The sequence below is a fragment of the Mustelus asterias genome, chromosome 5 (genome assembly GCF_964213995.1).
Source record: "Mustelus asterias chromosome 5, sMusAst1.hap1.1, whole genome shotgun sequence".
In the NCBI taxonomy this organism is placed as follows: domain Eukaryota; kingdom Metazoa; phylum Chordata; class Chondrichthyes; order Carcharhiniformes; family Triakidae; genus Mustelus; species Mustelus asterias.
Window position 1 is genome coordinate 63,809,991 of NC_135805.1, and position 126,259 is coordinate 63,936,249.

Sequence of the window (126,259 nt, forward strand, 5' to 3'; positions counted from 1 at the left end):
CTGATTGCAGTTCCAGTCCTGTCCACTGCAGCTTCTGGAGCTTCTGGGATTAGAGAGCTGCTGGCCAATCAAGTTGGTCAGTGGCCCTCTGAGGTGGGATGTCCTCCTGAGTAAGGGGCTGGAGTCCCATCTCTGACCAATGAACACACCTTGGAATTTGAAATGGCCACAAGGGAACTAGTTTTGGTGGGGATGTGCTTGTCGCCAACCCCTTGGATGGCGGGAAGGGAAACTCTGCCATCTGAAAAATCCTGGTCCATGGCAACATGAACCCACACGAACCTTGCACCTAGATAAAAATGCTGATTAGCATGATACCCCAACTTTCATTTATATTGGAATTAAAAGGATAGTTCAAAGCCCAACTGATTACACCCCAACATTCTCAACACTTTTCTGGGACTTTGGAGACTCAGAGTCTATCCATTGTTAGCACATAGACTGTCATCATTCTTCCCAACTGTAAACTTCCATTTTCTTTCCAGTAAAACAATTTGAGTCCCTTCAATCTCAAGCAATCAAACCACCTAAACTTACTGTCAGGCAGGCTTCCGAACAGATCACGTGACCCCCTTCATTGTTTCTTAAGTTAAACACACAGTCCAGAAATATAGCAATCTTATAAGCCTCACATTGTAATACTGATTTTGGCTAATTCATGAGGTAATGATTGATCTAACATTTCAAACCATATTTCATCTATTGAAAATTTCTGTGGAATTTGTTAATCCAAAAGATTAATTTGCTATCATATATGTTAATTTGCTCTTTAAAAGTCTTTTTTTTTGTTGTAAATTGTGAATTTCTATGTCCACTTTCCCGTTCATCTTTGTCACGTGAACTTTCATAAAATAGTGCAGGGTATCCCGGATGCATCACCTTTTATCCATAATTAATATATGTCAACTGATAAAAAGGAAATATGCTAATAGATAATTATAGATGAAATATCTTATATTATTTTAAAATTATTCATAAAAACCCTACGGTGCAGAGGGAGGCCATTCGGCCCAACAAGTCTGCACCAACAACAAGCACACCCCAAGCCCTATCCCCACAATCCCACACATTTACCCGGTTAAATCCCTCTAACCTGCACATCCCGGGACAATTTAGCATGGCCAATCAACCTAACCCACACGCACATTCTTTGGACTGTGGGAGGAAACCGGAGCACCCAGAGGAAACCCACGCAGACACAATGAGAATGTGCAAACTCCACACAGACAGTGACCCAAGCTGGGAATCGAACCCAGGTCCCTAGAGCTGTGAGGCAGCAGTGCTAACCACTGTGCCACCATGCCGCCCCAACCACTTTGCCACCGTGCCACCATTGCTGAAACAATTGCTGAACAAACCCCAATTCAGTTAGAGTTAGTTCAAGGACTATTTCAACATTAGAACAGAAATGTTCTGTTTGGTGTGGTTGGAAGACAGAGACACTCACGAGCACTACATGGGAAAACCCCAAGGCATTCTACAAGTATGTGAAGAGCAAGAGGATAAGACATGAAAGAATAGGACGTATCAAGTGTGATGGTGGGAAAGTTTGTATGGAACTGGAAGAAATAGCAGAGGTACTTAATGAATACTTTACTTCAGTATTCACTATGGAAAAGGATCTTGGTGGTTGTAGTGCAGACTTGCAGCAGATTTAAAATGCTTGAGCATGTAGATATTAAGAAAGAGGATGTGTTGGAGCTTTTGAAAAGCATCAAGTTAGATAAGTCGCCGGGACCGGATGAGATGTACCCCAGGCTACTGTGGAAGGCAAGGGAGGAGATTGCTGAGCCTCTGGCGATGATCTTTGCATCATCAATGGAAATGGGTGAGGTTCCGGAGGATTGGAGGATTGCGGATGTTGTTCCTTTATTCAAGAAAGGGAGTATAGATAGCCCTGGAAATTATAGACCAGTGAGTCTAACCTCAGTGGTTGGTAAGTTGATGGAGAAGATCCTGAGAAGCAGGATTTAAGAACATTTGGAGAGGTATAATATGATTAAGAATAGTCAGCAAGGCTTTGTCAAAGGCAGATCATGCCTTACGAGCCTGATTGAATTTTTTGAGGATGTGACTAAACACATTGATGAAGGAAGAGCAGTAGATGTAGTATATATGGACTTCAGCAAGGCATTTGATAAGGTGCCCCATGCAAGGCTTATTGAGAAAGTGAGGGGGCATGGGATCCAAGGGGACATTGCTTTGTGGATCCAGAACTGGCTTGCCCACAGAAGGCAAAGAGTGGTTATAGATGGGTCATATTCTGCATGGAGGTCGGTCACCAGTGGAGTGCCCCAGGGATCTATTCTGGGACCCTTACTCTTTGTGATTTTTATAAATGACCTGGATGAGAAAGTGGAGGTATGGGTTGGTAAGTTTGCTGATGAGACAAAGGTTGGAGGTGTTGTGGATAGTGTGGAGGGATGTCAAAAGTTGCAGCGAGACATTAATAGGATGCAAGACTGGGCGGAGAAGTGGCAGATGGAGTTCAACCCAGATAAGTTTGAGGTGGTTCATTTTGGCAGGTCAAATAGGATGCCGGAATATAATATTAATGGTAGGACTCTTGGCAGTGTGGAAGATCAGAAGAATCTTGGGGTCCGAGTTCATAGGATGCTCAAAGCAGCTGTGCAGGTTGAGGCTGTGGTTAAGAAGACGTATGGTGTACTGGCCTTCATCAATCGAGGAATTGAGTTTCGGAGTCATGAGATAATGTTGCAGCTATGTAAGACCCTGGTCAGACCACACTTGGAGTACTGAGCTCAGCTCTGGTCGCCTCATTACAGGAAGGATGTGGAAGCCATAGAAAGGGTGCAGAGGAGATTTGCAAGGATGTTGCCTGGGTTGGGGAGCATGCCTTATGAGGATAGGTTGAGTGAGCTCGGCCTTTTCTCCTTGGAGAGACGAAGGATGAGGGGTGACCTGCTAGAGGTGTATAAGATGTTGAGAAGTATTGATCGAGTGGATAGTCAGAGGCTTTTTCCCAGGGCTGAAATGGTTGCCACAAGATGACACAGGTTTAAGGTGCTGGGGAGTAGGTACAGAGGAGATGTCAGGGGTAAGTTTTTCACTCAGAGGGTGGTGGGTGTGTGGAATGGGCTACCAGCAACGGTGGTGGAGGCGGATTTGATAGGGTCTTTTAAGAGACTTTTAGATAAGTACATGGAACTTAGTAAGATAGAGGGTTAAAGGTAAGCCTAGTAATCGCTAAGGTAGGGACATGTTCGGCACATGTTCGGCTGAAGGGCCTGTATTGTGCTGTAGTTTTTCTATGTTTCTATATTGGAAATTTGGACATGTCATATTTTAGGAACCATTTTTGAGAGTAATGTTTATTTACTCTTAATGGTAAATTGGGTTTTTAACAGGTCACAAATAATAGTCTATTATTTCTGCTAAATCATTGAAAAGTAAAGCTTTTAAAGGGCTTCAGCTGAATAGGAACAGATAAGAACTGAAAGCAAGAAAGGGTTTTGTCCATTATCAATTAACACAGAAACTCAGAGAACCACAATACATCTAAGTGCAAAGCAAATGGACATACATACAAACGGACGCAATAGGAGCAGGAGCTGGTCATTTGGATTTATGTTGGATCACTATATATCAAAAGCATTGCTTTCCTGAAGTTGAACTAACGTGTGTAGTAACTGGATTTACACCAGGAATAATTCTGTTGTTGCATTACTGAACTAATAATCTAAAGGTTGGATTAATAAATGTGAGTTTGAATCCCACTGTGGAAGATTGAGAATTTGATTCAGGCTTAAAAATATTTGGATCTGTTGGATTTACAGAATTTGATGATCTCCCCTTAATGTAAGACAAGTTCAGGGTGAGTTGGCATAGACATTATTACATATAAATAAATTATATATACATGTGTACTGGAAAAGTGACAGAGGACAAACAATAATTTCTTATGTACCATAATTATGATATTAAAAAAGGGAGGTAAAGCAAGTACATGAAATAATGGAATATATTATGGTGAACATATGTAGTGGTCAAGATAATGGAACTTTTGCTCAACAATGTAGCAGAAGAACAACTAGAAGCCAAAAATATAATGAAAAATAGTTAGCACAGACAATGCAGGTGCTGTAGTAAGTGCAATATATTGAATTTTCAAAAACCTTCTGACAACTTGTGATGCACCATCAATCAAGCAAAGACTAGTTTGTATGCAAGAACAAATAGGCTTTTATTAACAAGAACTTGGAGCCATCCCTGTCGGAGATCTGGTCCGTACTAAAGGCTAGGGAGAGGAGCCATCGCCTTTATACCTGGACCAGGGGGAGGAGTCTTGGGCGGAGCCGGCAGGGATGTGCCACATATACAGATAATAACAGATACTAACAGTGGTTAACCAGAACAGATAACAGATAACAGTGGTTTACCACATTCACCCCCTGTTTAAAAAAAGAGTCCGTCGGGGGTGAGGCAGAATGAACAATATTTACAGGTTCAGTCTATCCGGGGGCTTGCTCTGCCGCTGTGACTGCTATAGTGCCAGTTCCGATGTAGTTTCAGGTCGCGGTGTTGTTTCAAGCGCCAGGACGTTGTTGTCATCAGTAGTCTCTTCCGATCGTCGAGTGCGTGGTGGCAACTCCTGGGGCTCAGGCGAGCTGTATACAGGGGCGAGAGGAGTGAATAGTGGTTCTGATGTGGTAGGGACAAAGTTGGGGATTGGAGGTGAGGGGTTGGGGGCCATAGTGGTCCTTGAGTCACCTGTGGGTGCTAGGTCTCGGATAGATACCGTGTCCTCCCGCCCATCGGAGTGTGCCACATAGGCGTACTGGGGATTGGCGTGGAGGAGTTGAACCCTTTCGACCAGGGGGTCAGACTTACGGGTCCTGACATGCTTCCGAAGCAGGACAGGGCCCGGGTATGCCAGCCACAACGGTAGTGAAGTCCCCGAGGAAGACTTCCTGGGGAACACGAGCGTGCGTTCGTGGGGGGGTGGCATTGGTTGCCATGCACAGGAGGGACCTAATGGAGTGTAGTGCCTCTGGTAGGACCTCTTGCCAGCGGGTGACTGGAAGGCCTTTAGACCGTAGCGCTAGTAAAATGGCCTTCCAGACTGTTGCGTTCTCTCTCACCACCTGTCCGTTACCCCGGGGTTGTAGCTAGTAGTCCTACTCGAGGCTATACCTTTGGAGAGCAGGTACCGTCGCAGTTCATCACTCATGAAGGAGGATCCCCAGTCGCTATGGATATAGCTAGGGAAACCGAACAGAGTGAAGAGGCTGCGCAGGGCCCTGATGACCGTGGCCGAGGACATATCTGGGCAGGGAATAGCGAAGGGGAAACGTGAATACTTATCAATGACATTGAGAAAATATATGTTGCAATCAGATGAGGGGAGGGGGCCTTTGAAGTCAATGCTTAGGCTTTCAAAGGGGCGGGTGGCTTTTATGAGGTGTGCCCTGTCTGGTCGGTAGAAGTGCGGCTTGCATTCCGCGCAGACCTGGCAATTCCGAGTTATAGACCTGACATCCTCAATGGAGTAGGGCAGGTTACGGGCTCTAATGAAGTGAAAAAACCTGGTGACCCCCGGGTGGCAGAGGTCGTTGTGGAGAGCCTGTAACCGGTCCACCTGCGCACTGGCACATGTTCCACGGGACAGGGCGTCAGGTGGCTCATTGAGCTTCCCGGACCGATACAAGATATCGTAATTGTAGGTGGAGAGTTCGATTCCCCACCGCAATATCCTATCGTTCTTGATCTTGCCCCGCTGCGTATTGTTGAACATGAAGGCAACGGATCGTTGGTCCGTGAGTAGGGTGAACAGTTTACCAACTAAATAGTGGTGCCAGTGCTGTACAGCTTCCGCTATGGTTTGGGCCTCCTTTTCGACAGAAGAGTGTCGAATTTCGGGGCCTTGGAGGATTTGTGAAAAGAAGGCCACCGGTCTGCCCGCCTGGTTAAGGGTGGCGGCTAGGGCGAAGTCAGACGCATCGCTCTCCACTTGGAACGGGATGGATTCGTCTATAGCGTGCATCGTGGCCTTCGCGATGTCAGCTTTGAAGCGGTCGAAGGCCAGACGGGCCTCTGCCGTCAGGGGAAAAAGGGTGAATTTTATCAGCGGATGGGCTTTATCCGCATAGTTGGGGACCCACTGTGCATAGTACGAGAAGAAACCCAGGCATCTTCTCAGTGCTTTGAGGCTAGTGGGGAGGGGACGTTCCAGGAGGGGACGCATACGGTCGGGATCAGGGCCGATGACCCCATTCTCCACTACGTACCCGAGGATGGCGAGGCGGTGTGTACGGACTTCTCCTTATTGTAGGTCAGGTTAAGGAGGCTAGCCGTGTGCAGGAATCTGTGGAGGTTGGCTTCGTGGTCCTGCTGATCATGGCCGCAGATGGTGACATTATCCAGGTACGGGAAGGTAGCCGGCAGCCCGTTCTGGTCTACCATTTGGTCCATTTCCCGCTGGAAAACCAAGTTGGTGACGCCAAAAGGGACCCTAAGGAAGTGGTAAAGGCGACCATCCGCCTCGAAAGCCGTATATTGGCGGTCCTCCGGGCGGATAGGGAGCTGGTGGTATGCTGACTTCAAGTCAATGGTGGAGAACACCCGATATTGTGCAATCTGATTGACCATGTCAGATATGCGGGGAAGGGGGTACGCGTCCAGCTGCGTGTATCGATTAATGGTCTGACTGTAGTCAATGACCATTCTGTGTTTCTCCCCAGTCTTAACGACTACCACTTGTGCTCTCCAGGGGCTGGTACTGGCCTCGATGATCCCTTCCTTGAGGAGCCGCTGGACTTCGGACCTGAAAAAGGCCCTGTCTCTAGCACTATACCGCCTGATCTTGGTGGCGATGGGCTTGCAGTCAGGAGTGAGATTCGCAAACAAGGAGGGAGGGGCAATTTTAAGGGTCGAGAGACTGCAGGTGGTGCACGGTGGGCAATTTAGACGCCGCTGATTGCAGACGGAGAGCGGGGGAAAAGGCCCATTATACAGTATAGTGACACTCTTCAGATGGGTCATGAAATCTAGCCCCAAGAGTAGAGCAGCGCAGAGATGTGGCAGCACGAGGAGCCTGAAGTTCTTGTACACTGTGCCCCGCACCTTCAGGGTCACCACGCAGTACCCGAGGACATTTACAGAGCGGGATTGTGATGCCATGGAGATCGTTTGCTTGACGGGCCGCACGGAAAGGGCATATCAACTCACAGTATCAGGGTGAATGAAGCTCTCCGTACTCCCACTTTCAAACAAACAATGCTCCCTGTGCCCGTTTACTTCTATGTCCATCATGGACTTAGTGAGTCGGTGAGGCTTGGACTGGTCCAGGGTAACCGACGCCACCGTTGGATCTTGCAGATAGTCATAGGGGGCTGATGAGGTAGGAGGTGGCGGCCCCTGCTGGTCGTTCGCAGCTGAAGTGGTCCAAGATGGCGGCCCCCACGGGTCGCTGGCGGCCGATGATGTCATCCAAGATGGCGGCCCCCGCAGGTCGCACGTGGCCGGAGTCATCCAAGATGGCGGCCCCCACGGGTCACACGCGGCCGGGGTCGTCCAAGATGGTGGCCCCCGCGGGTCACACATGGCGCTCGTGGATTTGGAGATGGACTTATGGCAGACTTTGGCATAGTGTCCCTTCTTCCCACACGCGGAGCAGAACGACTCCCTCGCCGGGCAGCATTGTCGGGGGTGCTTACCCAGGCTGCAGAAGTAGCACTCCGGGCCTCCAGAGGCTGCTGCAGCGGTCAGATCACCGGTGAGACGTGGCGTGGCATAGGTCTGTGGCCCTCCCGAGTACAAGGGGTAGCGACGGCTGCGGTGTCCACGATGCGTCCACGTGGTCAGGTGAGTGGGCCTCGAGATATTGGGAGGTCACCTCTAAGGATTCGGCCAGTTCCACAGTTTTCTTTAAGTCCAGCGCATCCTGTTCCAGTAGCCGTTGTCGGATATAGGTCGACCCGATGCCCGTGACAAAGGCATCCCTGATTAAGTCCTCTGTGTATTGGATGGCAGTCACAGTCTTGCAGTTGTAGTTCTGGGCAAGCAGTCGCAACGCGCGCAGGAATTGGTCAACCGATTCTCCTGGCTGCCGTCTGCGCGTAGTTAGGAGATGTCTCGCGTAGACTTCATTAGGCCGTTTGTTATACTGGCCCTTTAAAAGTTCGATGGCGTCCTTGTAATTTTCTGCATCCCGAATCGTAGAATATACTACGTCGCTTACCCGGCCGTGGAGCACCCGTAGTCTGTCGGCATCCGGACGGATGACAGCGGAGAGCCGATGTAGTCTTCAAAACATTTCAGCCAATGAACAAACGTGTTTGACGCTCCTACAGTTTGAGGATCCAGATTCAATCTGTCGGGTTTTAACATCTGCTCCATTTTAAAATCTTGTTAATAAAATTGATGCACCATCAATCAAGCAAAGACTCGTTTGTATGCAAGAACAAATAGGCTTTTATTAACAAGAACTTGGAGCCATCCCTGTCGGAGATCTGGTCTGTACTAAAGGCTCGGGGGAGGAGCCATCGCCTTTATACCCGGACCAGGGGGAGGAGTCTTGGGCGGAGCCGACAGGGATATATACAGATAATAACAGATACTAACTAACAGTGGCTAACCACAACAGATAACAGCTAACAATGATTTACCACAACCTGTATAGTATACTCTTGACTTTTTTATTTGTTAATGGGAAGTAGGTGTCACTGGCTAGGCCAGCATTTATTGCCCATCCCTAATTGCCCTTGAGAAGGTGGTGGTGAGCTGCCACATTTACAGTCCATGAGTTGTAGGAACATCCATGCTGGTCGGGAGGGAGTTCCAAGATTTTGACCCATCAATAGTGCAGTAATTCCAATATAGCAATTTGTGTTAGATTAAAGAATAAAATTTAAAAGTTAAGGCTAATTTTCTTCAAATTCTCCTAATCTCCCACACTTACCTCAACTGCTAAGCACTCAGAGCAAAATGGCACTCCGTTTCCAGCATTTTCTGGTTTTATTTTATGTTACGTATAATGTAATTTCATTGCCTTTTTCTGCACAGTTCTGTACAGGGCATTAAATCACTGCCGCAATGTTTGCGATTGAGTCATAAGTATAATTTTGTACAATGTACCCAGAAGGGATATTTTTTTTAAAAACGTATTTATCATTGGACATCCTTCGGTTGGCTATAAATTAGATTAGCGCGGATGCAGAGCAGTGACTGATAATGTTTTTAATAATGGTGCATGTTTTCGATGAGTGTAAGTGGTTGCAATGACATTGTGCAGGTCAGTTCAGGACACTGATCGCACTGGAGTTAGGGGCGTGATTGGCAGCTTCTGTTTAAATAGATGACTCCAATTGATCAGAGAGCGGACAGCGATTCGGTTGAAGAACTGTGAAGATGATTCGCGCTGTGTCAGGTCAAAGAAAAATAAATTCGACTCTGTGTCGATTGTACGGAACCAAACCAACGGACAGGCGACCTCTGCTCACCAAAAGTACAGGGGATGTGGAAAGGACTTTTGCCAATGATTTCATTTCAGTGCGGGCAGCGCGTACAGGTAAATATCACTTCATTTCAAACTTCACACGATCTACAGCCGGATCTGTTTCACTCAAGGGGAAACATTTCCAATAAGCTCCCGGTGATTGTAAGGGTGGTTACTTAGTGTCAAAAGATGCTCCTTCCAAACTCTGTCCAAGGATTTTAACTTTCCAGTATTTTGCTTGTTCCTCGTCTGTTTCCTACATATTTGTGACCTTTCCGTTATGTCACCATTGTGTTGTTAACTATTACCTGACGAGCTATATTGCTTCCATTTCCCCTGAGTTGATACTTCGCCGAATTTCTGTGTAGCGAAACTTAGACTTGGCACTCAGTATTTGAGGTTCTCCCCACTCTGGGGACTTTTAATAAATCCACGCCCTGGGCATGGGGCAGAGTCAGGCTGGCAGGAAGTGTGTAAATGTCACGGTTAATTCTATCAGAATGAATGGCCAGGGCATTGTGTGGGTGCGGGTGAGCGGGGGTGGGGGGGGGGCGGGGGTGGTGCGGAGGATGCAGTCACTGACCTTCTTGATAAACCCTCCTGTCACACGAAGTACTATGTTGGCAGTGCCAACTTGTAACCTTAGTGAAAGTTAGAAAAATGCTTTATGTGCTGCACCTGGGTACTAAGGCTCTGATTGCAATATAAATCTATGCTCCACCTCGCTGGACTGAACCACAGTTGGTTAATTATCAGACTGCTTATCCCACATCCAGTACTGGATGAACAGAACTTTCCTCCAATCAAATATTGGGAAGATGAAAGTCGTTGGCCGGAACTTTCCAGCCATTCATGCCGGTGAGATCTTTTGGTCCCGCTGACGGTGCACCCTCTCTGCGGGTTTCACAGCAGCGAGGCGTGCATTCAATGGGAAACCCCTCTGACAATGGTGGGATCAGAAAATCCTGCTGCTGGCCAATGGCGAGCCACCTTACATGGTTGGGTGGTAAATCCCACCCATAGTTTTCATTTCCATTCTAAACTCTATTCCCCTCACTACTGTCTCCTTCCTCCATCCCAGGCACCAGTCTGAGACAAAACCAGACTGTTTGCAATCTTGGTGTCAAATTTGACCCCGAAAGGAGCTTCCGTCCTAGACAATATAAAATACAACTGCCAATGTTGTGGCAAACAGCAGCACTGGAATCCCCCTCCAAGGCACTCACCATCCTGACTTGGAAATATATTCCTAACTGTTGTTGGGTCAAAAACCTGGCCCTCCCTCCCTAACCGCACTATGGGTAGACCTACACTACAGGGACTGCAGCGATTCAAGAAGGCAGCTCGCCACCACCTTCTCATGGGCAATTAGGGATGGGCAATAAGTGCTAGCCTAGCCAGCGACACCCACAGCCCTTAAGCAAATAATAAAATGAGAACATTGTGGATGCATTAGCAGACAGAATTGGAGGGACTGCTTCAGTGGCAGTCAGAGAGGAGGGTGGTGATGAGGGAATGGATTTTGTGATGTTGGTAATGGCGTCAGTGTTCCCAATGTTTAATTAGAGTCAATTTCTTCTCATCCAGTGCTTGATGTCAGGCAACCTACAGCACCATACATAGGAAATGGAGGGCTTAAGGGAGCTGGGAAGATGTACAACTGGTTATATATTAGTTTAAAGAACCATGCTCATAATAAATAGTGCTTCCTAACTCTCATTTATTCCTTCCCCAGTAGTAGTGGATTCATTTTCATAATTGGTAGAGAAATCTGAATTTAATATTTTCATCCCCAAGAGTAATGACATCAATCTGATTTTCTTTCATATTTGGGTAAAATTAATTTGAATTTATATCCCTTTTGCAAGCTGTTAAAGCCTTGGAATCATATTCAAAGAGTGGCCAATACTTTGTACACAGTTATTACTTTTGGTGGGTAAAACTATGCAGTTTTAAGTAAGGACATTGACATTTTGAGGGTAATTTTTGAACTCACCCATTGGTAGGGAGTTGCAGCCATCAGGAGCGACTATATATTTGGGCACAGCTGGCCAAGCTGCCACTTAGACCCTTCCCATTAGATTACTGAAATATCTGCATTACGACATAGGATTGGATATGTATTGTGACAGGAACTGAATACTCCCTCCTAAACTGGTGGCCAAACTTTTGGTTCTTTGTAGGTCACCAAGGTGCATGCCATTGAATCTTAGGCACCACAAGATCAATTCCATGGTCCTTTGATTCCACTTATAGGGGAATATTAGAAGTGTTCCTGGAGTTTGTATCCTGGGGCAACTATCTTTTTTTGGCTTATGAACAAAATATCTGAATGCAATGAATGCAAATCAGTTTGACAGTGCCACACAAGTAAGGAGTAGCTATTATATATAATCTAGAAAATAACTATATTTCCTACGTTGGTTCAATACATCTTGAGTTGTGTTCCGTAATTTTCTTGAAGTTCGTGACACCCAGAAAGTTCCAGGATACAGGCCCACAAAGTTTGACAAAAGGATTCTTCTCTGGTCTGGTCGCTTCAAGAATGAGGAGGACATCCCTGCCATTGTGTCGTAAGTTTTTCGATTTTTGTAGCTTATTAGATATTATTGATTGAATTATTTCAATTCTTTCGTGCAAGTTAGCAATGAAGTACAAAGAAATAAATCATAAAAATTTGCTCTATCATTAGAAATAATAGCAATGACTCATTGGTGCACTTCATTAAAACAAATGTGGAGGAACTGCATACATTGAAACTGAAACTCACAATGGTATTTCAATCTCTATTGTGATATGTCAATGTTAGGACTTTCACTAGGCAATTTATTGAAATGAGTGCTCAGCACCAATCATGGAGAAATCATGGAGAAATTAGTCCCTGTTGCATACATTTTCCATTCCTTTTATACAGTTACTTTTTATGAATTTACAATCAATTAAGTAAGAAATTGTCTCACTCAGTGATAATTTCCTGGTCTGAATCTGAAAGTTATGTTGGGAATCGTGGTCTAACTTGCGTCACTTCCTCTGAAAACACTGGAGACATTTACACTTTGGCAATGTGCTGCAACAAAATCACTGTTTATTCCTCTCTAAGGAGGTCATGATCCCATCGGCATTGAAAATTAAAGGGTTCCCACCCACAGTATGTTATGCCACTGACTTTTGGGTATTGGAAAGGTTTGTGGTGCATCCATGAGATGGATCACTCTATCCAATTCTAGTTCAATCCTCAAAAGCTTCGAAAGGTTAGTCATGGCACAAATCAATTCCAGTCTCCCAGATTGCCTGGATCCTCTACAGTTCACCAACCACCGCAACATGTTCACAGCAGACACCATCTCCCTGGTTCTGCACTGAACCTCGGAACACCTAGATAACAAAGACATTTATGTCAGACTCCTATTTATCAACTATAGTCAGCCTTCAACACCATCATTCGTACGAAACTCATCTCCAAACTCTGTGGCCTGGGGCTAGGCCCCTCGCTCTGCGACTGGATCCTGAACTTCCTAACCCACAGACCGCAATCAGTAACAATAGGCAACAACACCTCCTCCACGATTATCCTCAACACTGGTGCCCCACAAGATTGTGTCCTCAGCCCCTTATTATACTCCTTATACATCCATGACTGTGTGGCCAAATTCCCCTCCAACACGATTTTCAAGTTTGCTGATGACACCACCGTAGTGGGTCAGATCTCAAACAATGACAAGATGGAGTACAGGAAAGAGATAGAGAATCTAATGAACTGGTGCAATGACAATAATCTCTCGCTCAATGTCAACAAAACAAAGGAAATAGTCATTAATTTCAGGAAGCGTAGTGGCGGACATGCTCCTCTCTACACCAATGGGGACAAAGTAGAGGTCGTCGAGAACTTCAAGTTTTTAGGTGTCCAGATCACCAACAACCTGTCCTGGTCCCCCCATGCTGACACTATAGTTAAGAAAGTCCTCCAATGCCTCTCAGAAGACTAAGGAAATTTGGCATGTTCGCTACAACTCTCACCAACTTTTACAGATGCATCATAGAAAGCATTCTTTCTGGTTGTATCACAATTTGGTATGGCTCCTGCTCTGTCGAAGACCGCAAGAAACTACAAAGGGTCGTGAATGAAGCCCAATCCATCATGTAAACCAACCTCCCATCCATTGACTCCATTTACATTTCCTGCTGCCTCGGAAAAGCAGCCAGCATAATTAAGGACCCCACACACCCCGGACATACTCTCTTCCACCTTCTTCCATCAGGAAAAAGATACAAAAGTCTGAGGTCATGTACCAACCGACTCAAGAACAGCTTTTTCCCTGCTGCCATCAGACTTTTGAATGGACCTACCTCGCATTAAGTTGATCTTTCTCTACACCATAGGTATGACTGTAACACTACATTCTGCATTCTCTCCTTTCCTTCTTTATGTACAGTATGTTTTGTCTGTATAGTGCGCAAGAAACAATACTTTTCACTGTATACTAATACGTGACCATAATAAATCAAATCAAATTGACTTCCTTTGAAATGTCTAAGCCCATGTCTTTTTGTACCTTAAAATTGATCCAAAAGCATTTTAATGTCTCATGAGCCATATGAGTATGCAGCCTTCTATTGTAATTCATCTTTATTTGTAAGTTCAATCATTTGTATTTCAATTACTTTTATGATTTGGTTATTGTCCTGAATTAGAGCAAATGGAAAGTTTCTTCACAGTCAAACCTCAGTGATGGCAAGGTTGAAGTACATTGCTTTCCTCCTGTACCACCCTCCAGCCCACACATACACAAACTGTCCCAAACCACGGTCCACAGAAAATTTCCTGCGGTGTCAATCCAATTTTTCAATCTGGCCTCAGAGATTCAATTTGTTAGATTGGCATAGAAATAGCTTTATTAGTTCTAATGGTTTAAAAGTTTGCTCCACGTTTTGATAGTGCATGACTTGTGCCCTTGGTTTGTAGGTTACAAGTTTTATTTATGCACCGGATGTTGCTCTAGTATCATGCTGAGTTTTCTTTCCTTTGTGGATACTTTCCAGTGTACATGAGCTGTGACTGCCAACATTAATTTTCCCAAGAACTCTTAATTTACAAATATCTCTTTCCACACTCTGATCTTAATTCTGACCCTGAGCTATGAGGGGAGACAGCAGGACAGTGGGATGAATTTTGGATTGCTTTGGCAAAGAACCAACACAGCCACAATGAACTGCATCCCATTTTTCTGTGGTTGCAGACCTCCATGATTCTAGGCCTCAAATTATTCATGTTGCATCTAATCATCCCTCTCAGAAAAGCTATAAATCACTGTACAAACTTTGAATTACCATTTGCATATAGCAAGTTACCACAAAAGGCTATGAGATGATTAATGAATCAGTCACTTACCCAAATCTTAAGGTGTCCTGATCGTCGGAGATAGGATGTACATTGGGAGATATTTAGCAGGAACATGTGGGTGCCCTAACACTGTACACAGGCAGCATTTTACCACCTCGCTTGAGTGAGACCGGAAATTCTGAGGTAAACGGACATTTTTGTTGTCTGTTCCTCACCTGCTCTGATTCTGTGGCGGGCGAGGTGATAGAATTCTGGTGACAGACCTTTCTGGGAATTGGCTGCGAAGTTTAAATTTCCAGTAGGCTGATACCCTGCTGCCTGGGGCTCTCCACAAATGTCTCAGACACTGAGCTCAGAGTTAAGACTTGGACTTGATACACAGGACTTACCTGGATATTTACCCAGAAAATATTAGACTGTTCTAACAGCTAGGTAACTCCACAATCTACCAACCCAATCACCCAATCAGCTCCCTGACCTGACCTGACCTGGATATCCCTCCCAGCCATCTAACTATCTCCGACGATTGTACCCCCTATCATCCGACTATCATCCTTACTACCTGACTACCCATTCACCCAATTCCCTACCTCAATCACTCACTCACCCAGTTACCCACCTCACCCACTAACCCATTCACTCATTCATCCACTCACCTCCACCCCTCATTTATTAAAAGACTTGAATCTTTGCAAACTTTTCTTAATACAGAAGCTAGTGGCGTAAAAAGGGATGTGTCCTCTTCTTCCTTCAGAGTCCAAATCCTGTTATAAATGTTCAAAATGCTGCTATTTATTTAAGTGTAGTTCTTAAGATACTGAATAGAGAGGTCATGGCTGTCAGCGACTGTCTCATTGTTGTCTGTGTCGATGTCCGCCATTTTTGTTTCTCGCTTGAAAGTGTCTGTGTAATGGAGGCATAGACACCCAGGAAGTCATAACTTGGTGCCCAACCCGTTCTACAGAATGTCCTTGAGTATAAGGCAATCATCCAGCCTCAGCAAGCCTTGCTTCTTGAAGGGAGGTTATGTCACTCTCCAACCCCTTATCAAGTTCCATGTTGATCACAGATGCAGACATTATTGACCAACTGAAAGCCATCTGTCACTTTCCTGCACATGGTCATGACATTCCAGCCTGCTAACTGAGGAGTTGATATATTATTTATCTTTGTTTTGCTTATCTGCCTGATGCGATGGATTTTGTTCACTTCTTGAGCAGACGCTCTAAGCTTCAAGCACCCATTGAAGCAGGTGGAGCATGGCGGATGAGCAACTTACTAGTTGGGGTGGGGCGGGGGTGTGGTGGGCAGACCAGAGATGTGCGGTAGGTGACCAGTGGAATGTGATGGTCTCTCCCACTGTTGGAAGCAGTTCATTGCACCCTTTTTCTACACTGATCGAGTTGGGCTTATCACTCGTAACTGTTATTTCCCATGTTGTATTAACACTCTGCAGCAAAATTGCAGTGTCCACTCTGTCTTAATGGAGATCAAATTCAAACTTGTAGAATGGGTGTGTAATAGGTAAATTAATTTCAGTGTAGATAAGTGTGAGGTGGTGCACTTTGGTACAGCAAGTAAGGAGGCCACATTCTAGTTGAATAATAAGAGTCTGAATGAGATGGAGGAGCAAAGGGATCTAGAGTGTTGATACAAAAATGACGAAAAACAGTGATGTAGGTAAATAAAGTCATTAACAGAATCAAACCATGCATTGGGGTTAATTTCTAAAATGTTTAAAATTGAGAAGCAGGGCAGTCATGTCAAACCTGTATAAAACCTTGGCTAGCTTACACTTGGGAGTACTGTGCACATTTCTGGTCTCCATATTATGCAAAGGGCTTAGAGACAGTGAAGAATGTACAAAATAGATTCACAAGGGTGATACCAAAATTGACAGATTAGGGTAGAGCATTTCATTCTAGAGAAGGAAAGGCTAAATGGACATCTGATGTAGATTTTTAAGATACTGAAAGCATTTTATAGGGAAGATATGGGCAAAGTGTTTTCACTGTGGAGGAGGCCAAAAGCTAAAGACTATAAGTATAATGTAGTTGCTAATAAATCCAGAAGAATTAAGAAGAATTCACTCTTTTCCCAGAGTGTTAAGAATGTAGAATGTGGTGCAACGGGTAGTTAAGAGGAATAGCATAGAAGCATTTAAGGGGTAGCCGAACATAGGAAACAAAAGTTGGAGTAGGCCATTTGGCCCTTTGAACCTGCATTGCCATTTACCGAGATCGTGGGTGATCTTCGATGGGGGCACAGACTCCTGATAAGAGATTGATCATTTAGGACCTTGATGAGGAGAAATTTCTTCATTTAAAGGGTTGTGAAAGTTTGGGTGAATTCTTAATCCCAGAGGGTGATGGATGCTCCATTGTAATATATTTAAGGTTGAGATAGTTTTTTGGCTTTTCAGGCAGGGAAGTGGGGCTAAGGCTGAAGATCAGCCATGTTTATATTGAATTGCAATGTAGGCTCGATGGTTGAATGGTTTTGCCCTGTTCTGATTTCTTATGTTCTCAGCTCCACTCCCTGCACAGACTTCATAATTGTTAATTCCCTTAGTGCCCAAAATTTATTGACCTGTCTTGAATATGCTCAACAACTAACCATTCATAGCTTGCTAGGGTGGAGAATTCCAAACATTCACAACACTTTGAGTGAAGAAAGTTCATTTCAATCATGGGGGTGGACATGATAAGAGGAATGCGGGTGGTAATGGCTAGGAGGGAAATTACCTTGATTATGATCAAGGCCATCGGAGCAAGAGGTGAATGTCATGTCATGAAACTGTGTATGAATGTGCATTATACATAGTCAATTTGCAGAATTGTTTTCCTGCAGGAGAGGTTTCCTTGGTGGGAGCACTATCAGAAATATGAGTGCAAGTGTCCCATGATTTCCCACCCTTAAAAATTACCAACAAGAAATTGTGAGGTAAGGAGGGGAAAAACACAAGCTTGAATTCTTGGGCTGGTGGGTTTCTGTACCAGGTGAGTCATTTCATAAAATGATCCTTTATGTTTTTAAAATAATAGTCAAAATTCATGTCCATCCCCAGAGCAGCATTACAGGAATGTAGAGCATTGTCATTCTTAGAAAATTGTGTTTCAAACACCTCAGCATCAAGAGGAACAAGCTTGCTTCAAGCAAGAGGTGACCTAGAATTGCAGGATCAAGGGCTTGGCGCTGAATGTCAGCAACAAACATTTACTGGAAGGAGTAGTCAAAGGTGGACAAGAAAACAACCAACATAGAGGAGAGCAGGAGAGGTCAGATGAGAAGAAAAATAAAATCACTGAGAATGAGGCATCACTGATGTCTGAGAGCGGAAAGGAGGCTGGGTATCTTCATTCCAAACTTATTGTATAAATCAAAGGTTTTGAAGAAGTAGTGAAAAATGATGAGACGAGCAGCAGAAGGAGAGATTAAGTTGTTATTTAGTGATAAGGGTTGTGTCATTATGGTAACATTTGGACGGTACAGCTGATGCAAAGTATATCCAGACCATTAGGCTTTGGTCAAGGGCAGGGTATTACCACTAGTGAGCCAAGTTTCAATCAAAGGAAAGATGTCTAAGTTTGTTTTGACAAGGGCCTTGTGAAATGGAGTGAGTAGAGATGGTTGATGATTCACTGGGGAACATGGAGGACCAGACAAGTAGAGTGGGGAGGTGCAATAGTTCTAATCCCGTTTCCCATGTCCTTTTCTATAATTGTCTATCAAACTTAAATTATTCTTGTACCATTCTTAAATGTTTACATATTACTACTTCACTAATTGATCATATTGCATCTTTAAAGACCTTTGTTAAATCGACTACATTTAATCTTATATCTATCCCCACATTTTACCTTCAATCACTGGGAGCAATGTGTTTTGAGGTATTCTGCCCCTTCTTTCTTACTTTTAAACACCTCTATCAAATTAATCCTTAATCTCCCTTGCCTTAATGAAGGCCAGTATTTTATCAGATCCATCAACCGCAACTGCTCTGCGTGGATCATTTGTCGAGAACGGGGCAGCAGGATGGCACAGTGGTGAGCACTGCTGCCTCACAGCGCTAGGGACCCGGGTTCAATTCCAGCCTCAGGTGACTGTGTGGAGTTTTCACATTCTCCTCATGCCCGTGTGGGTTTCCTCCGGGTGCTCTGGTTTCCTTCCACAGTCCAAAGCTGTGCAGGTTAGGTGGATTGCCAAGCTAAATTGCCCCGTAGTGTCAGTCAGGGTGATTAGCAGGGTGGATGCGTGGGGTTACAAGGTTAGAGCCTGGGTGGGATTGTTGTCGGTGCGGGCCCGATGGGCCGAATGGCCTCCTTCTACACTATCGGGATTCTATGATTTGATTTTTAAAAATCTTAACACCAGATTATTCCCTGGTTCACTGCTTTGGAACTTTTCTTTCTCAGGCTGACAACCTCTGTGGTCTGTGGTATTAAGTGGTCATAGGGCCAATGAGGAAAACTGCAAACTCAATGCCAAATTTTTTTTCCCTGCAGATTTATGTCCATGGGAACTGGATTATTACTTCCCAAGCTTCCTTAATTTAAGACGTTAAACAGATGTCATGAAAATTGTACCTTTCAGTTAAGGATGAATTCACACCTCTGATAGCAGAGATTGAGTAGGTGGAGCAATCCAACTGCCCACCCCATGTTAACAGTGAGAGACATCAGTCATTTTGAAGGCCAGGCCTCATTTGTGTTCTACTGGTGAGCTGCCCATGTATTTCCAGTGTTGATAGCCGGTATACTCAGATTTATTTAAAGCAAGTTTGTCCCTCTTAAATCATGGGGACGCTGCACCCGTACTCATAATAGGTGTTCCCAAGAGGGAAAGCTCTATTGTAGGACAACAGCCAGGGCTCCCCATTCCTGCAATGCTGCTCTGGGGATGGACATGAATTTCTGACTATTATTTTAAAAACATAAAGGATAATTTTATGAAATGATACACCTGGAACTGCCCAAGAATTCAAGCTTGTGTTTTCTCTCCTAACTTCACAATTTCCTGTTTGTAATGTATAATGAATGGGGAATCAAGGAAAAGGTGCACTCATATTCCTGATAGGTGCTCCCAGGAGGGAAACCTATATCGCAGGAAAACAATTCTGTAAAATGATCATGTATAATCCACATTCATGTTATTTTCATGACATGAATTTTTTCCTGTTCATAAGCTTAATTATTAATTAAAGAGGAATGATAAGGAATTATTAAATGGATAAGTATCAATAGTTTAGGGTCAATAAATTGATTCATATCCACCTATTGATTTTACTTTGCTATGATATGAGTTATCTCCTGACATTAGCATGTGTACATTGCGAAAAATAAAAACCGCTTTCAAAAACAAGCTGCCTCGTATGAACTAAAAGCTTCATCCTTAAGTATACTGTGAAGGGGCATGATTTACCAGGACTGTCATTTATCTCTTATCTAAAGTATAATTGCACTGTAGATCACACGGACTCATCATGTTTCCTTGCCGAATTTAAAAGGGGGTGGGTACTTTAAGGCCAAAATAGACTTATTTACAAGTAGGATGATTACTCAGAAGCAATGCATATAGAAAACTTATGATACAAATATGTTTTCAACATTTGAGTCAATCCCCAAGTTGCTAAGATTGTTTACTTTAAATTGCATTTTTTATATTCTCTGGTAATCTTCAAGATTTTTGAATGAAACAGTCTTTTGCAGACTTCTTGTAAGGTAACGAAAGTCAAGGCAATGCAGGTAATCTTTGCAGGTAGATTGTAAGTTTATATGGGGTTTCTGTTCTTGGAGGGCTACCTTAATATCCTACTAGTAAGTAATTATTTAGTCATTTTACTGTCAACAACTATGAATTATTATTGATGATTTTAATGAAAAAATGTTCAATACATTTGTTAAAATTTCTAAGTTAAGAGAGCATCAGCCAGTTGAATTGGTTATCAGAGTATTCAGATAGTGATCAAAGTAATATTGCATGAGTGTTTTAAGTGTTTGCACTATGAAATCACCAACAATATTTGTTAGGTTCATAGGATAGGATTTTACATCCCCCTGGCGGGCATGTGTCTGAGCTGGAAATCCGTTAAATAGCGCGCAATCCAACGTCATCGCACACTCCCGGGATATTTTGCTAGGTGGGTGCAGAAGTGGATCAGGTGCGTGCCCGGTGATAATTAGACGAGTGAGTAAGGGGTTTCAAACCACAATCAAAGAGTCATCCGGACTTGAAATGTTGGCTTTATTCTCTCCCCACAGATGCTGTCAGACCTGCTGAGATTTTCCATCATTTTCTGCTGTTGTTAACCGGAATTTAACGCTGCCCGTGCAATTTTAAGCTCGTCACACAGGCAACACGGGCAGGTTGTTCAACCAGAATTGATGTTTTTTTAATTCAATTATGAGATTAAAAAGCCCCTGCTGGCTACAATGGCTGAGGAGTTAGGTGTTTGTATGGGTGAGGTGGTGTTCTGTCGTGTGGAAAGAGTGTTCTGTGTGTCGGCTTCATCAGAGTGTGGAACTCCAACAAGTGTTCTGTTGGCTGGCTTGGTGCCGAGGTGAGTTCTGTTAACCGATCCGCCGATGGGTATTGTGTCCTCAGCAGGGAACACTTCCACTGGGGAGGAAGAGGAGAGGGAACAAATATTTAGGAGCCAAGGTGCTCGTAGCCCCTCCCCCCATCTCGGACAGAGATTCATACAGGGCCACCAGGGAGGCCAAGTAGACCTCCCCTAGAGTAGATGCCGCTACTTAACTGCTAGGGTGTACAGACAGAGGTCCAATTACATGGACATGACAGAGGTCCAGCCCCACAGGAGGCTCCGGTTCCCAAAGGAAGCAGTGACTAGCACCTGACAGATAGATGATGAGATAACTTCAAATAGTGTGGGAAGACACTCAATGCCTGTGGCTCTGAAGGTCACAGTGGCACTAAATGTTTCATTCCAGTATCATGCTGCCCCACTGTGCCACTGTTCTGTCTGGTTCCGTCCACAATTGGTTATGAGGAAATAAGCTGTATCACAATACCCTCAATAGATAAATAGTGGCACAGTGGGGTGGCATGGTGGCACAGTGGTTAGCACTGCTGCCCCAGCGCCAGGAACCTGGGTTTGATTTCCAGCTTGGGTCATTGTCTGTGCGGAGTCTGCATGTTCTCCTCGTGTCTGTGTGGGTTTCCTCCTGGTGCTCCAGTTTCCTTCCAAAAGACGTGCTGGTTAGGTGCATTGGCCATGCTAAATTCTCCCTCGGTATGCCTGAACAGGTGCCGGAGTGTGGCGACTACGGGATTTTCACAGTAACTTCATTGCAGTGTTAATGTAATCCTACCTGTGACACTAATAAATAAACTTGAAAATACCCTCAGTAGATAAATAACTTGATTATGCTTGCAGTCTAGATTCACACATGCAGAATGATCAAGTGGTAGGAAATGGTACCAGAGGGTTGGAATCACTTGTGGAGCAGTATTCCACTGAGTCAGCAGTTTGAAGAGAAGAGCAGAACAATTAGATAAATAAAAACAAACTGGAAAGGTCCTGAGAAAACCAAGAATAATTCAAAGAGATTTTAAGTTAAACTGGTTAATGTTGATTTGAAGTACATTGGATCAGTAAAAGAACAGTGTTTTTAATACTTCTTCACGTGGGTTTTGTTTGCAAGGCCAGCATTTATTGCCCAACCTGAATCGGTCTTGAGAAGGTACTGGTGAGCTCTCTTCTTGAACCACTGCAGTCCATGTGTTGGAGGAACACACACACTGCTGTTCGGAGGGGAGTTCCAGGATTTTGACCCAGCGGTAGTGAAGGAACGACGACTTGGTTTCAATTAAGTCAGGATATTGTGTGACTTAGAGGGGAACTTGCAGGTGGTGCTGCTCCCATGTGTTTGCTTCCCTTGTCCTTCAAGGTGGTAGAGGTCATGAGTTTGGAAGGTGCTGTCGAAGGAGTCCTGGTAAGTTGCAGTGCACACTGCTGCCACTGTGCCTCAGTGGTTAGTGTGTTCGAAGTTTATTATTTATAATATGCAGTATTTCATAATCTAAATGAATCAATTTTTGTCCAACATGTTCAAATGATTAATACAAGGATGTTTCTTTACCCACAACCTATTTGACCTAACTGTATCTAAGCAAATGTTACTTGTACTCTGTACTTGCTGTTCTCCAGCTGCCACAAGTTAAAACTACTGTCCCTTATAAATGAGTGTCTGTACATAGATAGAATTTTGTTTATTATGCTAAGCCTGCTTTTTAAAAAAATGTCCCTTCAGTTCATCAGTTACTCTCTAAAACAATAATTGCATGTTAAAGCTATTAACTATAAAATACAATTGCAAAGTGCATTGCTTTGATGTAATTTTTCTGAAGTGCATTTTAGAAACATAGAAAAACTACAGCACAAACAGTCCCTTTGGCCCCACAAGTTGTGCCGAACATATCCCTACCTTCTAGGCCGACCTATAACCCTCCATCCTATTAAGTCCCATGTACTCATCTTATTGAGTTTGCCTCCACCACCACTGACGGCAGCCGATTCCACTCACCCACCACCCTCTGTGTGAAAAACTTCCCCCTAACGTTTCCCTTGTATCTACCCCCCAGCACCTTAAACCTGTGTCCTCTTGTAGCAGCCATTTCCACCCTGGGAAAAAGCCTCTGAGAGTCCACCCGATCTATGCCTCTCAACATCTTATATACCTCTATTAGGTCTTCTCTCATCCTACTTCTCTCCAAGGAGAAAAGATCGAGCTCCCTCAGCCTATCCTCATACAGCATGCCATTCAATCCAGGCAACATCCTTGTAAATCTCCTCTGCACACTTTCAATCATTTCCACATCCTTCCTGTAATGAGGCGACCAGAACTGAGCACGGTACTCCAAGTGGGGTCTGACGAGGGTCTTATATAGCTGCATCATTATCCCCGGACTCCTAAACTCTCCCTCGATTGATAAAGGCCAGCACACCATATGCCTTCTTAATCACCTCCTCCACCTGCGGGGCCGATTTTAGAGTCCTATGGACCCGGACCCCAAGGTCCTTCTGATCCTCTACAGTATTAAGAGTCTTTCCCTTAATATTGTACTCCTTCATCCCATTTGACCTGCTAAAATGGACCACTACGCATTTATCTGGGTTGAAGTCCATCTGCCACTTCTCCACCCAGTCTTGCATCCTATCTATGTCCCTCTGTACCTTCTGACATCCCTCCAGACTATCCACGACCCCACCAACCTTCGTGTCGTCAGCAAACTTACCAACCCATCCCTCCACTTCCTCATCCAGGTCATTTATGAAAATGACAAGTAGCAAGGGTCCCAGAACAGATCCCTGGGGCACACCGCTGGTGACCGACCTCCATTTAGAAAAACACCCATCTATACACACTCTCTGCCTCCTTTGGGCAAGCCAGTTCTGGATCCACAGGGCAGCAGCACCTTGGATCCCATGCCCTCTCTCTTTTTCTAGAAGCCTTGCATGGGGACCTTATTGAACGCCTTGCTAAAATCCATATAAACCACATTTACCGCTTTCCCTTCATCAATGTGTTCAGTCACATTTTCAAAGAACTCCACCAGGCTCGTAAGGCATGATCTGCCTTTGACAAAGCCGTGCTGAGTATTCTTGAGCATACTAAACCTCTCTAAATGCTCATAAATCTTGTCCCTCAGGATCTTCTCCATCAGCTTACCAACCACTGAGGTTAGACTCACCGGTCGGTAATTTCCTGGGCTATCCCTATTCCCCTTCTTGAAAATAGGAACTACATCCGCAATCCTCCAATCCTCCGGCACCTCTCCCGTCTCCATCAACGACGCAAAGATCATCACCAGAGGCTCTGCAATCTCTTCCTTCGCCTCCCACAGTAACCTGGGGTTCATCCCATCCGGACCCGGCGACTTATCTATCTTGATGCCATTCAAAGATTCCAGCACAACCTCTTTCTTAAAGTCCACATACTCAATCTTTTCAGTCCACCGCAAGCCCGCAGTACATCCACCCAGGTCCTTCTCTGTGAAAACCGAGGCAAAATACTCATTAAGCACCTCTGCCATTTCTACTGGTTCCGTACAGACTTTCTCGCCTTTACCTTTTATAGGCCCTATTCCTCCACGTCTCATCCTTTTACTTTTCACATATTGAGAGAACGCCTTAGGGTTCTCCTTAATCCTACCTGCCAAGGCCTTCCCGTGACCCCTTCTGGCTCTCCTAATTTCCTTCTTTAGTCCCTTCCTACAAGCCGGTGATAATTTGTGGTGATAATTGTTGGATCCTGCACTAAAAAGGCGGTTAGTAGAAATTTGTTTTAAACCATTAAGGTGTCCTTTTAGTCATTTAAATTGAGTTAAAAGAGGTAAATCGAATTTGTCGTTCAATAATTAGAAATTACTGTTTGATGTTTTTGCAATAGTAAATAATAAAAACCAAACCAAATTTTATACAAATGCAATTATAAAATTGTGGCACTTATACTGAGATAACTGACCATTATTTAAATGTCCTGATCTTCGGAGAATTAATGGGGGAGCATGATTTCCAATGTTTTGTTGAACATGGGGATCCCACTTCAACACATGTGCTGAGCCCAGTGCCCCATACTTCATTGTTGTTTCAATTAGGTTACTCGAGTAAAGTTGAAGGAAAGTAAGGAAACTGATGGAAACCCTGGTCATGACGTTGGTTTCACATCTGTGTTTAGAATGTAGATTTCCTTTGAGAGCTTTTGGACAAATTCACATGCTGATTCTTTAACTTGTTTATGTGTGGTAACTGAGCGAGGCCAAAGCCTCGGACACAATCACAAATATTCAAACTTCTAGAGTCCAAGTCATTGAAAAAGAGCCTGCCAAGCCGATGTTTAAAGTTTATTTCTTAGTGTCACAAGTAGGCTTACATTAACACTGCATTGAAGTTACTGTGAAAATCCCCTAGTTGCCACTATCCAGCGCCTGTTCGAGTACACAGAGGAAAAATTTAGCATGGCCAATGCACCTAACCAGCATGTCTTTCGAATTGTGGGAGGAAAGCGGAGCATCCAGAGGAAACTTATGCAGACACGGGGAGAACGTGCAGACTCCGCACAAACGGCGACTCAAGCTGGGAATTGAACCCGGGTCCCGAGAGCTGTGAGGCAGCAGTGCTAACCACTGTGCCACCCCATGTCCACAGGCAGTAAGAAATCTGGGATATCAGGACTACCGAGGTACTGAACAAAGGGAAGTTTCTTTCAGAAGAAAAATGCAAACAGAAATGATAAAGTACAGACAGTACAGATAAAGAATAGTCCTGACAAGCAGAATTAAAGCAAATTTTTATGGAAAATTTAGCAGTGCTTTTTCCAGTTATGGAAAGTAAGTTTCACAGAATAATAATATCAGATTCTGTGAGAAGAATTGTTGTAATATTTTTTCAAATATTAAAATGTGCAAACTGCAAATTTTAAAGACGAAATGACTAGGATTGGAATTGTCCTGAACTTGCTCGTAATCTGAAAGGTTTGTGATAATCTATTGCCTGATATACATTATTAATGGGTCTGGTTAATTTGGAGTTTGTTGAGGGGTTGATGGAGTTTAGAAGGCAGGTTAGAACACTTGTTTTTTGAAAGGTTAAGCCTGAAAATGATGAAAATATAAGTAAGGATGGACTGAATGTGGGACTTGAAGCTCAGATCAGAGTCGAGCATGACTGTCATGTTTAGCCTGAATGAGCAGCCAGGGAATCATAGAAACCCTACAGTACAGAAAGAGGCCATTCGGCCCATCGAGTCTGCACCGACCACAATCCCACCCAGGCCCTACCCCCATATCCCTACATATTTACCCACTAATCCCTCTAACCTACACATCTCAGGACACTAAGGGCAATTTTTAGCATGGCCAATCAACCTAACCCGCACATCTTTGGACTGTGGGAGGAAACCGGAGCACCCGGAGGAAACCCACACATACACGAGGAGAATGTGCAAACTCCACACAGACAGTGACCCAAACCGGGAATTGAACCCAGGTCCCTGGAGCTGTGAAGCAGCAGTGCTAACCACTGTACTACCGTGTCGCCCATATCGGGGCTACGAAATATTCTTTCGAGTGTGAATTGAAAACAATGGCTCCAATCTTGTCAATTAAGCAGAGGAGATTCTCGCTCATAATTTGATACTCAATTTCAGCAGGCATGGACTCTTGAGTGATAACTGAGTGTCACCTGCATAACTACAGATGCAAGTTGATCCATTTTAAGCAGTGCGTAGGTGTGACAATGGTTAATCCCATGGTTAATAATTACCTAAACAAATGCAATGGCCTGGGTTTTTTTCTGTGGTGAAGGAATGGCGATTACATTCATTCCACTGACAATGGACAAGAATTTTCATAGGTTTGATAGTGGAGATTTCCATTAATCTATGGTCTGTTTCAGCACAGTGCTCTCTACAAGGATATGTGAGTGGAGCAAGAAATTGTTTGAAGAGTCATGCTATCAGATTGAATAATTCCTCACCGAGACAACAAGGGAGTGGAAAGCAGGAAATATGAATTAGTCTGAAATCATGCATAGCAAGCAAAACAAAGATTGGGCAGTACAGTAACGATTAATGGAGAGTACAGTACGCCAATGCTATAGTTAAGAAAGCCCATCAATGCCTCTACTTTCTCAGTAGGCTAAGGAAATTAGGCATGTCAGCTACAACTTGCACCAACTTTTACAGATGCACCATAGAAAGCATCCTTTCTGGTTGTATCACAGCTTGGTATTGCTCCTGCTCTGCCCAAGACCGCAAGAAACTGCAAAGGGTCATGAACGAAGCCCAGACCATCATGCAAACCAGCCTTGCACCCATTGACTCTGTCTACACTTCCCGCTGCTTCGGAAAAGCAGCCAGCATAATTAAGGACCCCACGCAGCCCGGGCATACTCTCGTCCACCTTCTTCCGTCAGGAAAATTATACAAAAGTCTGAGGTCATGGACCAACCAACTCAAGAACAGCTTCTCCCCTGCTGTCATCAGACTTTTGAATGGACTTATATTAAGTTGAGCTTTCTCTACACCCGAGCTATGACTGTAACACTACATTCTGCATCCTTCTCTATGTATGCTTTGTCTGTATAGCGCACAAGAAACAATACTTTTCACTGTGTACTAATACATGTGACAATAATAAATCAAAACAAATCAATAAATAAGGCAGATAGCAAAACAAAAAATAATTCTTAAACATTAACTTTATTTCTCATTTCCCAGCTACCTCTTGGCAGCATCATTCAAAAGCACAATGTCCATTTTCACATATACACCAACAACATCCAGAACTCACCACCTCCTCTCTCAACTCCTCCCACTGCTCATCTGATATCCAGTACTGATGGAGCAGAACTTTCCTCCAATTAAATACCAGGAAGTCTGAAGCTATTGTTCATGGCCCCACTCTAAACTCCATTTCCATCCCTCTGTTTGACAACTATTTGAGACTATGCCTAACAGTTTGCAGCCTTAGCATTATGTTTCACCCTGAGATAAGCTTCCTCCCATAACATTCATGCTATCACTAAGACTGCATTTTCTACCTCAGTAAAATGGCCCCACTGACCCTGCCTCAGCTCTTCTGCTGCTGAAACCTTTGCTCTTTTCTTTGTTCCTTCTAGATTCAAATATTCCCATGCACTCCTGGCTGGTCTACTCTTGAGGTCAACCAAAACTCTGCTGTCCATGTCTTAACTCGCACCAAGTACCATTTACCTGTCACATCTGTGCTTGTTGACATTTGTATATTTGGCTTCCAGCCATGCAACATTTTCATTTTTAAATTCTCCTCCTTGTTTTTAGATTCTCTCTTGGCTTGGTACCTCCCAATTACTGGCAAATTCCTCCAGCCCCACCACCTCCAAGATATCTGTGTTCATCTAATTGTGGTCTCTTGAATATCCCTCCTGATTTTAAATGCTCTACCACTGGTGGCTATGCCTGAAGTTGTCTAGGGCCTAATCTCTGGATTTCCCTTCTTACACCATTCTGCCTCCATACCTTGCTTTTCTCTTTTAAGGCACTCCTTAAAGCCTTCCTCTGACCAAACATTTGGTCAGAACTGTGAACTTTGGTCAGACCAGAACTGTGCTCAGTTCTGGTCGCCTCATTACAGGAAGGATGTGGAAAAGATTGAAAGGGTGCAGAGGAGATTTACAAGGATGTTGCCTGGATTGAGTGGCATGCCTTATGAGGATAGGCTGAGGGAGCACGGTCTTTTCTCCTTGGAGAGACGTAGGATGAGAGGAGACCTAATAGAGGTATATAAGATGTTGAGAGGCATAGATCGGGTGGACTCTCAGAGGCTTTTTCCCAGGGTGGAAATGGCTGCTACAAGAGGACACCGGTTTAAGGTGCTGCGGGGTAGGTACAGGGGAAATGTTAGGGGGAAGTTTTTCACACAGAGGGTGGTGGGTGAGTGGAATCGGCTGCCGTCAGTGGTGGTGGAGGCAAACTCAATAGGGTCTTTTAAGAGACTCCTGGATGAGTACATGGGACTTAATAAGATGGAGGGTTATAGGTAGGCCTAAAAGGTAGGGATATGTTCGGCACAACTTGTGGGGCCGAAGGGCCTGTTTTGCTGACATAATATATCCTTATGGGGCTTGGTGTCATGTTTTGTTTTATAACATTGTTTTGATGTGCCTTCGGACATGGCAAATCATTAAAGGCCCTTTATAATAAGCTCTTGCTGCTGTTAGCCTGAGAGAGTGAGACTCTAGAACTGGTTTTTTAAAAAAAGGATTTTTCTGAGCCAGAGAGTTTGTTCAGCAGTAATCGTCAGTTACTCTACTGTTTAAAACTTGCTTACTCTTGACTGCGTAGCCCTAATGTATTTTCCAGCCATTTTTATTAAGGAACTAGTGGGCATGTACAACAAGTTCACACCATTGCAGTCATTCCAATGTTACAACTAAAGGTGAAGACTGTAACAGCACTCTCTGTGGAGTGCCCTGGCATCCCAAGCTGCAACTTCTGGATTTCCAGGTTCCATTATGGATATACCTATTCCAGAATTTGCAGTCAGATATCCTCCATTATAACACTGATAACATCACCACTAAACTGCAACTTAGTGCATTTTATAATATTGAGTAATCACATGAAAATATATTTGTCACTGAATTTTAATATGCAACAACATATTTTGATTTGTATTATGTACAAGGATGTGTGAAAATCTATTTACAGTTCACTCTAGAATTTTTTTGCTTGCTTCCACTTCTTCCTCATCTATATGTTGTCCCATAACAACATCATCCTCAGACCTGTGGTCAACGACCACATGAATGTTGATAATGATCACCCTTGCCCTCTCTATCATGTCACTTAAACCCTTGTAGGACAAAGGTAGCAGGTGCATGGGATCACCAATACTTTCAAGTTCTCCTCCAAAATACACGCCATATTGAATATACATTGCCATTCCTTCATTGTCACTAAGTCAGAGAGAATCCTGGAACTCCCAACTTAGTACCGCAAGGCTATTGCAGCAATTCAAAAAGGCAACTCGCCAACATTTTCTCAAGGGTAACTAGGGATGGGCAGTAAATGTTGGCCTTGCCAGGCCTCTCCTGAAAGTAAATAATAAAAGAAAAATGGCAGCAGCTTTCACTTGGTGCCTTTTTTCTCCATACAGTTCAAGTCAGAGTAACAAAATATTTTGTATCCCTATCAAAAGTGCTTGGTTTCAAAATGCTGTAAAATGCCAACATTTCATGCAGACTGTATCCTACCAATCCTTCTTGAAATAAATTTTGCTTCTTTGGAGCTCAGTTTGCGAATCAAACATTTCTATATCCACTGCTCTAAAATTGAAATGTCTGTTTACTGTTCTTTTCCTGTAATACAACTGATGGAATATTCGGCTTCAGTTTAAATCCAGATCATTCCATGTCCTAATTCTTTTAAAATGTCAAACAGATGACAGGAGGCATGGTTAATACGTTTTGCAGATGACACCAAGATTGGTGGCACAGTGGACAGTGAAGAAAGTTATCTCCGATTGCAACGGGATCTTGATCAATTGGGCTGGTGGGCTGACAAATGGCAGTTGGAGTTTAATTTAGATAAATGCGAGGTGATGCATTTTGGTAGATTGAACCAGGGCAGGGCTTACTCAGTTAATGGTAGGGCATTGGGGAGAGTTACAGAACAAAGAGATCGAGGGGTACATGTTCATAGCTCCTTGAAAGTGGAGTCACAGGTGGACAGAGTGGTGAAGAAGGCATTCAGCATTCTTGGTTTTATTGGTCAGAACATTGAATACAGGAGTTGGGACGTCTTGTTGAAGTTGTACAAGACATTGGTAAGGCCACACTTGGAATACTGTGTACAGTTCTGGTCACCTTATTATAGAATGGATATTATTAAACTAGAAAGAGTGCAGAAGAGATTTACTAGGATGCTACTGGGACTTGATGGTTTGAGTTATAAGGAGAGGCTGGATAGATTGGGAGTTTTTTCTCTGGAGCGTAGAAGGCTGAGAGGTGATTTTATAGAGGCCTATAAAATAATGAGGGGCACAGATCACAGTCTAAAACTAGAGGGCATAGGTTTAAGGTGAGAGGGGAGAGATACAAAAGTGTCCAGAGGAGCAATTTTTTCAGAGGGTGGTGAGTGTCTGGAACAAGCTGCCAGAGGTGGTAGTAGAGGCGGGTACAATTTTGTCTTTTAAAAAGCATTTAGACAGTTGGGCAAGATGGGTATAGAGGGATATGGGCCAAATGGGGGCAATTGGGATTAGCTTAAGCGTTTAAAAAAAAAAGGGCGGCATGGACAAGTTGGGTCGAAGGGCCTGTTTCCATGCTGTAAACCTGTATGACTCTAGATAATTGAGTTTCAATTTTTAGACGGAAACCAAATTTGTTTGGTTTGCTGATAAAAATCCTGAAATCCAATGAGATAAAAAAAAATTGATTCAGGAACTTTGGTCTTGGACTTTATTTAGGATTGTTATCCAGTTGCAAGTTGTTTCTTTTTGTTTGATATCTTTCAGTACTTTATTTCTAATCAAAAAAGCCAATTCATATTAAGTCCAATCATGGTCCCCACATGAGGGACAAACAAGATCCAAGCTGACAAGAGAAGGCTTTGTCATTTTGGGTTTGATCAAACAAGATCCAAGCTGACAGGATGAGGCATTGCACCCCCTCCCGGGCTTGGATCTCAGGCTTCATCTTAGCCAAAAGGCCGAGATGGCTTTGAAAGGTTGCATCAGGTAAAGCCTTGGTTTAACCTCATTGGCTACCCTGATCCTTTAGTCTACCCTAGCCAAGGCAAACCATGATCGCAGGTTCCAGCACACTCTCAGTGCATTGGGCTAGCCTCATCCCCTGCCTGATCATGGTTTCACCCCTGCCAGGTTGCTTCGTGAGTCATCATTTCTTCAGGGGCTGTATCACATTCTAATCCTTATGGAAAGTTAAATGTTTTATCCGTTTCAGTTCACAACACAACAGAGTAATAACTTTGTGATTATATCTAACTGTGATGATCCATTGTCAACTGATGACCTGAAGAGATGCAAATAATCCAGGCGCCTACAATTGGAACAGCTGGTCTTGCTGCAGAAAGTACAAAGAGATAATTTTTATTGTCAAAGACATAAAGAAACAATTTTCCTGAACACTGGCATTTGTCAGCAGTGACTTTTACTGAAAGTGACCTGATTGGAAATTAAAACTTGCATAATATCATTATGCATTATATAACTTTAATGTTTTGTTGGACACACATTAGTGAGCAGATATGCCTGATGGTTTATTTAATCATGCATGTTTGTCATTATTTGTGTTACAGCACTTTAATAGTTTATTTGCTTTCTGTTGTGAAATAATTGTATTCTGTTCAGCTTGATCACAATGATATATAATTCCAGGCCCTCCATGTGCTTCCACTTTCTGCTAGATTATCCTTCACTTGCTATTGTATCATTGTGTGCAGAAAAAGCTTCTATGTTTTATGCTTGAAGTGACTTTCCCCTTCAGCCTCTAATATGAATGTGCTCTCAGCATATTGCCATACAATGAATGGTAAATCGTACTGCCTTGAACTACAGTCTATTACCAAATATTTGATATTAATTTTAAGACTACCATTGAATTTCAATGTTCAATGGCTCAGAAAACCCACTGGAACTTCACATTGTGTTTTAGAATATCGCGTGAATCAATGGATTGAATTGTAGACGAGAAAGTAAATAGGCAGATAGTTCACTGACCAAAACAAGGATGGCAAATGTAGATTTATCTTTAGACTGAGTTCCAGTGATGAATTATCTTATTTTTAACAAGGGAGATTGCTGGTCTTGTTTTGAAATCAATGATTGGACCTCAAGTTAGAATATCCGAGCTTATTCCACAATTGGCTGTTCCTGATATTGGTAGGGAGTCCTGGCTCAGAAATCATAGACAATTCATTGCCTACTTGTTCACTTATTAATCTCACAAACAAAATCAAGTATTCGGTCCTTGTAATTTATTGGCTAGCACTCCCTGTGAAAATTGGGAAAACCCAAATATAGAACCACTTTAGATGCCTTACTTTAGTCAGGATGTAAGACTATGAAGAGAGTGCAGAAAAGATCTGCTAAGATTATAGTGGGGTGAAAGGCATTGGGTCTGAGGGATCCAGGGGCTCCTTTCATTCAAATAAATTTGGTTCAGAGGAGATCTGATCAAAATATTCAGAATTACAAAAGGGTTTCAATTAAATAGTTGGAAGCTCCGTCAAGACAGCTTCTCGTCACTGTTCCACTGCTGGAGGAATTTTTCAGTGGTGGGAAGGAAGTAGACTGTGAGGTGAACTGATGACCCATACCACAGGTTTGCTTAATTAAGACCCCAATTAAGGGCCGTTTCTAAACTCTGCTGCCTGGATCTCAACTCACAGCAGGTCTCATTCCTCTTCCATCTGTGTTTACTGATTTACAGACTTGCATCAGCTCTGGGTTAAGCAATGTCTTGATTTTAAAATTCTTATCATGGTTTTCCTCCATGGGCCTGCCCCCTCCCTATTTCTGTAACCTCCTTCAACCCACCCCCACCCGAGATATTTGCAAACCTCAAATTCTAGAATCAGCTGCATTTCCAATTATAACTGTTTCACTGTTGGTAGCTATGCTTCAGTTACCAGCTATGCTTCAGTTGCCTAGGCCCCAGGCTTTGGAATTCCCTCCCTACACACCTCCACCTTACTTTCCTCCTTTAAGACATTCCTTAAAACCCACCTCTTTGACCAAGCTTTTGGTTGTCTGACTTAGTGGGTGGGATTTTATGGGCTCGCTCATCCCAAAACCGTAAAATCCCGACCAAGGAAAACGGACCTTCCCATACTCCGCCCCTAGTCTGCTCTGATTCCCGTGGTGGACAAGCCGGTAAAATTCTGGCCAATATTTCCATGTGCCTTGGTGTCATGTTTCATTTTCAAATCCTCACGGGGCTTTCATTACATTAAAGGCACAATATAAATATAAATTGTTTCTGAAAAACAGTTCAACCAATCACATATAAAAAGATCCAACCAATAGAAACAAATTAAATGACTAATTTATTCTTGCTGATGCTGCTTGAGGAATTTTGTCTAAAATAGGACACCCTTTTTAAAAATTTGTTTTTGGGATGTGGATGTCACTGGCTAGACCAGCATTTATTATCCATCCCTGGATACCCGAAAGATAGTAATGAGCTGCCTTCTTGAACAGCTGTAGTCCCTGAGATGTAGGTACACCCACAATGCTGTGAGGGATTGAGTTCCAGGATTTTGATGCAGCAACAGTAAAGGAATGGCAATATATTCCCAAGTCAAGATGGTCAGTGACTTGGAGGGAAACCTCCAGGTAATGGTCTTCCCATATATTTGCTGCTCTTGTCCTTCTAGATGGTAATGATTGTGGAAGGTGCTGCTTAAGGTGAGTTCCAGCAGTGCATCTTAGAGTCATAGAGGTTTACAGCATGGAAACAGGCCCTTTGGCCCAACTTGTCCATGCCGCTCTTATTTTTTTTAAACCCCTAAGCTAATTCCAATTGCTCGCATTTGGCCCATATCCCTCTATACCCATCGTACCCATGTAACTAAATGCTTTTTAAAAGATAAAATTGTACCTGCCTCTACTACTACTACCTCTGGCAGCTTGTTCCAGACACTCACCACCCTCTGTATGAAAAAATTGCCCCTCTGGACCCTTTTGTATCTCTCCCTTCTCACCTTAAATCTATACCCTCTAGTTTTAGACTCCCCTACCTTTGGGAAAAGGTATTGACTATCTACCTTGTCTATGCCCCTCATTATTTTATAGACCTCTATAAGGGCACCCCCCTCAGCCTCCTACGCTCCAGAGAAAAAAGTCCCAGTCTATTCAGCCTCTCCTTATAACTCAATCCATCAAGTCCCAGTAGCATCCTAGTAAATCTTTTCTGCACTTCTTTCTAGTTTAATTTTCTTGTAGATGGTACACATCACTGCCACTGCTCATCGGTGGTGAAGGGAGTGAATGTTTGTCGAAGGGGTAGCAATCAAGTAGGCTGCTTTGTTCTGGATGGTGTCAAGCTTCTTGAGTGTTGTTGCAATTCACCCATCTAGGCAAGTGGAGAGGATTCCATCACAATCCTGATTTGTGCTTTGTAGATTGTTGAAAGGCTTTGGGGAGTCAGGAAGTGAGTTACTCACCACTAGTTTCCTAGTCTTTGACCAGCTCTGGTGGACACAGTAATGATATGGCAAGTCCAGTTTAGTTTCTGGTCAATGGAAATCCTCAGGATGTTGATAGTGGGGATTCAGCGATGGTAATGTCATTGAATGTCAAGAGGCAATGGTTAGATCCTTTCTTGTTGGAGATGGTCATTGCCTTGCACTTGTGTGGCGCAAATGTTACTTAGCACTTGTCAGCCCAAGCCTGAATATTGTCCAGGTCTTGCTGCATTAAGACATGGACTGCTTCAATATCTGAGGAGTCACGAATGATACTGAACATTAGTCATCAGCAAACATCCCCACTTCTGACATTATGATGGAAGGAAGGTCATTGAAACAGCTGAAGATAGTTGGGCCCAGGACACTACTTGGAGGAACTCCTGAATGACGTCCTGGAATTGAGATGACTGACCTCCAATCACCACAACCATCTTCCTTTATGCCAGGTATGACTACAACCAGCAGAGAATTCTCCCCACCGATTCCAAGTTTTCCTAGGGATTCTTGATGTCTTATTTGATCAAATGCTGCCTTGATGTCAAGGGCAGTCACTCTCATCTCACCTCTGGCATTCAGCTCTTTTGTCTGTGATGGCATCAAGGCTGTAATGAGGTCAAGAGCTAAGTGACCCTGATGGAACCCAAACTGAGCATTCATAAATCTCCTCTTCAAATAGTACAATGGAACTTTTTGCATCCACAGGTACAGTCACCTTGATTTAACATTTCATTCAAACTATAGCAAATCCAATGATGAAATGCATTGCTGAGAGAACATTAAAGTGTTAATCAAGAAGATATGCTCAACTCGAACTGGGGCTAGAAGTTATGATCTTCTGACCTAGGATGAGAGTCCCAGCAACTGAATCAAGTTGATCAGTGTTAAGCCATGCGTTTCTGGTGCACTGATACAATGTGACAGTATGTCAGTATGGTTATAGTCTAAAGGACCTGCCAATGAAGTGGCTGTCTGGTCAGCCACTACAAACAACTGCACATCTACAAAATGGGGAAAAGAAAATGACCAATTTTCCATCTGCTGTTTTCTACCCATAAAACTTTGCTTCTCATTTGCCTATGCTTGGGCGTGCGACACTGCAAGGGATTATGGAGTGTCTCCCTCCATTTCAACTGCCTCCAAATGTTTGTAACCATCCGCTGCCTGCTCCACCATGACATGCAATCCATAATCCTGACCAATGGATCCTACATTGAGTCAGTTCACATTCGGACTGGGATCAAGCAAGGCTGAGTCATTGCAACAATGCTCAACTTGATCTTCCTTGCTGCAATGCTCCGTCTCACCATCACCAACCTCTCTGCTGGAGTGGAGCTAAACTACAGAACAAACGGGAATCTGCTCATCCTCTACCACCTGCAGGCCAGGCCCAAGGTCAGCCATCCTCTGTCATTGAATTACAGCAGGCAGATGATACTTGTGTCTGCACACATGTGGAGGCCGAGCTTCACGTTGTCAACATCTTCACTGAGTTGCATTGAGAGCATGGCCCTTAAGCAACCTGCCTCAGCCATACAGCACTCTCACACCAACCATCACCCCCACCAAAACAAAAATCTGTGGCGAAGCCTTGGGCAACATGGATCACTTCCCCGACTTTGGGAGCCTACTGTTAACAACGGCAGACATCAAGGTTCATCATCACATTCAGTGTGCCAGTGCAGCCTTTAATCACCTGAGGAAGTGAATGTTTGAAGACCAGGGCCTCAGATCCGGCACCAAGCTCATGGTCTAAAGAGCAGTAGTAATACTCATCTTATGTGGCTCAGAGAAATGAACTATGTACTGCAAGAACCTCAAAACCCTGGAGAAGTACCACCAGCACTGCCTCTGCAAGATCACGCACACCAATGTCAGTGTTCTCACTCAGGCCAATATCCCCACCAATGTCCACACTTGATCAGCTCTGTTTGGCAAAGGACTCCTAAAATAAATGCTCAGCTAGGAACTTTGACATAGCAAGTAAGTCCCAGGAGGTCAGGGGAAGACTTCAAGGACACCCTTGTAAGAAAGTGCAGCAATGTCACCAACAACTAAGAATCCTTGGCCCAAGACCACCTGAAATGGAGGAAAAGTATGCAGGTAGGAGTTGAACAGCTCGAATTTCATCAGAGAGCAAGCTGAAGTGTTGTCAGCGAAAGGAACATTGGCAATTGGGGACCCCCACCCATCCACCCATCCACCCACTCCTCCAACCACCATCCACCCCAGCTGTAACAGATACTATAGATCACGCATTGGACTCCTCAGTCAGCTGAAAACTCATGTTTAGTGTGAAAGGAAGTCATCCTTAACTCTCAAGGGACTGCCCAAGATAAAGTTAGGGAATTTAAAGAGGATGAGAAAGCAAAAATATGGGCTTATTTGAACGTCACAAAATTCTTGTTGGTAAACATTTATATCGTACTTAAGTTTGGTCTCCAGTTGCTTGTCAGAAGTTTCCTCTTGTAAATAATTAAGTTTAGTTTTATGAAGTGCAAAATTCTATTTCCCAGCAATAAACAGTGGTTAGAATCATAGCCTCCTTCTGCAGTGTAGGGATTTTATTTGGCCCATTGAGCCTGCACTGACAACAATTCTACCCAGGCCCTATCCTCGTAACCCCATGTATTTACCTTGTATCCTACTCTAGCTTAATGTCCAATTGAACAGAAAATTACAATTTTGTGGCGAAGGAAAATCTATTTCTATCAACACTTCCTGAATATCATGAACTTAATTAAGCAAAATATATGACACTAAGGGACAATTTAGCATGGCAATCAACCTAACCTGCACATCTTTGGAAAAATAAAAAAATGTACAATACTTGGCTTTATGATAAGTTATGGGTTGCAAGTACACTTGGTTCCGAGAATCTTAATCTCAACTATAGCAACAAAAAGACCAGTTTATGCTTGAACTCATTAAGCTTTGAGCAGGCATCAGTAGGTAACAATCAAGAATGGGAACACCGTCCCACTTTCCCCTTCCTAACCAGGCACAGTTGGGCCTGTTATACCATTTCTATTGCTCTGACTGAGATCAACTAACTCGGATCAGACTACAGATCAAATCTAGTATCTGTATGGCTCATCCATTTACAGCCTTGCACATTAAGGAAGCCAATATTTGTAATAACTATAACAGATGTATATCATGTAATTGTTGACAGTCTACTTTGCCAAACACTAAAAACTAATGCTCCAGAAAAACAGAAGTATGCTATAGTTATAAACTCTTAGTACGAAAGCAATTGATTTCCTGCAGTGCAAGCAAGGTTGCATTTTATTGCCCTTCTCTAATGCCCATGGGTCTTCTCCTAGATGGCCTTGCTGCTGCAATGATGCTCTTGCAATGGTGATGGGTTCAAATTCCAGGATTCTGATTCAGTGATAAAGAAGTGGCAATGAGTGGCCAAGTAAAGACCAAAAATGATTGGGAGGAACATTTGGAAATGGTGATGTTAGCACAATGCTGCTCTTGTTCTTTTTAGTAGATGACGACTTGGAGGGAAGGGCTGTTTGAGTAAATTTTGGCAAGATGCTGTTGTACATTTTGCAGCATCAAAATGAAACTTAATGTCTTTAATTTTGATTTTTTACTTTTGCTGTTGCCAGGTTTGAAATGCTGAATGCAGCAAGGAACAGGGCACGAGTCAAAACTTGCTACATCATGATTGGTTTGACTATTGTGGCCTGTTTTGCTATGATTGCATCTGGAAAACAGGTATGAAAAAATAAGCATTTCACAGCAAACTGAGGTAATGATGTGTATCTGGATATTTGTAAACTTTGCTATTCATTGAAGCTCAGAATTGTTACAACACAGGAGGTTCTTCCGCACATCAAGTCTGTGTCAGCTGTCCATACCATTTCCCCTCTTCCCTGTACCTCAGCACATTCTTCCTTTTCAGATAAGTCCAACAGAATTCTGGCGAGATTGTTTCTTCAAATTCTCCAATTTGAAGATAGAGCGGTGTGTGACATTTATTACACTAAATTAGTAACCAAGGTCATGAGCTTAAATCTCACCATTGCAAATATCAAATTTCATAAATATGGTATTTCTAGTACTGGCACCAGAAAGACTGAAAACTGCTGGATTGTTGTAAAAAGCCAATGGATTCCCAAACATCCACCACTTTACTGCATGGCTGAATCTTCATGAACACCGATTTAGCAAAGTAAACCATTCAGTTGCAAAAACAAGTGTTAAAACATTGAGATGGTAATTAATGTGGTTGGGTCAGTCAAAATTCGATAAAACATTTGCAAAAGTATTTTCTATTTAGAAGTGATGCTTAGTGGTTATTTTCCACTTCATGGGTGAAGAGCTGGTGAATTAGTTTGGTTACCAGATATGCACCTGCCTTTCACAAAAACAGGGCAAAATGCATAAAGACAGTTCAGCACAATATCAGCAATTTACCACCGTATTAAGTTATGGATTCTATGATCCTATGGTTCAGGAGGCGGCCATTGGCCCATTGAATCGGTAACGACTCTTTGACAGAGCATTTTACACAGGCATGCCCCCCACCCTATACCCTAACCCCATGCATTTACTCTACTAATCCCCTTAACCTACACATCTTGGGACACTAAGGAGCAATTTAGCATGGCTAGTCCGCCAAACCTGCACATCTTTGGACTGTGGAACACCCAGAGGAAACCCACACAGACACGAGGAGAACATGCAAACTCCAGTCACCCTTGGCTAGAATTGAGCCTGGGTCCCTGGTGCTGCGAGGCAGCAGTGCTAACCACTGTCACCATTCAACTTTAGCAATAGATTACTTGTACAAGGGTAGGTACCATAGTAGCCACAATGGGTGGGAAACCTGAACTCAACAGGGCCATTTGAAATTAGTGTCGAGTTCAAATAGATCCCATTTTCACCATTCCAAGGACCTTAACCTGCATTATGGGAGTCATGAATTTATGGAGTTAAACATTCTTGAAGGTCAGGCAAGGTTGATTAAATGTCAAGATCTGAAATTATTTAAATCCCTAACCCTTTAAATATGAAACAGAACACTACAACTGTCAGTAAAGAACGTTACTGGCGTGGATTGATTTACTGGTGTAGTTTGAGTTTTGTTAAACATTCCCAAGTGCTATTATAGCGGAACCCATTATGAATGCTTGGTTGAGTATTAAAAGCTAGCAAATACCTCACCTCAGCCAGGATTGGTGAGGGTCTGAATTCACATTTTGACCAGTTTAAGAGGCTATTAAAGGATTAATTCTTAAGGTGGTTATTGAATAAGTTGGTTTTTATAATACTTAACCACTTGAGGGAATTAAAAACCTTTAAATGGGTTTTCCTGTATCAAGTGCATATGAGAGAGAGCTCTCTTACATTTTAGAAATTAAATTTTTTTCATCTCCGCATGACTCAAGAGTTGGCCCACATTGGATACTGGATGAGTGACTATGGAGAAGGTATGTAGGACGCAATAGGGTATGAGTAGCTATGGAAGTAACATGGAGGAGTACGAGATTGCTTGGGAATGAATGGGGTACATGAGGTTACATGGGTGTGAGAGCTAGAGGGCCTAATAGTTCTTTTATGAAATTAGGCCCAGGCTCGGAGAACTGAGACAGAGCTTCAAACTAGCCCACCTCAGCACTTCCTTAACTCATGGCTGTCTCCAAACTACCTCGGAAAGCAGCAGGCCCAGCTCAATCATGCCCCCTCAGAGATGGTGGTGAAGTGGTAATGTCACTGGACAGGCAATCCTGAGACCAAGGCTAATGTTCTAGGGTCAATCCCACCATGGCAGCCAGTGGAATTAAATTCAATGACCTGGAATTGCAAAGCTGATTTCAGTAATGGTGACCATGAAATCATCATCATTTGTTTTTAAAATCCTACTGGTTTACTAATGCCTTTTAGGGAAGGAAATCTGCCATCCTTACCTGGTCTGGCCCATGTGTGACTCCAGACTCTCAGCAATGTGGTTGGCTCTTAACTATCCTCAAATGCTGTGGAGTGGTAAGCCACTCAGTTCATGGGCAATTAGAGATGGCAACAAATGTCTACATCTCATTAAAAGGAGGAAAAATACTTAAGACCATTTCTACAGGGATGGCCCGACCAAACTGGGTAATTTCCCATATCAAGCTTCCCACCTACATGATGAAAATCCAACGTCCACACTTGCACACAATCACAGAACAGGGGATTTTCGGTTACTTCATTGCGTTACTAATGTAAGCCTACTTGTGACACCAAAATAAAATTTAACTTTAAACAGGGCTGACAGGGGATCAGAACAACTATCTACTGAGTAGATAGTTTTAGCAGTTGGAGACAAATAATTTTGAGTTCTTCCTGAGAGGAATCAGTAAACAGGGAATGAGAACCATTTCTTCAATAATCCTGGAAAAATTGAATGTGTTTATAAATGGAACTAACATTTAAAAATTAGACTGAAATATATTGGAAAAGATGCAATCATTTATGCCTTCAAACAAAAATATTGATCTATTTTAGCAGAGGATTTAATCCATATAAATAAATGAGACACTGCATCGATTAAAATAGCAGAACAAGAAATTTCCTAGAAATAAGAACATAATAGGAGTAGGCCATCTAGCCCCTCGAGCCTGCCCCGCCATTCAATAAGATCATGGCTGATCTGAAGTGGATCAGTTCCACTTACCCGCCTGATCCCTATAACCCCTAACCGATCTGGAATCCATCTATCCGTGATTTAAACATATTCAACGAGGTAGCCTCCACCACTTCAGTGGGCAGAGAATTCCAGAGATTCACCACCCTCAGAGAAGAAGTTCCTCCTCAACTCTGTCCTAAACTGACCCCCCCCCCCTTTATTTTGAGGCTGTGCCCTCTAGTTCTAGCTTCCTTTCTAACTGGAAAGAATCTCTCCACCTCTACCCTATCCAGCCCCTTATCTTATAGGTCTCTATAAGATCCCCCCCCTCAGCCTTCTAAATTCCAACGAATACAAACCCAATCTGCTCAGTCTCTCCTCAATCAACACCCCTCATCTCTGGTATCAACCTGGTGAACCTTCTCTGCACTCCCTCCAAGGCCAATATATCCTTCCGCAAATAAGGGGACCAATACTGCACAGTATTCCAGCTGCGGCCTCACCAATGCCCTGTACAGATGCAGCAAGACATCTCTGCTTTTATATTCTATTCCCCTTGCGATATAGGCCAACATCCCATTTGCCGTCTTGATCACCTGTTGCACCTGCAGACTGGGTTTTTGCGTCTCATGCACAAGGACCCCCAGGTCCCTCTGCACAGCAGCATGTTGTAATTTCTTTCCATTTAGATAATAATCCAATTTGCTATTATTTCTTCCAAAGTGAATAACCTTGCATTTGTCAACGTTATACTCCATCTGCAGATCCTCGCCCACTCACTCAGCCTGTCCAAATCTCTCTGCAGACCTTCTATGCCCTCCACTAAGCATGCATCCATTATTTTTTTGTGTCATCTTAAAGCAGTGACAGAAATATATCAACTTCAAGCAATGTATAAACATGACAATCTAAGAAGTAGTAGCTATGCTACCCATCTAACATGATTATGCCTGATCCTCAACTTCTGAAATTCCTGGAATCCCCCCAGAAATCAAAGATCCATCTCAGCCTTAAATACACTCTGATTAGCATCCACAGCCTTCCAAGGCAGAGAATTCCAAAGATTAACAAGACTGTGATGTCCAAGCCTCAGACTATGGCTCTTAGTCCTAGACTCTCTTGTCAAGGGAAAACAGCCTTGCAGCATCCACTCTGTCAAGCCCTCTTTGAATCTTATGTTTCAATGAGATCATCTCTCATTCAAGAGTAAAAAATCATTCTACTTGCTCCTCAGAAGAGAACCCTCATGAGCAATCAATCTAGTGAGCCTTCACTGCATCCTCTCTCCAAGTTAAGCATATCCTTCCTTCGAGGCCAAAACTGAACAATACTTCAGATAAGATTTCACCAAAGTCCTGTATAATTGAGGCAAGACCTCCTTAACACTTGTATTAAACTCCCTTGCAATAAAGACCAAAGTACCATTGGCTTTCCCAATTGTCTGCCGGACTCGCATGTTAACTTTGAGATTCTTGCACAAGGCACCCAAATTCTTCTGAACTCAATAGTTTCTCACGACTTAAAATATTTTATCTTTCCATTCCTTCTCCCAAAGTAAACCTCATATTTTTCCACATTTGGCTACTAAATTGCTGCAGTTAACTTTGGATTTAAAGATTCTTGTATGGACAATCCTTGAAGTAAGTAAAAAGTATTTGAATAGCATTATAGGACTTTCAGTTCATTTTGCATTCTTTGCATTCCCCAGGCTGCTAAAAGGCATGAATCGCTTGCCAGCTGGAATAGAGCTAAGAAGGCGAAATGGAAAGAAGAAGCTCTGCGTGAGCAGGCAGCTGCAATGGCTATTACTGATCCTAAATTAAATCACGATAACCTCATTAAAAAGAAGCCATACAATTAAATCATTCAGCTCTCTGTTTTCTCAAAATCAGACTGATCCAGACAAGATTAAGTTCTCCATCTCAGTAAGAGAATACGCTACTAGTTCTAGATGTCATAAAAAGCTGTAAAGATTGCGCACAAAGAAGCTAAGCAAACGAATGGAACAATATACAGATGTGATGTTTTTACCTTACTAATCCACTTTTGGATTATTTTACATTGAGATTGTTTGACAATAGTAATATTCAAAGTTCATCTTCAAAAAGACCAAAGGGTGAAGACAATATATTTCCATTTATTAGGAACAAACCAGTGATATTGTTTCTGGCTTTACATCAGTTTTAATAAAGGGATATGCATCCAAGTCAACCTAACTTGTCCCTTATCTTCACAGATATTGACTGACCTGCTGTACATTTCCAACAGTTTTTATTTTGGTATCAGCACTATAGCTATATCTAACAGTATTTGTTAATTAATACAAGTAGCTTACTTATTTATAATTACAATAAGCTGATAAACAGACTTCTAGAGAAAATGTTCAGCAGCATGAAGAACTTAAATCAGCAACTTGTGGATAAGGCACACCCTACGCTATGTAACTTTTGAAAACAATGGTAATTTTTACTCACGTCAGGCGTAGGAACTTAAAAAAAAAAATCGCTGATTCCACTAAAGACAAGTTCAAACAGCATTTTGATAAAAGCACAAACCATTTTTTTAAAAAGAATGCCATGTGAAATTTAATGCGTGATGTTAAATGGGGGAAATTACAGTAAAAAAATTAATCTCAACAGCATTAGCAATTGGCATTGTCCAGGGGCCTAATCGATTTCCATAACTGGATAATGCAACAAAGCTAATGAAGTATATGGAACTAGATTATAAATATTTAAAAAAGGTTTTATCTTTTCATCAGATCACACTAAGCATACTGTCTTGAATTCTGATTGCCACGCTTTATAAAAGGTTTTCCTGCATTGGGGAGGCTGTAGAGAAAACCACTAGCAACTGTAACAGGGATGAAACATAAGTAAAGCTTTTTAAAAATGTACTTTGCATGCTTTAATCATTTTGATCATATGTTAAATCCAATGAAATTATCAGGCATGACAGCACAAATTTCAAACACTTTCTCAGATATCCACCACAAGTGACCAAAGATGCAATGGATGATGGTACGTTTCAAGTCATTTGTCAAATCAGACACAATTAAAACATGCAAAGTACATTATTTTTCAGTTTAATATTTTATCTTGTCCTTAGATTTTGTCAGCATTAAATTTCATTTGCCATTTATCTGTTTAATTGCTCAACACTTGCAAATATTTTCAGTTTTCATTAATTTAGTGCCTGCAAACTTGACTAGTTTAAAAAATATTGGAAATTGAGTGCAAACAGAGCAGCTCCTTACAGCAAAGAAAGAAAATGTATGCTTGGTAAAGAGATAGTAGAAAGATCAGTTGCACTTAAAAGTTAATAAGTCACCAGAATTGGATGAGATAAATCTGAGAATACTGAGGGAATGATTGTAAATTGTTGCAGAGGCACTGGCCATAATTTACAATTGCTTCTCGGCCTTTTGGCTAAGTTCAAGAGTAGGATCAGGTGTAATGCATGTTCTTGTCAGCTTGGAACTAGTATGTCTCTTGTGGAGACCATAAATTAGATCCAATTTGAATTCATTTTTGGAGCAAGGTGGACTAAGGGACTTGACCTGCCCACTGGCTTTGTAACTCTCGAAGGGAATAAAATTTAAAAATCTTGCAATCCTCCTTAAGATACAAGAGTGGTGCCAGAGAATTGCAAAATTGCAAACACTCTTCTTCAGAAAAGAGTGGAAGGATAAACCTGACCATTAGACCAATTTAACCTTGGTGGTAGGAAAGCTTTTAGAAAAACAATAAAATGGAACATCAATTAATCTACATGCTGAAGAAAGCTAGCACAATTTCGCTGAAGGAAAATTGATTTGAGTTTTTAGATCAGGAAAGGAAGAGAGTTGATGAGGGTAATGGGATTTATGTAGTCGATGTGAACTTCCAAAATGTCACAACAGGTTTGTCAGCAAAGTTTCAAACATTGAAGTAAAAGGGACAGTGGCAGCATGGATAGGATGTTGACCGAGTGACAGGAAACAGAAGGGTTAACTTCTTTTTTGAACTGGAAAAAGATATGCAAACCCAGAGGGGTTCCCCAGCAGTCAGTACTAGGGTCACCACTTTTTTAGATCTACATTAACCCAAGGGTACAATTTCAAAAATTGCAGATGACAAACCTTGGAAGTATTGTGAACCATGAGGATACGGATGACATAGAAAGGTTGACAAAATGGTCAGACATGTAACAAATGAAATGCAGATGTGTGAAGTGATATAATTTGGTAGGATGAATGAGGAGCATTAATTATAAACTAAAGGATACAATTCTAAAAGCGAGAGCAGAGGGACCTGGAGGTGCATGTGCACAAAATATTCAAGGTAGTGGGCAGGTTGAGTAGTTAGAAAGACATACAGGATTTTAGACTTTAGAAATAGAAGCATAGAGTACAAAAGCAGGGAACCTATGGTGAACTTCAACTGGAGTTATGTCCAATTCGAAGCACAACACTATAGCAAGAATGTGCTAAACATTCGTGAAGGTGTAGAATATCTACAAGGATGGCTTCAGGGAAGAACTTCAGTAATGTGCAGATCGAAGAGACTAAGGCTGTTTTCCTTAGAGCTCAAAATCATGAAGAGTCTGGATATAGATAAGGAAAAGTGTTCCCTTTTGTAGAAGAGTCAGGAACCAGGAGGGCACAATTTAAGGTTAATGGCAGAAGAACCAAAGACATGAGGATTTTTAAAAACATTATGCGAGGGGTTAGGATCTGGAACGCAGTGTCCAGGAGGCAGATTCAAACTAGCTGAGTTGCTCTTAGAGAGCCAGCATGGACATGGCAGGTTGATCAGCGTCGGTATTGTAACCAATTTACATTAATAGGGAAACTGGTCCAACAATACTTTATTTCACCGTAACAAGCTAGGTTTGAAGCAGTCCAAAGATTTAGGCTGCACAGTCATTTTTCAGCTTCAGAAAATTTCTTGTGGGCACTTAACAAACCCATCCACAATTAAGGATCAGAAAAGCCACAATATCAGAAGCTGAAAATCAAAAACTGAACACAACGCTTTAGATGTTGATATTAAAGCACATTGCTTGGGTCATGTAAAGGGAGAAGAAATATAACTATAACATAGGTAGCAATACTGAATGCAATAACTGCATAAGTGAAGATGTGTTCAATTGCAAAGAAATCATTACCAAAAATTTGGTAAGTCTCACCAGACTGCAGATTCAAATCCCACTTCAGGACTTGAGCACATAAACCACATTGATGTGTCCACAAAGAGAATGCTGCACGGCTGATGTTTTTCAAGATGTGACAAGACATTAATCTCTGGGGCCATTACTGGATATTAAGATCCCAAAACACTATGCAAAAAGCAAGGGCGTGTGTTCTGGTTAACATTCTCACCAACTTCAGAAAGATAACTCTATTTCATTTGCTATTTATGGGATTTCCCTGTTTGCAAAGTGGCTGTCATATTTGAACAAAAAAAGCTTGCTTACCAGCTTACACAAAATGAACTAATTGCAAAGTGCTTGACAGCCCGAGAACATGACAAGACGTTATAAAGTAGTAAGTTCTTCAAAGACTACAAAATTAACAATTCAGAGTGGGAAAAGTGCTTGAGGAAAGTGGAAAGCATTAATACAGTATGTGACAGAAAATACAACTTTGCTCTTTGACTATAAGTGTCATCTATTACAGACACAAATTCAGAAGAGGAACTTCAAACTCCATTCTATTTCTTTTAAATGTACATTGGATAAATATTAATGCTTTAATCACAAGGCAGAACACACTTTTTCTATTGGATAAAGATATTGTTTTTTTCCATTTGAATTAATTAAATTTGGGTCATTAGTGTTTCAGCACATGCTTTCAACCATAAAGAAATTGAAATATTTAGAAGACTAAACAAAATTAGTGAGACATTGCACATAAAAGCAAGCACATTGAATAATTAAAACCCAAAACATGGAGTTAAACAAATAGGAAATCAAAATCATGTGAATGGATTTTATTTTTTTCTTCGCTTTCCAGACATCACCAAATCTAACAATCCATTGCAACTCAATCCATTAGCATGTGAATGCTTGCAAGATATTCGCTAGGAAACTATTTCCTGGCCCAAAAGTGGAAGAAAAAAAATTAACATCCTCAGCACATATACAAACAATGCACGATCAAGATTTGAGCTCTTTTGCATGATATTTACCATTTCCTATCTTGGTTTGGTGTATCCACTTAATTTTGTTCCAACATAATTTCAAAGATTCAAATTAAGGGAGAACAAGAATGAGTTGGGTGGAGGGAGTGCTGAAGAGCGGGGAGAACAATTTTAGGGCTGTTGATTCCAGGGCTGTTGCCAGCAACAGTAGAAAAAAGTAATCCTAAATGAAAGAAAATATATCCAAAAGCATGAATACTCATGTCAAACTGTACAGCTCTGGTCATAGTAAAAAAATATATACAAACAAACATTAGCTTTAATGATGTAGATATGTTAATTTAGAGCACAGATTTTTCAAACTTAGAAACTTTTCACCATGACGTAACTATTGCTGGTATAGATGTACTGTAATTAGTGTTTGTCTAATATATGAATCTGTATTAAACACTTCTGCCTTCAAATACATTAGTTCAGTAATATTTGTTTCAGGCTTACTTATATTTTGTGGAATACAAACATACACACTGCAAAGTACAGCTGGTAGCCAAAACTAAATTGAGCTCGGTAAGTGAGGCAAAGAGTTTGACATATAGCTAATGCAGCAAAAACAAACTACAACACAAAATGCTCCAACACTTATCTTTTCTGATCATTGCCATATCAACATTTGTATTCTAATTTCTCAATTCTACAGTAGGGATACAAACATGGCAGCTGAGCAAAACCACTGTATAAATTTGCAATTAGAAGATTGGGGCAAGGGAAAAGAACGTTTCAGTTAAGAAAGAAAATGCAAAATAGATATCCCTTCATAGAATTTTTACATACATATTAAAGTTTAATCCCAGTTAAAGTGTTTCATGAAATTGAAGTAGTTTCATGCTAAATATTTACTCTCCTTTTAATGGAAAAATACTTTCCAGCATTTCATTTTAAAATAATACTGTTGGAGATTTTAAATTAAGATTTGGTCATGTATGTCAAATACTGTGCAAATTTGAGTAATCTTTTAGTAGTAATGACATGGGAGCAATCAAGTAATATACATTATGCATGTAGTCTTGGTGATAGAACTGTACATCAAAACAGCCATGCATAAATAGTACGTGCAAAGATTACTTATATTTTAACTTTGTATTACTGCCTATAAATTTCTAGAGTTTAGCGCTATCCAAGACTCAAACAGCTACAACTGCAATTTCAAAATAAAATTTTCTCTCCCCACCCCGCCAAAATCTACAAATAGTACACAGTGCAGAAGACACTTTGCATTGAAAGGCTGCATTGAAAAACATCTTCTACAACTCAAATAATGCAAGAAATTCACAGGAAGAGGTGCTTTTGTTGTATGAACATATTACAAATGCATATGTTCTAGTAATGTTGCAAGAAGTAGCTTTCCAAATACTGATTTTTCTATATATAGCATACAATGCGTACACACTTCCCAGCGTTCAGCAGTTCTATTTCTGCATAACAACAAATTTGGCATGTCCTATTTTACGCGGACCTTACAGGTTAACAGTCTGTTTCCTTTACGATACTCAATTACTGTTAACATCTGTGGATGACCAATAACACATTTGTCACACATGCCTCCCTTAAAGTAGCAAGCGGAATCCTCCACAAACATGTTAAGCACTCATTTGCTAACATTACTAGCTATTTTTTCCCATAGACTAGCATAGTACAAAATTTGCTTTGAATTTTGATAAGCAATAAAATTCAATATGCATGTCAATAGTGAAAAATTCAAAACCAAAAATCAATATGCTGAATACAGAAAATAAACTTAAATTATTTTAGAAAAGTTTGTGTGTTTATAGATTTAACCAAATGTATTTTATTTCAAATTATTTAATTTGGCAGTGCACCCCACCTTTAACTCAGCAAACTTTAAAAAAAGGGCTCCTGCTGGCATGGTGGATAAAAACATTGGATTTTAGTAGGGAATAAACATCAAACCAATAAGTATTTTTAAAATTTTCAAAAATCATAATCACAGTGCAGCATTCTTCATACTAATGTTTGTCCATTGCAAAACAGAAAATAAAAGAGAATCTTAGTATGTTGCAACATAAATGAGGAAAGATATCCAAAACTGTGGCTGTGATTTTAAACTGTAGATTATAAATAAGGGTTAAGAGGATTCTCGGGTCTTGAAGATTAATTCGTGACAGGATCATTGTATCATTTGGAAATTCTAATTCTACCAATGGATTTAGTGAAGTAAACATAAGGAATTTTTCTGCAGTAGTTCTTACACATATCGGGTACGTAGGGAAATTACCTCAAGTGAATAAGACAAAGGAAATTTCAGTACTAGTGCTCAAGAGAAAATATGGTGAATGCAAAATCCCATTTTAGTCATTACAATCAGCACTCATTTAGTTATTCAAAATTTGTAAGTCAATATCTACTAAATTTACTTCTGCCAATTTCCCCTAAACTAAAAAATTATATCTGCACTTACATTAATTGAATTAATCCTGGGGAGGGAGACAGAGCGCGAGAGAGAAAAAGGAGCAAATTTTACGTATTACTGCCAATCACATATTCCTGATTAGTTGACCATACAAGAGTTTCAATGATTGCCAGTTATTTCACTCTCTACAAACATTTGTGTGTGTATTCTACACATCACTAATGCAATTATCAATATGATGTGTAGTTGATAATGCTACAATTTCAAGTTTTCTGTTCAGAGTGCACTTATGAAATTATCTTCCAGTAAGTTATAAACAATGTAAATTTACAAATTTCCATATTGAAATATAGCCTAGCAAATGCTGATAATCATTGTTTTCATTTACATATAATTGACCTGGATTATAACAAATAGTTTAACAAGTCAGGAACTTTTAAACAATTGTGTCTTAATTTAAAAGAGAGGTAGATCTATCATTGGGGCAGGGGGTATACCTGTAAATTTTGTTTACAGATACTAGTGTTGAAAGTTGCAGTGCTAAGTAATTTGCTCAAACCATATATTTTACAAATCCAAAAATTAAGAGTGAGACAACTTCAGGACCTTTAGAAAGGATTTTGGTCAAATAGTTTTAGACTTCAATTCCATTATTCAACACAAAGTATACCACACCTTGTAACATTTTTTGAGGCTCTAGAAACAAAGAATAAATAAGTATTCGGTTTAAATTAGGGCTGTAAACAGTTAAATGAAACAGTACGTTTGGATGGCTGCAATTTCAGCTTAAATATAGGTGAGTCTATTCTTACAACACCTCTTTCTTTGGAGCAATTCTGATACAGTTTAGATCTTTATGACCCCAGATAGTTAAATGAATATTAAATATGAAACATGAAAGTCAACAGCCCCAGTTTAAATTTAATCTTAAACTGCAAATAGAAAGTGCATAAGCTGCCTCAAATTTTTGCCCTTTCAAAAATGTTCCTAATTTTAAACTGGACTACAGCAGCTTCATGAGTTTGGCTCTGAGGATTTATGAAGTTCTTTTTGAATGTGGTGCAACAGCGGTATTAGAGACAATTTCACCAATCATGCATTTAGAGTTGGAATCCTTCCATTGGGGCCTCTTGTTGCTGGAAGATGAACTGTTGCTGATTTTCATCCACTTGTGGTGCAATGCTCGAGTCCTCCTCCTCTATGCCAAAATAATGCTCGATCAGATCAAAGGCCTTTTGATAGATTTCCTGGTTTTCATGACTTTGGAGAAATTCAATTTTGTCTAGACCTGAAATTAAGAGTTTACAATTCAATGTTATGTACAAGTAGTACTGTCTGTGTAGGTTACTTTGTGAAGTAACAATAATGTGAATAAAGTGTTGTGCACTATCCATTTGTGGGGGGAGGTCACATGATTACTTGCCAGAGGAAAATTTGTCATCAACTATTTCAAAAGAAACAAATCAGCGTTCCTTTTTGGGGAATAGTAGAGCCAAGTGCAGAGCCAATTTGAGCCAGTACATGAAAATGCAGTAAAAGATTTTAACATGAACTTTCGTTTCACCTTAGCAGACTCCAGGGTTTGATTTTCTCGTCAGAGCCAGGAACCCCATCCCCAGGTAATTTCTGAATCTTGACCCTCATGCTGCAATCACGTTGCTCACATGATGTCTTGAAATATAATGCCCTAACTGGGCCAGAGGCGAGATCAGCGCCCAATTCTGGCCACTGAGCGCAACCAGAAGGCAGCAATTGCCTGCAAAGCCTGAGCAGCAAAGGCAGACGGTAGCCACGACAAAGCTTGCCACTGCCTTGAGGAAGAGTAGTCAACACCTTAGACAGCCAGCAACCTCTCCAAGCATAAAAGCTTGTAATGTAATGTAAAAGACAATTTGGTCAAGGATCCCCCAGCAACTGAAGCTTTTATTATCAAAAAACTTTTAACATCTACCCACTTTGAACTCTCAGCTATGCACTAACATGTATCAGACCATTCAGATTCAGAAATTACAAGGAGCTTGACGCTAGGGCCTGAGGCCTGAAAATTAGTGGCCGAAGACAAAAAGTCTGAAATATCTTTTGAGACAAGAAATTATTTAATTATGATCTGTAGTGAAATATAAATGCTTCTAGGCCAGTGCCATCCAACATATGGCCCTAGCACCAGAGACTGACCTGCGAAAGGCTTATGTCCAGCCTACCAACTTTTTTCACTGCTTGTGCCTGAACTGACCTCTCAGCTTAAGGACCACTTCTGAATGATGCTCTCCACAACTGAATACAGCCTATCTCTATCAAAAGTGCCAGAAGGCACAGACATGGGGAGACCCCACTCCACAGAGTACACCAAGTTTACACAGTATGGCTCCAGGAAGAGTGGGAATGCAGCCTCAGTAACACTGAATGTGGCTCAGAGACCCTAAATCAGAGTGCCAAATGTGCAACAAAGGCCCCAGGGGTAGGGGATTGCCCTTAAAGTGATATTGCAGCATCTTGCCTCCATTCGCAGCATTTTAATTTGTTTTATTGCAGGTGTTGCTCACAAAACTGAGTCTAGAAACATGGATGGACAACTTAAAAGCCCCATTTGCTCATCAACCCTCTTCCCAAGGTTGGCCAGGAATGCATTAAAATTGCTATGTTTAGAAATAACAAAGGTATGGACAAAGTTTTCAGCAGTAATGAACTGACAGTGGCACTGTTGGGAAATATTAAGAGTGGAAATACACAGTCTTAGTGATGGTAAATATGGGATTACAAGTGTATCCCAGGGTCAAATGTGACAGAAGGTTGAGAACGGTCCAGCTCAACACCAGACAGTTGTCAGGGAGAGGGATGGAGTCAGTAGAGGGCTTGGATGTAGAGTTTGAGCAGGTACCAAAGACAATGGATTTGTAATAGAGGAAATTTCTGCTTACCCAGTACTGGGTATTGGACAAACAGTTTCAAAAATTAGAGACATTGGAGAGTTTAAGAAAAGGTAGTGGTTTCCAGAGACACAGAAACTGACATGTTTTTGAATGATATTGCCGAGGGGTGCTATGTAAATGAGAAATAATAGGGGGTCAAGGATAGATCCTTTCGGGATACCAGAAGAAATGGTGCAGAACAGAGAGAGAAGCCACTGCAGGTGATTTTCTGACTAAAGCAAAACAGGTAAAATTGGAACCATGCAAATGCTGTTCCACTCAAATGAATGGCTTAAAACAATTATAATCACCAGGGAAACGGTACTGAGAAAATAATTAGAACCAAAAGCTGACAAGTTCCCAGGTCCTGATGGACATCATCCTAGGGTCTTGCTGAGATAATAGATACATTGGCTTTAATTTTCCAAAAGTCCCTAGATTCTGGAACATTCCTATACAATTGGAAAATAACGAAAGTAACTCTATATTGAAGGAAGCTGACAGAAAGCAGGGAACTGCAAGCCAGTTAGCTTAACATCTGTCATAGGGACATTTCTGGAATCTATTAAGGAGGTTATAACAGGGCATAAAAAAAGACACAAATTGAGAGTTATACCCTCTCTTCTAGAGATATTATTTGCTCTGTATTATCATAAGTTTTCTCACCATAAGCTTCTTCAATTAGTGCACAGTATGGATTGATACCATTTCCATTCTGTTTGGCCTCTTGCTCTCCTAATCGTAGAATGTTTTCTAGTCCATTCAAAGCAACTTGCACTATTTTGGAGTCCATGACTGTAAGTAAGTCACAGAGAGGCTTGATGCAGCCTAATTCCACTAAATACCTTCAGAGAAAAACAAAAGGTGTTGGTTAACAATGGCTGTTTTTAGTGAACTGATTATACAACATAACCTGAACATCCTCAATCATTTACAGAAAGACATTGATGATTTGAGCACAAACAGATTTTCTTTGGCAGGTATTCTAAGATTTTGATTACTGCAATAAAGAATTTTTACTTTGCTATACAACTGTCCTCTATTGATACTGATTATACAAAATCCTTGTAGAATAGATCTGACTCATGATGCACAAGTTTTAAAAAAACATAAGCATATCAATAAGAACCAGTGATCCATAATTGATTTCCAAGCTTTGCAAAATAAGCGTTATAAACAGAAAAAATAAAAAGTCAAGTTACATTACTCTGAATCAAATGTTTAAGATTCTGTCTTCAATAGTTATATGGTTAACCTAAAAGATTAGCGGATGGGGTGGAATAGAACATGCACATAGAGTATCTCATTCACTGGTTAGAATACCTGATCTGTTCTGGTGTACCTCCGGAAGTTGCATTTGTGATAGCCCAAGCAGCCTCCTTCCTAGTACGGAATTCAGCCTTTTGGAGAACATCTATCAGCACTGGGAAAATATTTGCATCTATTACAGCCTATTAAGTATAAAAAAAAGAATATGAATATCAAAGTAATCTAAGCATATTAGGAACAAAAATTGTATAAAAAGGAAATGGCTGTTCAAAACTAAATTTGAACCAAGTGTCTCATCTTCCTGTTACTATTGTATTCCATTTTCACAGCTAGGAATTTCTAGAAGGGTGAATACACTGACCATTTCCAGTAGAAGTGGAATATAAACGCCCCACACCACCAGTCTGACAGGGGTATGCTAATGTTTCTCTAAACCAGAACTAGCATATCATATACCATTCTCTAACTGGCGGGTCTGGGCAATCAGTTTTTGGGTTTTTTAAAAAGATGGTCATCAGGAGGTGTCACAGATTGTTTTCCTTATTTTTTCTTTCCTTTTGGCATACTTCCAATTTAATTGCTCCACCATTGTTAGCTCTGTCTTCAGCTGTCAGGGTCCTAAGCTCCAGAGTTCCCTCCTAATACAACTTCACCTCTTTCCTCTTGTAAGACGTTAAAATAAAACCCACCTCTGACCGGGCTTTTGGCCATCTGACTAAATATATAACGTGGCTCGGTGTCAAATTTGTCTGATAATAGTCCTTGGGGTGTCTCACTACGTTAAAAGTCATATATAAATGCAGGTTGTTGGATGATGCAACATTTTGCATCAATTGTGAGCTTATGATCAATCTCAAAAGAAAAAAATCTGACTCAATTACAGAAAACACAAATTTAGCAGTTTCCGGACAACCTCCCTAATGGAATTCATCATGAAAATCTGTGAAACTGCTTGATTATGAAGTCTAGAAACAATGCATAATCTTGATTGTCTTTGTCCAATGACTTGCAGCCCACTGGAATAAGAATAGGCTCTTGAACCCCTTGAGCTTGTTCTGCCATTCAATCAGATCATTGTTGATAATCTGTTCGACGTCTCATTACCTTTACCTAACATAAATCTATTGATTGATCTTTAAAATTTCAGCTAATCCAGTATGGCCTCAATTATTTATTTACTTGTGTCACAAGTAGGCTTACATTAACACTGCAATGAAGTTACTGTGAAAATCCCCGAGTCGCCACATTCCGGCACCTTTTGGGTACATTGAGGGAGAATTTAGCATGGCCAATGCATGTCTTTCGGACTGTGGGAGGAAACCAGAGCACATGGAGGAAACCCACACAGACATGGGGAGAACATGCAAACTCAGCAGAGACAGTGACCCAAGCAGGAATCGAACCTAGGTCCCTGGCGCTGTGAGGCAGCAGTGCGAACTACTGTGCCACCGACTTTTGGAGAATGAGTTCATGGTTTCCATTACAACTTGCTTTGGATCTCATGCGCTCTAACCATTTGGACCAGCCTTCCATGTGGGACCTTGTCAAAAGCCTTACTGAAGTCTACGTAAACCACATCAACTGTACTACCCTCAATATATTTAGTTACTTTTTCAAAAAACTCAACTGAATTAGTTAGACAGAATCTCCCATCAACAAATCCATGCTATCCCTGCCTTTCCAGGAGTTGATTAATGCTGTACCTCAGATTTTTTCCCAATAATTTCCCCACCGACAGACTAACTGGCCTGTAATTACCCGAGTTATCCCTGCTGCCCTTGAATAAAGGTACCACATTAGCTATCCTTAAGTCATCTGGCACTTCACCTGCAGCCAGCAAAGATTTAAATATCTTCAGCAGGGCCTCTGCAATCTCCTCCCTTGCTTCCCATAGCAACCTGTGATACATCTCATCAGGCCCTGGGAATTTATGCACCTTTATGCCCACTAAAACATCGAATACCTCCTCCTCAATAATCTTAACGTGCTATAGAAATTAACCATCCCAACAGGAATCTCTAGCTGCAATATCTTTCTTCTTAGGGAATAAGAATAAAAAATATTTAAGACCTCGCCCATGTCCTCTGGCTCTATGCACAGATTGCCCATTTGGTCTCTGATGGGCTGCACTCTTTCCCTGGTCATCCTCTTGCTCTTAAATATACTTATAAAATACCTTGAGGTTTTCCTTAATCATATCTGCCAATGATTTGTGGCTCCTCTTTGCCCTCCTAATTTATTATTTAAGCAACCTCCTCATTCTCTATACTCCTGAAGGGCCTTGCTCATTTTTAATGTTCTATGCCTTTTAAAAGAAAAATCAAACCCTCCATATCCCTTGACATTCAGGGTTCCCTGGATTTGCCACCCTTGCCCCTCAGTCTTAGAGGAACACATTGGTCCTGAACTCTCACTATTTCACTTTTTTAATAAAGGCTCCCACTTTTAGCCTTTTAGATTTTGTGAACCTATGGCCAACTTTTAGTGATTTATGCACTCGACACCTACTTTTGTTTTGCTGCTCTACAGCTCCTAGACTACAAATAATAAAATTTTCCAAAGTCCTGGCTTCCACGTGTGCGCGCTCACACTTCTATAGAAGGAATTTATAGTTTTTCCCTTATGTGCTGTTTCAACTTTCCTCTCCAATCCACTTCCGTGTTTCCAGAGTGTCATCCACAAACTTTGATATGCAATTACCATTATAAATGCACACAGTATCGATGGTGAGAATTTGAGGACCCAGTACAGATCCCTCAGGAACACTGTGTCATATTCCATCGTAAGAAGTTTAACAACACCAGGTTAAAGTCCAACAGGTTTATTTGGTAGCAAAAGCCACACAAGCTTTCGAGGCTCTGAGCCCCTTCTTCAGGTGAGTGGGAATTCACCTGAAGGGGCTCAGAGCCTCGAAAGCTTGTGTGGCTTTTGCTACCAAATAAACCTGTTGGACTTTAACCTGGTGTTGTTAAACTTCTTACTGTGTTTACCCCAGTCCAACGCCGGCATCTCCACATCATGACTACCATATTCCATCTATCAGAGAGCCAGCAATTTGCCCCTTTCCCCATCTACCACTTCCTCATCACCCCTCCATGGCCCACAGAACAACCATATGAAAATGAAGGACAGGGAAAGACAAGTTGCTCTATTACATCTGCCTCATATCACATCGGCCTTCAGCCAGACACTTCTCCACCTACCAACAATCTTCTGAGAGGCAGAAAAATCCATGTCCCATTTACGGGGAAAGAATCTAGAAAATTCCAGACCTCAAAATATCATAGCAAGTTACCACACACAAATAGGGCACAATATACATCATTATAATACCATCTTACTTTCATTTCATGCATCTAAAGATGGCAAGTAACCGGCAAATTTTGCATTATTTTTGGAAGTACAGTAAAGTGGAAATACATCACCTGGATTTGTGCTCTATTTCCAGCAGTGATGTTGGAAACCGTCCAACAAGCTTCCTTCCGTATAGATTCTTTTGGGCTGCTCAACAAATGAAGGAGGCAGGGAAGTGCAGAGCAATTCAAAATCACCTAAATGAAGTATTAAAATTAATAAGACATGTCTTCTTAGTAATTTTGAGACAAAATAGTTGGCACAATTAAATGTCCAAACTCAAATGAAGAGTTGTCCAAAAGCGTGCAAACAAAAACATTTTAAACTTAAGGTACAACAACTCAAACTACTATGAGACCCCCATGGAGACCAATAACCTAAAAGAACCAATTTACCAAATGTACCCAAAAGGAAGATATTACAAGATTTCACATTTTATAATTATTACTTGTGACAGCCAAACCAAAATCAACATAAATTAAACATCAATTGACAGCCACAAAAGTATACGTTAAATAGCCAATACAAAAAAGATCTCAGATTTACTGGGGACCCCCTTAGTGCCAAGTTCAACCACAAAGAGGTTCAACACTGTCTCTAAGATAGAGTTCCACTTCCTATTTTGAGGCAAGAATGAACCACCCAATTCTTTTCTCTAGCCACTGCCAACCTATCCGGGACCTACGGGCAAAGTCCTCACCAAAAATGGCCAGCTCCAGTTAATTAGTCCTTTCAAAATAACCGAAGCAGCCAAGTTCTCTCTACTTTGCTTATCCCAATTCCCAGCTTCAGCCTTTAAGATGCCTTCTTTTCAGCTGTCCCACACAATTCCCTTCAGCCTGTCAGCTCTGCGAGTGAAATCTGATCTCTGAGGGTACTAGGCTTTCCTCTGCCCACCCTCCCCAATCAGCCTCCATTTCCTTAGCAACCTAATGCCACAGCTAGAAATTATTTTTATTAACAGACAAAAAGTTAAGAGCAACAAGAATAAAAGCCATAAATTGTCATGGAGAATGCAAATTTCAGTATTCGATTCACTTGTAATAATTCATGCAGAGATTGCACAGCTATGCTGAAGAGGAGATGAAAATAACAGTTTCACAAATACATTGATATGTATTCTGAAGTTGAAAGATGTTCTATTACCTGTGTCTGGATGTCATCGCCAGTAACAATGTTTCCTACAGCTCTCAGTGCAGGTGAGACAACCTTGTAATCATTATGCCTGTTAAAGAAATGCAGGACAAATTAGCACTACTCTCGCTACATATTAGAGGAAAATATCTGCAAATTATTGGAAAAAAAACTTAATCGGTAAGAGTAGACATACAGAATACAGAAGTTAAAAGCCTCTAAATAAAATCATTTTATTTAAGGTAATAAATACTATACTGCTGCCAAATTGGATACTCTTAAAGACAAAACAACTTAAGATTCTTGCACAGATTAGTTCTTACTACAGGAGCCTGTCAACACATTAATATGTGACCAAGAAAAATTCAATTCTTTAATTATATGGGACTGAGATTTTTCTGAACACAGTTCTCTGAAAATCATAAATAAATGGTCTTCTGATTTAAATAAAATACTTTAGAGTTAGAAAAGAACTGGTATGATATTAAAAGCCAAGAAAGAAAACACTTACATCAAAAGCTCCACTAATCGCCTACAAACTCCAGAATCAATAACTATTTGTATTTTCTCATTGGGTCCATCAGAAAGATAAGAAAGGGCCCAGCAAGCATCAGCCAACACATCAGGATCACTGCTGAATAAAAGTCTTGACAATACGTTCAAGCAAGGTGATACCTAAAACAGGACAATACAAATAGTCATAAAGTGTACTTTGATTTAAGTCACTGCATAATAGAGCAGTTTTACTCAGGTTCAAGATTGTTTGAAGAGTATGGAACAGTTCTGAAGACATACTGGAATTACTTTGACCAATTTGGATGTTGTGAGTTCCACCTCTAGAATAGAGATGGGTTCTTGAAGACACATAGTTAAACACTGAGAAATAGATAAGTTGATTGGGATACAGTTCGTGGCAATAATTAAAGTTTTAAAAAAGGTTTCACTTCGTAATTTAGCAGCAACTTTAACACTGAAAATGGTATTAGATTTGTGAAATGTTGCAGTGTAAAAAAAGTCTTAAGCTATACCTTTTCAAAATCTGGAGGTGGATTCTTTCCTCTGCATAGGTTGGACAAAGCCCACACAGCATTTCTTGTTGTTGTAAGACGGTTTGACTTAGTTAGTAACCTGAGTTTTTAAAAAGTCAACATTAAAAAAAACTTAGCGAGGATGCAATTACAGAACCACAGCATTTATCAACATACTAAAACTGATTTATTCAAATGACTGATAATACTGGTCTGGTAACACCTCCAATGCGTTACACTTTGCTTTAAAAATAAGATAAGTTTAGGAGCAATTATCCAACAATCTTCTTTTGTTCAGCTTCTGCATACAAAGCTATACAGACACTAATATGCAAAGAAATTCTAGCTTGGGGCATAACAGCACAAAAGTGTCTTTGGAACTGATGTATCTAAGCAAAGAGTTATATACTTATATATAAAGGATGGAAACAATTTCTGCAGCACAAGGACTTCTCTGTATGTTGCATTAGAAGTGCGTACAGAACAGGTAGAATGAGCCTTAATTTTCTTTGCCAGCTCCTACCGTAACCACTGTGCAACAATACAAAATGCTCCATTATCTACTTTGTTAATCTATGGGATAACATATTCACAAAGGTTCGGGGTGGGGAGAGAGAAAGAGGACCAGAGATCCAAGATCAAGGAGGAGGATCGGGGACTGGAGAATTAAGTGGGGTGAGGGTCTTGGTAAGAGTGCCGGCCTGGAGGAGAAGGGGGGGCGGGGGTATATCAAATCTGGGTCTGTAAAATAGCTACCCAGAAGTTAGAAGAGGTTTTAATCCTTCCAAAGTTTTACTGGGTCTAATACAGTTGGAACCATCTAAATTAAACTATTTAATTCACATTTTCGGATGGTTCCCAGTGCAGGGCAATTTGCCCAGGGCAAGCACTGTGCAAACTTTACCTGTGAAACTCCAGTTCTCCAGCACATCTTTGGGTTACCCCCACCCCAATCTGACGCTAGGAAGCTTGGAGGTTACAGCCCAATGAACTCATCGTTCAAGCTACCTCTATCAATCTGATTCATCCAATCTGCACATGGATGAAAATTACCTACGATATTTCAGTTCCTTTCTTACAAGCCCCCATTACTTATTCATCCCATAATACAACAATGTTAATATTAGGTCTATAAACTATTCCCACAATTGACTTACCTTTGCTATTTTTTTTACCTCTATCTGAACTACATCTCAATCCTTAGAACAAAGGTCATCCTCTCACTGTTGTACTATTTTACTCATTAACAGAGCAATCCTTAAAATTTTTAGGTCCTAGCGTTTGTCACCTTGCAGCCATTTCTCTGTCATGCTCAGGTTATTGTTATTTGTGTACACATTTTTGTTGGTTTACTGTTAGGAACTTACTGTAAGAGAGGTGGAAGAATTCCACCATTTAATACAAAGTCTCTGCATTCAGCATTGTCCCCTGCGATGTTGCCCAGTGCCCAGACTGCCTGGAAGACAATACAATAATCAAAACTATTGAAAGGTATGCCCATTTAAAAATGTTATATTTTGACATTTAAGAGGGATTAACATGCACAAAAGCTATTTGTGTTTTTAATGGAATTGTTCCTCGGGTTTTCCTGGATATGCAAAACCAGTCACAGGCTCGTCTCTTCAAATTATAAGCGTATGTTATGGACACAATCATGTGTTCTTATTTTGTCCCTTCATAATATGACAAAAGGTCTTTCTGCCCTTTTGCTTTACCCAGTGTACTCCTTTTGCATTCAAGAAACAGTAAACATCAATATTCGCGACATCAGAAACGTTGCTTTCCAATATCAAAATCATTCCAATGTTCAATGCTTGAAAGCCCAAAAGTACTTCCATAATGTTGCATTTGTCTACCTACACAAGATGTGGTTAATCTAAACATTCAACACGTGAAAAAACGGATATGCCATTTTCATTAATTTGTTTTTCTTGGAGTGGGTTTGGTCAATATTACTTGGACTATTAAAACATAATGAATTGGAGGTTTTATATATATATTTATACACACACGAATTAAATAACAATACACAGCAGAAAAAGAATACCTGTTCTTGTACATCCTCATATTCAGAGTTAAGTAGCTCAATGAAGATAGGAACGGCATCAGCTTCTATAACTACTTTAGTATGGAGAAATGTCCCAGAGGCAATGTTTGTTAAAGCCCACGCAGCTTCAAACTGCAGATTTAAAAATACAAAAGTTAATAATGCAATGAATTACTGTAGCTTCTTTGCAATTACTTAACACAAAAATGGCACCAGTTTTAGTTTGCTACTCGTGCACATCTATTTTGCATGTTCAGGGTAAGACAATCATTTCATTCTAATTATTCAATACTAGAAACCTTGCATTGTAAATCAGAGGACATCTATGATTCTATAAAATGAAATATCTATAGCATAGAAACAAATACATTTCTCAAGACTGCTTTAATGAGGTTGAAGCTGTAAAAACAAACTTTTTTTCCTGGGCTTGCTGCACATACAATAAATTTCAAAATGAATCAGAAGGGAAAAAAAAACAAAAGTCAGTGCAATACAATGTTTGAGATAAACATTTGTTAGGCTCAAAATGAAAAGGCACATTAGAGAAAAGCTTGCAGCAAAAACATCTGAAATTAACTTCAAAATTCTGAGTGGTCACGGAAAACTGTCTGGTTGATGAAAGATACCCATAGTACAGAAATTCTAACCACTTTCCTCACCACAAAGTAAATACTTTACAATAAAACAATATCTACCAGTGGTGAACCTTTTTTTCATTCAAAGGAAATAGCTAAAATAGATTGTTTTTGTTAAACAAGCTTAATAGTTCCAAAACATTTTTAAGTGACCGCCTTGCTCATTCATGTACTGTGGTACATTTTGCAAAAGTACAATAGAACATAGAACATTACAGCACAGTACAGGCCCTTCGGCCCTCGATGTTGCGCCGACCAGTGAAACCAATCTAAAGCCCCTCTAATCTACACTATTCCAATATCATCCATATGTTTATCCAATAACCATTTGAATGCTCTTAATGTTGACGAGTCCACTACTGCTGCAGGCAGGGCATTCCACACCCTTACTACTCTGAGTAAAGAACCTATATCTCTCACCCCTCAGTTTAAAGCTATGCCCCCTCGTGTTAGCCATCACCATCCGAGGAAAAAGGCTCTCACTATCCACCCTATCTAATCCTCTGATCATCTTGTATGCCTCTATTAAGTCACCTCTTAACCTTCTTCACTAACGAAAACAACCTCAAGTCCCTCAGCCTTTCCTCATACGATCTTCCCACCATACTAGGCAACATCCTGGTAAATCTCCTCTGCACCCTTTCCAATGCTTCCACATCTTTCCTATAATGCAGCGACCAGAACTGTACACAATACTCCAAGTGCGGCCGCACCAGAGTTTTGTACAGTTGCAGCATGATCTCCTGGCTCCGAAACTCAATCCCTCTACCAATAAAAGCTAACACACCGTACGCCTTCTTAACAACCCTATCAACCTGGGTGCCAACTTTCAGGGATCTATGCACATGGACACCTAGATCCCTCTGTGCATCCACACTACCAAGTATCTTACCATTAGCCCAGTACTCTGTATTCCTGTTACTCCTTCCAAAGTGAATCACCTCACACTTTTCCGCATTAAACTCCATTTGCCACCTCTCAGCCCAGCTCTGCAGCTTATCTATGTCCCTCTGTAACCTGCCACTTCCCTCCGCACTGTCTACAACTCCACCGACTTTAGTGTCATCTGCAAATTTACTAATCCATCCTTCTACGCCCTCATCCAGGTCATTAATAAAAATGACAAACAGCAGTGGCCCTAAAACAGATCCTTGCGGTACACCACTAGTAACTGAACTCCAGGATGAATATTCCCCCATCAACCACCACCCTCTGTTTTCTTACAGCTAGCCAATTCCTGATCCAAACCACTAAATCACCCTCAATCCCGTGTGTCCGTATTTTCTGCAAAAGCTTACCATGGGGAACCTTATCAAACGCTTTGCTGAAATCCATATACACCACATCAACCGCTTTAACCTCATCCACCTCTTTGGTCACCTTCTCAAAGAACTCAATAAGGTTTCTGAGGCATGACCTACCCTTCACAAAACCGTGCTGACTATCCCTAATCAAATTATTCCTTTCTAGGTGATTATAAATCCTCTCTCTTATAATCCTTTCCAATACTTTGCCCACAATAGAAGTATGGCTCACCAGTCTATAATTACCAGGGTTGTCCCTACTCCCCTTCTTGAACAAGGGGACAACATTTGCTATCCTCCAGTTTTCTGGCACTGTTCCTGTAGACAATGACGACACAAAGATCAAAGCCAAAGGCTCTGCAATCTCCTCTCTAGCCTCCCAGAGAATCTTAGGATAAATCCCATCCGGCCCAGGGGACTTATCTATTTTTACCCTTTCCCGAATTGCTAACACCTCCTCCTTATGAACCTCAATCCTGTCCAGTCCAACAGCCTGCATCTCAGTACTCCCCTCGACAACACTGTCCCTCTCCTGTGTGAATACCGATGAAAAATATTCATTTAGTGCCTCTCCTATCTCTTCAGCCTCCACGCACAACTTCCCACTACTGTCCTTGACTAGCCCTAATCATACCCTAGTCATTCTTTTACTCCTGACATACCTATAGAAAGCTTTAGGGTTTTCCTTGATCCTACCTGCCAAAGACTTCTCATGTCCCCTCCTGGCTCTTCTTAACTCTCTTTCTTTAGGTCCTTCCTGGCTAACTTGTAACTCTCAAGTGCCCTAACTGAGCCTTCACGTCTCATCTTAACACAAGTCTCCTTCTTCCTCTTCACAAGAGATTCAACCTCCTTAGTAAACCACGGTTCCCTCACATGTCTGCTTCCTCCCTGCCTGACAGGTACATATTTATCAAGGACGCGTAGTCGCTGTTTCTTGAACAAGTTGCACATTACAATTGTGCCCATCCCCCGCAGTTTCCTTCCCCAACCTATGCCAGCTAAATCTCGCCTAATCGCATCATAATTTCCTTTCCCCCAGCTATAACTCTTGCCCTTTGGTATATACCTATCCCTTTCCATTGCTAAGGTAAACGTAATCGAATCATGGGCACTGTCACCAAAGTGCTCACCTACCTCCAAATCTAACACCTGGCCTGGTTCATTACCCAGTACTAAATCCAATGTGCCCTTGCCTCTTGTTAGTCTATCTACATACTGTGTCAGGAAGCCTTCCTGCACACATTGGACAAAAACTGACCCCGCTAAAGTACTCGAACTATAGCTTTTCCAGTCAATATTTGTAAAGTTAAAACCCCCAGAACAACTACCCTGTTACTTTCACTCCTATCCAGAATCATCTTTGCAATCTTTTCCTCTACATCTCTGGAACTTTTCGGAGGTCTATAAAAAACTCCCAACACGATTAAAATAGAAAAAAATGCAAATGCAGGAACACTGAAATAAACAGCAAGTCCATCACCATCTCAAGATAAAAAAGATGTTACAAGCACAGACAGATCAAGGGCAAGGTTTCAATTTAAATTTTTAAAGAAAGTATTCCTGGAATACCATAGATGTCATACATCTAGGTCCATTTGTTTGATAATGTGCCACACACAGACTTGTCATCAATGGGGAAGCTTAGTGCTGACGTTTCTTAAAAGTGGAGAGAGAGAGAGAGAGAGGGAAACATGAATTTTGGAAGCTGAAAGTGCAGATCGAAGGTGCCATTAAATAAAAGCTGGTAATCTGATGTTTACAGTAACAGTTTTAACAACACCAAGTCCAACAGGTTTATTTGGTAGCAAATACCACATCAATCTGATGTTTAGACAGAGACAATGAATATAAAAGCAAGAAATGTTAAATTGACATTGGCTAGACTAGATAACATTTGTTCAGTTTTAGGTACTGGATTATTCCCTGAACCATGCGCTATAGTGGGGAAAGTTTAGATCATTAGAAACTCAATATATAGTTAGGATGACTGGTATCAGGGGAAAGGTTTGGTTTATTGGACATGAGCATCTATTCTGAAGATGATTGGAACTGTGGAGCAAGAATGGGCTATATCCAAACATGTACAGCCTTGCTCTTCTAATTTTAAAAAGGATATAACTGCACGAGAAACAGTACAGAGAAGGTTCGCTTGACTCATTTCTGGGACGAAGGGCTTATTTTATAAGGAAAGTTGCACAGATTGGGTTCCTACACATTGGTGATCTTATTGAAACAGAATCCTAAGGGGGTAGATACATCCTCTTGTGGGGAATAGTAGAACTACGAGGCACAGTTTAAGAATAAGAGGTCTTTCTTTTAACAGAAATGAGGATTTTTTTTCTCTCAGAAAGGTCATTCATCTGTACAATTCTCTTAGATAAAAGCAAAATACTGCGGATGCAGGAATCGGACACAAAAACAGAAAATGCTGGAAAATCTCAACAGATTTGACAGCATCTGTGGAGAGAGAATAGAGCCAACGCTGAGTCTAGATAACTCTGTCAGGGCAGCTCCGACGAAGGATCTAGACTCGAAACATTGGATCTATTTTCACCCCACAGATGCTGTCAGAACCTGCTGAGATTTTCCAGCATTTTCTGTTTTTGTACACTTCTCTTTCCTGGGAAGCAATGGAAGCTGGGTCACTGAATTTATTCAAGGCTGCATTAAATAGAGTTTCAATAGATAAGGGGGTCAAGAGTTATAGGAGGCAGAAAGGAAGGTGGAGTCGAGACCACAACCAGATCAACTACGATCTTATTAAATGGTTCGGCAGCCTCTATGGGCTACCCATGCAGGAGAGGAGCTAATACACCAGTAAACCAGAATATAGAAAGAAATGGAAACTGAAAAAAACAAAGTAAAAAGAGCTAGAAATACCAGATACATCCCAGATCACAAGGAAAATAGGGCAAGAAATAACAGAGGCACTAGAAATTATATTTCAGGGTTCTATTGAGAGATGTGCAGATGTCAAGACAGTGGGTAATACCTCCATCTTCATAATGGGAGACAAAATGAACATGGATAATTACAAATTGGTTAATTTAACCTTTATGTCCTGGAAAATATTGAAAGCTTTTAACCAAAAGATTAAATTAAATAAATTATTAAATATGTAGATGAAGAGAATAAATTAGAAGCAGTCAACACAGAAGGGAAAATTGTGCTTGAAAAGGCAACAAAACAGTAGATGAGGAAATGCAGATGTAGTGGATGTGAACTTTCAGAAAGCTTTTGTAAAGAAATCCCCAGAAATAATTTATTAGTATTGAATCAATGAGAAGGCAACAAAAAGACAGTTGCCCCGCTTCTTGCCTTCTACATAGTCACCTATAAAGTTATGCAAGGATCTATCATTTGTCCCCTCCTCATTTGCCCGATTTCCTATTACGTCATTGATGGGTACAGGGTAATTTTTCACATTCATATTGCTGATGGCCAGCTCTACTTTGCAAAATAATTGTAAATGCTTTCAACTCAATATTTTGGATGATGAACAAGTCGATTAGGAACTTGGTATGCTGTGGCGAGCTTGATTCTATGTCTTTCTCTTCAACATTGTCTATCCTAGCCCTTTATTCATCCATAGTAATGCCAGACTTAACTTTTCTGATGTTTTACTACTAACCTCCCTCCTCCAGAAACTCCAACCTGTCTAAACTTGATATACTGTCCTGTCATACACTGCATCTTTAAATAACTGATGGCCCCACACTACCCAACCTCTGAAATTTCATCCACCCGTGTCTGCCTGATCCATCACTCCATTTTTCCCACCTGCCTTGTGTCTATGATTGCAAAGTCTTCAGCTGCCTGTGTCCTTCATTTCCTCTCTCCCTAAACCTTTCCACCCATCCTTTCTTTTCAAAACGTTCTGAAAATTCCTCTGTGACTAAGTTTTTCGTACCCTTCCCACAGACAATTTCTGCTTTCTTGGCTTGACATCTTTTTTACCTACCAGTGAAACACCAGGCAATATTTTAAAAGGTGCCACATTAATGCAAGTTGCTTTCTTCATACAATTGCCTTGATACCCAAGCTGCAATGTCAATCACAATAGTGAATGCCATCCCTACTTATAAGTAGTGCAGAACAATTCTCAATTCAACCGGTTGCAAAAGTAACAGACCTGAAACTTTAGCTCTATTTTGCCCTCCACAGATGCTGCATGGCATGGTATTTCTGAGGGAACACCATCACCTACAAATTCCCCTCCAAGTCTCACACCATAATAACTTTGAAGTATGTTGCTGTTACTTTACGGTCGCTGGGTCAAAATCCAGGAACTCCCTAATAGCATCGTGGGTGCTCATACAGCAGCAGTTTAAGATAGCTGACCACCATCTTTGCCAGGGCAATTAGGGATGAGTAATAAATACTGCCCAAGCCCGCAAGGGAGACATCCCATGAGCACAATAAATTCCAACATTTTCTGTTTTTATTTCAGACCATCATCCACAGTATTTTGCTTGTTAGCGGTTTGCATGTTTAGTTTGACAGCAAAATAATTTTGTGGGTGATAGTTAAGTGCCATTCAAATGTATCTGGAGCTATGCAATAAGATCAGTGAACTGGCATGATTTCAAAACAATAGGTTTCTTTAACAATTTCAATTGCAGTATAGGGATTACAGGAGTCTGACCCACTGATGAAAACTCACGAGAGTCATAGTCTTAAACAATTTCTAGCAAAGCATGCAAAATATGCATGTTTGTTGTAAAGTACAAATGTATTCTCCTATAGTAAATATATAATTGTTGCATTAAAGGATTCTACATAGTGCAATAGCCCGAGATTCACGAGTAAAACTCAAACAATTTTTAAAAAATACTCACTTGGAGTGTAAAATTTTCATTCCTCTTCAAAAACTCCACAAATCTTGGCACAATACCAGGTGTATTTATGACCTCATCTATGGGAGGATTAGGTTCTGAAAGGGAAAAATTTTAAAAAGTCAAAAAAGAATGCAGAGTGCCATCTTTCGGGGCTGCATGATGGCACAGTGGTTAGCACTGCTGCCTCACAGCTCTAGGGACCTGGTTCAATTCCCGGCTTTGTCTGTGCAGAATTTGCACAATGAACTTTCTCCCCGTGTCTGCGTGGGTTTCCTCCGGATGTTCCAGTTTCCTCCCACAGTCCAAAGATGTGCAGGTTAAGTTGATTGGCCATGCTAAATTGCCCCTTAGTGTCCTGGATGTGCAGGTTAGAAGGATTAGATGGGTAAATGTGTGGAATTGTGGGGATAGGGTTTGGGGTTGGATTGTCATGAGTGCAGACTCGATGGGCCAAATGGCCTCCTCCTGCACTGTAGGGTTTCTATGGTTTCTATGTTTCCACAACTTTTGTCATCCTGTTTTAGGACATACAGCTCATGGAAAAAAAACAATTCAAATATTTTAGTGAAGTATGCAGCTTAACTTGCAGGAAATTGAACAAATTCTTAATGCTTGAAGTATCCATTCTGTTTCAAAACACAGGGACAGAATCTCAGATTAATTTGGTCATATGAGTCATCAGCACTTGAATAGTGACAAAAACTCAGCCACTCTGATGTTACTCAGATCACATAAATAATGATTTACACTAAGCTATGACTTTCCTTCCATCATAAAGTCAGAAATGGTGATTTTCATTGATGATTGCACAATGTTCAGCACCATATGCAACTCCTCAGAGACTGAAACAGTCCATGTCCAAATGCACCAAGACCTGGACAATATCCAGGCTTGGGCTGACAATTGACAAGTAGCATTTGTGCCACACAAATGCCAGGCAATGGCCATCTTCAACAAGAGAGGATCCAACCATCACCCCTTGACATTCAATGGCATTACCATCACTGAATTCCCCACTAATGTCATTCCGGATGTTACTTTTGACCAGAAACTGAACTGGACTGGACTAGCCATGTGGCTGCATGAGGTCAGAGGCTAGGAATCCTATAGGCAGGAATTCTCAACCCGACTCGCCAAAGCCTGTCCACCATCTACAAATTGATATATACAAAAACCTCAGAAGATTTAGATGTACAATATTAATAGTCTTACTAGGAAAATAAATTAACAGGATACTAAAGGAATGGTGGTAACTTGGAGATGTAAATTGGCTAAGGGGATAAGAGGCAGAACTTATTGGTGAACGGATATTTTTCTGACCAAAGAGAAGTGCTCTAAGAATCTCCTGGCGGTCAATATCCAGCCCTTGCTTTTTTATATATATATTGTTAAAATGATCTGGAATGAGTTTTTCTTAATTAAATTCATACACGGATTAATTCATGCCCATCACTAAATGTCCCACTGAAGGTGGCAGTGATCCACTTTCTGCAATTGCTGTAATCCACGTGACGAAGGTACGCTCAGTACTGTTTGGGAGAGACTGTTCCAGGACATTGATGCAGCAATTTAAAAAAAATGACAACATATTTCAAATCAGGATAGTGGCTAACTTGAATGGGAGCTTGCAGGTTGCATTCCCATGCACCTGCTGCCCTTATCCTTCTAAAGGTGATGAGTTTGGTAGGTGACATTGTAGATGTCTTGGCAAATTACTGCAGTGTATCTTGCATAATGGGTTATGTGCTGTGGCCACATTGCATTAGTGATGGCAATGCCACTGCAAGTCATGGGGAGATGGTTGGATTCTGTCTTTTTGGAAATCATTGCCTGGCACTTTTGCATCTTGCTGCAGAAGTGCCAGGCAATGATGATTTCCAAAAATCCAGAACCCAACGATGTCCTTGTCACTTATCAGCCCAAACCTGACAAAGGTTTGAGCTCTGATGAAGAATCATCCAAATTCAAAACATTAGTTCTGTTCTCTCTCCGCAGATGCTGTCAGAACTGCTGAGATTTGCCAGTGTTGTCTGTTTCTTCTCTTCCTGATGATCAAACTAAACTTTACAAGTGTGACAGAGACTATACATCTGCTGCTAGTGATCCTCAGTATGGAATGTTAGAGCAGCATCACCACCATTGGGCAACTTTCTGATGAAGATTTGGTGCAGCTTCACCTTGGATCTCAAGTGAGCAAGGTTGAGCAGCTTTCCATCAGTTCTGCTATGGAAGTTGACACCCACTGCAGCTGACCCAAATGCATGTGACAACAGCAAAGAGAATAATGTGTGTCAGTACCAGCTTTAAATCCTGTTTGACCCCACAGTGATTTTCAAAAAGTTCTGATGTTGCTCCTTCCTTGCTGACTATTCCCATCATGTTGTCATGGAAAGGGGAAATCACATTCAGCTGCATCAGCAGGGCTTTCTTCAGCAGCTTATATAGACCACCTCTGCTTAAATGATCAAGTCCTTTGGTGAGATCAATGAAGGCTATAGCAGTCTCCCTTCTTGATGGAATTTCTCTTACAGCTGCCAGACAGAGAAGATTGTGTCAGTTGTGTATCTCCCACTTCAGAAATCATGCTGAATTGAGATAGATGTGCTCAGCCAGCATCTGCAGTCTGACAAATGCAAGATGGGCAAATACTTTCCTCATGGTGATTAGCAGGAAATGTTGCAACTGCTGCACTTACCTTTGTTCTTGTACAAGGACACAAGCTTCCATTCACACATATCCTGGTGTACTGACCCCTTCCTCCAGCTAAGACAGAACATAACATAACTAGGAGCAGGAGTAGACCATTTGGCCCCTCCAGCCTGCTCTGCCATTCAATAAGATCATGGCTGATCTTTCATGGACTCAGCTCCACGTACCCGCCCAGTCACCATAACCCTTAATTGGTGCAGATGCTCCAGGACTGCTGGTTTCCCATGTTTGAGGAGTTCAAGCAGTCCAGCATCAGCACCTGCAGCTTTGTCCGTGCAAGCAAGGCAAGAACTTTGCCAAGTTCCTCCACTGTGGGTTTCACATCCAACTGTCTTGACAGGCAGGCTATTGTGTCGAAAGCTTCTTCAGTGATGATTTTCTCAACTCAAGTAGTGTTAACTTCTTCCTTTGTTTTCAACAGAGCCATCTGCTTTGCTGATGGACTTATTTGCCTTTTTGATTTCTTCATATAAGCCCTTGGCATCCCCTCTGTCAAAGGATATCTGGGTTTTACGACAAAGTTGTAACCAGTAGTCAATCGCACACCGCCTGGCAGTCTGTTGGATTTCATTTACTTCAAGCAGCTCTTAGTGTATTCAGAGTCTTCTCATTCAGGTCTCTTGTAATTAATCAGAACCGACTGCTTAGCTTTTATGACAAGGTTGTATCAAAATAGTGTTCGCCTTGAACCGGACAGCACTTTGCCGCTCTTGCTTCCTGTATGTTGAAAGTACAGTATTGTAGATGGTGTCTCAAAGCATGTTACACATCACTTTTGCACTATGTGGGAATACTGTTGTGCCTGTTCACTTGAATGGGGGAATTGATGGTTCTTATCTGGGTAGGCAGCATGGATGCTGTTGATTGAAGGATGGCTTTGAATGAAAAAGCTTCAAGTGATGCATTCTTACCCTAATGCACACCATGGAGTGATCTATATCTCAGTCAGTGCTGTGTGCATTGAGAATGTTGTTCAGATTCAGATCTGGTTATGATCAGATGGAGCTGTTGACAATGCTCAGATCTTGGAATATCACTATAGCACTTTATGCCATAGTTTGTTCTGAAAGATGTTAATTACACATGCTTGTAGTAGCAACAAAGTTGCTATGCATGAGGATCAGGTTGGTTGCAAGAGTTGCTGAAATTACATACTTACAGATTTTTGGTTTCACACCAGATTTTGCCAGGTTTTCCTCTCTTAGCCTTCAACGCTACCAAAGTATCGACAAGACAGTGGACAGTTGGGAGATTAGTTCATGAGTGCTAAGGCATGTTCACATGCCATTTTCTCCAAAACTTTAGCCTGTGACCACAAGGGACCCAGTTTTGTCTTGATTTGATTCACAGCAGAGGGGTTATCAATGGAGAGGTTCTGTACTGACAGGGATAGACTTAGTATTTCACATTGCTGCCAGCTAGTGGTATAGGCTGAAAATAAGCACACAAAAGCGGAAAGCTTGCCAACAATATTCACTCACACTGGATGCATCACATTGAACTATTGGACCCACTTTAGTGGCTACAATACTAACATACCATAGAATTTCACAGAAACATAGAACGGTTTCAGCCAGAAAGGGGACATTTGGCCCTTGGTGTCTGTGCCAGCTATCAGAAAGGGCAACTCAGCTAGCCTTAATCCCCATAGCTATTAATCTTCTTTTACTTGTCCAATTTCAGTTTAAAAGCTATGATTGAATCTGCCTCCACAACATTTCAGGCAGTGTATCTTGGAACTCAACCACTCATTACATAAAATGTTTTTTCCTTCTGTTGCCATTGTATTTTTTTAGAACCACTCACCTTAAATCAGTGACCCTGGGTTCTCAAACCTTCCACCAAAGGGAACAGTTTCTCTCCATCTATTTTGCCTAGACGCCTCATGACTTTGAACTTTTCTAACAAATCTCCTCACTGAGAAAAATCCCTTCTCCAATAAATCCTTGAATTATTCTCGTAAATTTCTAAGTCTTTACGTCCTTCCAGAAGTGGAAATGATAGTCTAGTTGAGATGTTTTATAAAAGCCCATCATAACTTGCAAGCTTTTGCAATCCATGTTTCTAACTACAAACTACGTGCCGGATCATCGACACGGATGCCATCATCTCATGTGAGAACACCATCTACCAGGTACACGGTACCTACTCTTGCAACTCGGCCAACGTTGTCTACCTGATACGCTGCAGGAAAGGATGCCCCAAGGCATGGTACATTGGGGAAACCATGCAGGCGCTACGACAATGGATGAATGAACACCGCCCGACAATCACCAGGCAAGACCGTTCTCTTCCTGTGGGGGAGCACTTCAGCGGTCACAGGCATTCAGCCTCTGATCTTCGGGTAAGCGTTCTCCAAGGCGGCCTTCACGACACATGACAGCGCAGAGCAGAAACTGATAGCCAAGTTCCGCACACATGAGGACGGCCTAAACCGGGATGTTGGATTTATGTCACATTATCAGTAACCCCCACAGCTTGCCTCCTGGACTTGCTGGCTGATCTGTCTGGAGACAATACACATCTCTTTAACCTGTGCTTAATGCTCCCTCCACTCACATTGTCTGTATCTTTAAGATCTGGTTGGCTGTAGGGATTCGCATTCTAATCTGTCTTCTGTAACTTGATTTTGTGTCTCTGTGCCCTGTTTGAGAGCAGATTTCCACTCCAACTGACGAAGGAGCAGCGCTCCGAAAGCTTATGGTATTTGCTACCAAATAAACCTGTTGGACTTTAACCTGGTATTGTTAAAACTCTTACTGTCTAACTACAAAGCCCAGGCTCCTGGATGCCTTATTAACCATTTTCACAGCCTGCCCTGCCATCTTCAACAATACATGTGCATACGTCCCTCGGTTGTACCCAGCAGCTGCATTATAATTTGATTTGTTACATGTATTGGTATACAAAGCATACCCTTCATCGACAAGGAAAGTAGAGAGTGCAGAATGTAGTCTTACAGTCATAGCTAGGGTGTAGAGAAAGATCAACTTAATATGAGGTAGGCCTATTCAAAAGTCTGATGGCAGCAGGGAAGAAGCTGTTCTCGAGTCAGTTGGGATGTGTCTTCCGACTTTTGTATCCTTTTCCCGACGGAAGAAGGTAGAAGAGAGTATGTCCAGGGTGTGTGGGGTCCTTGATTATGCTGGCTATTTTTCGGATGCAGCATGAAGTTTAGACAGTGTCAACGAGTGGAAGGCTGGTTTGAGTGATGGACTGGGCTTCGTTCATGACCCTTTGTAGTTTCTTGCAGTCTAGGATAGAGCAGGAACTATACAAAGCTGTGATGCAACCAGAATGAACACTTTCTATGGTGCATCTGTAGCGTTAGAGAGATTCATAGTGGACATACCAAATTTCATAGAACATAGAAAGCCACAGCACAAACAGGCCCTTCGGCCCACAAGTTGCGCTGATCATATCCCTACCTCTAGGCCTATCTATAGCCCTCAATCCCATTAAATCCCATGTACTCATCCAGAAGTCTCTTAAAAGACCCCAACGAGTTTGCCTCCACCACCACCGACGTCAGCCGATTCCACTCACCCACCACCCTCTGAGTGAAAAACTTACCCCTGACATCTCCTCTGTACCTACCCCCCAGCACCTTAAACCTGTGTCCTCTCGTAGCAACCATTTCAGCCCTTGGAAATAGCCTCTGAGAGTCTACCCTATCCAGACCTCTCAACATCTTGTAAACCTCTATCAGGTCACCTCTCATCCTTCGTCTCTCCAGGGAGAAGAGACCAAGCTCCCTCAACCTATCCTCATAAGGCATGCCCCCCAATCCAGGCAACATCCTTGTAAATCTCCTCTGCACCCTTTCAATGGCTTCAACATCTTTCCTGTAATGAGGTGACCAGAACTGCGCGCAGTACTCCAAGTGGGGTCTAACCAGGGTCCTATAAAGCTGCAGCATTATCTCCCGACTCCTAAACTCAATCCCTCGATTAATGAAGGCTAGTACGCCGTACGCCTTCTTGACCGCATCCTCCACCTGCGAGGCCGATTTAAGAGTCCTATGGACCCGGACCCCAAGGTCCTTCTGATCCTCTACACTGCTAAGAATGGTACCCTTCATATTATACTGCTGCTTCATCCCATTGGATCTGCCAAAATGGATCACCACACACTTATCCGGGTTGAAGTCCATCTGCCACTTCTCCGCCCAGTCTTGCATTCTATCTATGTCTCGCTGCAACTTCTGACATCCCTCCAAACTATCCACAACACCACCTACCTTGGTGTCGTCAGCAAACTTACCAACCCATCCCTCCACTTCCTCATCCAGGTCATTTATGAAAATGACAAACAGCAAGGGTCCCAGAACAGATCCCTGGGGCACTCCACTGGTCACTGACCTCCATGCAGAGAAAGACCCCTCCACAGCCACTCTCTGCCTTCTGCAGGCAAGCCAGTTCTGGATCCACAAGGCAACAGCCCCTTGGATCCCATGCCCTCTCACTTTCTCATTCTCAAATTTCTCACTTTCTCAAATTTCCTTGGGCTTCTGAGAAAGTAGAGGCATTGGTGGGCTTTCTTAACTATAGTGTTGGCATGGAGGGGACCAGGACAGGTTGCTGGTGGTCTGAAGCTCAAACATTTCTACTTCGCCCCCATTGCATCCCAGTACCAAAGAAAAACCAAGCAGCGTGCCTCAATGACTATCGTCCAGTAGCTCTAACATCCATCATTATGAAGTGCTTCGAAAGGTTAGTCATGGCACAAATCAATTCCAGCCTCCCAGAGTGCCTGGATCCTCTACAGTTTGCCTACCGTCGCAACAGGTCCACAGCAGACGCCATCTCCCTGGCCCTGCACTCAACCTAGATAACAAAGACACCCATGTCAGACTCCTATTTGACTACAGCTCAGCCTTCAACATCATCATTCCTACGAAACTCATCTCTAAACTCTGTGGCCTGGGCCTCGGCACCTCCCTCTGCGACTGGATCCTGAACTTCCTAACTCACAGACCATAATCAGTAAAGATAGGCAACAACACCTCCTCCACTAAGAATAGGCCTCCTCCTCCTCCACCATCATCCTCAATACCAGTGCCCCACAAGGCTGTGTTCTCAGCCCCCTAATATACTCTTTATACACATATGACTGTGGTCAAATTCTCCTCCAACTCAATTTTCAATTTGCTGACGACACCACCGCAGTGGGTCGGATCTCAAACAATGACGAGACAGAGTACAGGAATGAGGGAGAGAATCTGGTGAACTGGTGCGGCAACAATAATCTCTCCCTCAATGTCAACAAAACCAAAGGCATTGTCATCAACTTCAGAAAGCATAAAAGAGAACATTCCCCTGTCAATAAGAAATCAAATTATGTAGACAGGGGCATGTCCTCCACTGCACTTCCTGACGTCAATGACTATCTCATTCGGTTTGTTGACTGAGGAAGAGATTGTCGTCGCACCAGTTCACCAGATTCTCTCTTTCCTGTACTCCGTCTCGTCATTGCCTGAGATCTGACCCATTACGGTAGTGTCATTAGTAAACTTGAAAATCAAGCTGGAGTGGAATTTGGCCACACAGTCATAGGTGTATAAGGAGTACAGTAAAGGGCTGAAGACACAGCCCTGTGGAGCCATGATGCTGATGATGATCGTGGAGGTGTTGTTGCCTATCCTTACTGATTGCGGTCTGTGGGTTAGGAAGTGCAGGATTTAGAGGGAGGAGTCGAACCCCAGGCCATGGAGTTTGGAGATGAGTTTTGTAGGAATAATGGCGTTGAAAGCTGAACTGTAGTCGATAAATAGGAGTCTAATAGGTGTCTTTGCTATCCAGGTCTTCCAGGGTTGAGTGTAGGGCCAGGGAGATGGCATCTACTGTGGACCTGTTGCGGCGGTAGGCGAACTGTAATGGATCCAGGCAATCTGGAAGGGCAGAATTGATTTGAATCATAGAAAGAAATCATAGAAACCCTACAGTGCAGAAGGAGGCCATTCGGCCCATCGAGTCTGCACCGACCACAATCCCACCCAGGCCCTACCCCCATATCCCTACATATTTACCCGCTAATCCCTCTAACCTACACATCTCAGGACACTGAGGAGCAATTTTAGCATGGCCAATCAACCTAACCAGCACATCTTTGGACTGTGGGAGGAAACCGGAGTACCCAGAGAAAACCCATGCAGACACGAGGAGAATGTGCAAACTCCACACAGACAGTGATGCAAGTCGGGAATCGAACCCGGGTCCCTGGAGCTGTGAAGCAGCAGTGCTAACCACTGTGCTACCGTGCCGCCCCTATTTTTGTGCCATGACTTACCTTTTGAAGCACTTCATAATGATGGATGTCAGAGCCACTGGACGATTGTCATTAAGGCACGCTGCTTGGTTTCTCTTTGGTACCAGGATGATGATGGTCTTCTTGAAGCAGATAGGGACCCCAGATTGTTGTAAAGAGGGGTTGAACATATCTGTGAATACCCCCACCAGCTGATCTGCACAGGATCTGAGTGCTCGTCTGGGTACCCCATCCGGGCCAGTCGCTTTCCGTGAACTGACCTTCGAGAAGCCTGCTCTGACATCTGCTATGGTGACCTCGGATACAGGTTTGTCCGAGGCTTCTGGGGTGAAGGGTGTGCTCTCGCTGACCTCTTGCTCAAAACGGGCATAGAACTCAGAGAGGGATGCGTTGGTGCCGCTGATTTTACATGCCTTCATCTTGTAGCCTGTTATGTCCTGCAGACCTTGCCATAGTCGGCAGGTATCCGTGTGGCTAGCCTGGAACGGTACTGTCTTTTCACATCTTTGATGGATTTCCTTAGATCATATCTGGCTTTCTTGTATAGGTCAGGGTCACCTGACATGAACGCCTCAGACCTAGACTTCAGCAAACAGTGGACACCCCTGTTCATCCATGGTTTCTGGTTGGGAAACACACACATTCACTTACTAATGAATGCAGCTACTGAAGTGGCACACTTGTTCAGGCTGGTTGCAGAGATTCTAAATACTGGCCAGTCTACCGACTCTAAGCAGTCCCATAGGAGATCATCCGATTCCTCAGACCAACGCTGCACAACTTTCTTTGAAGGATTCTCCTGTTTCAGTTTTTGCTTGTAAGCCGGGAGCAGGAGCACAGCCTTGTGGTCTGATTTGCCAGAGTGTGGGCAGGCGATAGAGCGATAGGCATGTTTGGTATTTGTGTAGCAGTGATCCAGGACATTTGGGCCTCTGGTGGAATGGGAGACGTGTTGGTAGAACACTCTTGAGTTTGGCCTGATTGAATGAAAGTGATGTTAAATCATACCATTGCTTTAAACACAGCATTCGAGGGATTCTCACCTTTTGAAAGCAATTTCCGAAACTTCTGTGTGGCCGCAAGCTGCTGATCAGGATCTTCTGAAAATATCATCTGTACCATTTCCATTGTGATAACACCTTCCTACAATTAAGAACAATGATACTTAGTAGTTCAAAACTATGCTAAATAAACAGACACAAAAACATTCTTATTCTCTATACTTACTCCTGGTACGGATACTATGGTAGAACTTATATCAGGGTCCTGAATAGGGCTTTCAAACATGGCTTCATCACCTCCAGGAACTGCCACATTTCTGCGTTTGAACAACTGGAATACAGACAGAAAAAGCCATTAGATGAAAAGTGTGACCAGTTTATTTATCAAAACGTATTTTTAGACTATTACATACACACCTGCTCTTCCCTTTTTTGTTTCCGCAGCTGGATTCCCTCTTCTTCTCGTCGTCTTCGCATTTCCTGAGTGTTTAACGCTTTGTTCTTGTAGCTTCTCATTCTGTAATTATCTTTTACTGGGCTTGCCATGTCTGCAATTAAATATCCCAATATAATCTGAGAAAAGTTGCTGTTGCAAAAGCAGGCAAACTACAACTCAATTTCCACCTTAAATGCAACGATGATTATACTTCAAAATTTTAACATAACAAAAACATCCACATATAAATATATCCAGCAGATGCTGGAAATCTGCAAATGCTGAGTAGACTCAGCAAGTCTGACAGCATTTGTGTAGAGAGACACAGATTTAAGGTTTGGAGTGCAATACGACTCTTCTTCAGACCAAGGAAGAATCAGACAGACTCAAAACAATAACTTTCGCTCTCCACAGATGCTGCCAGTTTATCCAGCATTTCCTGCTTTCATTTATATTTATATGTTAAATAAAAACACCCATTAAGATACAAATATGACAATTTTGAGTCATCAACCTTTTTGATAAGTGCTGAAAATCACCATGCAAATTAAATGTATTTACCGAATTCTCATTTATTTTAATACTTTTAAGTTTTGGAGAGATTAATCTATCTCTTGGCACCTGGAGGAAGTTTTGCAATTTGTAGAACTTCTACGTAATATGTTCATCAACAAGCAAGACCAAAGGTTCTATCACTCATACCAAGGATTCAAGAATCACTTTTTATCCAAAGACAGAAATAAATTGAATTCTCAAAGTATTGGATCAGGCAAGACTGCAATTTATCTAAAATGTATTAAAAATTTTGTTTTGCAAATTGTTTAAACAACTAAAAACAGGAATCCTGTTCCTCAACCAATGAGCATATTTTCTAATTCAAAGAAACAGGTTATTTAGAGAATGGATGGAGTATTTGAAACAATCATTGCTGAAGTAATTGACGAACACATGAAACAGAGTTTATAGCAAAAGTCAGTAGTTCAGCGAGGGCACATTAAACCTTCATTCCTGGAGCAGACAAGGAGTGAAAATCATAAAAATAGGCACCAATTTGCCTGTGAATTTCAGGAACACAACAGGAACCAGCTGGCATGGGGAGAAGAGACGATGGTGTAAAAGGATAACAGACGTCTACGGATTGGGTTAAAGAAGCTGACATGTATGAAGAAACAGAGAGTTTGTGTTCTCTATCATTTGGGCCCCATTCCCTGAGCCCTACTCCTTAAAAGGCTATTAAGTGCTGTTCCTCCAATACTACTGAACTTCAGACCCACCATTGCTTCATAACATCTTTCCTGAACATCCAGAAGACAGTTGCCATTTCCCGGGCTTCTTGCCCATCTCTTAATTCAAAGTTCACTGAAAATCACCCAGCGCGCAAAATCTCCTGGGTATCACTCCTTAACAGCAGAACGATCCAAAGTTCCAAATCCTGGATTCTAATCTGAAAACTACTATAATTGAAATGTAATGGTTCTGATACTTCTACAGCTATCCTACTACAACCGGTAATCCTCAAATTATGCCAGTGGGGTTTTGCACACTCCATGTACCCATGGCAACAGATGAAAGAAGTCTGTACTGCAATTCAACATTACAGTTCTGACAAGCAAAAGCAGAATCAGTACCAATTCAATGAATACCCACATTACAGCACACACTTTCATTACAATAGATTTTGTTACTCTGAATCAAAGAAAACACATGTTCTTGAATTCCATCGTTTGTTTTACTCATTAAATGAGATGCAGGCATCACTGGTTAGGCTAGCATTTATTGCCCACACCAAACTCCTGTATATTTGCGATAGCACCATTTTTAGCTCTTTATCATCTCCTGACCACAGCTTAATAAACTCCTACATCTCCCCCTCCCAGCATTGTGTGTGTACCTACAACGTGGTTGGACTACAGCAGCTAACCACCAGCTTCTCAGGGCAACAAATGCTGGCCTAGCCAGAGAAACCCACATCCCATGAAAGAACAGAACTCAACTGTCCAGTGGATAGGCAAAATATTTCCAATTCAAACACCATCCTTAGCGCACTCCTGGACAGATAAGAGATGCAACCGTGTCCCTGACTCCCACATTCCTCCCATATCTTTCCAGTCCATCTTTGATCTCCCCACCCCAAACTCCTCAATCCCCATCGCTTGATATGTGCCCATGTTCTTGCGATTATCGACATAGTTAAAATAATCAGAAACAATAATCGCTACAGTCAATAGCAGAATAATTTGAGGACGTTGTTTCGGGGGGGGGGGGGGAAGAGAGAGGTTGGTAATAAGGGTCATTTAATTTCCTTCAGCCCCAAACCACCCGCAGCACTGAGGGATCGGGGGGAGGGGGGGAACCTACTGGACTTGGTTAGACCCCGAGTGCGACTGGCCTGGTTTGCCGGAGCGGCCGATTCAGGCGGCGCCATGGCCCGGAGTGGCCGATACAGGCAGGGGCCCGGATTCCCGGAGCGGCCGATAACAGGCAACGCCATAACCCGGAGCACCAGGCCGTTACTGGCCGGTGGGAAAGGGGGACGGGATCTCACCTGCAGCTCACTCGCTTTGCCCTCGCGCACTGACCGTTAGACCTGGGCCCACAATATGGCGGCAGCACAGGCGCAGCAATCCCAGCAGCCACCGCGCCACCGGAACGGTCTGCGCCTGCGCACCGCTAACTCCTCAGCAGGCTGACAGCTCCACCTCAAAGCAAAGCCTTCCCCACTTATATTGCATTTGGGATATCGTACTTTCAGTTAATTAAAATCGTCTGCTGAATTGTCCCCATTTACCTGACAGTGAAGTGATATCCACATGAATGTACTCCTGCCGGAAGTGCTGGATTTGGGGGAGGTGGGGGGGAGTCTTTTCGCTGTGACACAGCGGTGAATAAGATCTATCCCCGCCCTTGATGGCCCGCTGTGCGCCTGCGCGCTGGCCCGCCGTTGTGAGGCGGTGTCCGCCGGGAGCGGACAGATGTTGCTGTAACACCGGAACTGCCGCTGAATAGTCGGAAAGGAAAGTTTCGAGTTGAGTGCTGATTTTCCATGAGTCTTAACCTCGCGGGGCTGGGGGTGGGGAGACTAGGTTGTGAATATTTGTAGGTCAGAATCACTGCCTTTGAGGACGCGAAGCCTCTCAGCATCTCATCTTCCGGCTAGGCACTTTACAACCTTCCGGTCTCAACATTGAATTCAACAACTTCAGATGATTTGCTCTACCCCACCTTAACCCCTTTGTTTTCATTCTATTTTATTTAAGTTTTTACTGTTCTCTACCTTCTATTTCTTTGTCTTCATTTTTCTTCCCCCCCTACTTTATCCTCCTTCCCTTTTCTCAATCTTACCTCTGTCCCATCCATTTTCCTCCCCCCTCCCCTTGCCCAACGTCTTCATTTTAGCTTCTCTGCCGTTTGGCCATTCGCACTCTCTATTCTCTCTGTGGACAGCTATTAGCAGTCTTTTCCCCTGGTTTCTGTGGCTATGACTTATCGTTTATTCTCTCACCCTTCAGTATAAATATCTCCCACTTTCTGTGCCTTTTAGCTTTGACAAAGGGTCGTCTGGACTCAATGTCAGCTCTTTTCTCTCCTTACAGATGCTGCTAGACCTACTGAGTTTTTCCAGTATTTTCTCTTTTGGTTTCAGATTCCAGCATCTGCAGTAATTTGCTTTTAAGCCTCTATTCCTGGTGGGTGATAACACCAAAGCTGACAGGGTTGGACGGTGAGTTAGTTCTTCTCTTCCGGCCAGGTGGCAGGTCGCATTGAGAATGGTTAATAATGCATATAGGATCTTTGGTTTCATGTTGAACCTTTATAAAGTTCTGGCTAGGTTCCAACTAGAGGATTGTGTCCAATCTCTGGTCATACTTTTTAGGGAGAATGTGCGGCCCCTTGAGAGGTTGCAGTGGAGATTTATCAGAATGGTTCCAAGGATGGGGTATTTCAGCTACAGTGTTCAGTTGGAGAAGTTGGGATTGATCTATTTGGAGTGAAGGAGACTGAGTAGGATAGAAAGACAGTGACAAAGGCACATCTGACCCAGTTGTCCCTGAAAAGTTCTCCTCCCTAACATTTGGGATGTGCCAAAATTTGGAGTGCTGCCCACAAACTATTTTAGTATTTTACTGGATTAGTAATCCAGGGGTCCAGACTGATGCTCAAATTCCACCACAGCAACTGGGAGTTTAAATTCAGTTAATAAAACTGGAATATTATGCAAGTCCTATTAATAATAATCATGTGAAACTACTGGATTGTTTGTAAAATAAAAACCATTGTTTTGAATCTCGAGTCACACAATGTGATTGACTTTTAACTGCCCTCTAAAATAACCTAACAAGCCACTCAATTCAAGGACAATTAGGAATGAGCAACAAGAGTTGGCCTTGCCAACCCTTCCTTTTGGGGAGCTGCCCCTTTTACTTTGTCCTGATTTAATCTGAGTTTGTTTATTTGGTTTGACCTAAAAAGAGGGCAATGCTTGCATCCGAAGAATAAAAGAATCAATCCCAGGGTGTCACTGTAAGAGTTCCTCAGGGTAGTATCTTTAGCCCTATCATCTTAATCAGCTTCAAGAATGATCTTCCCTTCAGCAGATAATCAAAAGAGGGGTTCACTGATGAATACACAGTTTCATTTACAACTCTTCAGATACTGAAGCAGCAAAGGGGGTGGACAATATTGCAGCACTGCAGTTATTTAGAACATAGAAAAACTACAGCACAAACAGGCCCTTCGGTCCACAAGTTGTGCCGAACACATCCCTACCTTCTAGACCTACCTATAACCCTCCATCCTATTAAGCTCCATGAACTCATCCAGGAGTCTCTTAAAAGACCCTATTGAGTTCGCCTCCACCACCACTGACGGCAGCCGATTCCACTCGCCCACCACCCTCTGTGTGAAAAACTTACCCCTAACATCTCACCTGTACCTACCCCCCAGCACCTTAAACCTATGTCCTCTCGTAGCAGACATTTCCACCCTGGGAAAAAGCCTCTGAGAGTCCACCCGATCTATGCCTCTCAACATCTTATACACCTCTATTAGGTCTCCTCTCATCCTTCGTCTCTCCAAGGAGAAAATACCTTATTTAAAAATATGTTCTGCATATGGATTTTTGAAAGACCTACAATCAGTAACATAAAAGTAGGGAGTGTAGCTGTTTAAGAATTATAGCTACAGTATATAGACCAAATTGATAATATTTTTAATTAAAATGTGTGGTGAACCTGAATGCAATAGTGTCCAAGCCAATATTTATATCTCAAGCAATATTTTAAAAATCTGGTCATTATCACATGGGTTTCCTCCAGATGGTCCGGTTGATGATAGCAGGACTGTTCCATTGATAAAACAACTGATCTCAATACTTTACTTCAGGCCAGTGGGTTGGCTCAGTTGAAACAAAAACAGTTCCAGACCAAAAAGAATTTAAAGTGGACCGTCCAAAGATGTGCAGGTTAGATGGATTGGCCATGCAAAATTGCCACTTAGTGTCCAAAGATGTGTAGGTTAGGGGGATTAGTGGGGTGAATAGGTGAGGTTACAGGGATAGGGGCTGGGTGTGATGCTCTGTCGGAGGATCAGTGCAAATCGATTGCAATGCTGTTTGAAAGAGCTTGCTGCAAATTGGCTGCTGCATTTCCTACATCACAACAGTGACTATATTTCAAAAAGTGCTTCACAAAAAAATGGCTGTGAAGACAGAGATAGGTAGGTTCTTGATCAATAAGGGGATCAAGGGTTACGGGGAGAAGGCGGGAGAATGGGGATGAGAATCATATCAGCCATGATTGATTGGTGGAGCAGACTCAATGGGCCGAATGGTCTAATTCTGCTCCTATATTTTATGATCTTATGGGACATCTGATGGTTGTGAAAAGTGTGATTATAAATGCAAATCTTTTTCATGATATGTTATCCAATATTTAATAGCTCTTGATCTGCAAAAATCAGTTGTGCGTTCTAATTGAGGTTTGGTTGCAGTCGATGTGATAGTCTCTTCGCTTAAACAGTTGAGCGTGTCTTGGTCTTTCATGCCACATAGAGAAACCATGTACCTGAACTACTGTAAATCACAAAACTGATGATCTAAACTTCTACTGGAGTAAAACTGAAGAGATTATACTCATAGAATTCCTACAGTGCAGAAGGAGGCCAATAGGTTCATCGAATCTCACTGATCCTCCGACAGAGCATCACACCCAGGCTCTATCCCTGTAACCTCACCTATTTACCCCACTAATCCCCCTAACCTACACATCTTTGGACACTAAGGGGCAATTTTGCATGGCTAATCCATCTAACCTGTACCTCTTTGGACAGTCCGCTTTAAATTCTTTTTGTTCTGGAACTCTTTTTGTTTCAACTGAGCCAAACCACTGGTCTGAAGTGAAGCATTGAGAACAGTTTCTTTATGAATGGAATGGATTGTCCTCCTATCATCAGCTGGACCACCTGGAGGAAATCCACGCAGACATGGGGAGCACGTGCAAACTCCATACAGACAGTCGCCCAAAGTTGGAATTGAGCCTGGGTCCCTGGCGCTGTGAGGCAGCAGTGCTAACCCCACTCTACCACCATGCTGCCCGCATTATTGAATAATCAATACTGTAACCTAATTGAATGGAAAAGTCAATCAAACACATTCAATTTTTAAGGATAATTGTAACATTAATTTCTCTTAATACAATGTCATAAAATAAAACTGATTGTTTAACCAATACATTAGTATCATATGAGACTAAATGTGAGGTTATTCACTTTGGAAGCAAAAACAAGAAGGCAGATTACTACCTGAATGGCTGTAAATTGGGAGAGGGGAGTGTGCAGCAGGACCTGGGTGCCCTTGTGCACTAGTCGCTGAAGGTAAGCATGCAGGTGCAGCAGGAGATAAAGAAGGCAAATGATATGTTGTCCTTCATTGCGAGAGGTGGTGAAGAAGGTTTTGAGGAAGTGACAAAAACGGTTGATGAAGGAAGGGCCATGAATGTCGTCTATATGGATTTCAGTAAGGCATTTGACAAAGTCCCACATGGCAGGTCATGGGATATAAGGAGAAGTGGCTAGATGGGTGGAGAACTGGCTTGGCCATAGGAGACAGAGGGTAGTGGTCGAAGGGTCTTTTTCCGGCTGGAGGTCTGTGACCAGTGGTGTTCCGCAGGGCTCTGTACTGGGACCTCTGCTATTTGTGATATATATAAATGATTTGGAAGAAGGTGTAACTGGTGTAATCAGCAAGTTTGCGGATGACACGAAGATGGCTGGAATTGCGGATAGCGAAGAACATTGTCGGGCAATACAGCAGGATATAGATAGGCTGGAAAATTGGGCGGAGAGGTGGCAGATGGAGTTTAATCTGGATAAATGCGAAGTGATGCATTTTGGAAGAAATAATGTAGGGAGGAGTTATACAATAAATGGCAGAGTCATCAGGAGTATAGAAACACAGAGGGACCTAGGTGTGCAAGTCCACAAATCCTTGAAGGTGGCAACACAGGTGGAGAAGGTGGTGAAGAAGGCATATGGTATGCTTGCCTTTATAGGACGGGGTATAGAGTATAAAAGCTGGAGTCTGATGATGCAGCTGTATAGAACGCTGGTTAGGCCACATTTGGAGTACTGCGTCCAGTTCTGGTCGCCGCACTACCAGAAGGACGTGGAGGCATTGGAGAGAGTGCAGAGAAGGTTTACCAGGATGTTGCCTGGTATGGAGGGTCTTAGCTATGAGGAGAGATTGGGTAGACTGGGGTTGTTCTCCTTGGAAAGACGGAGAATGAGGGGAGATCTAATAGAGGTATACAAGATTATGAAGGGTATAGATAGGGTGAACAGTGGGAAGCTTTTTCCCAGGTCGGAGGTGACGATCACGAGGGGTCACGGGCTCAAGGTGAGAGGGGCGAAGTATAACTCAGACATCAGAGGGACGTTTTTTACACAGAGGGTGATGGAGGCCTGGAATGCGCTGCCAAGTAGGGTGGTGGAGGCAGGCACGCTGACATCGTTTAAGACTTACCTGGATAGTCACATGAGCAGCCTGGGAATGGAGGGACACAAACGATTGGTCTAGTTGGACCAAGGAGCGGCACAGGCTTGGAGGGCCGAAGGGCCTGTTTCCTGTGCTGTACTGTTCTTTGTTCTTTGTTTCGAGTACAGGAGCAGGGATGTGTTGTTGCAATTATACAGGGCCTTGGTGAGGCCACACCTAGAGTATTGTGTGCAGTTTTAGTCTCCTTTTCTGAGAAAGGATGTTCTTGCTCTTGAGGGAGTGCAGCGACGGTTTACCAGGCTGGTTCCGGGGATGGGGGGACTGATGTATGAGGAGAGATTGACTAGATTAGGATTGTTTTCGCTGGAGTTCAGATCAGTGACAGGGGATCTCAGCGACTTCTAACATTCTAACAGGACTAGACAGGGTAGATGCAGGGAAGATGTTCCCGATGGTGGGGGAGTTCAGAACCAGGGGTCACAGTCTGAGGATTTGGGGTAAACCATTTAGGACGGTGAGGAGGAGGCATTTCTTCACCCAAAGAGCTTGTGGAATTCATTACCACAGGAAGTAGTTGATGCCAAAACATTGAATGTATTCAAGAGGCGGCTGGATATAGCACTTGGGGTGAGTGGGATCAAAGGTTATGGAGAGCAAACAAGATTAGGCTATTGAGTTGGACGATCAACCATGATCGTGATGAATGGCGGAGCAGGCTCATAAGGCCAAATGGCCTCCTCCTGCTTCTATGTCTATGTTTCTATGAGGCTAACCATCCAAATCTACCAATACTGAACATTCACTGGATATGCTCCCACAAACCATTTTACTTTCAACACAACTGCCAGATGGGGGATCTAGGTACATTTACAATGAAGTATACTTGCTAACATTGCAGGGTCTGGTATGTTCATTTAATTATGCATATCCTATTTATTGCATCATAAATATTACTGATTTTAAAAAAATATTTGCACACTTTCCATTGTACAGATATGCAAACTCATGATGTTTTTCTTTTTCTTAAACAGTTGAAAGTATCAAGTCAGTAATCCAACATGTTCACCTGTGATATTTGTGGGCAAAGTGGCCTGTCAGAACCCGACATGAGGACACACATTCTTATTATGCATGAAGAAAATGAGTACAATTGTCCAATCTGTAATCTATCAGGAATCAGTTATGATGAATTAATGTTCCATATAGAGACTTCCCACAGTGAGGTGAAACCTGTGGATGACAGCAGGACAGTCTGTTCCATTGATAAAGAAAAGGATCTCAATGCATCACTTCAGACCAGTGGATTAGCTCAGTTGAAGCATAAAACAGTTCCAGAACAACAAGAATTTAAAGTGGACAGGATGGATGAGCCAAAACCAGAGATGTCTTGCGGTGCTTCATCTTCTAGCTGTGAGAGACCATTTAGCCATAACCTAAGCGGAAAGGATGAATCCAAAAGATTAATGCAATCAGAAGCTGTCAATGGACATATTTCAAGAACTGTTTGGAGGCAACCTGAGCAAACAATATGCAATAACAACCATAAAGGATCAGAAGACAATGGACTTTGTAACAGTTCTGAAGAATCTGTGAAGTTTGATGCCCCAGAATGTCCTTTTTGTGGCCTAACAGGAAATTCCGGAGAGGATCTAAATGAACATGTTAGAAACAAACATTCTGAGTTGCTGGAAACTCCTCAAAAAGGTGTGAAATATATGTGTGATGCAATGCTTCTAGTCTTCAGCAGTGTAAGTGTATCAGAATCAAGAGCCAAGTGTTGGGGGCAAAGAAATGCCACTATATAAAATCGATATCCAGGGTAGACCACTTATGATGACTTTACCCTCATGTATTTGTCCCAACTCATCATTTTCTCTTAACCCTGTCCCCACTAAGCTACTGACCATCCAACTTCCCTTCCTGACTCCAATTTTTAATTGTGTTCTCTCCTCGGGTTCTGCCCTCGTACGACCACGGCAAATGTTATTTGCTGAGCAAGCCAGATCCCTGAGGGAAACCTGACTTACCTTATCATTTTCTTTTGTTTTGAAAACAAGGAGAAAGAGCTACTGCTTCCAAAAGCATACAACTCCAATAACACCATTAGGAGTTTTTAAAAAACAGATTTTATTATATTTTGGGATATATGGTGGTATTCTGTAAAGAAGGCTGAGTGTGTGTCTGTGATTAATTAAACTGGGGAAAGGTTAAGTAAAGACAGCTTGTCTATGGGAACTGGGAGGTAAAGGTGTTGGGTATGCGTTTAAGCATGTAGGTACAAATGTAGGCATTTGTAATGAGAGGTTGTGGAGATGTTGAATTTACGAGGTAATAGTTGGATTTAAAATTTCCATTTCGAGATAACTGGTGACTTGGCTTTTGAATTTCAAGGGGAAGTTTCAAAGTGACAAGGAACTTCTACAAATTATCAAGGTTTCATAAGTAATCAAGGGAAGGTATATTAAATTTTATTGACCTGAAAGTGGAGGCAATAGGAAAACATGAAATAAAATCACATATGGAAAAGTTGAGTTCAAAGAGGTGTTTGAGAACAACGGAGGGAAAAAGGATATTGAAGGAAAGATGTTTAGGTGTGTGTGTGTGTGTGTGGTGGGGGCGGGGGGGGGGAGATTTATGCTGGGAGAAGATGTGAGAGTTGTAAATTTGAAAAATTTATTCAATCTGCCATCCTTACATGGCCTACATGTGACTCCACACCCACAGCAATGTGGTTGACTCTCAACTGCTCTCCAGGGGCAGCTAGGGATGGGCAATTAATGCTAGCCAGCCAGCGACGGTCGTGTCCCATGAATGAATTTAAAAAATGCATAAAGCTGAACCAGTCTGTTCTCAAAACCCTTTACATTTGGACCTTGAGATGATCTTTTGACCAATATCTCTACGTTCAGTAAGATGGCCTATTTCCACTTCTATAACATTGCTCAACTTCACCCTACCTCAGCTCTTTACTGCTGAAACCATGATCCAGGCCTTTGTTATCACCAGACCTGACTATTTCATCTCTCACTTTTCCTGCCTCCCTCATTCTACCCTCTGTAAAGTTGAGGTCATCCAAATGTCTGCTGGCTGTGCCCTAACTCTCACCAAATCCTGATCGCCTATCCCCTGTTTTTGGTAACCTGCACTGGCTCCTGGTGAAGCCTTGAGTTTAAAATTCTCATCCTTGGTTTGCAAATCTCTCCGTAACCTGCCCAGTCCCTATCACTTTAATCCCTCGAAATCCTCAACCCTTTTGCATATCTACGCTCCTCTAATTCCAGCCTCTTGTGCATCCTTGACTTTAATTACTCCTCCATTGGTGACCTTGCTTTTAGCTGCCTAGACCCTAAGCTCTGGATTTCCCCCTTTAAACGTGTCTGTCTCTCTACCTCACTTTCTTCTTTTAAGACGCTCCTTAAACCTACCTCTTTGACCAAGTTTTCAGTCATCTGCCATAAAATCACCTTGGGAAGCTTGGCGTCACATTTTGTTTTATAATGTTCCTGGAGAAATACCTTGGTATGTTTTATTATGTTAAAGTCATTATAATCATTCATACAACTTCCTGTTGAAAAATGCAAATATTCATGACCTGCTGTGTCTAAAAATGCAAATATTCATGACCTGCTGTGTCTAAAAATGCAAATATTCATGACTTGCTGCATCTAAATTTTAAAAGAATGTTTCTAAAATGGATCATTTCCCAACTATGATCATTATTTTCACTGCGTTTCCAGACCAGCTGCTGGAATATGTTTAATTGCACTCCCAGTATCTTCTGTAGCACATTGCTTTCAGTGGAGCAGTATTATCTATCCAGTTGGTACTAATATTGTTATCACTAATTTTAATATTACTAATATTTTAGAATCTGCAGCACGATGAGCTGCTTGTAATGCAGTCTGTCCTGTAGGTGGCATCAGTCGCCTGGCTTCCTGTTAAATCGGGAAACCTGATAGAGAATATCTGCAAGTGTGGGACAATAAACCATTCCTGTGAAGCAGGAGACTTTCTAAACTATTCCTTTATACTGAGAAGAAGCTTAATCGCAAAAGTTTCACCTCAATAGATAGAGGCTTTATTTTTTTTGGTGCAACATTTTTGTGCAAGGATTTATTTAATGGTAGCTCAGTCAAACTGGATCCCTAGATCCGCTTGAGTGGCTCGACCATTATCTTGTTTAATAAAGACTTGCCCTCATGCCACAGATCATAAGAACATAATATCTACACCTTTAATCTATGTCAACTCTGCTTTCTTGCCCCATTCTTTCAGTGGCCAAAAATCTATCAGTTTCAGTCTTGAATGTTACTCACAGCCATCTGGGGTACAGAATTCAAATGCTCTCAGCCCTCTTTAGTGTAGAAATTCCACTGCATCTCAGTCCCATTATTCTGAGACTAAGTCCCCTTCGTTCTTGGTTTCCAGCCAGGGGAACAGCCTCTGAGCATCTACTCTATCAAGCCATCTCATAATCTTGTATGTTTCAATGAAATCACCTCTGATTCTTCGAAACTCCAGAGATCATAGGACCATTTTACTCAAATCTTTCCTCACAGGAATGACGGTTAGTGAGTCAATCAGCAGTATTGTAAGAGGCTCAGCCACAAAAGTCACTTGAGCCTTCAATCTGCCAGTCAGATCACAGGATGTGAGCATTGCTGACTAGGCCAGCATTTATCACACATCCTTAATTGCACTTGAGAAGCTGGTAGTGCTGAACCACCTGCTAGAACCGCTGCAGTTCATGTGATGTAGATACACCCAAAGTGCTGTTAGGAAGTGAGTTCAAACATCTATCTAACTCAACCTGAATATACTCAATGACCCAGCCTCCGCTGTCTTTGTGGAAGAGAATTACCAAGAGTAACAACCCTCTGAGAGAAGCATTTTCTCCTCTTTAATGGGAGATGCCTAATTTTTAAACTATCCCTAGTTCTAGATTCCCCCATGAGGGGAAACATTCTCTTAGCATTTACCTTGTCAAGTCCCCTTAAGAGTCTTTTATGTCAATTGATCGCTTGTCATTCTAAACTCCAATGAGTATAGGCCCAACCTTTCCTCTTAAACCCTTCATCCCCGGAAACAGCCTAGTGAACCTACTTTGAACTACTGCCAATGCAAGTAAATTGCTCCTCGAGTAAGGAGACCAAAACTGTACTCAAGGTGCAGTCTCACCAATGCTCTAAGAATTTCAAGTCTTCACTACTTTTATACTCCATCCCCCTTGCATAAGGCCAACGTTAATTGCTTTTGTTCCCAATTATTTGCTGTACCTGCAGGCTAACATTTTGTGCTTCATGTACAAGGACATTCAATCCCACTGTACAGCAGCATTCTTTAGTCTTTCTCTCCATTTTAAATAATATTCTGCTTTTCTATTGCTAAAGTGGGCAACTCACATTTTCCCATCTGCCAAATCTTTGCCCACTCACGTAACCTGTCTATTTCCCTTTCCAGACTCTTTGTATCCTCACAATTAGCTTTCCTACATACTTTTATATTGTCAGTGAATTTGGTTACAATATAGTCAGTCCCCTCATGCAAGTCATTAATATAAGTGATAAATAGCTGAGGCCTCGTCATTGGTCCCTGTGACACTCACAGCGCCAGGGACCCGGGTTCGATTCTCGGCTTGGGTCACTCTGTGTAGTTTGCACATTCTCGCCGTGTCTGCGTATACTAGAAATAAAGCAAAAATACAGTTTCTTAACACTATTACAGCAACATGCAGCTTCTTTTATTTGCATAATAAATACCTGCAAAGACTAGATGGGTATATCAAGTTGAAAATGACCCATTTGTCCCAACACACTTTCCTTTAGAAGGCAATCCTCCGTCCATGCGAACGTTGTTGTGTTGTGTACTAACCTTTAATGTAAAACTTGTCAAATCTGTTTTAGAGATCCAAATATGCTACATCTATTGACCGCCTCTAATTTCCACCCAGCTTGTTACATCCTCAAATAACTAATGAATTTGTCAAACACAATTACCTTTTCATAAAGCCATGTTGATTCTGCCTGAGTGTATTATGATTTTCTAATGACAGTTGTGCGATGGTGAATTTGCTTATCCTTTCTGTAGTCCTGTTCTTGTTCACTCAAGCTGCAAAAACCTTGTACCCATTGGACAACTGTAAGGGCTGAGACTTTTCCAGTGTTATCTTCTGGATCCCCATATCTGCCTCATATGTAGTTGTACTCCTTCTGGCCTAACCACAGACCAAATCTGATGTACTTAACTGAAGGAGTATGACTACCCCCTGGAAGAAAACGTAGAGGTAACTTCTTTCCTGATGCATCACAGTGTCCGAAGCTCAGACTTCAGCTCATCACCAAAGTTCTTCATGCTGTGGGTAACTTTGATGTCCACCGAATTCCACGTACCACAGCTGCAACCCATCACCTTCCCTGCCATCACTATTTTATTTTAATTAAGTTTTAAGTCTGAAATATCATTCAATGCTTATTTGTATTTACAGTAAGTAGTTTAGCCAATTAAGCTAGAAATTTAATAGTATTTGTATCTCCTAGTCCTAATTTAGTCTCTCTCCATTTAACTCCCATTTTATTGCCCTAGATAGATTGAAAAATATTGTAAAACTCACCAAATATATGTCTCTAGACGTTGACTATCATGTTTTGCTGCCGTTTACTCCTTCTCTTGGACCCGCTCTTTTTCAAAATACCCACTTCGCTTACTCACCAAATTCCCAAGTTAAGCATTGTGTGACTCAGTCAAAGTGAACGCTGTGCCACATTGTGTATATTTCTTCCTTCATATACAAAAAACAGCAGGACAGGGTAACTCGTGACAGAATATCACAAAATAATTAATTCATATTTAAAAAAATGTTTTTTGCAAAATAAATAAGCTAGTATTTTGTATTCTTTGACTGGAGTTTAATTTTCACCTTGTGTTTATTAGGTTGTGGAAAGCAGAGACTGTATCCATGTCCCATGTGCAAACTGATATTTGCAAATTGTCAGATACTGCAAGAACATGTTGAGTTGCATTTAGCTGAGAGCAGAGCTGAAGGTAATAATACATTGTGTTACTCTTTGCAATGAGGTTATAATGTGAAAAGCTGTTTTCTTTCTTGTTTAATCAGGCATATTAATTTAGTTGTCCAACATAGAACAAAGAACATGTCAGCCCTTGACACTGAATTGCACTTTGAGCATTTGCAAAGCTTCCGCACAATTTATTTCTGTAATAAGTTATTGATTACCTCTGATAGGATGCTTCTGTTTCCTGCTTGATTCTGAACTGAGCCCCATCTTTGCAGGTGTTTGTTATGCAAATAAAAAAAGCTGGATGTTGCAGCAATAGTGCTAAGAAAATGTATTTTTGCTTTATTTCAAATTTCTAGTTTTTAGTGTTTTCGTTTTGCTTGGTGTTGAGGCAAGTTTAAGGGCAGGATAGAGCATTTTGTTGTGTATGGAATCTTGCAAGTTTCATCCGTTACCCTGTCCAAATTGTGAAGGTAGTTGCATTGTGTTCATTAAAAGTTGCACTTTGGCCTATTTCCTATTCTTCTCTTAGTTTTTCCTTAGGATGCCTCTTCCTTCCCTCTGACATACTGTCCTCTAAGCCTTGGTCGCTTCATTTAGCCTCTGGGTCAAGGAAGTTCTTACCCTTGGTGATTTTTCATCTACACATAAATGCCTTAACCCCACATCTCCTGTTCTTTATAATCTTATTCCACAAATTCTCACACCCACTATCATAATCAGCCCTTTGGTCCTGGGGCAGAAATCTCACCGACAGTGTAAACTTCAGTCCCAAATCTCTTACCACTTCTGGTCTCTGAGTACAGCTTCCATAACTCAGAAGAAAATACAAATTTGAACTTATCTCATACAGTTCATAGAATCCCTACAGTGCAGAAGGAGGCCATTCAGCCCATCAAGTCTATATCTACCACAATCCCACCAGGTTCTATCCCCATAACCCTATACATTTACCCTAGCTAGTCCCCCTGACAGTAAGGGGCAATTTAGCATAGCCAATCCACCTAACCCGCACATCTTTGGACTATGGGAGGAAACCGGAGCACCCGGAGGAAACAAACACAGACACGGGGAGAACGTGCAAACTCCACACAGACAGTGACCCAAGCTGAGAATCGAACCCGGGTCCCTGGCGCTGTGAAGCAGCAGTGCTAACCACTGTGCCACTGTGCCAACCCAGTCACTACTGATATGCTTAATTGTAAGTAAGATAAATCATTATCATTTTGAGACGGACTGCATCTCATTCTGCTAACCAAAGAAAACCTCTAGATTACTTTCTTCATAATGAATCATTCCCTCTAATCTCTCCCGTTTTATTCCATCCTCTCTAAACTCATCTGTTCCAATTATGCCTACTTCACGTTCCCTTTATTTGCTTTCAATCAAAATGTTGGCACTGAGCTACCTTCACAGAGCACTGTGCTTGCTGATGTTGTTCATAGCTCCCTATTCTCAGGCACCACCCTTTCACTCAGAACTGCCATCACCACACTCCCTTCAACAAGCTCATCTTCGACCCATTTATCTTACCCATCTTTTAATATCCCGTTTCCCATATACAATCTTTGTCATGCTTTGAGGGTCTGTGCTGAAAGCTCCTTTTCAAATTTTCAGTCCAGCTTCTGCCCAGTTGAAGCATCAAGATCAGCCTGGTGAAAATCATAAATTTCTTTTGTGATTTTGACCATAGTGCATTATTCCTCCTTGTCCTTCTTGATCTCTGTAGCACTTGATATAGGAGACCATTGACTCCACTAGGTTGGCTAGTTCCTTGGAACTCCTTGTGAGTTCCAATTCTAACTGTTTGAATACAGTCAGTGCACATGAAGGAATAGCTTCTCCTCCTGTACCAGCACTGGTACTGTTGTATATTAGAGAATTCGAAGCACAAAGTTTTAAAAATAATGGAGCTTTATTTACTGGATGGTGTTCACTGCATGCTGCTACAGACCTGTGACGACACTTCTGGTGTATACATGAATGTATTAAGATACAGTGCTTAGTGCAGCTGCCAAGAATTAATATTAATACAGAATGTTTCCTCCACCTTTAAATTGAGTATCCCCAACAAATTCAAGCAAGTGCAACATGAACAGTAATCAATAAGTCAGATGGTCTGAAGGTCATCTGTCTCGAAATCATTGACGGTGAACCTCTGGAGTCTTCTTCTTTGCCCTTGTTGTAACCTCTGGCATTTCCATCTTCCCACGAATGTCATCAATGGTTGATTTGACTGACGCAGCATTGTAATTAGATGTAATTAGATGTTGCTTCTATATTGGGTTGGTGAAGTGTTGCTTTCCTCAACAGTGTCTATTGGTGTCAGGATATCAGGAAGGTTCAGGTCAGGACTTTGTACTGTTGAACCTGAATTTTCAGCAGATTCCAATTGTGGCGGACCAGTTCTTCCCTCTAACAGCTAGTCCACATGCTAGTTGCAGAATTATACGCATGAAGGAAATAGCTAGGTTATTTCTGGTGGCTTGGATTGAACGCAGAAATTGAAGAGAAAGCTGGTAGGTGTTCTTCATGTGCAAAGGTAAGAAATCTGCCACCTTTAGCACTGCTGCATTCATGGGAATGGTTAGAAGAGGCTTGGCAACAATGCATGCAGACTTTGTGGGATCTTTTGAAGGATACGTGTCCTTAGTAACGGTTGACGCTGATTCAAAGTGGCCAGAAGTCGCTATAAGCAAATCTACTTCTCCGGAAAAGACTATTAAAAGCTAGAAAAAGTCTTTAGTAGGTTTGAATTCTTGAACAATTGGTAAGCAATAATGGACCTCAATTTGTCTCCCAAGAATTTGAAAGTTTTTTTGAAAGAGAATACTATTAAAATTAAGTCTGCACCGTGCCATCCTGCCAGCAAAACGTTTTGTCCAAATCATTAAACAAACAATGAGAGTAACTAGGGAACAAGATTCGCTGCCATCAGCAGTGTCAAATTTCTTCTGTACAGGAACAAAACAGTATAGCACAGGGAACAGGCCCTTCAGCCCACCAAGCCTGCGCCAACTCATAATGCCTTTCTCAACTAAAGAACTTTTGTCTTCACAGAGTCTATATCCCTCTATTCCCTGCCTATTCATGTATCTGTCAAGATGCCCCTTAAACTTGCTATTGTACCTGCATCTATCACCTCCTCTGGCAGTGCATTCTAGGCACTTACCACCCTCTGTGGAGAAAAAAAACCCTCGTGTCCCCTTCAAACTTTTCCCCTTTTACCTTAAACCTATGCAGGGGAAGGGGGTGATCAGGATATTGAATTTGATGATTAGCCATGATCACAATGAATGCAGAGCAGGCTTGAAGGGCTGAATGGCCTACTCCTGCTTCTAGTTTCTATGTTTCTATGTCCCCTAGTAATTGACATTTCTACCCTGGGCAAAAGACTCCAACTATACATTCTATCCATGCCTGTCATAAACTATATTAGGCCACCCCTCAGCCTCTGACGTTCAAATGGAAACAAACCAAGTTTGTCCAATCTCTTCTCATAGCTAATACCCTCTAAATGAGGCAGCATCTTGGTAAACATTTTCTGCATCCTTTCCAAAGCCTCCACATCCTTCTGGTAGTGTGGCGACCAGAACTGTACACCATATTCCAAATGTGGGCTAACTAAAGTTCTATATAGCTGCAACATAGAATAGAATTGAATCCCTACAGTACAGAAAGAGGCCATTCGGCCCATCGAGTCTGCACCAACTACAATCTCACCCAGGCCCTACCCCCATATTCCTACATATTTACCCGCTAATCCTTCTAACCTACGCATCTCAGGACACTAAGGGCAATTTTAGCATGGCCAATCAACCTAAGCCGCACATCTTTGGACTGTGGGAGGAAACCGGAGCACCTGGAGGAAACCCACGCAGACACGAGGAGAGTGTGCAAACTCCACACAGACAGTAACCCAAGCCGGGAATCGAACCCAGGTCCCTGGAGCTGTGAAGCAGCAGTGCTAACCACTGTGCTACCGTGCCACCCTATTGCCAATTTTGCCAATTTTTATACTCTGTGCCCTGACCGATGATGACAAGCATGCCTTATGCTTTCTTGACCAACTTATCTAATGTGTTGCCACTTTCAGGGAACTGTGGACCTGTACACCTGGATCCTTCTGTATATTAATGCTTCTAAGAGTTCTGCCATTTACTGTACTAACAGTACTATACTTCCCTCCTGCATAGACTTTGCAAAATGCATCACCTCTCATTTGTCCGGATTAAATTTCATCTGCCATTTTTCCGCCTAAGTCTCCAGCCTATGTATATCCTGCCATATCCTCTGGCAATCTTCCTCACTATCTGCAGCTTCACCAATCTTTGTGCCATCCAAAAGCTTACAAATCAAACCACCTACATTCTTTTATGGGATGTGAGCATGTCTGCAAAGCTAGTACATGAACCCCTTAAAAGATTTATGCTGCTTAAATATGTTGGATATATTTTAATATTTGTGACTGCTTCTATTGAATTGTCTCTAGAATGTGTCCTGGCTGATCACCAATTTGCCCAAAGATTACAGGAAGAGGAGGAAAAGCAAAGAAAAGCTTCTGAAACCAAAAGAGAACATGAGGAATTTCAAAAACTTAAGGTATTTGCAGAAAACCTTTATGTCCTTGTTTGTCACGGTTCAATTAGTTGCCAACATCTGAAAATATAAGGCAATATCTGATCAGTGTTGTTGCCCTTCTTTGTCAGTGTGGCTCTAGAAAAGGTACAATGTTACTAATTTCAGATCTGCCTTAGATATTCTTGCAACAGGTGATGTGGATCCATTTTGTGAACAGTCTGAGCATCTTACATTCATGGCTGCCCTTGCTGTTTATTAGCTAATGTGGTAGCACAATGTGAGGGTGTAACAATAGAATCTCCTTAAGATCTGATATGTTATTTTTTATATGTGTCCCTATATGCACTTCAGTTTAATAAGCTGAAGCTTGATACAGATCATTCGATGTTTTATTTTACTTCTAGAAAGTAAATGTAAAGATTAATGATTAGAACCAAATGTCATTTATTAATTAACTTGCCACAAAGTTCATTAGCCAAAAACCACCACATTATCCCTGTGAGCAGGTTCACATCTTTTCTGGACAGTTTTCTGATTATAACCCATTCTAAGTTCAAGATGAGTGAGTTTCCTTGCTAAGTCAGGCTCTCTTGCCAGACGTAACTGAATTGATTACTTCATGTCTGTCCTTTTCCTTCCTCTGTTACCAGAGAATGCAAGGGTTGTCATGATGATAAACGGTAAGGTAAGACAGAAATAGAGTCTGGGGGAGTGAATGTGTGGGTAGAAAGAGTGATTTGTATTCATACAGTGCCTTTCGTGACTTTCAGCGCTCCAAAGTACTTTGTAGCCAAAAGTACTTTTAAAGTATAGTCACCGCTACAGCCAATTTGTACTGAGCAATATCCCACAAACAGCAATGAAAAATGATTAGATAACTTGTTTTGGTTGAAGGACAAATAATGAAGACTCCCCTGCTGTTCTTTGAATAATGTTGTGCGATCTTTGTGCCACCTTATCAAGCAGATGGGATATCGTTTTCCGGTCCCATCTGAAAGATGGTACCATTGACGGTGCAGCAATCCCACAATACTACAATGAAGTCATAACCTAGATTATGTACTCGAGTCTCTGGAATGGGACTTAAAACCATGACTATCTGAGTGAAGCAGGGGGCTACACAGAATGAATGCTACATGTGGAAGAGAGGTGGGTTAGAGTCATAGAGGTTTACAGCATGGAAACAGGCCCTTTGGCCCAACTTGTCCATGCCGCCTGTTCGAAGTAAGGACCAGCAGAAACGGAGAAAATAAATCATGCAAACAGACCAACAGATAGGTAGAGATCTGGGGAGGCAGGGAGAGATTTGAAGATTGGTACAGCATTTGAGTAGAGTTGAAGTCCAGAGAAGTGGTTTTACAATTGCAACTGGTATCAGGATGTAACAATCTGTGCCAAGCTTCATCTCATTAAGTAGGTGGACTGGAAATAGTTATAGATTGTTGAAGTGCATGTGAAGGCACATGTTGAAGACATATTTCAGATTATAATGGGATCCTATTGTTACATCACCAGGTTATACTTTTATACTGGACAGTATGGGCAGTCCTAACTGCAGATACTTAGGGCAGTGTGTTTTCCAGGGGTGGAGGCAGCTCACTGTTGGCTGCCAGTGGGATTTTATGGTCCCGCCAATGTCAACGGTGTTTTGTGTGGTTCGCCCATATTGCCACCAGGGAACCCATCGCTGGGGGTCGCCTTCAACAGGACTAGAAGATCCTGCCAGCAGTAAGATCCAGAAAATCCTGCCCTTAGACTGTTCACAAAATGGATCAGTGTCACTGTCTGCGAGAGAATATCTAATACGTACCTACTGAACTAAACAGATTGGAGAGTTGGGGAGGGAAGGGATGGCACAGTGGTTAGCACTGCTGCCCCACAGCGCCAGGGACCCGGGTTCAATTCCGGCCTCGGGTCACTGTCTGTGTGAAGTTTGCATGTTCTTCCCATGTCTGTGTGGGTTTCCTCCGGGTGCTCCGGTTTCCTCCCACAGTCCAAAGATGTGCAAGTTGATTGGCCATGCTAAATTGACCCTCGTGTTAGGGGGATTAGCAGGGTAAATAAGTGGGATTATGGGAATGGGGCCTGGGTGGGATTGTGGTTGGTGCAGACTTGATGGGCCAATGGCGGCCTCCTGCACTGGAATCTATGATTCTATGAAATAGAGGATAAGGGGCAAAGATGGAAGAAACAGAAAATAAAACGTAAGGCGATGGAGAGGAGGAGGCAGTGTAGAGGGAGGTGTGAAAGAGTAGAACAAGGGAGTAAAAAGAGAAGCAAGGGAAATGGACAGGGCAAAAGAGGTAGCTAGGAAGGGAGATATGAGAAAGAGGCAGAAGGGAAGGATAGAGTTGAGGAAGATGGAGGCGAATGGAGAAAAGAAAAAAATTAAATCTCCTCTGAACTGCGGGGTTTACTGGGAGGGTCAAAAGTTGTATATAAGTCAGTTAGTTGGGGGGATAGTCCTCTTTGTGGCTTTGGAGAAAGGCAGAGGTGTGACTGGTGACAGGATTTTTGGGGTACGATTTAATTTAAAGTACTTTTTCGCGGGTGTTATTTATTTATTTAGTTTTAAATTTTGGCGCGAAACGGCAGTGGCCGCGGGGTTTACTGGGAAGGATCTTTTGAGTTTTTTTTAGTGCACGGGAGGTTTAAAAGGCAGGCCCCACTATCTAACGGGCAGCGGAGTGAGAGGCAGCTGAGTGAGAACTGAGGGGCTTTGGCTCATCGGGCTTAGGCAGAAAGGGCGAGCAGGGGTGAGTTTCTTCTTTTTTTTAATTTATAATTTACTTTTCTCTGTGTACCTTGGAAGAAAGGGTGAAATATGAGTGTTAAGCCAGTGTGTTGCTCGCAGTGCAGTATGTGGGAGGTCCTGGAGGCACCTGGCCTCCCGGACATCCACATCTGTGAGGGGTGTGTCGAGCTGCGGTTCCTGAGGGCCCGTGTTAGGGAGCTGGAACTGCAGCTCGAGGATCTTAGGCAGGTGAGGGAGAATGAGGAGGTGATAGACAAGAGCTATCATCAGGTGGTCACACCAGGGCCACGGGAGGAGGCCAAGTGGGTGACAGCCAGGAAGGGTAAAACACGGGTGTTTGAGAGCACCCCAGTGGAAGTGCCCCTACATAACAAGTACTCCTGTCTGAGTACTGTTGGGGGGGACAGCCCATCTGGGGGAAGCAGCAGTGGCCGTGTCTCCGGGGTGGAGTCCGGCCCTGTAACTCAGAGGGCTAAGGAAAGGAGGAGGAAGGTGGTATTAATCGGGGACTCGACAGTCAGGGGGACGGACAGGCGATTTTGCGGAGGCAGGCGGGAGTCTCGCATGGTGGTCTGCCTCCCTGGGGCTGGGATCCAGGATGTCGCTGGGCGAGTCCCAGAAATCCTGAGGTGGGAGGGAGAGGAGCCGAAGGTAGCGGTACATATTGGTACCGCTGATGTGGGTAAGAAGGGGGAAGGGAACATGAAAAAAGAGTATAGGGAATTAGGGAGACAGCTGAGAAGGAGGAAAGCAAAGGTAGTAATCTCGGGATTGCTGCCTGTGCCACGGGAAGGTGAGGAAAGGAATGGAGTGAGGTGGAGGATGAATGTGTGGCTGAGGGAATGGTGCAGGGGGCAGGGATTCAGGTTCCTGGACCATTGGGACCTCTTTAGGGGCAGGTGTGACCTGTATACTAAAAACAGGTGGCACTTGAATCCCAGGGGGACAATATCCTGGCAGAAAGGTTGGCTAAGGCTACTGGGGAGAATTTAAACTAGATAGGTTGGGGGGAGGGGATCAAAACGACGTGACTGAGAGTGAGGAAGGTAGCTCGCAAACAGAGAAGGGTTATAGGCAGTGCAAGAGGGCAGGTGGACTGGGAACAGAGAAGGGGAGAGGTCAGACCATAGGATTGAGAGGTGTCTACTCTAATGCCAGGAGTATAGTGAATAAACAACTAGCTAAAGGAGGAGAGGGCTTGGGAGATGTTAGTAGCGCTTCACCAAACCGGGTCCAGATAAAGGCTGGCATAAAGACACTTTGCCTGAATGCACGAAGCATTCGAAACAAAGTAAATGAGTTGATGGCACAAATCCATACAAATGAATATGATCTCGTGTCCATCACAGAAACGTGGTTGCAGGGTGACCGGGACTGGGAACTGAATATACAGGGTTATCAGGCATTTAGGAAGGATAGACAGGTAGAAAAAGGAGGTGGGGTAGCTTTGTTAATAAAGGATAATATCAGGACGGTAGTGAGAGACGACATAGGCTCTAAGGAGCAAAACGTGGATTCGTTGTGGGTGGAGATAAGGAATAGTAGGGGGAGAAAGACACTGGTAGGCGTGGTCTATAGGCCCCCAAATAATAACTTAGAGGTGGGGAGGGCTATAAACAAGCAAATAATGGATGCATGCAAAAGTGGAACGGCAATTATTATGGGGGATTTTAACCTACATATTGATTGGTCGACTCAAATTGGACGTGGAGGGCTTGAGGAAGAGTTCTTGGAATGCTGTCGGGATTGTTTCATTGAACAGTATGTTACAGAACCTACGAGAGAGCGAGCTATCTTGGATCTGGTTCTGTGCAATGAGACAGGTAGGATTAAGGATCTTCTTGTGAAGGATCCTCTTGGGATGAGTGATCATAATATGGTGGAATTTCTGATACAGATGGAGGGTGAGAAAGTAGGGTCCCAAACCAGTGTCCTCTGCTTGAGCAGAGGGGAGTACGATAGGATGAGGGTGGAATTGGCTAATGTAGACTGGCCGAGCAGACTGGTAGGTAGGACAGCTGAGGAACAGTGGAGGATTTTTAAGGAGATTTTTTTAAGTACTCAGCAAAAATATATTCAGGTGATAAAGAAGGACTGTAAGAAAAAGGATAACCGGACGTGGATAACGAAGGAAATAAAGGAGAGTATTAAAATAAAATCAGATGCGTACAGAGTGGCCAAAAATAGTGGAGAATTAGTGGATTGGGAAAGCTTTAAAGAAAAACAAAGAACGACTAAGAAAGCGATTAAGAAAGGAAAGATAGATTATGAAACTAAACTAGCTCAAAATATAAAAAATGATAGTAAAAGTTTTTACAAGTATATAAAAAGGAATAGAGTGGCTAGAGTGAATGTTGGACCCTTGGAAGATGAGGGGGGGATTTAATAGTGGAAAACGAGGAAATGGCTGAGACTTTAAATAAGTTCTTTGTGTCGGTCTTCACGGTGGAAGACACAAATAGTTTGCCGAATATTAGAGATCGAGAGTTGGTGGGAGGGGAGGTCCTTAATACAATTACTGTTACTAAGGAGGTGGTGCTTGGTAGACTAATAGGACTGAAGGTAGACAAGTCCCCGGGCCCGGATGGAATGCATCCCAGGGTACTGAAAGAAATGGCTGAGGTAATAGCAGATGCGTTAGTAGTAATTTATCAAAATTCGCTGGACTCTGGGGTAGTGCCGGCTGACTGGAAAACAGCTACTGTTACGCCGCTGTTTAAAAAAGGAAGTAGACAAAAGGCGGGTAACTACAGGCCAGTTAGCTTAACGTCCGTAGTTGGGAAGATGCTAGAGTCCATTATTAAAGAGGAAATAACAGAGCACCAGAATAAGAATGGTTCGATCAAGCAGACGCAGCATGGATTCATGAAGGGAAAGTCGTGTTTGACGAAACTACTGGACTTTTGTGAAGATGTGACTAGTGCGGTTGATAGAGGGGAACCGGTGGATGTGGTGTTTTTAGATTTCCAGAAGGCGTTCGATAAGGTGCCTCACAAAAGGTTGCTGCAGAAGATTGGGGTACACGGAGTTAGGGATAAGGTGTTGGCGTGGATTGGGGATTGGCTATCTAACAGGAAGCAGAGAGTTGGGATAAATGGGTGCTTTTCTGGTTGGCAGTTGGTGACCAGTGGCGTGCCGCAGGGATCGGTGCTGGGGCCTCAATTGTTTACCATTTACATAGATGATCTGGAGGAGGGGACTGAATGTAGGGTATTCAAGTTTGCTGATGACACGAAGGTGAGTGGAAAAGCGAATTGCGTGGAGGACGCGGAAAGTCTGCAGAGAGATTTGGATAGGCTGAGCGAGTGGGCGAGGATCTGGCAGATGGAAGAGAACGTTAGCAAATGTGAGGTTATCCACTTTGGAAGAAATAATAGTAAATTGGAATATTATTTAAATGGAGAAAAATTACATCGTGCGACTGTGCAGAGGGACCTGGGGGTCCTTGTGCACGAATCGCAAAAACTCAGTCTGCAGGTGCAGCAGGTGATCAAGAAGGCGAATGGAATGTTGGCCTTTATCGCGAGGGGGATAGAATATAAAAGCAAGGAGGTCTTGCTGCAACTGTACAAGGCACTGGTGAGGCCGCAACTGAAGTACTGTGTGCAGTTTTGGTCCCCTTATTTGCGAAAGGATATATTGGCCTTGGAGGGAGTGCAGAGAAGGTTCACCAGGTTGATACCGGAGATGAGGGGTGTGGCTTATGAGGAGAGATTAAACAGATTGGGTCTGTACTCGTTGGAGTTTAGAAGGATGAGGGGTGATCTTATAGAGACATATAAGATAATGAAGGGGCTGGATAGGGTAGAGGTGAAGAGATTCTTTCCACTTAGAAGGGAAACCAGAACTAGAGGGCACAGCCTCAAAATAAGGGGGGGCTGGTTCATAACAGAGTTGAGGGGGAACATCTTCTCTCAGAGGGTAGTGAATCTCTGGAATTCTCTGCCCATTAAAGTGGTGGAGGCTTCCTCGTTGAATATGTTTAAATCACGGGTAGATAGTTTTCTGATCGATAAGGGAATTAGGGGTTATGGGGAGCAGGCGGGTAAGTGGAACTGATTCGCTTCAGATCAGCCATGATCTTGTTGAATGGCGGGGCAGGCTCGAAGGACCAGATGGCCTACTCCTGCTCCTATTTCTTATGTTATGTTCTTAAGCTGTTGGATACACTCAGCCACTGGAGGGAAAGAAATGGGAAAAGGTTGACTTGCTCTCATTAGACGTGATCTTTACTTGATTATTTTTCCATAATATCTCTTCATAACATAACTAGCTAATTCCATGTAAGTGTTTCACTGCGGGTGACACTTTCAACACCATGTCTTGTTTCAAAAGGCACATTCTCAATAATGATAAGCAACTCGAAAGAAATCTTGTGTAGTGTATAAAGTCGTTAGTATAATGCATATTTCTTCTATCTGTCACATACGCTTATCCTCATTGCTTTTTCCTTGCCACACGGTTATAAAGCAGCAGATTCTCTGAGTCACTGTAAATAACCTTATGGGAGATTGACCAGTGGAAATATACAGAAACAATAATTATTAGTCACACCATTGATTTTATTTAAATAAATCTGATCCCATAAATGTATATTGATGGCTGGTGTTCCTGCAAGCCCCCCACTTTTAGTTAATTCTGTATCAAACTGGAATTTTAAAATTATTTGGTTTTTTTTTCTCCGAGCAACAATATGGATTAGATAATCGTGGAGGATACAAACAACAGATAATGCACAATATGGAGAGGGCTGTGGCACGGGGTCAGTTGAATCCTGCAGAGTACCATCGCAGAAAAGCAGAAGTAATGGAGTCATTAGCAGTCGGAGAAGATGATGGCAGAACTAGAACTTCAGGTATGATTAATTTTTCATTTACTTTGAATCACAGAAACATTAAGATGTTTACAAAGCTGTTTCTTTGAGACAATACTGATCCCTGTGGTTCATGCTTGTTACTTGTTACATTTTATCAATCTGTAGAAGACCAATTTATGCCCACCCTCTGCTTTGTTAGCCAACCAATCTTCTATCCATGCCAATATGTTACTCCGTATAACATGAGCTTTTAAGTTCCATAATAATCTTTGATGTGGTACTTTATCAATGCCTTCTGGAAATAGACTCACTTATTGAATTGTGTTCTTTTGCAGGTCTAATAAGAGCACTAAATGAGTATTATCAGCGAAATGGTGCAGAAATCAGGCATGTTTATCTATGTGCAGAAACGGATCACTATCACGCCTCTCTAGGAGACAAAGGCTGGGGATGTGGATACCGAAACTTTCAAATGATTATTTCCTCACTCCTGAAGCTGGAAGGATATAAGCATGATTTACATGGTACTGATATTACACAATAACATTACTTTTGGAAGGATGGTGGAAGCAGGTTCTGAAAAAACACTATTACTTAACAAGCTCACACATGATCTATTTGAAACTTGGAAATCCTAGATCACTGAGGTCTTGTGGCACATTAGGTAGTGTCTCTGCCTCTTGAGTCAGAAGCTGCGAATTCAAATTCCACTCAGGATGAGACAGGCAAAGAACATGCATTTATGATGCAGCCAAACAGGTTGAGTAGCAACCTGCAAATTCTTGGCAGGCAGTAGGAGTGGGAGAGATAACAGGTTAGAAGGTGGTGAAGAAGGCATATGGCATGCTTGCCTTTATAGGACGGGGCATAGAGTATAAGAGTTGGGGTCTGATGTTGCAGATGTATAGAACATTGGTTCGGCCGCATTTGGAATACTGCGTCCAGTTCTGGTCGCCACACTACCAGAAGGACGTGGAGGCTTTGGAGAGAGTACAGAGGAGGTTTACCAGGATGTTGCCTGGTATGGAGGGGCTTGGTTATGAGGAGAGATTGGGGAAACTGGGGTTGTTCTCCTTGGAAAGACGGAGGATGAGGGGAGACTTAATAGAGGTGTATAAAATTATGAAAGGCATAGATAGGGTGAACGGTGGGAAGCTTTTCCCCGGGTCGGTGGTGACGCTCACGAGGGGTCATAGGTTCAAGGTGAAGGGGGGGAGGTTTAACACAGATATCAGAAGGACATATTTTACACAGAGGGTCGTGGGGGCCTGGAATGTGTTGCTGGGCAAGGTGGTGGAGGCAGACACACTGGGAACGTTTAAGACTTATCTAGACAGCTATATGAACGGAGTGGGAATGGAGGGATACAAAAGAGTGGTCTAGTTTGGACCAGGGAGCGGCGCGGGCTAATTGTTCCTTGTTTCTCGTTTCAAGGCTTCATTCTATGATCATCTTGCTGGTGCCAGTACAGAGACTGCGGATAGTTGGGAACCTGTCTCGGGGGCAGGGAATTCATATGGTGTTCGTGGAAGTGGAAATGACTAGGGTTGGGAAGCATTTTCCGATCAGGGCCAGTGTGATCTCCTGGACTCGTTTCGATCGCCTCAGGGGGTCGGAGAGGAATTTCCCAGATTTTTTTTCCCCATATTGGCCCTGGGGTTTTCACTCTGGGTTTTCGCCTCTCCCTGGAGATCACATGGTCTGGAATGGGGGGGTGGGGGTGAGTTAATAGGTTGTGATGAACAAAGCATCGTAGCTGTGAGGGACAGCTCGGTGGATAGGATATTGGTATGAAGATAGGCTGGAAAATTGGGCGGGGATCCTGGATTCAGGATTCAATCCTGGACCGGGGGGCGGCGCGGGCTTGGAGGGCCGAAGGGCCTGTTCCTGTGCTGTATTGTTCTTTGTTTGTTTGTAGTCGTATGAACTGTCACTATCTATATCTCCAGATCACAATATGCAGAGAATGATGCATGTTACCACAGCAACTTGGAATCCCTTTGTGAAATGTAACACATTTTATCACAACCAATTCTAGATCACAATACCAGGCAGCACAGTGGTTAATGTTGCTGCCTTACTGCGCCAGGGACCAGAGTTCAATTCCGATCTTGGGTCACTGTCTGTGTGGAGATTGCACATTCTCCCCGTGTCTGTGTGGGTTTCCTCCGGGTGCTTCGGTTTCCTCCCACAGCCCAAAGATGTGCGGGTTAGGTTGATTGGCCATGCTAAATTGCCCCTTAGTGCCCAAAGGTGTAGGTTAGGGGAATTAGCTGGGTAAATACATGGGGTTATGGGAATAGGGCCTGGGTAAGATGCTCTGTCGAAGAGTTGGTACAGACTCGATGGGCCAAATGACCACCACCTGCACTGCAGGGATTTTATGATGAAATATGGGACAAATTAAGGGTTGCCTTGAAGGAATACCTGAACAGTGAATGTGACAATTGTGCTTTCCCTACATTTTCCTTGTTGACCTCGCGTCAGTTTGTGTTAATTTTCTTTTTTATTCCAGGAGACCATTGCATTACTTCAAACAGTAGAAATATAGAAACATTAAAAAATAGGTGCAGGAGTATGTCATTCGGACCTTTGAGCCTGCACCACCATTCAATATAATCATGGTTGATCATGCAGTTTCAGTATCCTACTCCTCCTTTCTCTCCATACCCCTTGATCCCTTTAGCCATCAGAGCCACGTCCAGCTCCCTCTTGAACATATCTAATGAACTGGCCCCAACAGCTTTCTGTGGTAGCGAATTCCACAGGTTAAGAAATCCTTCCTCATTTCAGTCCTGAGTGGCTTACCCTTATTCTTAGACTATGACCCCTAGTTCTGCCCTTCTCCAATATCAGGAATATTCTTCCCGCATATAGCCTGTCTAGTCCCATCAGGATCTTGTATGTTCCTATGAGATCCCCTCTCATTCTTCTAAATTCCGGTGACCACAAGCCCAGTCAATCCAGTCTTTCTTCATACGTCATTTCTGCCATTCCAGGAATCAGTCTGTGAACATTCCTTGGACTTCCTCAATAGCAAGAATGTCCATCCTCAGATTAGGAGCCCAAAACTGCACACAATATTCAAGGTGTGGCCTCACCAAGGCCCTGTATAACTGCAGCAAGACATCCTTACTCCAATACTCAAATCCTCTTCTATGAAGGCCAGCATGCCAATAGCTTTCGTCACCGCCTGCTGTACCTGCATACCAACCTTCAGCGACTGTTCCACTATGACACCCGGGTCACATTACACTTCCCCTTTTCCTAAACTGCCACCATTCAGATAATCTTCCTTCCTGTTTTTGCCACCAAAGTGGATAACCTCACATTTAGAGAATTGTAATCTATTAAATGCATTTCAGAGACTTGTCTCAGTTTTTTATATCATACATTCCACCACTGCCTTCATTTAGTTCTTTATATCATACATTCCACCACTGTCTTCATTTAGATTCTGGAAGCAAAAGTAGCCAGTAAATCAATGAGTCCAAAACATCTTAACCTTGTCACATGTAATGTTCCTGGAAAATATATAATTTATTTTGTAAATCAGAACATTTTCTTTGAAAGCATCATGAAACACTAATGTTTGCACCCAAAGCTAGAAAAGGCTTAAAAAATCTTTACCATGAGGTACAGCTCAAAAGCTAACTGTAAACTGCACTGAAAGATGGGATAAGCAGGGCTGGGAGAGATTGCGTATAAGAGAATTCCATCTATATTGCACCTTATCAAATACAATATGTAACTTTAAAATTCAGCACAAAAATAATGAGATGACTGACTACATTTAATATTTTGGTGCTGATTTTTCAAGGAAGTAAATTTTTGCCAGGGCCAGGCAGCATAGATCATCTTCAAAACTGCCCTTGCATCTTTACTGTGCACCAGGGTTTGCTCGGTGGCACAGCGGCTCACACTGCTGACTCTCAGCGGCAGAGACCCAAGTTCAACTCCAGCCTTGGGTGACCGTCTTTGTGTAGTTTACACATTCTACCTGTGTCTGCGTGGGTTTCCTCCGGGTGCTCTGGTTTTCTCCCAACGTCCAACGATGTGCAGGTTAGGTGGATTGGCCATGCTAAATTGCCCCTTAGTGTCCCAAGGTGTGTAAATTAGGGAAATAAATGGTTTATGGGTATCGGGCAGTGGGTAGGCCTGAGTAAGAGGCTCTTGTCGGCGAGTCGATGCAGACTCGATGGATCAAATGGGCTCTTTCTGCACTGTAGGGATTCTATGATCTTTCCTTAAATAAGAGGACCAAAACTGCTCAGAACCGGCAGATGTTTCATCCAGACGACAGCAGCTCTATAAATGCTGGTCTTGCTCTGTATAACACTGGAGTGTCAACCTAGATTGTGGACTAGTTCTGGTGTGGGATTTAAAGCCATAACTTTCTGCATCCAAAGACAAATCTATATGTATATAAAAAAACCTAATACAAAGTTGAACTTTTTTTTTTACAACCTCTCGATGCCGTTTTTGGCCATTGTCCTCCTGGACCATTGGAAAGGAGAAAGTTAGCAGTTTGCCTTAGATTATACTGTATTTACACATTTGAACAAATGTTCTTTTTTTGGTTTGGATGGAGACTTGTAAACATTTTTATTTATTCTTTCTTTTAGACCTTGTAATCCCTTGCATTCCTAAAATCCAGTCTATGATTGAAGAAGCATGGAAGGATGGTTTTGATCCTCAAGGCGCTGCACATTTTAAAAATAAATTGCAGGGCACTCGAGCTTGGATTGGAGCAACAGAAATCTATTCTTTATTGACCTTTCTAAGAATAAAGTAAGTATACAATTCAAAAATAAATGAACCTCCTAATCTACTGGTTATAGCTTTTCACTGAGTTGCAAGAGTTGACTCAAATTCACTTGTAATGATTAAGAGACTAAAATTGGTACTTGCAATATAACAGCACCATTAAAGTACTGCCAGATCTCCAACTATATATATAATATGTATCTATTAGGGATGGGAAATGAATGTTGGCCCAGTTAGTGATGCCCACATCCCATGAATGAAAATGAAAAAAATAACGTATAAAGATATTAAAGATTTCAGCTGAATATTTCAACATTTATACTTTGCAGTGAATAGGGTAGTTGTGTTTTTAATGGGAATGTTCAGTCCCTGTTCCACAAAGACAGGAACTAAATTGATGTTTTACTTCATTGCTACCTTTTATCCCCCTCCACATTGGCACCATATGCTGCCATTTGAAAGAATTGTGAACAGCATCTGCAGCTGACGGGATTTCCAAATGAGTATAAATCAGCATTGTTACTAATGAATTCTGTTTAGATGAAAGAGTTATTTTGGAAATTAAATATTTAATTTTCAGATCCAATTTCCACAGAGACTTCTAGCAATTCACATCCATGGGTCAGAAGCAAAGTAAAATTGTTTTGTTTCTGTCTGACACTGTGTTTAATCTTGCACATAGTGTACTGCTGCAGTATTTTTAAAAAAAAATTATCAGCATTTATCCTGATGCTCTGTAACTCCTCAAAGCCAACAGAGACCAAATCAAGTCCAAATCCCAGAAGAAATTTGCATGTATCCTTATTTATCTCAAGAAAAGACAGTGATAATGTGATTTTACAGCTCAAGGGAATTTTGAATTGTCTGTTATTTTTAAAGTAAAGGAAATCATGGAAATACTTATCGTAATATTAAAAACCTTAAAAAGGATACTGCAACTTTAAATATATTCATATGGTGTGGAATAGAGTGATGTGGTAAAGACACCATTCAGCACAAAGCAACCCACTAGATTGGTACCCCTTTCACATTCAATCCCTTCACCACCAACATACAGAGGCAGCAGTGTATACCATCTACAAGATGAAGTGCAGGAACTCACCGAGGCTCCTTAGGCAGCACCTGACAAACCCATGACTGGTACCATCTAGAAGGATAAGGGCAGCAGAAACCTGGGAACACCACCACCTAAAGGTTCCTCTCCAAGTCACTACCATCCTGACTTGGAAATACATTGCTGTTCCTTCACTATCGCCGAGTCAAAATCCTGCAACTCCCTCTCCAACAGCACTGTGGGTGTACCTACACTGCAGTGGATCATGAAGGCAACTCACCACCACCTTCTCAAGGACAACTTGGGATGGGCAATAAATGCTGGCCTAGCCAGCGATGCCCACATCCTGTAACTTTTTCAAAAATTTAAAAGCCCATTGATTTGATCATTGTGATAATTACATATGAAATCAAAAGCAATAACAGATCCTTGATCCTGCCATATCAATGTAAATTATATACTTATTCCTGCCTGAAAGTAGTTTGGGTTTCTTTACATATGAACAAAGAGCCTGAGTAGGTCATTTGGCTCCTCAAACCTGCTCTAGCATTTAATAAGATCATAACTGCCATAAGTTGAAGATGGAATTTAACCCTGAAAAGTGTGAGGTGATACACTTTGGAAAGTGTAATTTGACAAGAAAATACTCGATGAATGGAGGTTCTGTGGAACAAAGGGACCTTGGCGCGTTTGAACGTAGAACATTACAGCGCAGTACAGGCCCTTCGGCCCTCGATGTTGCGCCGACCAGTGGAACCAATCTAAAGCCCCTCTAATCTACGCTATTCCAATATCATCCATATGTTTATCCAATAACTATTTGAATGCTCTTAATGTTGACGAGTCCACTACTGCTGCAGGCAGGGCATTCCACGCCCTTACTACTCTCTGAGTAAAGAACCTACCTCTAACATCTGTCCTATATATCTCACCCCTCAATTTAAAGCGATGTCCCCTCGTGCTAGCCATCACCATCCGAGGAAAAAGGCTCTCATTATCCACCCTATCTAATCCTCTGATCATCTTGTATGCCTCTATTAAGTCACCTCTTGCCTTTCTTCTCTCTAACGAAAACAACCTCAACCCCCCAGCCTTTCCTCATACGATTTTCCCACCATACTAGGCAACATCCTAGTAAATCTCCTCTGCACCCTTTCCAACACTTCCATATCTTTCCTATAATACGGCGATCAGAACTGTACGCAATGCTCCAAATGTGGCCGAACCAGAGTTTTGTACAGTTGCAGCATGACCTCATGGCTCCGAAACTCAATCCCTCTACCAATAAAAGCTAACACACCGTACGCCTTCTTAACAACCCTATCAACCTGGGTGCCAACTTTCAGGGATCTATGCACATGGACACCCAGATCCCTCTGTTCATCCACACTACCAAGTATCTTACCATTAGCCCAGTACTCTGTATTCCTGTTACTCCTTCCAAAGTGAATCTCCTCACACTTTTCCGCATTAAACTCCATTTGCCACCTCTCAGCCCAGCTCTGCAGCTTATCTATGTCCCTCTGTAACCTGCCACTTCCCTCCGCACTGTCTACAACTCCACCGACTTTAGTGTCATCCGCAAATTTACTAATCCATCCTTCTACGCCCTCATCCAGGTCATTAATAAAAATGACAAATGGCAGTGGCCCCAAAACAGATCCTTGCGGTACACCACTAGTAACTGAACTCCAGGATGAATATTTCCCATCAACCACCACCCTCTGTTTTCTTACCGCTAGCCAATTCCTGATCTAAACCACTAAATCACCCTCAATCCCATGTGTCCGTATTTTCTGCAAAAGCTTACCATGGGGAACCTTATCAAACGCTTTGCTGAAATCCATATACACCACATCAACCGCTTTACCCTCATCCACCTCTTTGGTCACCTTCTCAAAGAACTCAATAAGGTTTGTGAGGCACGACCTACCCTTTCACAAAACCGTGCTGACTATCCCTAATCAAATTATTCCTTTCTAGGTGATTATAAATCCTATCTCTTATAATCCTTTCCAATACTTTGCCCATAACAGAAGTAAGGCTCACCGGTCTATAATTACCAGGGTTGTCCCTACTCCCCTTGAACAAGGGGACAACATTTGCTATCCTCCAGTCTTCTGGCACTGTTCCTGTAGACAATGACGACACAAAGATCAAAGCTCTGCAATCTCTCCTCTAGCCTCCCAGAGAATCCTAGGATAAATCCCATCCGGCCCAGGGGACTTATCTATTTTTACCCTTTACAGAATTGCTAACACCTCCTCCTTATGAACCTCAATCCTGTCCAGTCCAACAGCCTGCATCTCGGTACTCCCCTCGACAACACTGTCCCTCTCCTGTGTGAATACTGACGAAAAATAATCATTTAGTGCCCCTCCTATCTCTTCAGACTCCACGCACAACCTGTCCACAGATCTCTGAAAGTGAAAGGGCATGTTAGTGGGGTGATGAAAAAGGCATATGGGACACTTGCCTCTATCAATCGAGGTATAGATTACAAAAACAGGGAAGTCATGTTGGAGTTGTATAAAACTATGGTGAGGCCACGTCTAGAGTACTGAGTGCAGTTCTGGTCGTCACATAGGAAGGATGTGATTGCACTGGAGGGGGTGCAGAGAGGATTCACCATGATGCTGCCTGGGATGGAACATTTAAGTTATGAAGAGAGGTTGCGTAGGCTTGGGGTGTTTTCATTGGAGCAGAGACGACTGAAGGGCAATCTGATCAAGGTGTACAAGATTATGAGAGACATGGACAGAGTGGATAAGCAGCAGCTGTTCCCCTTAGTTGAAGGGTCAGTCACGAGGGGACATAGGTTCAAGGTGAGGGACAGGAGGTTTGGGGGGATGTGAGAAAAAACCTTTTTACCCAGAGGGTGGTGATGGTCTGGAATGCGCTGCCTAGGAGCGCATATGACTGATATGTTCGTAATCGCAAACAGAAAACATAGAGGAATACTTCTTGCTGCAGATAATTGTAACCAGCAAACAATTTTCCCTGTAGTAGAATAAATTGAGATTAATCCATCTGTGTATTTCAGGTGTCAAATAGTTGATTTTCACCATCCCACTGGACCATCGGACACACATCCTCGCTTGTTTGAGTGGCTAAGGCAATTCTATTCTTCTGGCAGGGAAGCGGAGCCACGGTTACAACCCAGGGTGGTATGGACAAACAAGCCACCGATCTATCTACAGCATCACGGTAAAAAATAGATGTAATTTCTGGTGTTTTCCAACTTTTCACTGATTTTCAGCTAAAATGGTATGTTTTTGTTTTTATTATTATCCACTTGATGTACAGGGAGAAGCAAGGAAAGTACAACTTTTCATACATACATTCTCATGGTAATCACCCTGAGGGTCTAGGTTGTAGGAAGACTAAACTGTTGCTCCTTCTACCCTGGAGGAAATTGAGTATAGAAGTACTCCAAGGAAAGGGAAATCTAGGTATGGAAGGCCTCTTCCCCAGAAGATTCTGTGGATGGAATCAGACACGGAAAGCAAAGTGCCATTGTAATTGTTTTCATGTATTGTTGTAGGTTATTACTAAAATATGTTCTGTATAACTAACTATATTTGAAGCTTTGGAAGCAATGGAAGAACCTTTTATCTAGTACTTTTACGTGGATCTTAGTATGTAAAATTGGTACCATCAACTATAAAGACTGTTCAGCTTTTATAGCAGATAATATAGAAAATTGTGGCCTATACGTTGATACCTGGGTGTCCTTACGCACCAGTCTCTGAAGGTAAGCATGCAGGTGGTAAAGAAGGCAAATGTTGGCCTTCATTGTGAGAGGTTTTGAGTACAGGAATAGGGATGTGTTGTTGCAACTATACAGGGCCTTGGTGAGGCCACACCTGGAGTATTGTGTGTGCAGTTTTGGATCTCCTTTTCTGAGGAAGGATGTTCTTGCTCTCGATGGAGTGCAGCGAAGGTTTATCAGCCTGATTCCGTGGATGGCGGGACTGATGTATGAGGAGAGATTGACGAGGTTAAGATTGTTTTCGCTGGAGTTCAGACAAATGAGGAGGGATCTCATAGACACTGATAAAATTCTAACAGGACTAGACAGGGTAGATGCAGGGAGGATATTCCCAATGGTGGGGGACTCCAGAATCAGGGGTCACGGTCTGAGGATTTGGGGTAGACCATTTAGGACAGATGTGAGGAGACATGTCTTCACCCAAAGAGTGGTGGAATTCATTACCACAGGAAGTAGTTGATGCCAAAACACTGAATGTATTCAAGAGGCAGCTGGATATAGCACTTGGGGCAAATGGGATCAAAGGTTATGGGGAAAAAGCAGGATTCGAATGTTGAGTTGAATGATCAGCCATGATCGTGATGAATGGCGGAGCAGGCTCGAAGGGCCAAATGGCCTCCTCCTGTTCCTATCTTCTATGTTTCAATGAAATCACTGCCTTCTATATGTTTTCCTATACTTAATATAAATACTTACAATGTGAATAGGGTTGTGAGAAAATATGCATTAATGAGAACCATAGTTTTATATCTTGTGTCTTTACTGGCATGTTGCGTAAATGTCTACAATGATATCTGAATGTAGCGTTCATTAAGTTTGAGTACATTTGAGCCTTAGCCAGCCGTTAAGATTATCTAGTTGATTAAATGGTTTATCCCTAGTTAAGTAAATAGTTTATCCCTAAAGATTTTGACTTTTATTCCAGCCATTGATGGTTAAGTGATTGATACATTTCAGGTTTTCTCCCAACATTTCTATCTTTTAATCGTGGCAAATAGGCAGTTTCCCTAACCAGGCCAAGGATACAGTAACGGGAAATCTGCCTGTATATGCCGTATATTGAACATTTCCAGAATTAATGGGAATAAATAATCTAAATAAATAAATAATCTACGGAAGATCATGTGGGGGATTTCTTCTCTCCTGTAAAAGGGAACAAGTGTTGTGCTGTCATACCAATGTATAAAGGCGAAACTAAACAGATTTATTTGCAAGGAGAACAATCAACCAAAGTAATGAAACATAGCACGCTAACGAGTGAATTACTTTAAAGCAATAAATAAAATGCATTTATATATTTTTTAGAATACAGTTATTTGACTGCAAGGCATTAGGAGAAATCTCTTGTACAACTTTATAATGTTATGACGTGGTCTGAATGTACATTGATACCTTTCCCTCCCTCTGCCCCTCAGATCCTAAGGAAGCATTTAATGTTAATCTTTGTATTTTATCTGTCCTTTATCCATTCTATCTACTGTTTTTGTAACATTTGGATAAATTGTGGATAATTTGAAGCTCACCTTGCATTCCTAATATAAAGAAAGGCTGAGGAGTAATAAGGAAAAATAATGCCAAAAACATTGTAGTTCAATAAAGAATATTTATAGTTTGATTATCAAAACCTTGTTTTAAAACAAAATAATTTGTATATCTTTGAAACTCCAGGTCACAGCCGAACTGTTATAGGTGTAGAAGAAAGGAACAATGGAACACTTGGCCTTTTGATTATTGATCCCGGCAACCATGAAATGCAGAAACTTTTGCGCCGTGATATGACTGGGGTCAATCTGAAAATGATTCGTAGGTTTATTGGAAGTCTGAAACACAAACAGTATCAAATAGTGGCAGTAAATGGTTTCCTATCAGTGGAAGAGAAAAATGTAAGTGGATTATTAAAAACTGAGTGTGTTCTATTCAGCAAGTCAAAATGTAATTATTTTTGACTAGATTTCCATTCAGTCTTTAACGATGACCTTGTCATTTTAGTTCTCTGCCCCACTCTAACTCTGGCTCCTCTGTTCATGGCCTCCTTTCCATTCTAATGAAGATCAACAGAAGCACAAGGAGAAGCACTGTGGGTGCGATTCTCCCAAAAAAATTTTAAATGTCGAATTCATGCAAAAGCTGGAGTAAATCCTGCTTTTTTTTGGGCGGGAGTTTCAAAATGACTCTCCCACACTCTGCGCACTGCAGAGGGCACTAGCATGATTCACTCCAGAAATAAGTGGGCAGGGCCTATTCCTGCTGGAGAGGCCGGCATAATTGCACTGAGTGGGCCACTGCGCATGCGCCGACCTGTCAATGCCAACCCCCCAGCCCCCCAACCATTCTCTCCCCTCCCATGCCCAATTGCCGGTGTCCCGGACATGTTCGGGCCAGCCTCGATCTCCCATCTCCCACCGCGCACCCCCCGCCCCCCCCACACCCTGGTGGCCAGTCCTGATCACTGGCCTCCCTCCCTCCCCAACCGATCCCAACTGCAGAGTGGCAGCGGGCCCCCGAGAGGCCCTGCCCCCAATCAGGTCCCACCCTCATTAGGCCCCGCCCTCTTGGCACTGCCTCATGCCCAATGGGCATTGGCACTTTGCCCCTTCGGAAATGGGCATTTGGCACTTTGCCCCTTGGGAAGTGCCAGAGGGCTCAGCCTGGCACTGCCATGGTGGCAATGCCCAGGGGGAACCCCCCAGCGTCCAACCCTCGATTGCCCCCCCCTTCACTCCAGTAGGGTTGGGCCGCCAGCTCATTTAAATTAGCTGCTGCATAGATTAGGCAGCTCCGCGCTGATGTCCAGAAAACTGGCACTGGGAAATGCGCGGAGGATCGGGCACCAATCGCAAATCAGCTGCTGCTAGAGTCTCCTAGCCTGCTCTGCTAAAAAAGCTGTGTAGCAGGATGGGCGAATCACCACCCCCCCCCCCCCCCCAACCCTTATCTTTTGATTAGGCACTTACAAACTTCTGGATTCAACGTTGAGTTTGACAATTTCAGATTGCTCCTGTTTTTGTCTGGAACAGCATCTTTTGGAATGATCCGTGTTGTAATTTACACTTCTCGTGGACCCATCTTTGTCTCTTGTGACATGACCATCCCCCTTTACCATGCGCCATTGTCCCTGTTGCCATTTACTCGCACATCTTCAACCCTATTGCAGGTCTTTCCCCTGTGTGTCCCCATCCACTGTCTTTCACTGCCTCTGTACTTGACTAAAGCCTGTTATGTCACCAACTTGTTTCCAGTTCTTGCCAATGACAAAAGGTTTTCAACCCAAAATGTTAACTTTGTTTCTCACTCCACAGATGCTACCTGACCTGTGGACCGTTTCCAGCATGTTCTGTTAAGATAACCTATCACTTAGATATACCATTGAAATCTTGTTAATGTAACACACAAACCACATGGTTATTTTGTGAATTATCAGCAGAGATAAAAACATGCCAGATAATGTTATATACGTCATTTCATTGATATATCAGTACACAGAGCAAATCTTGCTTGCATGGCAGAAAACATTATACCTATCTTCCTTCCTCCTCAGCATTAGATCTGGGGGGATAACCCAAAGATGCAGTGAGGAATTCCTGTTGGAAGTTCCCAGGGAAGGGTTTACCCAGCAATTGTCCAGTAGTGCTAACTTCCCCTGGGCTGGGAACCATCAGATAAAATGATTTAAAACGTTAGCTTCGGGTAGTGCTACCAGTTTTACACTTGTAGTTACTCTGAAACAATTATAAGAAAGAAAAGCACTTCTAACTTCAGTGTAATTCTTTTAAAGACCAAGCCCTGTACGGGACACCCCTAACCTCCCCCCACAACTAAGCACCTGCTCCCCACAGTATTCCCCCCCCATCGTCGCCCTGAGCCACCGGGCCCAACCACTCCCCCAAGCATACCATCAACTTCCCCAATTACTATTGTTCTTTGCATTGTCTTGGATTGTCTTCTTGCAGCTACTTTGACCTCCACATGCTTGACCCAAGTCCTTATGGTTTTTCTAACATGCCACTCCCATCACTGCTTTGATTTTTTTCTCAAGACCATTTTCTGCCACAACTGCCCTGTTAAGATGTTATCCTATAATTTTAGATACCTGGTTGAAAAGAAAGCATGAACAACAGATGAACCTGGTGAGGTTCTTTGTTTTTGTAGTTGTGTGTATGATGATTCAAAGTTATAAAACCTAGTCAAGAATACGACCTTGCTTTCCAATTGTAATAATCAAATAACTGTTTAAAAATAATACAATCTTTAATGCCTACTGTTGATTTATAAATAATGTTTGCTGTATCTATTTCTTTCCAGGCTCGGAAGCATGCATCTGTACTGCTGACAGCAGAAAAGGTGCCGCAATGAAATTCTTCATACCTGGATTTACTATGTAAGATTTCCTTCACGTACACTTTTGCTTGGGTGAAATGTAAATTTCAGTTTATACATCTTTCTTTGATCTTGGAATTACATCAGTGATGTTTAACATGAGATCTTGGATATTTTAACTCGACATTGATCCCTTACAATGTGCTAGGTCAAACAGTGGAAGACTTAATCATGCCTGCTAATGTGGGCCGCAACTGTCTGTAACAAGTTATATCTCTTAACTGATGGGTACATATAAGAGTTTGATGAGTACAGTTCAAATTTACTTATTTTTTCTGACCTGATAGAAGTCTTGCATCGTTCTCTATTGGAAATGCTAGCAATACTTATCGGTGTTCCTTTGTGCAGATAGAAGCAGTCTGTTAGACTTTAGAAAATTGAGGCTTGCATGGTGAATCTGTAAACATAGCCACTAATGAATACTTCAGGTTTACTTGTTTTGTACTTTTTCTACACTTATTGCATAAGAAGTGAACTTGAAAATATGGTCGAATGACTGGAAAGTTATTTAATATTTTAATTTTTCATTGCATCTGTATAGCAGACAAATAAACAATTTAGATCAATTTGCATTTGTGTATTTGAATTTGTTATTATCTTTACTTTGCAACAATCATACAGTTTGAATTCAGTCTGGTCTTCTACATGTATAAACATACGCCCAGGTTTTCATGGAGCAATCAAGACTTCAAGGAACTTCCAAATGGTGGGCCATGCCTGGATATGCAAGTCCTCCATTTCTGAGCAGTGGATGGGGCGGGGCACAATTCACACATGAGGGATACTCAAACTCAGCAAAGCTATTTGAACTCTGTGCTGGGTTCAAACAGACCCCATTTTGCCTGTAGCAAGGATCTTAACACAGTGTGGGAGTCACACATTTGTGGAGTAGACGTAAAAGCTGTTGAAAAGCAGATACGATCTGTATAACTGTAATAGTGTGAAGTTATTCAAATCCACGACCCTTTAAAAATAAAACATCCTGCTGACGAGTGAGTGTTTTAAAATAACTCTTCTAACAGTTTCAATAGCTGTATGTTGACATTTCCCTTAGGGCTCCTTTGAATACTTAACTGATTTCCAAAAGTTACAATTATCTCAATAGAAAGGGCTTTGAGTTCACAGCTTGATTGACAGCTCAAAGCAGCTATGAAAGGATAGACTGTCTTTGGTGTGGGACTATGAATAGAAGTTTATTTTGGTAGGAGATTAACCACTTGAGATTTAAAAGGTTTGACTGAACTTTCATGCATGGGAGTTTTTTAATATAGTAAAGGCAGTATAACATTATTAGCACTTTATTTAATCTCAAAATGACTCCTGCAGTCTGAACATGTAGAGTGAGTTGGCATGGAGGGTGTAAGGGCAAAGGCTTGTGGGTGGATTGGTATGAGATGATGTGGAGGGGATGGGGGTAGTGATGGGGTGTGAGGGATAGAGAACCCAAATTGTAATGAAATAGTGGCACAAAGTCCAACCCCAGTCCAATGCTGGCATTTCCACAACAAAGTCCCATGGCAGTATTCTAATCTCTAGACCCAAACCCAAGATGAAATACTATTGACCACTCCACTGGTTTGGCAGACTATTCTGCACTCACCATCACTATCCCTCAGACTGAATTTCATATCATTCAGGGGCTTTTCTAGCAAAGCTGGTGTGGCAATCCAGGACATTTCCTGACTTAAGCTACCCACATTGATAATTAAAATCTCTGGGCCTTATAGTTTAACCTCCATTAGTTCTGTTCATTCAAAATTTTCAGCCAGTGTCCCTTTTACATAAATTGCAGCTATCATGTGGTCAGATAAGTACTCTGAGATTTCTTTGTTTTTCTTCATTTTATCCCTTTTCATTGAATGAAAAGTATTTTTTATTTCATCTTATCTTGACTTAAAGGAAATAGGCTTCCGCTCACTTCAAGATGCTCCCACTGAAACAGTTCTGTATGAATGTTTGTCACCTATTAAACAAGTTTAATTGTCCCTTCTTTGGCAAATGCAGACACACACAAATTAATGAAATTGATCATCAAGTGTACATTTAAACATCATCCAAAAGTGTGGTGGTGCCCAGAATTGGAGGCAATATTCCAAGTGAGACCAAACCAGTTTTATAAAGGTTCATGCCAATGTCCTTACTTTTGTACTCCATGGCCCTGATTTTACCGGCACAGCCGCCCGAGGCTCGTAAGATCGTGCTGAGGCCTCCGGGGAATGCCATTCTGCGAGCCTCACCTGCCCCGATTTCGGGGTGGCCATGCTGGTAAAATCAGGGCCCATGCCTCTCAATGCCTTATTTCTCATTAGAAATGAAAACCTCTTTAGAAATGTTTTTATTACCTCTCCTCATTCTTCCTCCTGAATTGTATCATTTTACGCTGCATTAAATTTCATCTGCCACATATCTACTCATTCCGCCATTCCTCCTGACATCTTTCCGCTCCGCACAGTTCACAATACTTCCAGGTTTTAAAAAAACAACCATCCACCACTACTCCCTTTCCTGTCACTTAGCCAACTTTGTATCTCTGCTACGACAAGAACAGAAAATGCTGGAACATCTCAGCAGGTCTGAAAGCATCTGTGGAGAGAGAATAGAGCTAATGTTTGGAGTCTGGCTGACCCTTCATCAGAGCCCAGTCATCCAGACTGAAAAGGTTGGCTCTATTCTCTCCCCACAGATGCTGTCGGACCTGCTGAGATTTTCCAACATTTTCTGTTTTTTGTTTCCGATTCCAGCATCTGCATCTTTGTATCTCTGTTGCTGCTCTTACTACTTTTACCACAGGCTATAACTTTGCTGACTAACCTATTATGTGGTACTTTATAAAACATTCATTAGAAGTCCATGGGCACCACACCAACCCTATTACCTTCACTAGCCCTCCCTATTAGCAAAGCAATCTCAATCAGGTTAAACATAATTTGTCTTTAATAAATTTATGCTGACTTTCTTTAATTAATCCAAGTAACTTATTTTTCCAAAGCTTTCCCATCACCAAGCTTTAACTCACTGCCCTGTAGTTGCTGGGCTTACCCTTACAACCTTTTCTCAAGTAAGTGTGTGACATTTGTAATTCTGGTGTCCCGCTCAGAAATCAGTTTTCCATTTTGGAAGCTGATGAGGATGCTGGTTCCTCAGAGGAGTGAAGTCAGAGCCAAGTTTGTGGCGTGGGGGGGGGAGGAAAAAGAAGGGAAGAGCAATTGTGATCGGGGATTCATAGTGCAGGGACCAGACTGGCGTTTCTGTGGCCATAGATTCGGCTCCAGAATGGTATGGTGCCTCCCTGGTACCAAGGTCAAGGATGTCACAAAGCAGCTGCAGGACATTTTTCTGGGAGAGAACAGCCAGGAGTCATGGTAACAGTGGTACCAATGACTTGGATAGAAATGGGATGGGATCCTACAATCAAAATTTAGGGAGCTAGGCAGAAAATGTGCAAGCAGAACCTCAAGTGTAATGATCACTGATTATTCCCCATGGAAGTGAGTATGGCAGATGAATGCATGGCTGGAAAGATAGTGCGGGAGGGAGGACTTTAGATTCCTGAGACATTAGGATTGGCTTTGGGGGAGATGGCACCTGTACAAGCTGGACGGGTTGCACCTGAACAGAACTAGGTTTTGCTAGTGCTTTCGGGTGGACTTTAAACTAACTCAGCAGGGATGTGGGAATCAAGGGGAAATATTAGAGAAGAATATCAGGATACTCAGAACTCTGGGAGGGACAGGAAGCAATAGTATAGAGAATAGTAAGTTAAGTGAAGTCAGAGTAAGGAAGAAAGTAATGACATCTAAATCAGGTTTACAGTGCATGTGTGTGAATGCACAATGTATAGTAAATAAGGTTGGTGAGTTCCAGACAGATTGCATTTTGGGAATATGATGTGGCGAAATACAGAAACCTGGCTCAAGGAGGGGCAAGACAAAGTGTTAAATATTCCTGGGTACAAGGTGCTTAGAAAAAATAGGAAAGGGGAAGGGGTGGCAGTATTGGTTAAGGAGAGCACTGTAGCAATGGGGAAAAAGAATGTCCCAGAATATTCAAGGACAGAATCAATTTGGGTAGACCTATGGAATAAAAGGATGCAATTACATTGCTTGGTGTAATTTATAAACAACCAAGTAGTGAAAAGGATGTAGCAGAACTAATCTTCAAGGAAAAACAGTCATTTTAATGGGGGACTATAATTACCCCAATATAGACTGGGAGAGTGATAATGTAAAGGGCGGAGAGAAGCAAAAGTTCCAAGATTGTATCCAGGAATGTTTTATGCAGCAGTATGTGTTCAGTCCAACAAGAAAGATGAACTATTGGATCTGGTTCTTGGAAATTAGGTGGGCCAGGTAAATTAAGTGTCAATGGAGGAACATTTAAGGAACAATGATCAATGATCATAGTAAAGGAAAATAGGCAATCAATGGGGCAAAAACAAATCTGGGCCAGTTAGACTGGAACAAAAGGTTGGCATGAAAAACTGTAGCTGAACAATGGGCCACTTTCAAAACAAAAATGGTCCGGACACAATCAAGGTATATTCCCATAAATGGAAAATGCAGCGAAAACAAATCCAGAGCTCCCTGGATGAAAAAAGTAGACAGGAATTAAGAACAAAAAAGTGTGCTTATGACAGATGTCAGGTAGACAAAACAGTTGTGAACCAAGAGGAAGCAGAAGGTTGAGATTAGAGTCGTAGAGATTTACAGCATGGAAACAGGCCCTTCAGCCCAACTTGTCCTTGCTGCCCTTTTTTTTTAAACCCCTAAGCTAATCCCAATTACCCACATTTGGCCCATATCCCTCTATACCCATTTTACCCATGTAACTGTCTAAATGCTTTTTAAAAGACAAAATTGTATCCGCCTCTGCTACTACCTCTGGCATCTTGTTCCAGACACTCACCACCCTCTGTATGAAATTCGATGATCAGCCATGATCAAAATGAATAGAGGAACAGGTTCGAACAGCCGAATGGCCTACTCCTGCTTCTAGTTTCTAATAACTTCCAGGGCCCTAAAATTTTAATTTTAGAAGTGTGAAGTCTCAATCCTTCAAATGGGAGGTTAAAAACAGAAGCAGAAGAGGAATTTTAAGAAAACCTGGCAGCCAGCATAAAGGGGAATCCTTTATAGAAATCTCAATTGATAAAAGGATGGTGAAAGGAGAAGGGCTGATTAGGGATCTAAAAGGGAATTTACACATGTAGGCAGAGGGCATGGCTGAGGCATTAAATGAATACTCTGCATATGTCTTTACCAAGGAGGTAGGTGCTACCCAGGACATGGTGATAGATGAGGAAACTCTGTTCCTAGAAGGGTTCAAAATTGATGAGGAGGTGTTGACTGTCATTACTGAAAGTTGCCAAGGCACCAAGACCAGATGAGATGCATCCAAGGATATTGAAGGAAGTGAGAATGAAAATTGCAGCGGCACTGGGCATAATTTTCCAGGCTACTCTAGACTCAGGGGAGATGCCAGATGACAGGAGTAGGGCAAATGTTACGCCCTTGTTC

The 126,259-nt window shown here is 42.2% G+C and overlaps 3 protein-coding genes across 6 annotated transcripts; 2 read left to right on the forward strand and 1 right to left on the reverse strand.

The window, feature by feature from the left end:
- Positions 1-9,263: 9,263 nt before the first annotated feature.
- LOC144493582 (protein FAM162B-like) lies at positions 9,264-44,256 on the forward strand. Its single transcript, XM_078212704.1, has 4 exons — positions 9,264-9,529; positions 11,922-12,030; positions 39,130-39,238; positions 43,840-44,256. Exons 1-4 carry the CDS (start codon positions 9,370-9,372, stop codon positions 43,990-43,992), a joined length of 531 nt encoding a protein of 176 aa, XP_078068830.1. The 5' UTR covers positions 9,264-9,369; the 3' UTR covers positions 43,993-44,256.
- A 3,832-nt stretch (positions 44,257-48,088) lies between these two features.
- On the reverse strand, positions 48,089-82,263 carry kpna5 (karyopherin alpha 5 (importin alpha 6)). The gene is made up of 14 exons (XM_078212693.1): positions 82,161-82,263; positions 79,597-79,727; positions 79,406-79,510; positions 79,222-79,321; positions 69,203-69,297; positions 62,423-62,554; positions 61,743-61,831; positions 60,376-60,475; positions 59,859-60,022; positions 59,360-59,438; positions 58,285-58,410; positions 54,914-55,041; positions 54,257-54,435; positions 48,089-51,969 (listed from the first exon to the last, which is right to left on the reverse strand). The coding sequence occupies exons 2-14, from the start codon at positions 79,723-79,725 to the stop codon at positions 51,782-51,784; spliced, it is 1,614 nt and encodes a 537-aa protein (XP_078068819.1). The 5' UTR covers positions 79,726-79,727; positions 82,161-82,263; the 3' UTR covers positions 48,089-51,781.
- A 289-nt stretch (positions 82,264-82,552) lies between these two features.
- zufsp (zinc finger containing ubiquitin peptidase 1) lies at positions 82,553-121,312 on the forward strand. 4 transcript variants are annotated; one of them, XM_078212688.1, is made up of 11 exons: positions 82,553-82,640; positions 83,209-83,336; positions 88,637-89,309; positions 94,536-94,646; positions 99,114-99,223; positions 106,644-106,812; positions 107,109-107,297; positions 111,399-111,564; positions 115,638-115,801; positions 118,035-118,249; positions 120,669-121,312. In XM_078212688.1, the coding sequence occupies exons 3-11, from the start codon at positions 88,664-88,666 to the stop codon at positions 120,717-120,719; spliced, it is 1,821 nt and encodes a 606-aa protein (XP_078068814.1). In that variant the 5' UTR covers positions 82,553-82,640; positions 83,209-83,336; positions 88,637-88,663; the 3' UTR covers positions 120,720-121,312. The 4 variants fall into 4 exon arrangements, with proteins under 4 accessions (XP_078068814.1, XP_078068813.1, XP_078068817.1 ...); XM_078212692.1 differs by having other exon boundaries at positions 82,569-82,640; positions 83,259-83,336; XM_078212687.1 differs by lacking the exon at positions 83,209-83,336 and having other exon boundaries at positions 82,556-82,640.
- Positions 121,313-126,259: the final 4,947 nt, after the last annotated feature.

What these genes read in the sequence shown, in the direction of transcription:
- LOC144493582 (XM_078212704.1), top strand. Translation starts at nt 9,370, where the DNA reads ATGATTCGCGCTGTGTCAGGTCAAAGAAAAATAAATTCGACTCTGTGT. An exon ending in GACATCCCTGCCATTGTGTC is followed by an intron (nt 12,031 to 39,129) that starts GTAAGTTTTTCG and finishes TGCTGTTGCCAG; the next exon opens with GTTTGAAATGCTGAATGCAG. An exon ending in TGATTGCATCTGGAAAACAG is followed by an intron (nt 39,239 to 43,839) that starts GTATGAAAAAAT and finishes TGCATTCCCCAG; the next exon opens with GCTGCTAAAAGGCATGAATC.
- kpna5 (XM_078212693.1), bottom strand. Translation starts at nt 79,725, where the DNA reads ATGGCAAGCCCAGTAAAAGATAATTACAGAATGAGAAGCTACAAGAAC. An exon ending in CCATAGTATCCGTACCAGGA is followed by an intron (nt 79,322 to 79,405) that starts GTAAGTATAGAG and finishes TCTTAATTGTAG; the next exon opens with GAAGGTGTTATCACAATGGA. An exon ending in CGATTAGTGGAGCTTTTGAT is followed by an intron (nt 59,439 to 59,858) that starts GTAAGTGTTTTC and finishes TTTCTTTAACAG; the next exon opens with GCATAATGATTACAAGGTTG.
- zufsp (XM_078212688.1), top strand. Translation starts at nt 88,664, where the DNA reads ATGTTCACCTGTGATATTTGTGGGCAAAGTGGCCTGTCAGAACCCGAC. An exon ending in AGCTGAGAGCAGAGCTGAAG is followed by an intron (nt 94,647 to 99,113) that starts GTAATAATACAT and finishes AATTGTCTCTAG; the next exon opens with AATGTGTCCTGGCTGATCAC. An exon ending in GATCTATCTACAGCATCACG is followed by an intron (nt 115,802 to 118,034) that starts GTAAAAAATAGA and finishes TTGAAACTCCAG; the next exon opens with GTCACAGCCGAACTGTTATA.